This window comes from Ailuropoda melanoleuca, chromosome 10 (assembly GCF_002007445.2).
Source record: "Ailuropoda melanoleuca isolate Jingjing chromosome 10, ASM200744v2, whole genome shotgun sequence".
NCBI lineage: Eukaryota > Metazoa > Chordata > Mammalia > Carnivora > Ursidae > Ailuropoda > Ailuropoda melanoleuca.
The window spans coordinates 39,294,759-39,434,013 of NC_048227.1; the positions used below are offsets into that span (position 1 = coordinate 39,294,759).

The 139,255-nt window shown below is 40.4% G+C and overlaps 2 protein-coding genes and 1 pseudogene across 3 annotated transcripts in view; 2 read left to right on the top strand and 1 right to left on the bottom strand.

The window, feature by feature from the left end:
• Positions 1 to 47,052: 47,052 nt before the first annotated feature.
• Positions 47,053 to 70,733, bottom strand: CGA (glycoprotein hormones, alpha polypeptide). 2 transcript variants are annotated; one of them, XM_002924700.4, is made up of 4 exons: positions 70,625 to 70,733; positions 48,959 to 49,065; positions 47,582 to 47,766; positions 47,053 to 47,169 (listed from the first exon to the last, which is right to left on the bottom strand). In XM_002924700.4, exons 2-4 carry the CDS (start codon positions 49,056 to 49,058, stop codon positions 47,092 to 47,094), a joined length of 363 nt encoding a protein of 120 aa, XP_002924746.1. In that variant the 5' UTR covers positions 49,059 to 49,065; positions 70,625 to 70,733; the 3' UTR covers positions 47,053 to 47,091.
• On the top strand, positions 64,420 to 65,384 carry LOC105239960 (annotated as a pseudogene).
• Positions 70,734 to 126,095: 55,362 nt separating the features above from the next.
• ZNF292 (zinc finger protein 292) overlaps positions 126,096 to 139,255 on the top strand; it is a 91,645-nt gene continuing 78,485 nt past the window's right edge. Inside the window, exons 1-2 of the mRNA XM_002924699.4 lie at positions 126,096 to 126,111; positions 126,312 to 126,508. Of these exons, the coding sequence (XP_002924745.2) occupies positions 126,341 to 126,508 (168 nt within the window). The 5' untranslated portion in view covers positions 126,096 to 126,111; positions 126,312 to 126,340. The remainder of the gene's footprint in view (positions 126,112 to 126,311; positions 126,509 to 139,255) is intronic.

Below are 139,255 nucleotides of genomic sequence, written 5' to 3' on the forward strand. Positions count from 1 at the left end.
GGTAGTAAGGAGGGCACGTATTGCATGGTGCACTGGGTGTTGTACGCAACTAATGAATCATCAAACTTTACATCAAAAAAATAAATAAATAAAAATATAAAAAATAGGGGCGCCTGGGTGGCACAGCGGTTAAGCGTCTGCCTTCGGCTCAGGGCATGATCCCAGTGTTATGGGATCGAGCCCCACATCAGGCTCCTCCGCTATGAGCCTGCTTCTTCCTCTCCCACTCCCCCTGCTTGTGTTCCCTCTCTCNAAATATATAATAAATAAATAAACAAACAAACAAACAAAAAAAAACCTGGAGAGTCTGAAGCTTCCACTAGTACCACAGAGGCAAAAGTAATCACTGAGGCAATTGCAAGAGTTAACAAGATTGCAGAAGAATTGAGGAACCAAGGGAGAATAAATTTCGACCACTGCCATTGGTACATAAGTCATGGGCACGTGTCTACTTTACCCTTTTCTTGCCATGACAGCAGGTTGGCCAGGTCTTCCTTCAGTATGCCCTACTCATCTTTAGTCAAGTAACTATATGTTCACTGCTCTACTCTTCAAAAACATGTCTTCTCAAGAATTTCTGAGCTCCTAGTGTAGTTATAAATCATACCGAAGATTCTCACTTGGATAGTCAAGGCCCTCTGAAATCCAACTCTATGTACCCACCCCTGGTTCCCATTACTCTCTAGTATGACCCCCTACTGCCATCAGACCACTCTGCTTTTGGCCCCTGGGCACCCCTGCAGTTTGATTCCCGGCATGCCCCTTCTCTCTTTGGTGCCTCAGGACCTCACAATTTGGAGTGGATTCTAACAAAGCAGAATCTAGAAATTCAAGATGCTTTCCATGCTCAGGACTCCCACAGCTATAACCTAGAGTCTCAATTCCTCAGTCACTTACATTGCTGAGAATTCCCACTTCCTCTAAGTTTTACCTCAAATCCCGCCTCCCTGAAGAAAAACTTATTTTCCTAGTTATTTAATTTATACAGAGTTGCTATTCTCTACATTTCCAGATCCATTCCACTCATGCTGGCTATGCTTTTCTTGTTAGCTATTTTTTCCTAAGCAGGTCTTAAAATAACTGTGAATTCTTTCAAGTCAGGTGCTATTGACTTTTAATGTTTTTTAAACACCCAAAGGGCTCAACACAGTGTGGAAACGCAATGCAGTAAATATTTTTCTCTTCAAAGTAGCTAGAGTTCAAACCTCTCACTACTTCAAATCAATCTTCCCTTGTAATGTTAATAACTGAGGCTGTCCTGCCTGTGCCATTTTATTCATGCTCAAGATCTCAAACCAATTCTGGAGCAAAAAGTCTGTAATATCAAGAAAGAAACACTAGGANGAAAGAAACACTAGGACTAGGGAGGTTAAGATGGCGGAGGAGTAGGGGACCCCTTTTTCAGCCGGTCCCCTGAGTTGAGCTGGATAGGTACCAGACCAGCAGGAATATCCACGGAATCAGCCTGAGACGCAGGAAGATACATCTGGATCTCTACAAATGAACATCTCCAGCGCTGAGTATCGAGGTACGAAGCGGGGAGCCGTGAAACCGCGCACAGATATCGGAAGCTAAACAGAAGGGGGAGGGAGCCGCCGTGTCAGGGCGCCGGGAAGCGGTAGCCACCTACAAGGGGGAGCGGACAGACCGCGGACCCGCACGCTTGAGACAGCAGGCTGAGAAGGGAGCTCCGGGAGCGCACGCGGGACGGCTGGCGGTTGGCGGGCCACCTGCACGGGGGAGCAGGCGGACTCGCGGACGGCACCCGCGAGACAACAGACTTAGAACGCGAGCTCCAGGAGCGCGCGCGCAGGGCGGCTGGCGGGCCACCTGCACCGGGGAGCGGGCGGACCGCGGACCCGCACTCTGGAAACGGCAGACTGAGTCCGTGAGCCGGGAGCGTGCACCACCAAGCATCTCACGGAGCTCCGGAGCTCCGGTGTGCTCACTGGATCGAGGCTGAGACCGGGAGCTCCGGGAGCGTCCGCGGGGCGGCTGGCGGCTGGAGGGCCACCTGCACGGGGGAGCAGGCGGACTCGCGGTCAGCACCCGTGAGACACCAGACTGAGACGGGGAGCTCCGGGAGCCCGCGCGGGGCGGCTGGCGGCGGGCGGGGTTGGAAACACAAAGGACAGAGACGTGCCGGCCCTGGAAGTGAGGGCTGGGACGCCGGGTGTGGGGCGCACAGCCCGGGATGCTGCAGGGTTGAGCAGCACCAACAGAAACAGAGTTAAAGTGGCCAGAACATCAGTGGAGAACGATCCGCGATCCCTCTGTTCTGAGACAGAGGCTGAATTTCAGCCGCTGCTGCTCTCTCAGAAGAGGCATAGCAAACCGCCAGGGAAAGCCGCCAGAGAACAAAAGCCCGGAAATACCGGCTCACAGGGTGCCCATCCCCATCCCCCCTCGCAAGGGACACAGAGACTCTACCCAAACAGGGTTTTCTGAGTACCGGCAGGCAGGCCCCTCCCCCAGAAGGCAGGCTGAAAAATCAAGAAGCCCACAACCCGGAGCGCCTGAGTGGCGCAGTCACCAAGCACCTGTCTTCGGATTAGGGTGTGATCACAACGCTCCGTAAGGAGTCCTTCATCGGGCTTCTCCACCGGGAACCTGCTTCTTCCTCTCCCACTCCTCTGCTTGGGTTCCCTTTCTTGCTGACTGTCTCTCTCTCTCTCAAATAAATAAATAAACTCTTTAAGGAAGAAGCCCACATCCCTAAGATCTCTATAAAACAAGGGCGCACGGCCTGGGTCCCAGTCAACACTTGGGCTCTGGACAACCCTGCAATCTCTCTTCATCAGAATGACGAGAAGGAGAAGTCCCCCCCAGCAAAGAAAAGATAATGAGTCTGTGGCCTCTGCCACAGAATTGGCCTCGGCCACAGAATTAATACATATGGATGTATCCCAATTATCAGAAATGGAATTCAGAGCAACAATGGTCAAGATGATGAGTAAACTTGAAAAAAGCATCAGAGAAAGCGTTGCTGAGAATATAGAATCCCTAAGGGCAGAAATGAGAGCGAATCTGACAGAAATTAAAAACTCAGTGGGCCAAATACAGTCAAAACTAGAGGCTCTGACGGCCAGGGTCACCGAGGCAGAGGAACGCGTTAGCGAATTGGAGGATGGGTTAGTAGAAGAAAAAACGAAAATAGAAGCTGGTCTTAAAAAAATCCACGCCCACGAATGTAGATTACGGGAGATTACTGACTCTATGAAACGATCCAATGTCAGAATCATCGGCATCCCTGAAGGGGTGGAGAAAAACAGAGGTCTAGAAGAGATATTTGAACAAATTGTAGCTGAAAACTTCCCTAATCTAGCAAGGGAAACAAGCATTCGTGTCCAAGAGGCAGAGAGGACCCCATCCAAGCTCAACCAGGACAAACCTACGCCACGGCATGTCATAGTGCAATTCGCAAATATTAGATCCAAGGATACAGTATTGAAAGCGGCCAGGGCAAAGAAATTTCTCACGTACCAAGGCAAAGGTATCAGGATTACGTCAGACCTGTCTACAGAGACCTGGAATGAGAGAAAGGCTTGGGGGGGCATTTTTAAAGCTCTTTCAGAGAAAAACATGCAGCCAAGGATCCTTTATCCAGCAAAGCTGTCATTCAGAATTGATGGAGAAATAAAGACGTTCCAAAATCGCCAATCATTAACCAATTTCGTAACCACGAAACCAGCCCTACAGGAGATATTAAGGGGGGCTCTATAAAGGTAAAAAGGCCCCAAGAGTGATACAGAGCAGCAAGTCACAACCGATACAAAGACTTTAAAGAGAAATGGCATCATTAAAATCATATCTGTCAATAATCTCTATCAATCTAAATGGCTTAAACTCTCCCATAAAACGCCACAGGGTTGCAGATTGGATAAAAAGACATGACCCATCCATTTGCTGTCTACAAGAGACTCATTTTGAACCCAAAGATGCATTCAGACTTAGAGTAAGGGGATGGAGTACCATCTTCCACGCAAATGGACCTCAAAAGAAAGCTGGAGTAGCAATTCTCATATCAGATAGACTGGATTTTAAACTAGAGGCCATAGAGAGAGATACAGAAGGGCACTATATTATTCTTAAAGGAAGTATTCAACAAGTGGATATGACAATTATTAATATATATGCCCCCAACAGGGGAGCAGCAAGATACACAAGCCAACTCTTAACCAAAATAAAGAGACATATAGATAAGAACACAGTAATAGTAGGGGACCTCAACACCCCACTATCAGAAATAGACAGAACACCCTGGCAAAAACTAAGCAAAGAATCAAAGGCTTTGAATGCCATACTCGACGAGTTGGACCTCATAGATATATATAGAACACTACACCCCAGAACCAAAGAATACTCATTCTATTCAAATGCCCATGGAACATTCTCAAGAATAGATCATGCTCTGGGACACAAAACAGGTCTCAGCCAATACCAAAAGATTGAAATTATCCCCTGCATATTCTCAGACCACAACGCTCTGAAATTGGAACTCAACCACAAGGAAAAACCTGGAAGAAACTCAAACACTTGGAGGCTAAGAACCATCCTGCTCAAGAATGACTCGATAAACCAGGAAATCAAAAAACAAATTAAACAATTTATGGAGACCAACGAGAATGAATACACAACGGTCCAAAACCTATGGGATACTGCAAAGGCAGTCCTAAGGGGGAAATACATAGCCATCCAAGCCTCACTCAAAAGAATAGAAAAATCTAAAATGCAGTTTCTATATTCTCACCTCAAGAAACTGGAACAGCAACAGAGGGACAGGCCTAACCCACTGACAAGGAAGGAGTTGACCAAGATTAGAGCAGAAATCAATGAATTAGAGACCAGAACCACAGTAGAGCAGATCAACAGGACTAGAAGCTGGTTCTTTGAGAGAATCCATAAAATTGATAGACCACTGGCAAAACTTGTCCAAAAACAAAGAGAAAGGACTGAGATTATTAAAATTATGACTGAAAAGGGAGAGGTCACGACCAGCACCATTGAAATTGCAAGGATTATTAGAAACTTTTATCAACAGCTATATGCCAAAAAACTAAACAATCTGGAAGAGATGGAGGCCTTCCTGGAAACCTATAAACTACCAAGACTGAAACAGGAAGAAATAGATTTCTTAAATAGGCCAATTAACTATGAAGAAATTGAGTCAGTGATAAACAACCTTCCAAATAATAAAACTCCAGGCCCAGACGGTTTTCCTGGGGAATTCTACCAAACATTCAAAGAAGAAATAATACCTATTCTCCTAAAGCTATTTCAAAAAATAGAAACAGAAGGAAAGCTACCAAACTCATTCTATGAGGCTAATATTACCTTGATCCCCAAACCAGGCAAAGACCCCCTCAAAAAGGAGAATTACAGACCGATTTCTCTAATGAATATGGATGCCAAAATCCTCAACAAGATCCTTGCTAATAGAATCCAACAGTACATTAAAAGGATTATCCATCATGACCAAGTGGGATTCATACCTGGGATGCAAGCATGGTTCAACACTCGCAAATCAATCAATGTGATACATCATATCAACAAGAAAAGACTCAAGAACCATATGATCCTCTCAATTGATGCAGAAAAAGCATTTGACAAAATACAGCATCCTTTCCTGATTAAAACCCTTCAGAGTGTAGGAATAGAGGGTACATTTCTCAATCTCATAAAAGCCATCTATGAAAAGCCTACTGCAAGCATTATTCTCAATGGGGAAAAGCTGGAAGCCTTTCCCTTAAGATCAGGAACACGACAAGGATGCCCACTCTCGCCACTATTATTCAACATAGTACTAGAAGTCCTTGCAACAGCAATCAGAAGACAAAAAGGGATCAAAGGTATCCAAATCGGCAAAGAAGAAGTCAAACTGTCTCTCTTTGCAGATGACATGATACTCTATATGGAAAACCCAAAGGAATCCACTCCCAAACTATTAGAAGTTATAGAACAATTCAGTAAGGTGGCAGGATACAAAATCAATGCCCAGAAATCAGTTGCATTTCTATACACGAATAACGAGACTGAAGAAAGAGAAATTAGGGAATCCATCCCATTTACAATAACACCAAAAACCATGCGTTACCTTGGAATTAACTTAACCAGAGACGTAAAGGACCTATATCCTAGAAACTATAGATCACTTTTGAAAGATATTGAGGAAGACATAAAAAGATGGAAAAATATTCCATGCTCATGGATTGGAAGAATTAACATAGTTAAAATGTCCATACTACCCAGAGCAATCTACACTTTCAATGCTATCCCGATCAAAATACCGAGGACATTTTTCAAAGAACTGGAACAAATAGTCCTTAAATTTGTATGGAACCAGAAAAGGCCCCGAATCTCCAAGGAACTGTTGAAAAGGAAAAACAAAGCTGGGGGCATCACAATGCCGGATTTCGAGCTGTACTACAAAGCTGTGATCACAAAGACAGCATGGTACTGGCACAAAAACAGACACATCGACCAATGGAACAGAATAGAGAACCCAGAAATGGAGCCTCGGCTCTTTGGGCAACTAATCTTTGATAAAGCAGGAAAAAGCCTGTCTTTTTTTTTAATTTTAATTCTAGTACAGTTAAAATGCAGTGTGGAGTTTCCTCAGAAAATTAAAAGCAGAACTGCCTACAGTCTAGCATTAAGCCTATCTTTGACCCATATCTGAAATATTTCTTTAAATGACAGGGTTTTTTTGCCAAAATTACACAACCAGGATTCCCCACTTAATTCAGTAGTTGATCTCACTTAATATACCCTATACAACAAATTGGAAAAATAGCCATACATGCTTCCTCTCCCTCTATCCTTACCCCCTTTATCATGTGAGTTTGAGTGTCCTCAAACTTGACTCTGAGATTGGCCATGGGACATGTTTTGACCAATGAGATGTTAGCAAACATGGTGCAAGCAAAGGTTTGAAAAGCACTGCGTATCGAGGCTGCCCCTCTTGCCACCACCACCACCACGTGAAGAAAACCGAACAAGCCTATTGGATGATGAAAGGCATGTGGCCCACGGATCCCCGCCACCCAAACCTACAGCTGCCCCAGCCCAGTAGCAGAGCTGACCAACAGCTGACTGCAGGTAAATGAGAGCCAGCCCAAACCAGAAAAATCTCCCAGCACATTCGAACTGCTGATGCAAAGAAGTGTGAGCTAAATAAAGGGCTCTTGTTTTAAACCACTAAGTTTTGAGGTGTTTGTTATTCAGTGAAAGCTAACTGACACACCATGAGATTTCATATAAGAGTCTACCATTCTTCTCAGCTTTGACTTCAACTCCTATGATCCCTTGTTTAAACTGGTCATTATGAGATCTTTTATTTTTCCTATGCAGTGGGATTATGCGATTGCAGTCCGGAAGCCAAATCAGAGATTTGAGAGATTGTCTCATAAGGGGAGTGTGGGAGTGTAATAGTTTTCACCAGCTGAGTTTGACTCATTTTCAGCTGTCCTATCTGTGCAATGTATTCCAAATGGCTGAAATATACACACCAAAGGCCAGCATCTTTTACTTGGAAAGTTATTTGAAGCCTAGTGAAACAATGAAAGCTTTCAAGCAAAACAAGAGTTATTCTTTGTCTTTTTTCAATACAGAAAGCAGGTGGAATATGGCATACCATAGCCACAAAAAAAGCGTTTCAATTTCAATCCATCAGAACAGAAACTGGACAGTTATTTGGGTTAATCATGGATCACAGCCTCAAATATCTGTAGTTTTTGTACTGGTTAGAGATTTCAAAATTGAACCAAGGGTGAACGATGAAACTAAGTTGTAGCACATCCAAAATAAGCCATTCACTTGTCACTGATACAAGTCATTCTATTTTCATGCTATTACGATTATAGTTACAGCATCAATTTTTTTTCTGATTCCTATCACATAATTTGGCATACTTGATAACTATTCTTGCTTAACTTTAGGACATTGGATAGGTTTTCCCATTAATCTCTCCAGGCCAAAAGTTATTCTGAAGTATTTTTCTCATCAGTCAATGAGGAGGCAAAAACTGACAACTTAAGTGGAAACTCATCACAAGCAAATATACCAGGGAGGATCCTTGTGAAGTTTGCAGAGTTAAGTCTTCAGACAGTATCATTACTTCTCGAGTTTTCTTTTCTGCCATCTTTATTCTTATTGCATTTTGGGGGGGAGCATTAACATGCTTAATGGAATTCTGATGGAGATACTGGACCCCTCCTTCTCTGAAGAATGTATTTCACCAGGGTTTCAGAAACTCTGCTCATGTCATGCCAAAATGAGCTCAAGTAAGAAACACCCCTTTACAATGCAGGTGTGTGATATGCGGCTCAGGTACATACGGGCAGAGTCTAACTACAGTCCAGCCATTTGGATTTTTTCCTTTTTTGAAAACTAGAAGCTTGGTAGAATAAAAACAGAGTTGACGTTCTCAAGTTGAACAGACTCAAATCTTTAGGTTCAAATAGTGATAATTTTACTTGGGTGCTAGATGAGGAAAAGTCACGGAGGGTATATACTTAATGGATTTTCCTCTCCATCATCAAATGATTAGATATTATTTAATAGCTTATTATATCCTCGGGGTGGGGAACAGACTAAGATTGATTTCATGATTATTAGAAACAGACACTGACATTTATAAGAGGAAGTTGAAAATTGTACGCTGGCTTTTCTACCGTTAAAACACCATAACTTCCTGTCACTTAGATAGCAACCTGGGCTGTGCGTGATCACAGGCTTGAGTTCACATTATAAAAATACATAACACGGTGAACCTTTTTCATGATAGAACATCTTTCAGAGTTAGAGGAAAAGGAGATGGCCTGGTCTGTTCAACCTGGGAGTTCCATGGTTTCACATTACATACAGGCTAACTCAATCCCTCAGGACACTTAACAAGTAATGAATAATTATAACCCCTTTATTCGGAATTCAGTAATTAGGTTGACAGAAAAGCAACTCTTTTGGGTGGGTGTGAATTTATCACAGCAAGTATGACCTCCTCCAAACTTTCCATGGCTACTGACACCGTATTACGTGCTCTCCATGCCTTATCTCACTTAATCTTCACAAACAAGCCCGGCAGATAAATGAGAAAATTGAGGCTAAGGAGTTAAGCTAACTTGCCCGTGATCATACAGCTTATAAATATTTAATTCAGGATTTGGACCAAAGAAGAGTTTTGCCAACAACTTCATTCTTAACCAGTACCTTCTCCTTAACAAAAGGAGTAGCAATGAGGAAACTGGGAGACCCTTGGTTTTATGGCTGCAATTCCCATTTAACTGGTGTTCTTGTTCCATAAAGACAAACCAAAAACAGTTGATTTGCACTACAAATAAACCCACACAGTGTATTAGACCTGACCCCTAGCGATATTTTCCTTATGTACCCTCAGTCACTAAGCTTCAACGCTCTTAATCAATGGAACCATATGTCAGCAGAGTTGATTGCATATGGAAAAGCACCCAGGAACAAACAGAAGAAATAATATGTTGTTTCCAGGAGCAAGTAAGTGATTATTGATTACGATACATAAGAGTTCACTCGGGTGCTTTGCTGTAGTTGAGTGGGTAAGAAAGAAGAAAAACAGGCTGGTAAAATAGAGCTCCCGTAAAGCAGTGGATATTCTCTATGCTTTCACCAAACGTGATTTAGGGTATAAATTTGTGCCACAGAGCTTCCCATGCACCAACCACACAAAACCGCCTGCACTTACCTAGTAACCAGTCAGAATAACTTAATTCCCCTCTTTTTTCAAAGTGAATAATTAGAGACACGAACAGAAAACACAGGGAATTGAAAGAAGCTGCAGGGAGGTGGAGTTTTCGCGCTGGACTTAGCATTCTGGCAAAGCTTCCTCGAATCAGGCAAGATCCTACCTGTAAGATATTGTCCAAGGTAATTTTGGGTACACTATGACTTTTAGTAATCATAGCTTATAAATTCATTAAGTAAAGCATTTAAATCTGTTCTCCTTGTGGAATTCCATACCACGTCAATGTCCTGGCACACCGAGTCCCTCTCAGCGTCCTGCACTGAGCTCTAGCTCTGCAGTATCGTATGTTGGGACTTTTGGTAAGAGTCTGTCCTTCACTCACCTTTCTTGTCCTCTCTCCTTATTCTCTTGGCTTCAACCTTCAGGTCTATAGAGTTTATCCTGAATCTGTATCCCCAGCTCAAATTTCCCTTGAGCTCCACACTTTTTTTTTCCCATCAGTGTGTCTGACATCTTTATTCATCGATGCGTTTACCTGTTTACTTTTAAAGTCCGAATGACCTAGGCTGATCTCGAAATGACCTAGGCTGATCTCGTTGCTGTCCTTTGAATATGCCAGCCACATTCCCTCCTCCAGGCCTTTGCACCTGCTGTCTCCTTTGCCCGGAGCACTGTTCCCCACACATGCCTGGCTCCCCTGACTCCTTCACATCTTTATCCAATGTCAGTGAGATCTTTCCAACCGTGCTCTTTAAAGCTGCAGCACAAACTCCCCCAGTTTTCCCTGTTCCCTTTTCCTGCCTTATTCTTCTCCATAGCACTTACCCCTTCTAAAACATGTTTACTTATTTATCTTGTTTATTGTTTATCTCTCCATGCAAGCTGCTGATGGCAAGATTTGTCTGTGTTGTTCAATTTTGTATCCCTGGTGCCTGAAACAGTGACTGGTACAAAGTAGGCACCTAATTATTACCTGTTGAATGGCATGAATGAATAATTGCCTCAATGGCACCTCACATAAAACTTCTCATCCTCCACCAATCTGCTCCTCTTCCTCCCCATACTCACTAGTATCATCTGCCTCCTCCCACTCATTCAGACCAAAAATCTGAATCACTTTCAACAATACCTCTCTTTAATCCTTAGTTCAATAATGTGTCAAATTATTTTAAGTCATTTCAGTATGCCACTCACCCATCTCTCCCAACCTATTCCGTATCTGCTTCGGCAGCCCTGGTCCAGGTTCTCACCCCCTCCTGTGCTCATCACAGAGACCGCTGCATAACTTCGAGCCTGACTGGCCTCTGCCTTCAGTCCATCTGGAACACCAACCTAGACCGAGGGTCCTAAAATACACATGCCAGCTCATATTTATGCCCTTGTTGTAAATCCTTAGCAGGGAATTACAGGCTACCCGTGACCTGATCTCCAACAGTTCTGCAATCCTCACCTGTCCACCTGCTCTGTTTCCAGACACATTGAACAACCCCCATATCCCAAAGCCATGGAGTACTATTGTGATTCCAAGCCCTGCTTGTATTGTGCCCTCAGACACCCAGCAGGTTCAGCAATCACTTCTTCTGAAAGCATTCCCTGGTCTTTCTCTCTCCTCTACCTCCCACCTACTTTGTTAATACTTCCATTTTAGCACATATCCATTTAATAGTAAATGTTAAATGTCTGTCTCTCACCACAAACCAAAATCCCCCCTGAAAACTGGCAGTGGGCATCATTTATCTTTATACAAACCATAGTGCCTAGCCCAGTATTTGGCATACAGTAGGCACTAAGGAAACATGTATTGACTTGTTGAATGAAATTTGAATACATATTGAAAGTTCCATGGAGTGTGATCAGATGGAATTCTCAAACAGAATGCAGAAAAAGAGGCATCGGTCTAATTAGGGCACAACTTAGGCTAATTTCTACTCATCATTCAGGCCAGATTATAGGACCAGTAATGAAGATCTGCCTCATAGTCTAAACCAGTCTACATGAGCGAGCTTGTGCCATATTCATAGCGCCAGTCCCCCCAACCCCACTGTTAACGGCTCACCTACCCACTCCCACTTCCAGGCCAGACAACTGGCAAGCTAGGAAATAGCACCGTTACTTATGTAAGCAAATCAAAATGAAGAAAAGAGGTAGAAAACTGATGGGTGGGAGGAGAGGGGAGGGTACGGGAGGGATAATTTCATACAGGCCATCTTATTTGTTTCATTGTATTTGATATCATTTTATTTTACCTTTATATACAAATATATAGAAATATGTGTAAATGCACAAATGTAACTATATCAACACACTTGTATTTTATGTTAACCTTCTTCTTTGTTTAGTTCTCCCTCCCTATTCTACTCCCCTTTCTGCCTCAGGCAATCCATGTGAACAACCTCGTCTACCATAATTTTTTTTTCTTACATAATCATGTAAGAACTCTATTAATCATATACACACACAGGAGTTTGTAATTGTTCTTCAAAAATTGGATTATTGGAGCACTTGGATGGCTCAGTGGGTTAAGCATCTGCCTTCAGCTCAGGTCATGATCCCAGGGTCCTAGGATGGAGTCTCATGTTGGGCTCCCTGCTCCATGGGGAGTCTGCTTCTCCCTTTGCCCTTCCTCCACTCATTCTCTACCTCTCATGCATGCTCTCTCTCTCTCTCTCCCCCAAACAAATAAAATCTTAAAAAAAAAAAACTGGATTATTTTATGCACTCTTTGGCAACTTGCTCTTCTCACTCATGTTATCTCATGAAAATCCCTCCAAATCAACTGGAATACATAGAACTAATTCATTCTTGGTCATGGCTGCAGAAAAGTCCATGCTCTGGCTGTTGCATGATGGCATTCACTTTGGCTCTAGATTTTCTCTACTAATAAATCATGCTACAATAAACGTGATTGCACAGATGTTTTAAGTAGTGGTAATTTTACTTACAAGGGTTGATTTCCTAGAGTGAAGTTTCTGGGTCAGGGTGTGTATGTATTTGTAATTTTAAAACTGTTGCTAAATGTTATATTACCAAATGGCTGTAACAATGCCCATTTGCACCTGCCATGAATGTGAGAAGCCTTTGCCCAGCATCCTCACCAGCAATGGCTTTTTCATTTCCATCTGTCTGAGAGTTCTAAAATGATATTTGGTATTACTTTAATTTGCATTGCCGGGTCACTAGTGAGTGTGAGAATCTTTTCATATGCTTGCTACCCATCTGAATTTTCTCTTCTGTGAATTGTTCATGTTTTTTGATTTTGTCTTTACTGAGGTCTTTTGGCAACTTATTTTAATTTGTAACAGGTCTTTGAATTTTATAAACATTAACCCTCTGTCTGTGTCTGTATTATAAATATTTTCCCAAGGCTTTCATTTGTATTTTGACTTATAGTATTTTTTGCCCTATTGATATAATCTGATATTCTATCTTTTATTTAACAGTTTCCAGGTTTCCAGTCATGGGTAAGATATCTCCAGCACCTAGATTTTCAGTTACCTAAATTTTCTTCTATGATATTAAAATTTTTGCATAAAGCTGTTAATCCATTGGAAATTTTTTTATGGTTTAAAATGAGCATAAAAGTGGGAGCGCACATTTACTTTTTTATATTAGCAGCCAGTTACACAAGCACCATTTATTAAATAATTCATTCTTTCTCACCAAATTGATATATCTACCAGTTTTGAATTTATTAATTCTCACATAAAATGGGGTATATTTTTAGATTCTTTTCTGCTCTACTCTGTTCCATGAATCTATTTGTGAATTCCTAGGTCAATAGCATTTAATATCTATTAGGGCAAGTCTTCTCTTACTATCCTTTTTTTCCTCCAATGTATTTATTTTGGGGGATTTGGATTATTTGTTTTCCATTAAAAAATTAAATCACTTTATTCAATCTTCCAATTCTCCCTCACCCTCAAATTCCTTAGACATTCTATTTGGGATTGCATCAAATGTATTTGTTAATTTTGTGAGAATTGACCTTTTATGATACTATTTTTCAATCCAGTAAAAAGGCACGCATTTCCATTTGTTCCAATGTTGTTTAAGTCCCTGACTCCTGACCTCTCCCAATAAAATGATACCTTTGAAATACTTTTGCTTTCTCTCTCCCTTCATCCTCAATCCTAGATGACACTTTGGAAAATAAATTTAAATTTTTCTAAAAAAATTAAGTATTTTTATTTCTAGACCATTACTAGCACTTACCTTGCCATATTCATTCATGCATTCAACTAAACATTTACTGGGAACCTACCATTTGCTATGGTATGAGGTACTGGGGATAGGTTAAGGGGGAAAAATTTTCTGCTTTCATAGAGTTTACATATAGGGAGACAGATACTGGACAAAACAAATGAGTAAAATATAACTTTGTTAGAAGGTAATAAATCCTATGGAGAAAACTAAAATATGAAAGTGGGATGGAATGCCACAGGATTGAGCAGAGAGTACATTAAAATGTTAAATACTGAGGTCAGGGAAGGGCTGAAGGAGAGTGTGGTGTTGAAGAAAAGACTTGAAAGATTTAAGAAAGAGAGCCATGTGGATGTCTGAGGAAAAGCAATCCAGGCAGAAGAACAAGAAGTAGAATGCACTGAGGAGGGGAGCCTGGGTGGTGCATTTGGTTAAACGACCAACTCTTAGTTTTGTTTCAGGTCCTGATATCAGTGTCATGAGATGGGCCCACATCAGGCTCTACACTCAGCAGGGAGTCTGCCTGGAATTCTCTCTATCCCTCTCCCTCGGCCCCGCTCCCACGCTCTCTCTCTCTTTCTCTCTGTCAAATAATAAACAAACAAACAAACAAATAAAAACACCATGATCTGACTTAATGCTTTAACAGAAAGATCATTCCTGTGTTAAGAGTTAGGGGAACAAGATGAGTTAGGAGTCTACTGCAAAAACCTAAGCAAGAAATAATAGTCTTATGGACTAGGACCAAGGAACTAGTGGTGAAAAGTGGTCAGAAAAGTTTTTTTAAGTTTTTTTTTAAGTTATATTTAAGTCAGAAAAGTTATTTTTAAGATAGAACAATAGAGATTTGCTGAGGGATTACATATAGGGTACATGAGAAAGAAAGAGGTCAAGGATAACTCCGAGGATTTTTGACTGAGCAACTGGTAAGATGGAATTCTATTCACTGATGGAGAAAATCATGAGAGGAACCAGGTAGGAAGGGGAGTGAAGGAGGTAAGTCAGGCATTTGATTTTGGACATGTCTACTAGACTTCCAAGTAGCTGAGATAATAGATGGATACAGTAAATTGGTGTTCAGGAGAGAAGTCCAGAGTAGAGATATAAATTTAGGAGTTGTTAGTGTATGGTTGATATTTGAAAGTATGTAGCTGGATAAAATTATTAATGAGGTGAGTGGAGGTAATGAAGAGAAGCAGCTCAAGGATTTTACCATGAGGAACTTCAAGGTTGAAAGATTGGGAAGATAGGAGAAGCAAAAAGGAAACTGAGAAAATGTGGCTAATGAGACAGGAGGAGAGGCAACAGAATGTGGCATCTTGGAAGTCAAATGAAGAGAGTATTTCTAGAGTGAGGGAATGACCAACTCTGCCAAACGCTGCTGAAAAGACAAGATGAAGACTTAGAATTTCCCAATGGTTTTAGTAACATGGGCATCACTGACGACCTCAATAAGAGAAGCTGTGGTCATGAGGATAGCATAAGAGAAGATTTAAAAATATAAATAGCACCAACTCATGAACAGCATCTGAAAAAGGAAGTGATATATTTCTTAAAACTGGGGTTATATTTGGATTGTTAACTGTAATTTTATTTGTTTATATCAAGTTTTTTCATTGTCAATTGGCAAGAGATAAAAGACATCTTCATCTCATATTCAATACTTGCTGGCTCTTAGTAGATGTTTGTTTGCTAAGTAGGTATATTTTCACATTATAACACTTCCTAGCAAGGGCTCATCAAATCTGTATGCTAACAAATGACAGGAGTCAAGAACATGATGGTCTCCTTAAACTAGTAAATGATTATCTTTTACAATGGTACCTACATGATCTCAGTTGGTGACTGCGCTTAATGGTGAAGCAAAATAACATGACTTCTAGCCCAGACCCCTAACTTAAACTTAAATAATGTTTGCAAGTCTCTAGGTAGGCACTGAGGGGGAAAATATGTCATCTATGACAGATGGCACTACTATATGACATTTTAATCAAAGAGCTGACTGGCTTTTAAAAGTCAGTTTTCAGAGTTGATCTATATGTAAAAAGAGAGCAGTAGCAAGAAGAATAGCTCAGGAAGGATTGCAATCCAACATGCTTGGTTTTGGTAGAAAGTATCTTCATGTGAGAATTGCATACTAGATGGTGATCAAACAAGAAAGAAAAAGAAAAAGAAAATATTGTGAGCGATAATGTTCATAGTTCCACTCCAGTGGGTTTTGTGAATAAACACTTGTGAATTCCCTTGAAGTAGCTTAGACCTCAAGCCATTATAAAGTGTACGATACTCCTTTTTCATAAAGTAGAATTAAATTAAATTTCTCAAAGCTTCATCAATCTTACCTCATGTACAGCAATTTGATTACAGATTTAAACACCTCTAAAATTCAGAGTAAACATTCTCACGCATTTAGAAAAAGCACAGAAGAATGAAGTTTTACCTGCAGTACATTAGCTACAAACTCACATAGTAGAGTGCGTGTGAGGAGAGAAAATCCTAATGAGTAAGGTGAAGAATACAATCATGGTGGTACCTTTATCCAGAAGGGAACAAAAGCATGTGATAACTGAGGGTGAAAAAAGATATCCCTTATAAAGCTAGGAATCATTTGCTTTGATTTACACTAAGCCAAATAATTACAAAAATAAGTTACTCTTATGCAGGAATTGGATGACCTTGGCTCTTTGGAGGAAAATTGACATTAAAAATAACAAACTAAGGGCATCATGTTGCCGGATTCAAGCTGTACTACAAAACTGTGATCACAAAGACAGCATGGTACTGGCACAAAAACAGACACATCGACCAATGGAACAGAATAGAGAACCCAGAAATGGACCCTCGTCTCTTTGGGCAACTAATCTTTGACAAAGCAGGAAAAAACATCCGGTGGAAAAAAAGACAGTCTCTTCAATAAATGGTGCTGGGAAAATTGGACAGCTACATGCAAAAGAATGAAACTTGACCACTCTCTCACACCATACACAAAGATAAACTCCAAATGGATGAAAGACCTCAATGTGAGACAGGAATCCATCAAAATTCTAGAGGAGAACATAGGCAACAACTTCTATGACATCGGCCAGAGCAACCTTTTTCACGACACATCTCCAAAGGCAAGAGAAATAAAAGATAAAATGAACTTATGGGACTTTATCAGGATAAAGAGCTTCTGCACAGCCAAGGAAACAGTCAAAAAAACTAAGAGACAGCCCACGGAATGGGAGAATATATTTGCAAAGGACACCACAGATAAAGGACTGGTATCCAAGATCTACAAAGAACTTCTCAAATTCAATATACAAAAAACAAATAAACAAATCAAAAAATGGGCAGAAGATATGAACAGACACTTTTCCAATGATGACATACAAATGGCTAACAGACACATGAAAAAATGTTCAAAATCATTAGCCATCAGGGAAATTCAAATCAAAACCACACTGAGATACCACCTTACGCCAGTTAGAATGGCAAAGATAGACAAGGCAAGAAACAACAATTGTTGGAGAGGATGTGGAGAAAGGGGATCCCTCCTACATTGTTGGTGGGAATGCAAGTTGGTACAGCCACTCTGGAAAACAGTGTGGAGGTCCCTTAAAAAGTTAAAAATTGAACTACCCTATGACCCAGCCATTGCACTACTGGGTGTTTACCCCAAAGATACAGACGTAGTAAAGAGAAGGGCCATATGCACCCCAATGTTCATAGCTGCATTGTCCACAATAGCCAAATCATGGAAGGAGCCGAGATGCCCTTCAACAGATGACTGGATTAAGAAGCTGTGGTCCATATATACAATGGAATATTACTCAGCTATCAGAAAGAACGAATTCTCAACATTTGCTGCAACATGGACGGCACTGGAGGAGATAATGCTAAGTGAAATAAGTCAAGCAGAGAAAGACAATTATCATATGATTTCTCTCATCTATGGAACATAAGAACTAGGANGTGTGGAGGTCCCTTAAAAAGTTAAAAATTGAGCTACCCTATGACCCAGCCATTGCACTACTGGGTATTTACCTCAAAGATACAGACGTAGTGAAGAGAAGGGCCATATGCACCCCAATGCTCATAGCAGCATTGTCCACAATAGCTAAATTGTGGAAGGAGCCCAGATGCCCTTCAACAGATGACTGGATAAAGAAGATGTGGTCCATATATACAATGGAATATTACTCAGCTCAAAAAGAATGATTTCTAAACATTTGCTGCAAGATGGACAGGACTGGAGGACATAATGCTAAGTGAAATAAATCAAGCAGATAAAGATAATTATCATATGATTTCACTCATTTATGGAACATAAGAAATAGCAGGAAGATTGGTAGGAGAAGGAAGGGAAGAATGAAGAGGGTAAACAGAAGGGGGAATGAACCATGAGAGACTATGGACTCTGGGAAACAAACTGAGGGCTTCAGAGGGGAGGGGGGNGGGGAGGGGGGTGGGGGATTGGGATAGGCTGGTGATGGGTATTAAGGATGGCATGAATTGCACGGGAGCACTGGGTGTTATATGCACACAAGGAAACATGGAACACTACATCAAAAACTAAGGATGTACTGTATGGTGACTTCATAACATAATAAAAAGTTTCTTTTTTGTTGGTTGGTTGGTTGGTTTTTTATGATTCCACATATAAATGAGATCACATGGTATTTACCTTTCTCTGATTTATTTCACTTACCATAATGCCCTTGAGGTACATCCGTATTGTTGCAAGGGGCAGGATTTCCTCCTTTTTCATAGCCAGATAACATTATACATGATTATACAGAACATACCACATTTTTTATCCATTCACTCATCCATGGATACTTGGGTTGTTTGTGTGTCTTGGCTATTGAGAATAATGCTGCAATAAACATGGGAGTGCGGATATCTTTTCAAGTTAATGTTTTTGTTTCTTTTGGATATATTTCCAGAGTCAGACTAGCTGGATGACACAGTATTTCTATTTTTAATTTTTTGAAGACCCTTCATACTCTTTTCCATAGTGGGTGCACCAATTTATATTCCCACCAACAGTACAAGATGAACCTTTGATATGTTATTGTACTCGGCTTTTCAGGGTAGGTGGGTGGCTCAGTCGGTTAAGCGTCCAATTCTTGATTTCAGCTCAGCTCATGATCTCATAGGTGGTGAGATGGAGCCCACATGGGGCTCTGCACTCAGCAGGGAATCTGCTTGAGGTTCTTTCTCTCCCCTCTTTCTGTTCCTCCCCCACTACTCTAGAAAATAAATAAAGCTTTAAAAAAAAGTCTCTCAAACAAATAATAATAATAATGTTAAGTTTAACACATACACATATACCCACTCTGAAAATATGAAAATCTTATATAAATGTCAGTAAGTGGCTTTTCCCCCATTCTGCTAGTCTTTATTTCTAATTTTTCTACAATGAAGCTGAATTACTTATACAGTTTTTAAGGGTTAAGTTTGTTAAAGTGTTCATGCATGGAAGAGTAATGGTTGCTAGCCAAACTTAGGGTGCTTGAACTGAAAAATTAGAGAGTATTTCACCCAATGTTTCTATGTTACAGATGAAAAGACTGAGATACAGAAAGGTTATGTCAGTTTTGCTAATAATGATCTGAATGTATAGATGGTGTAACTCAGTGATGCTCAACCCTGGCTGATTTAAAGAATAATAAAAGTATGCCTGACCAGAGCCTACCCCAAGGTAGGATTGTAGTTAGAGCTATTATGGACCAGAAGTTCAAGGTTCTCCACACTGCCTCCAAAGAATCTAAGAAAAATACTGGGGACAGGAGGTCATTTCACCAAAAATAAAATCAACAGAAACTTTAACAAACATCTCTGTATAAATTCCCTTTCCTAAACATATTCTTGTCTATTAAATGTGTGAGCCAGCTCACTCTGAAACAGAGCTTGGCAATAGGGATGATGTATCTGCCTCTTATGCTAAGGGTGTGAGTTCTTCTTTGCACCCTTTAGATACAGTCACATCTCAGATTCTGCAAAGCATAAAAAGAGTAAATATTGATTGAATGCTTACTATATGTCAGGCACTGTTCTACATATTTTATTCATTTTATCATCTCAATCCTAGGAGGTAGGTATTACACTATCCCTGTCTTACATGGACACTGCAGCTCAGAGAATTTAGGTAACTTTGCCTACAGTGACTAAGCAATTTAAGTGGGCAAGCCTGGAGCTGAACTCAACCATGTTCCAAACATGTGACTTTAAGCTGCACACTGCCATGTTATAGGATGTTTATACGTAATCAAGTCCAAAAAATTAACTTGAATTCCAAGTACCCAAGGAGAATCTAAGTTGTTTAAGCAGTTCCCAAGGGAAAGTCTCCAAGCTTTAGTATGTGGACTTCAAGTCTGTGGTCTGAAAACTGAGGTGGCCCGAGGGTGTCCACTGTATAGGGGAGTGTGGCTGCATCATCAGATGTCTGCTGCCTGATCAAGTATATGCATTTAAAATAAAAGAAGTATTCCAGAGTTCCGGTGTCTATAAACGAACCAACCTCTGAGATCAAGAAGAAAAATAAGCCACGGTTAATATTCCTGCCCCACATGGAAACTGACATTTTCCCAGCAGTACAGCAAACAGGCTAGACTGAATCCATGTTCCTCAAACTGGAATCCACAGATACATTCTCAAGGGTACTCAAGGGTAACTTTCTATGAGAAACTTAATGTTGTCTTATTATTTTAGTCACAATCTTTTTTAAAAAGCATATTTTGAGTCATCTGGATAACTAACTGCCTTATTAGCGAGACTGCCATGTAAATCAGTACTTGTGTTTGTCCTTGCATTTACAATCCTCTCATGCCCAAGGATCACCTATAATCATGGTATTTATCTTATGTATATGTTGAGAAACAAGTGTGGCCACCATTCTGTTGTTATATCCTAACGCCACAATGATGACAGTTGGCCCACATTTACTTTCGTCTATCAGTTGTCAATTAAAAAAATATTTTTCCTTTGCTGTTTAAAGACTTTTTTAAATTAAGACTTTATTTTCTTTATTTATTAAATTGAAATTGACTGAATATTATTAAAAAGCATATAGTAAAGCAGAATAATGTGTTCCTTGTCACAAGCTAATGGGAAGAACATAGATATAGATACATAGTAGATAAATAATTCAGTTTGCACCAAGTTACATAGTAGCCTTTCCTCCAACCTCCCTTCCCCCCTGGGCTCACTCAGTGCAAGCTAAACTCATATTTTCCAGAACTGTCATCTCCCCAGATGTCCTTGAAGACCTGGTTTCTCTCCCTCCACTCACCTTCTGCCCTACGTGCAGGTCGATGTGATTAACATTTGCATAACTCTTCACAACTTTAAAAGCGCATTCACCTACATTATTGTATTTAATTCTTATCATATGCCTGTTATTTTTGTCTCCATTTCACAGACGAAAAGATCAAGGCTCAAAGAAATCAATAACTTTAGGATAAAAATAACAGTAATAGATAACATTGGCTACAAGCATTGTGCTAAGTACGTGACATGCGTTACTCATTTAATCCTCAGAACACGTCTAGTAGTACGGGAGGCACGATTCTGGGGTGGTCCTCAAGATTCCCTGCTCTTCTTCCCCACCCCTTGTACAGTCTCTGGACAATCCTCTGTACTGTGAATATGGTGGCTGTCTCATTAAAGTCATTAAAAGCAGAGCTGACAAACTCGTTACATAAATAGCCATTTCCCTAGCTTTTTCCCCTGGTCACCCTCTCTTCTCCTCAAAACCCGACAACGGAAGAATTAACATCTGGTACAGCGCATCTAAAAGGCACCCCTGAGGGGCTGGTGCTTGTGCCTATTTATTGTTAAATATGGTGATGCGAACCCTGACTAAGAAGACCGAATGTGCCCCAGCCTCATGTCCATTGGTGTCCTTTGCTTCCAATATGTCTTTCGGGCTTGCTCAGTCTAACATGATTTTATGTGATTTACAGGCCGGAGTGCTCATACCCAGCACACCTCTGTGGTATTGCATCAGTCATACACCGAGGCGGCTACAGGGGGCAGAACCCAACAGTCTGCATGGACCACCCTGGCTTTTGGCAAAGTGCCATATGGCCCTCCTGGGTCATCACGGCCATCTAGCAAGGAATAAATACTCAAATCCTAACCCTGTCCTCCTTCCGATACCCCAGGGGGCTCAACTCTGACTCATGAAGTACATAAATGCCCAGCACCCACTCCACCAAGGGGAGCATGTGAAGACTGCCCTGCAGGTGACCTGATAAGGCTGGAATCCCAGAAACGTGTCCTCAAGTCTTGTGTTGGGGTGACATAGAAAACAAAGCTGTCTAAGCCCAAGCCTAACAGCTTCGACAACCCTAAGTAGGACACATTAGTTCTGCCTCTAGATAAGCCGAATGAGAAAGAAGGATGATATTTTTGGTTAAAAAGTCTGTGACAAAATGTTTTAGAAATATTTACAGATTGAGAAGTATTCTAAATAATTTATGGGTCAAATTTAATCATCGCAACAACTAATTCCTGGCTCAGGGCCTGTGTTCTTGCTGTTCCCTCTACACTTGAAATACTCTTACCCATATAGACCATCATTTCCTTCATGTCTCTGTTCAAATGGCACATTGCCAGTCCCTGCATAGGATGTCTGCTCCCATATCCTCCCCTGGCCGTCCTTGTTCCCTCTCTCCCATTGTTTCTCTCCATAGCTCTGTCTCCATCTGCCACACTATATACTTATTTATTTGTTTACAGTATACCTATTATATAATTTACATAACATAGTAAATAAATCATATATTATGAAATATACAGTTACATGTATTGATTATATATACATATTAACTAAATATATAACTAATAAACATGTTACTAAAATATAAGCTGGAATAGAGCAGGGAATTTGTATGCTTAGCTCTCTGCTGAAATCTCAGTCCTTAGTTCTTGAAACATAGCAGGTGTCAATAGATACATGCTAAATATTTTCTACTGAACAAGGCAATTGCACTAGAGAAACTAGGTTAGTTTATGACAGCTCCAGAGTTCTGACCTAAAGATGACAAGTGTGAATTCTGTATGTGGAATAAAAGGGGCAGGTGAGAGATACCCTTGATATTCACTGGGGAATTAAAGGTGAATTCGCTCACACTGGGAAGCTTGGTCTGTAACAGGTGGCTGATCCTGAGAAGGACAAGCAGGCTCAGAAACAGACGTAGCAGAGCCAACAGGCCCCACCTTAAAATTCTCTGAAAGAGTGTGGTTTCACAGAAAAATGAGATGCTCTGTGAGTCAGGAGAGGAAAGAAAAAAGAGAGGACAAAGAGGGACCAGAAGATCTTTCTCTCTGTTCTAGGCTATATCAGTTACAAGTTTCTAGTGCTGACTGATTAAGCAGGAAAGGAATTTTTAAATAAAACGATTTGGGGTTGTTCTAAAAATCAGGGTGGGGTGGAGAAACAGGGTTGGGACTTGACAACTCTTCACTGACAAGGATGGTTTTTCAGCTGACTAATCATTCTTGAGTATACAGCTCATGAGCTGGCTTAGGGGCTGAGCTATTGGACAAGATGGATCAATGAGGGGATGGCAGGGGGAAGGAAGGAATGGATGCCACAAGGCACAGGGCTGAGAGGGGATGGGAGGTCCAGGCAGCATCACTCCATAATCTTACAGGAGGCCTCTGCTGTCTCAAACTAGTTTCAAAACTCACGAGAAACTTTACTGCTTGAGACACAGAGGAAGAAACAGAACCTGCAGGAGAAATACAGGTAAGTAGGCTGCCTTTCCCATGGATTGGCCCCAAAAGGGCTCCAAACAGAATGTGCAGGGCATCCCTGGATGCCTCCTTCCTGTCACACAGCAGAGGGAGTGACGGGTTCAGCCTGAAACGACACTGTCCGAGGGGCTAAGGATGGAGAGTAGAGCTGAAAACAGCAACACGTCTCATATTCCAAACATAGGGAAGAACTGGGAAATAAGCCGCAATGCAATGTGACTAAACAGCCAGGATAGCTCGTCTACCATACTTCATGCACTTTCCCAGAGAAGCAACTCGTGCTCTGTTCTGTAGCCACTTACTCTTCACTTCTGCAAAACTCCATCAGGTGTAACATCTACATTCCAAGCCCTCAACATATTAGAAGCAGGAGGAAAGCCAACACACCAACTTCCACAAGAAATAGCAGATAAGAGTTCGATGTTGTAGGAAGAAACAGATAAAATCAGAAGCCTACGAGTCTGACAACATTTCATACAAAGGCAAAAAATAAAAACAAAACCTTACACATCTCAGTAGCCCCATGATATCATTAAGTTAGAACAAATTATAGTGAAAGAATTGCTCCGGGGCACCTGGGTGGCTCAGTCAGTTAAGTTTCTGCCTTCAGCTCAGGTCATGATCCCAGGGTCCTGGGATCACGCCCCACATCAGGCTTCCTGCTATAGCAGGAAGCCTGCTTCTCCCTCTCCCACTCCCCCTGCTTGTGTTCCCTCTCTCACCGTCTCTCTGTCAGATAAATGAATAAAATCTTTTAAAAAAAAAAGAAAGAAAAGAAAAAAGAAGAAAAGAAAAAGAAAGAAAAGAAAAGAAAAGAAAAGAAAAGAAAAGAAAAGAAAAGAAAAGAAAAAAGAAGAATTTCTTGGGGCGCCTAGGTGGCTCAGTTGGTTAAGCAACTGACTGCCTTCAGCTCAGGTCATGATCCCAGAGTCCCGGGATCGAGTCCGTCATCGGACTCCCTGCTCATCTTCTCCCTCTGACCCTCATGCTCTCTTTCTTACTCTCTCTCAAATAAATAAAATCTTTAAAACAAAAGAATTGCTCAATTTATTCATTCATTGATATATTCAAGAATATTTATTCAGCACCTAACATGTGTCAAAAGTGGGCTAGCTGCTTGAGGCACAACCATGAATGACACAAAGTTCCTGCTCACAAGGAAGGTTTGATCTAAATGAGGATACATATCATTTTCATGCAATCCAGTTGATAGTGGATCACAAAAAAATGATAGAGAAAAGCCAAGAATGCTATTACAACACAGAAGACCAGCACAAAAGCTCATCGAGAAAACTCAGGAAAGGCTTTCCAGAGACATTGGGGTCTACACCAGGGCTTGAGGGATACATAGGAGTTAGCAGGGGAAGCAGAAGCAGGAGAAAAGATATTCCAAGCAGCAAGAACAGAATATGTAAGAGTCCAGAGGCAAATAGCAGCCCAAGGTCAGTTTAATGGGCATGCAACCCATTCTCAGGCCTCATGCTCAGAAGCCTAACTCCTTGCCATTTGGTTTACTATTCTGCTCCCACTGTCTTGAAATTCTGAATAATTTTATCTTTGAACTTGTGTTTTATGAGTGAAGGCCAATGGATAATGTGTCACGTGCCTGAGCGGAGGAGACTCTCCCAATACACAGTGGGTCTCCAGCATCCCTTGCTGCTCCATTTGCCCATGGCATTCACCTGATGAGCACCGGATTCTGGCAGGCCCACAATTTGTGCAAGTTCAGCAAGACTCACAGCAAGTAAGAAATAAGCATGTAGAATGTATGGGTGTCAAAAAGGGAAAGAAAAACAGTTGAGTTAGTTTTGTGAAGTGTTTCCACTGTCCTAAAAGGAATTATATACATATGCGTGTATAAACTACAAAATACAAATTGTGCGATGTCAGTAAGCGTGCAAGATAAATGCTTATACATATTCAAAACCAGCATCACACAATATAAAGATGAATGATAAAACTCATGACAATTCAGAATTTTAATTTTTCTTTACTTACAACAGCATTAAGTGGCAAATGAAAAACACTATAACAACTGGAGAGAGAGACTGTGGAAGAAAGGACAAACTATATATTTTTCCTGCTTTTGGAGAAAGGGCCTCACATTTTCAGTTTGTACCAGGCCATGCAAAATATGTAGCCTGCTGTGACAACATAAGAAGTTTGTGTAATGTAGAAAGTTCCAAATTAGAGGAACATATAATGTATTGAATCAGTGGTTGTTGGGAAGGAAGGAGAGATATGAGTCAGGGAAGACCATCAGCAATCTGGTTGTAAGGGGAGGACAACGGCTTTGAATATCGGTGAGAAAATAAAACTTATCGGAAGGGCTGAAGTCTTGCCAAAAACTCACCTAAAGCTAAAAGGCACTGATGAAAGAAAAACAACCCGACAGATCTGCACTATATGGAAAGACTACTTCCATGGCCGCCACGGGGGAAACGATATATGTGTTCTAAGGGGTATACAAAAATATTTGTAGCACAGTGTGTAATAGCCCCAGACTGGAACCAGCCCAGGTGACCGTGAGCAGAAAGATGAATGAATACACAATGGCACAGGCATACAGTGGAATACTGTGCAGTGAATGGACTACAGCCACTGGGCAACGACACAGACAAACCTCACAAACAATGTCGGACCCAAAAAGGGAAGTCACAGAAGAATAATGAAATATGATAATTCCATTTATCTAATTCAAGTATAGGCAAAATTAAATTACATATTCTTAAGATATGTACATAGATGATGAAACCATAAAGAAAAGCAAACCATTAACACAAGTGTTAGGATAATAATTATCTCTGGGGAGAAAGAAGGGAAATCTCGGTGGGCTCTTTTTTTTTTTTTTTAAGATTTGTTTTATTTATTTATTTATTTGAGAGCAAGTATGAGCAGAGGGAGAGGGAGGAGCAGACTTTCCGCTGAGTGCAGAGCCCTACACTGGGCTGGGTCCCTGAGATCATGACCTTAGTGAAAGTCAGATGCTTAACAAACTGAGCTGCCCAGGCACCCCTCAGTGGGCTGCTTTTTCTCCTCCTCCTTCTTCTTCTTCTTCTTCTTTTTAAGATTTTATTTACTTATTTATTTGAGAGAGAGCACGCAGCAGTGGGAAGGAGGGGCAGAGGGAGAGGGAGAAGCAAACTCCCCGCTGAGCAGGGGATCATCCCAGGACCCTGGGATCATGACCTGAGCCGAAGGCAGATGCTTAACCCACTGAGCCACCCAGAGCCTCTCTTGGTGGGATTCTAAGAGACATTTTTTTACCTGAAAAATGGGTTCATGCAAGGATATTCATTTTAATACTGTTCTTTGGACTGTGCATATATGTTTTATAGACTTTTTTCTATTTATGATGTATTTTACAATAAAAATATTTAATATGACCATTTTATTAGACATATAAAAATTTGCTTTTTTAAAAGTACTTTCAGCAAGCTACATATAGGGGAAAATCTGCATTCTAATGAAAGCTATCAAACAGAAACTTGCATTAGCATCACGAGTAAGAGCAGAACATAAAAAACACCCCCAGTGGGGTCAGGAGAGGTGCAAGGCTGCACTGTCACTGAAAACAGGTAATTCATTAATGAGCAGTTGGTACTTATGCCATTTATCATATTAACAAAAGCTAGGCTGATGTTCTCATCACAAGGTGACTTTGTGGTATTCCCAGGAACAATTACAAATATGCATTCCTACTCATTTAATAATGAATTAATGTTCCCAACAGTACTAATTGTTTTGAACTGAACTTTGTGGACTTGTAATTCTATTTCTCTGCTTCCTTTGACCATGGATTACCCTTTAGAGATCCTTGTCTTCAGAAGATGAAACGACGGGGCATTTTGGTAGAGCAGAAATGTGTAGACCTTGGTGTCGGTCAGGTGTATGTGCCAATGCAGCTCAATCACTTCCAAGTCAGGCACAACCACAGGCAGATCATTTAATGTCTCCATTCTTTGGTTTGATATCTTAAAAACTAGGATAATAATGTAGCCTTCAGGGTCTACTTTGCAGAAATGCTATCAACCTTCAAAGTTATACATGGTAATAATACATGCCCGGATATAAAAGACAACTCAAAACAACATAGTTGAGGAGTGCCTGGCTGGCTCAGTCAGTGAAACATGCGACTCTTGATGTCGCGGTTGTGAGCTAGAGCCCCATCTTGGGTGTAGAGATTACTTAAAGAAATAAAATCTTTTAAAAAATAAAATAAAGGGGTACCTGGGTGGCTCAGTCGGTGAAGCATCTGCCTTCAGCTCAAGTCATGATCCTGAAGTCCCTGGATCAGCCCCCGGCTGGCTCCCTGCTCAGTGAGGAGTCAGCCTTTCCCTCTGCCCCTCCCCCACTAATGCTCATACTCTCTCTCTCTCAAATAAATAAATAAAATCTTTTTTAAAAATAAATTAAAAATACATAAATACATAAATAAAATGGTATCGTTGTGATTATTTTTTTAATTGCATAAGAACCAGCCAGCTAAATTCCTGAAACCTACCCACAGAATGCTGCCAAAGAGTCCTGGACAGAACTCGGGTGTGCTGCCACCGTTCTTGTTGGCTGTCCCCTATTCTGCATGTTTATCAATAGCGTGAGACACAGATGGAATGATTATTATGTTTCTAGATGACGTAAAACCAGACCAGATGAATAAAATAATTCAGTGGACCCCAACAATACTGGGACCAAAACCAATGAGGGAAAATTTGATGAGTGGAACGAAAGCCCCGTGCTTGGTCTTTCTGACATGGGTACCTCACCGCGCACCAGCAGCCAGTCGTGTCTGAAAGACCTACGTGGCTTTGAGTTTGAGAAGAGCTAACATGAGACCCCTATCGCAGTTGCAAATTTAGGTTACAGCAGTCCCCCTTATCCACAGGGATACATTCCAAGACCCCTAGTGGATGCTTGAAACCTCAGATAGGAAGACCCTATATGCGTTTTTCCTATATAGACATACCGCTGATAAAGTTTAATTTACAAATTAGGCCTAGTAAGATATTAACAATAACTAATAATAAAACAGAACAATTAGTGCACTATAATAAAAGTTATATGCATAGGGTCTCTCTCTCTCCCTCAAAATATCTTAATGTACTGTACTCACCCTTCTTGTGATGACGGGAGACGATAGAATGCCTGCATCATGAGATGCAGCGAGGGGCATGACTAGGCTTTGTGACGCAGCATCAGGCTACCACTGGCCTTTTGAGGATAGGGTCATCAACTTCTGGACCGCTGATGGTGTGTAACTGAAATTGCAAATAAGGGAGGGTTAATGTACTTGACAAGACAGGCGGTGTCCACAGGAAACAACAGGGACACATGATGGGACGGCCCGCGCAACAGGCAGGGAAGGAAGCTCTCCTCTCACCAGTCTACTGCCCTTCTCAGAGGTCCTCCCACAGTGGCGGCGGGAACACGCAGGCTTGGATTACGTTGATATTGATCCAGTGTTTAAACTACTAAAGCGTCTATTTCAGTAACAGCCTCAGGAATAAATACTACAAGTTATCACAAAAACTCGGGTTTGGGGCGCCTGGGTGGCGCAGTCGTTAAGCGTCTGCCTTTGGCTCAGGGCGTGATCTCGGCGTTATGGGATCGAGCCCCACATCAGGCTCCTTCGCTATGAGCCTGCTTCTTCCTCTCCCACTCCCCCTGCTTGTGTTCCCTCTCTCGCTGGCTGTCTCTATCTCTGTCAAATAAATAAATAACATCTTAAAAAAAAAAAAAAACTCGGGTTTGTATTTGGGGTGGGGGGGGAGTTGTTTGTTTGGTTTGCTTTGCTTTGGTTTTAACACATGGCAGCAACGACATAATGAAACGTCATGAAATAACCAAAGGAACAAAAGCAAAGAGAAAGAAAAGGTGAGAATTACAGTCATGGCGACTGCAATGACCTCTTCATATGCCTGCTTCGGAGTCACCCGTTTCTTCAGTCCATTTCAAGGAAAAATAATCAATTGTTTCTAATACTTTCTTCCATCTCCAAATTCTTTTTTTTTATGTTTCTGACCACACATCGCCACTGGGGGGTGCTCAAAGTCCACAAAAGTATCTTGGGGTCGCAGAAAGCAAGTAACTAAAAAGCAGGCAGCCGCTGACTGGTTTTCAGACACGCGCACAAAACATTTAAAATATTTTCTCTCTTGTGTTGATGCATAAAGGAGCACAAACACTGAAAGAAAGGAGGTAGAAGGAAGTGGCCATCTTTAAAAAGAAAAAAACGCATCTCTGCTACTGAAGGAAAAACAAAACAAAAACCCAGCCAGCTATGAAAAGAGGTTGCCGAGGCGGTTTTCAGAGATCAACTATGACCAATCTCCTGAAGGTGTGATCGGTGGCTCACAATAATGACAGAATTGAGGTGCTTATGCAGAGATTTGTTAATTTTTTGATTCAGCCTTTTCACTTGCACAGAGACATTTGCCTCTTCTGAAGCTGTTTTGCATATGGACGCTGGGTGGACATGTGCTTCTCTTACGGGTGTATGTTAAATGTGTTCCTGCAAAGAAGGCCAGGGATGCCCTTGGGGCCCAGACGGTACGTCAGGCTCCAACATCTATTTGATTTGAGAAAATCAAATACAAATGCCCCTCGGACAACCAATTATTGCCCTGTTTTAGATAAGGCAGCTTGCGTTTTCCCCCTTTATCAAATTCCTGAGAGGAAGGGTTGCAACCCAGAGAAGAAAAGAATAATGAGCTTTTCATTACCTATAGGGCATGTGCTGAAAGGTCCTCTGACAAAGAGAAGATGGAAATCAGATGTGTCTTGATTGGCTCTCGCATTTTCTTGTGTAGCTATAACATTCATTTCAATTTTCAGTTTCTTTTTATTGTACTGATTTACCCAATACAGTTTTAACAAAATATAGTTGGGTAATAACAAAATAGCTGGTGGTGCTGGGTAATTAAAAAAAAAAAACAAACAAACCCTGACACTGAATGAGCTTTTATTACATGCCAGGTGCTGAGCAATTTGCTTCCACATTCCCTTTAATACTCACAACAACCTTATGAGGAAGGAATTATTATCACCTCTACGTGGCAAGTATAGAAATGAAACCTCAGCAAGGTTAAGTAACTTGTGCAAGGACACACAGCTAGGAAATGGCAGTACCTGGCTCACCATCTCTGCACCAAAACACTGCTCCTCCTTTCCTATAAGCTCATTTCGCGGAGTCCTCAGGTGTCCTAGTTAATGCACTGCTCCTGAGTGAAGGAGTCCTGGTTATGAGCTACCTTGCTGGCCCCGCCCCTTCAGCTCCTTGGTCCCACAGAGCAATGCTGTGATCTGAGGGTGAAGGAAGACCCAGCCTTCCAGTGGGAATTTCACCCAAAATAAGCTCCCCATCCCCTCTGCTCAGCAGAGTCTTGATTCTGCTGACCTTCATTTCCATCCATGGCAGTCACTGGAGATCACCCAAATCTAATGAGCCATGAGGTTACTTAACCTCACTTGTGTTTCTGAATCTTTGAAACACAAATAATAACAATACCTACCACCCAGGGTGTTGTGAGAACTGAATGAATGTGTACAATGCTTCCAACATTGCCTGGCCCACTACACAAGCTAACAAGTGTTGACCATTATCAGTGTCATTGATCCTACATCTCTGGGTTTGCACCCCCTTTTCCCATCACAGCCTCTCTACCTGCCAGCCCTCTGCACACATGACTGCTGGTCCGCCACAGAAACATCTGCACTTCCAGGTCCCTCCCTCTCCAAGGAATCTTGCAGCTGGCTGACAAGACTAGTGTCACTAAAATGCCACCAGGTTCCTCACACTCTCCATATTAAATAAAAATAATACTTCTCCGTGATCTAGAAGCTAAAGTTTTCTGTCCTTCCACTATCCAATGTTTTCAACAACCTGCTTCCAACCTGTCTTTCCAAGCTTCTCTCCCCAGTTGTTGCTTTATTTCACTAATGCCTCATACCAAGCCTTTGTACCCAAGGCTCCACATGCCTGTATGACCACCTCCATTTGTCAAAAGTTGACTTACCACTTAAGACATAGATTAAATTCTACTTTCGGCCAGCCTGAAATAACTGTTTTCTAGTAGGAATTCCCGCAGCTTTCTTTTTTAGCCACTCATTTATTTCCCTGCATTTTTTCACTTGTTTTATTGTTATTCCATCCTTGCTTTTATGACCTTTTCCTCAGGTTGGTTATAAGCAGAATGAGAGCAGAAACTGTTGAAATTGTATACACTTAATTTCTATAGCTAAAGGTCCTGAGCTGGTATATGAGAAGCTCTGAAGGAATGATTTACCAGAGCAAAGCTAGACAGAATTCCTCCCCCAGACTAACAGGAGTCAATATTTGTGGTCCTGAGAGCCTGAAAGCTTAAGTGGAAGCTCCTATGAGGGTGGGTGGGAGGTGTTTGGGCCTCTGCATTTCCTGAGGTAGCAAAGCATTGTTGGAATTGCCAAAGGCTGAGAATAGCAACCTCACTGGCACCAAGCACTGGGCAGATTAATTTTTCCTGAGGGCTCTGGTCAACCAAACACTCCAGCAATCTCTAAGAATGTAATAGAAACTGCTATTACCAGGAAATTTTAAGAATAATCAAGAAAGAACATACAGTATATTTTTTAAATGATTTTAACATTCTTGAATGTGGAGCTATTCCCTAATTAAGTATCAGAGTCTTCTGGCCACAAAGCTTGTGAAATAAAATGTGTTTTGTTTAAAAAAAAAGAAAAAGAAAAAGAAAAAAGATATGTTTTGTTTTGTTTATCTACATATTTTATTGCTTTAATGTGCACTGCTCCCCACAGTTTTGATTTTGATGTTCCAAACACTGACCACTCTGAAAAAAACAAGGTCTTTGTCTTGGGGAATTTTTTGGTAGGTCATAATGCTTGCACTGGTCAAGTCTAGGTAGGCAGTGCTACAATGGCCCAACTCTCAGTGGCTCAACTGAACTAAGCTTAATTTTTCACTCATGCTACATGCCCATTGCGGCTGGGGAGCCCTGCTGCATAAAAGGAGTTACTCAGGAACCCGGGCTTATGGAAGTTCCATCCCCTGGAAATTCACCCTGGAACAGTCTGTGGGAGGCAAAGAGAACTTACATGAAAGTCACTTTCACTCATAACTCATTGGTCGGAAGAGGTCATATGGCTCTACCCACCTGTAAGCGGGGAATACACACGGACATCTTGCATCCAAGACACATTGATCTACATTTCTCCTCTAATGGATATCAGTTTCTGTTGCTTCTATAAAAGGTTCAGGAAACTCAATAATGTTTCTTAAATAAGTGAACACATTGGAAAGAACACATAGTCCAAGCAAATGACTTCAGTATGTTTAATTCCTGGATCAGGAAATTAAATTACTTCTGAATCCCACCAATATCTGTCTCTTTGAGTTAAAATAATCATCTAGGCCTTCTTTGATATTTTGGTTAATGGAGTAATCACAGAATGTGACTAAGTGGAATATTTTTCTCTTTCCCTTCTGAGTAGAGAATGGACAGACAATAAACACTTGAATTTACTTGGTCAAGAACAAGTTTAAAGACTTACCATTTTCCTTTGTGCTCTGACTTCATGGAGTTGTTGTTTGTGGTAGTAGTGATTTTTTTTTTATTTCCCAGGTCCTGTGAGAAGGAATATGCATTAATAAGAACCCCTAACCAGCTTTCTTCACGTAAAAATGTGAAGTGACATGACAAATGAATCTATTGGGAAATTCCTCTAATTTGAGTAGAGCCAAAACTACAGGGACTAGCAATAATCATTGCTGCTTTCTCTTGCTAAAACTTAGCCCAAGATGATTATTTGAGGGAGTTAAGGGAGAAGAAATGCAAAATAAAGGATTTTCAAGCATTACTTCAAAATTAAGACCAAATATCCTTGAAGAAAGCAATTTCAAAAATAAAAATAGATGACACCAGTCCCCGTTTTAATTTTCATTCTTATACTAAAAAGGACTTTCAGAATCATCTGGAACAGGATTTCTTTATCAGTGATGGACATTAGAAACACCTGTGGAGGGGTGCCTGGCTGGCTCAGTTGGTAGAGCATGCAACTCTTGATCTCAGGGTTGTGAGTTCAAGCGGGAGTTGGATGTAGATATATATTACTTAGAAATGAAATCTTTAAGAAACACCTGTGGGAGTGCCTGGGTGGCTCAGTTGGTTAAGCATCCTACTCTTGATCTCAGTTTAGGTCTTGACCTTGGGGTCATGACTTCTAAGCTCTGAGTTGGGCTCTATTTTGGGTGTGAAGTCTACTTAAAAAAAGGAAAAGAAAGAAACATCTGTTGAGTTTTGAAATGTACACATACTTAGGCTCAAAAGCTAGGGATACTGATTCATTGGGTCTGGGGTTGGGCAAAAGGATCTGTAATTTTTAAAGTCTTAAATGAGATTATGATTTTTTTAAATTAGGAAATTAAAGGAACCCGTTACCTAAAGGAACATGACATTCTGGCTTTTATTCTTCAATGCAATCACTAATTCATCCTCCATCTATCGAACTAGGCAAACTGCGTAAGGCCATCAAGGGAAAGAGTCATTATCAGAGCAGCAATTACACCTAGGATTTTTTAACCAATAATCATTCTCCATTATTTGCAGCCACATAAGTGATAATTAAATCCTGTTTATCAAAGTTCATCTCTGAACTGTGTATGGTCTTCCTCTGGCTATGAGCAGGTTGTTAGTATATGACAAGAGAACAATTAGCATTTATCTTCTCTCTGTACTTGGGACAAAAACAAATTCTTTGTGATGTGGCCCCTGCCTGCCTTCACCCATTCCAGCTATACTAGCCAGCTTTTTCTATTTCAACACGTCAGCTAGACTCTTGGTGGGGCAGGAACTGGGGCAGAGACCCAGCTGTGGCCCTGGGAGCAGTCCAGTCTGGCTTTATTGAGGAGTGGCCGGTCAGTGTCACAGAGACCCATCACAAAGTAAGGAGTGTGTGGGGTATGTGGTCACCAAGAATTCAGAGGTGATTGGAACCTGGGGAGCCACTAGCAGTTAGACTTTCAGAGTCTGGAAAGGCATTGAATTGGGGCTCCAATAAACATAGAAAATTATCTTAGATATTTTCAACAAGATTGAAAGTCAGGAAGATTTTGTCACAACAGTTTGTGATTAAAGAATTAAGCAGCTTAATTGAATTTCTTTACTAATTCTTTAAATGAAAGCATGAATAATTCTTTTACTGACCCCCTTACATAGATTGAAAGCAAAACTCAGTTGAGGACCATATAATTTCCTTAAAGCATCCCCTTTGTCCTGTGGGCCTCCCGTACAGATTTAGCCAGGGCCCCCACATTTCCCAGCCCACAGCACTGAACCACTGTGCTGGAGTCCTGGACGAATTTCTCACTCACACCGGGTCAGAGCAGGCCCCAGAGCATGGGGACAAGCCATTGCCTCTGACTGACGTGTCCTTGGATTTCCTTTCCTGCCTTGTGAGGTGATGTCTATGGGTCAACGCCTGCCTTAGATATTCCCACCCATGGAAAGTGGTACCTTGCACAAACCTTCTATCCCAGCAGAGCCGAATATCCCACCTCTCCACCTTAAGCCAGCACATCTCAAGGCATTCACAGGGGCAGCCAAGGTTGAGAATCACTGTCTTAGAAAAAGTATCTATTTCACATTTTTTTGAAAGTCAACAATTTTTTCTTTTTCACTTAGACTGAACCCAAATGAAACTATATTAAAACAGCATATACAGTGTGACTATGTAAGTCTGCATATTTATCCTTTTTTGTGTGTATGGGTTAAAATATCTGTTTATGATGATTGTTTCTGAGTGGTGGGATTATGAGTAATTTTTTGTGCTGATTTTTGTGTTTTTCCGTATTGATAGAATTGTTTTAACGAGGACTTTTTTTAATAAAATAAATAGTCATTTTAGAGTGTCTGGGTGGCTCATTTGGTTAAGTATCTGCCTTTGGCTCAGGTCATGATCCCAGGGTCCTGGGATCGAGCCCTGCATGGGTCTTTCTGCTCAGCAAGGAACCTTCCTCTCCCTCTCCCTCCGCTGGCCACTCCCCCTGCTCGTGCTCTCTCTCCCTCTCTCTGTTAAATAAATAAATAAAATCTTTTTTAAAAATTAATAGCCCTATTAAAAGAGACTTTCTCTATCTTATTTTAAAAAGTCTACCCACCCCCACCCCATTATTCTCTATCACTTCATGATATTGGTTTTCTTTATAGCTCTTAGCACAATTTGTGGTTATACAGTTATTCATTCATTGGTTTATTTTCTGTCTTTGCCTTTTGACCATAAACTCCTCAAGGGAAGGACTGTATTATTTCACTCACCAATGTATACACAAAACCTAGCTCTGGGCCTGACACAGAGCAGCTGCTCTGAAATATTTGTTGCTGGAGGGATGGGTGGACAGACAAATATGAGATATAATAGAAGGGGGTCCAGCATGCCTTGAGGAAAAAAGAAGAGAATGAATACAGTTAGAGAAGATTGAAGAAGGCATCACAGAGAAGGAGACACATGAACTGAGTCTGGAACAATGAACAGGATTCTGGGCAGCGTAGAAGGAAAACTTTTTAGACAGTGAGACTATCCAGAGCAAGGCTTCAGAAGCAAGAAAGGATATACATGTTTGTGAAACAGAACCTGGGTGTGGCCAGAAGGTAGGCAGAATTATATGAAAAAATGAGGCAGGAGGGTGGGGTTGGAGCCCACTGGCAGGAGCGTTGGGTTGGAGCTCACTGTAAAGAGCCTGTAATCACAGCATGTAGTGGGGACTTTAATTACAAGGCAATCTTAGAATATATGGGCAAAAGAAAAGGAGGGCAAAGGACAAAACTCTGAGAAATACCTTTTGGAGAGAGAGAGATGGGAGACGGCTTCAAATAAAGTGGAGTTGAGGAAAACCAGGAGAAGAAAATGTGATGTAAGCCAAGGAAAAAGAGTTTTAAGGAGGAAGAGGCTCAGAGGGTCAGATGCTGCAAAGAGACAAGAACAATAGAATTTGGCACATAAACTGATCAATAATGACCATAAAAAGACTCAATACAGTAGAGTAGGGGATACAGGCATATGATTATAAGGAGGGTTTCTGCTAACTTCTTATTTTGAAATTATTATAGATTTGCACAAAGTAGGGAAGTAGAACAGAGTCCCCAAATACCCTTCACTCACAAACGTTAACGTTTTGCATAACCAGAGTACAATGATCAAAACCAAGAAGTTAACATTGGCACAGTACTATCAAATAAGTTCAGATTTTATTTGGATTTCAGAGTTTTCCACTAAAGTTCTTTTCTTATTCTGGGATCAAACCCACAAACCCCACTCCGCAGTTAGCTGTTGTATTACATTAGTCTTCTCCCATCTGTGACAGTTTCTCATCTCCCCTTGTCTTTCATGACTTTGACCTTTTTAAAAAGAACTGGTCAGTTATTTTGTAAGTCTTCCCTCAATTTGGATTTGTCTGATGCTTTCTCATGGCTAGATTGAGATTATGCATTGCTGGTCTGTCTTGGCATGTCATTTTGGGGGCTTTGATGTTAATAACACCTTATTACTGGTGTAAGGTTATGACTTTCCCCTTTGTAATGAGTAGGGTCTTTGAGCAAATTCTCTTTGATAATGCAAATATCCTGTTTTTCCTCAAACTTCTGTCCACCAATTTTAGCATCCAACAGTGGACCTGTCTGCAACAATTATTACTGTGGTGATGACTTTCTATTTTTCTCATTCCTCCCCCTTCTATTAATTGGGATTCTGCCGTAAGGATACGTTGTATCTTGTCCTCATTTACGCATGCAGTTACGCATTTATATCAGCATGGATTCATGGATATTTATATTATGGGTTTAATCCATTATCGTTGCTATTTATTTTGTCGCTCAAATTGGTCCAACTCTGGTCATTGGGAATTCTTTTAGGTTGGTTTCTGTGCTTTTCAATATGCCTCTATCAAGTGGAGTTTCTCATTTAGAGATTTGATTTCAGCTTCTAAAATAAAATCAGCCTTGTAGAAAGGTTGTGCTACGATACTCTGCTCTGATAAAAACTCTCCACTCATTTCCTCCTCAAACCTTGGAACAGATTGATTAGGAGCCTGGGAACATGTCAAAAGCTGCTATAAAGTGGCCAGTAAGATTTTAAATTATGTGCTGCCGTCTTACAGGTGGGTATGAGAACAGGAGTGAGAGAGGCACATTCTCCCGGGGCGAGTGTCAGAACCACCTATGGGGGGCCCCAACCACACCATCTCCTTCAAAGTGGCAGTGAGCACCTGTTACTAATGTATATACACAGTCCTTCAGGTCAGTTGTGTTGGGGGGAAACATAAAGGTAGAGAGACACTAATATAGGAAATTCTGGAAATGAGAATGCAGCTTTTGTCAACCCCTCTTCTAACCTGCCTTTGGCCATAAATTTATTGTCCTTTTATAACATAACTTTAAATGTACAACTCTTGAATTCCCAGGCTCATCAACCTTCCTAAGATGCAATTCTGAAAGGCAAAGGGACCATCTGGGACTCAAATGGGCCTGAGCTAGGAGAATTTGAAATATTGTTATATTCCTGGTGTGGGGTAAGCATCAGCCTTCAGGACGGTCTCCTCCACCCCTGACTTTCACCACAAATTGCTGCTTCCCATTTTTATATTGAAACTGGTCATGCTAAAAAGTAAAAGTATATTATTTCTGTTCTAAAGTCAAAGATTTACTGAGTTTCTGATATTTGGAATAAAAGAGCCTAAAAACTTCAAAGGTTGATGCAACTGGAGGTGCCCTTAGGAAAATTGTGAGATTGATAACAGAATTTCTTTAAAGACGTGGGGTAGAATTCTTTGAGAGGAAAGTTTGTGATGTGCCCAGTGAGAGAACCCATAAACCTTCCCAACTTCAGTCTTTTTCTACCTCTCTTTTTCCTTCTCTTCTCTTCATGCTTCTGAGGGGGTACGGAGGGCCAATTAGGGCAGCAAAGTGATCCAGCTACAACCCCTCTCCCTCAGCAAACAATGGATAGGTGGAGGGAAAGTGTCCTTCAAAATTCAGGAGCTAAATAAGACTTGGAGATGTAATGAACAGCATGGTGACCATAGTTAACAATGTATTGTATATTGTATATTTGAAAGTTGCTGAGAGAGTGGATCTTAAAAGTTCTCATCACATGAAAAAATTGTAACTCTGTGAGGTGATGGATGTTAACTTGTGGCAATGATTTCACAATAAACAGATATCAAATCTTTATGTTGTATACCTTGAGCGAATACAATGTTACATGTCAATTATATCTCAGTAAAAGTGAGGGGGAAACAGATAAATTAAAACATATTGGTTCCAACAATATCTCCCAAATAAATTAATTTAAAATTCAATTTTATGTTAAAAAAAAAAAGGCCAGTGGGGCGCATGGGTGGTGCAGTCGTTAAGCATCTGCCTTTGGCTCAGGGTGTGATCCTGGCGTTCTGGGATCGAGCCCCACATCAGGCTCCTCTGCTAGGAGCCTGCTTCTTCCTCTCCCACTCCCCCTGCTTGTGTTCCCTCTCTCACTGGCTGTCTCTCTCTCTCTCTCTGTCAAATAAATAAATAAATGAAATCTTTTAAAAAAAAAAAAAAGGCTGGGATCACTAGTCCCAATTTATCTCTACAGCAAACTGGGCCTAGAACTTTCTGAAATCTTAATAGTAAGTCATTCTCACCATCCTACCCAAATTCAGCTCTCAAATTCAAGTTAAGAGTCACATGAGTAAATAAGCCCAAAGAGATGAAAAAAAGTATTTAGTGGCCCTTTTTCCAACCACAGGAGAGAAAATGGACTTGGTGGAATGAACCTATGAAGGCACTTAGAAATATTTTTATGTTCAGGGGCGCCTGGGTGGCGCAGTCGTTAAGCGTCTGCCTTCGGCTCAGAGCGTGATCCTGGTGTTCTGGGATCGAGCCCCACATCAGGCTCCTCCACTAGGAGCCTGCTTCTTCCTCTCCCACTCCCCCTGCTTGTGTTCCCTCTCTTGCTAGCTGTCTCTGTCAAATAAATAAATAAATAAATCTTTTAAAAAAATATTTTTATGTTCAAACTGGTAAAAGCAGTGAACCAAATGAAGATAATGTTAATGGCATTTCACACGTCTTAAATTATATAGCAGGTTACTATATAATTAATTCTATTTTCCTTCCTTATCTTGCTAAACATTTTTCAGGATCTCTCTTTCCTGAATGTTCAGGAGATGCATTTCTGTATGCTTCGTCGGAGACAACAACCAGTCTTTTTAAAAAATCTTGTCTTTTGGGGCCCCTGGGTGGCACAGCGGTTAGGCATCTGCCTTTGGCTCAGGGCGTGATCCCGGCGTTTATGGGATCGAGCCCCACATCAGGCTCCTCTGCTGGGAGCCTGCTTCTTCCTCTCCCACTCCCCCTGCTTGTGTTCCCGCTCTCACTGGCTGTCTCTATCTCTGTCAAATAAATAAATAAAATCTTAAAAAAAAAAATCTAGTTTCTATCCTACTGCTTCCTAATCTTTCCCCTCATGGCACACAGGAAAACAAATGGGATGAACTGGGGGGTATTTGGAGATGTCCATATAGGCCTTGATTAGAAAAAAAAAGTGTCAAATTCATCATTATGTCTTTTTAATGACAATCTCTTCCAATTCTTGATAGTCTTTACCAGATGAAAACATTGTGCATGTTAAGTGTAAAAAAATTTTAAAGCCACTGTTTCACAAACATTCAAAACTTTGTAATAGTTTAAACTCTATGTAAAGGAACCAATGGGTTTTCCTTTTCTTTCATTGACAATTGTCTTGTTGAAATTCATGTAATAATGTGAATAGATTTTGAGCTTTCACTATAGGTCATCAAATCTCTCTGAATAATGTTGAAGCTATAATTTGCTGAGTGCTCGTGCATTAACCCTGTCACCCTGTAGCTAGTTGAATGCCTCTAAAACGGCACATGAGAGGCATGTGAACAGAAGGCTCGCATCAGTATGAAGACAAATGCACACAGTCAGCTAGACCCATCCTGCCAGGCGTCCCTGGAAAAGCACACAGGCTTGTCAGCCTCACCCATCAACTCCTCCAAATGTTCAATGTGCCATTTGTCCACAAGGTGCAGCATCTCTGCTTCTGTCTGACAGGCTGGAGGAGAGAGCACAGGGAGGGGCTCTCCTTAGCCAGGCTCAGCTTCCCAGTGCCATGGTGAGCACTTCCGTCTTCCACTTCAGGGACCACAGGGCACACCTTCAGAGCTCAGTCTGTCCAAGCAGAGGTCTTCCACATCGCAGACTGGTAACAGGGACATGCAGTCACTAGACTAACCATAATTTAATTAAAATAGTTAAGGAATTCTCTCCCTAGGGGCGCCTGGGTGGCTCACTCGGTTCGACTCAGGTCATGATCTCAGGGTCCTGGAATTGAGTCCCACTTTGGGCTCCCTGCTCAGTGGGGAGTCTGCTTCTCCCTCTCCCTCTGTGGCTCCCCACTGCTCATCCTCACTCTCTGTCTCTGTCTCTCCTCTCTCTCAAATAAATAAATAAAATCTAAAAAAAAAAAGTCTCTCCCTAATAGTCAAAGTTAAGGATTTAATTTCTCCCACCATAACTTCAACACAGGCATCTGCCAGCACCCCCTTATCCCATGCTCATAGGACTTCCTCCGTCTTCACAAAGTGGCAGGAGCATTTCTAGGTCAAGCCCAGGCTTCCTTTCTACCTCTTCTTTCGTCCCCCTGAAACCATCTAGGGCAAACTGCTACTTCCGCTTTGCCTCCCAGTTCCCCTCTGTTTCCCAGGCCCAGCCCTGATGCTGCCTTTTTCTAATTATCCCCAACAGGAGCTGCAATTGAGAAAAAGGTATGTGGAAAGAAATCTGTACATGCTGAAATTCTACTTACTGTCAACTTACTTGAGAATCAATCACTGTTACAATTTACAACTGAGTAAGTGACTGTAAGTCAAACACTTTCTGATCAAGAGCATTTGGAGAAAATTGATATAGTTTTCTGTGCTTTCCGGCTTTACTCTCCTACTTTTCTGCACACATTTCATTCATGGAAATCGCTTTAAGCAGTGGAATATCTTCATTGGAAACAATCTTTTCAATTATGTGCCAAGCTCCCTGTCTGCTTCTTCAGAGACTCCTCCCTGACCCCTATTTCCCTCATTCTCTTCCCAAAGCCTCAGCTCGCAAGCCCTTCAGATGAGTGAGCTCTGGAAGTCAGGCTCAATAAGCGAAAACTTACCAGAGCATGGGCTTCTCTAGGGTTCCAAAAGGGAATTCATTAAAAAAAATCCAACCGCTATTTCCTTTTTATGTCTCCCATTTTGAAGTTTGATGCAATAATTAACTTCTCTCTTTGCTTCAAGTGAACTCAGACTTGGCTTCAGTTCTTTGTGAAAACAGCATTTAATATTTACAATTCCATATGCTACACAGTTTGGAACAGGAGAATATGGAAATCCTACTTGGGTTTCAGAACAGAGAAATCGCTTTGTGTTTCTCCTAATGAAGTTCAAAAAGAAGTGTCAGAAGGAGGTGTTGAATGAATAAAAATAATAATAATAAAAAATAATAAATAAAAAACAAAACAAAAAAAAAGCAGTAGAGGTAAAACTGAAGTTCCAGCTTCCAGACAAAACATCTGTGGACAGTTCATAATTCAGACCTCATTTCTTTTAATAGGATGGCTTTTCACCCTGAGCAAATCTCCAAGAGAGTTCACCTATTCAGGACCCAGGGAAAAATAGGTTCTTTGCAGTTAAGCCAAATACTTCATACCTTGAGAGGAAATTGGAATTTGAAAGAAGCAACACAAAACTGGACTTAGGGAGACCCAGGGCTCCACACATTCTCAGACCCTGCACAACCAAAGTTCTTTGTGTCTCCTTTATCCAATTGTCAGATGGAGATAGGGCCCCCTGCCCTGACTTGCCATCCACAAGGGGCTGAGTCAGACGCCCCAACATGAGGCACAGAAAGCTCTGAGAAAGTAAAAGTGCTGTACTGATGTCAGGTGGTTTGACATCGATTAACTTTCCGTCAAGTAAGGGGAGCTCTCTGGACCTCTTGAGGTTTGTGGTCCTAACCAACTTCTTCATGTCGGCTTCATGGTCATTACACGTGGATTTGTTGGTTTTACCTTCCTGTAGGACCAGATTCTGGGCAGCTATCTTCTAGTTTCCCCATAGCTAGTCAAAGCAAAACCAAACTATTTGGGGGAATATTTTCTCCAGAAGCCTCCCAACACTATAAGAATAATTAGGAATCAACATTTGGAATCTCAGATTGGAATATGAGACATGTGGAATCTAAGATTCTCACCAGTTTAAGACATTATCTCCCCACGGTCATCTTAAGATAAAGAGATCTTGATCATGGCTGCCATGTAAGGTTGTACAGTGTGTCGACTACACAAAGGGATTAAGGACCAACTGATATCCACTTTTCTGTGCCATTTGGTTATGAAGCCATTTACTTAAGGTGCTCTCTGCCTAGAGAGGGCATTTTCATCCATTTGCACAAAGGCTTCATAGAGGCTAGAGGTAGTGAATTTGGGTGATTACTTGAATTCCAGCAGCCGTGGGGGAAGAGGTCGCATTGTGTAGAGCCGTGGCTTTTTCTTTCTGCTTTAATCCAGGTCAGCCACCTCTGAGGCTGCAGACTCTTCCAGCACCCTTTCTTAACTACCCCCCCACCCCTTCCCATCCCACACACATTTTTCCTGCCCCAACTTTTTCTACCCCCTTCATTCTTCTTTCTCTTCCCTTCCCTGTGTCTCTTTCTCTCTCATCTTTTCCTGCCCCTTTCCTCCTGCTCTCAGGAGACAGACTGATGCACCGGAGTGATCCCTGTTCCCCGGCCTCCTCATTGAGCCCTCATCATCAGGGCGTCCCTCTAATCACTTAGGAATTTCTGCTCAGGGTCAATTCTTGACACAATTACAAAGTAACAGAAGTCTTGCTTCTTTGTTTTATCATTTTATCATTCTGCCTGACACCCCTCTCTCCCTAGGGAGCAGGGTCCATGACCCATGCAGACAGACCTGGTGGTCTCTTTAACTTATCTTGCGATGTTAATGGTCAACTGTGTTGCCTCAGTCAGATGTGTTATCATGTAAAAAGAGGATGCCTGGGAGACTGTATTTTAGTCCCAGGAAGGAATCTCAAATGGGAGAATTTCAGGCAGCTTTCTGGCTGAGATAAATGGTAGAGAATTTTTAAATAGAATAATCCCTCAAACAGGTGCTCATTCTACCTCTTCCTTTTAGGAATTTTCCACAGATAGGCTTGAAACAAAATATCCAGCCTCCATGCCTGCTTCTTTACCTCCTGGCTGCTTATATATTTGAGATTGTAATCTGTTCTCTAGAAGGCTCATATCAGGGCTTTCAAATTGACTGCCCTACAAGACATAATAATCATTTTCTCAGCCAGGCTGGCCCAGAATCTATCCTTGGTAATCCAGCATCTTCTCTTAGTCACACCCTCACACCCTCCAGAGCAATCCTCGCCACCCCTGTGCTTTTGGCCTCACCCACCACTGATGACCTTCAAGGCTGTCCCTTGGGGCTGGAGTCCTTTCCTGAGCTCCATATCACTGTACATGCAGCCTAGCAGACATGTTCATCTGGTACTCCTTAGACACCTCAACTCAGCAGGCCCCAAACTGAATGTCATTTTCCCACTCTGCTGCCATGCAAAACATTTCCATTTCCCAGTTATTGACACAATCATCTACCAGCCACCCCAAAAGCCAGGAGCTACATCCACAATTAACTCTTCATTTCCTCCTAATTCCTTCCAAATCTGTCTCTTACTCATACCCTCACTGCCAGTAGACTCGCACCATCTTGTGTCAAGACAATTGCAAAGACCCCAACTTGTGATCCTGTGTCCAGTCTCTCACTTTCTCAAATCACCCTTTGCTTGCTGACAAAATGACTTCTCCAAAGTGCAAAACTGACCATATCAACTCCTTAATAGCAGCTCCACCATTTAAAAACTCCTAAGGCAAGCTCCCAATACGTTTGGGAGGGGTCAAAAGAGCAAGATCTGGAAGGCCCCACCTTCAACACAAACTTTCTTTTTTTAATCTGATTTTTGCAATTTTGCATTCAATTCTATAATATATCAGTCCCTGTTTTAAAATCAAAGTAACATTTCCCCAAATCTTCAAGCAAACTTGATCCTACAGAAAGGGGTATATTCATCCTGTAGCTTCAGGAACCTCAGACCTTCTAGTTTGAGAAGCTACTGTCCTAGTTGGAATGCACATTTCTTTGCATGTTATACAAGGACCTTGACAAGTGTCCATTTGTCTCTGCAGCTGCAGCCCTTCATACATCTCCCTGCAATCCAGTCACACTGAACATCTTGCAATTCTGTGATCATCAAACATTCCCATCTCAGGATGTTTACTTACGCTGTTTTCCTCCAACTAGACTAAGCCCCTACCCCTTCTTTCTACTTAACTTCTAGACCCAACTCAAGTATCAGCTGCCTGGTGAAGCTGTCCATGACAAACCCTACCAGGCCAAGTTAATCATCCCCAGTTTTGTGCCACTAAAGTCCCAAACCTCTCCCATAGCATGTATCTCATTAGACTGTAATTCTTTGCTTATGTCTCTCTTCCCCATTGGACTTTAGACTACTTCAGAGGAAGGTCTGTGTCTTATTCATCTTGACCTGGCTAGGCCCAGCACCATGCCTAGCACCTGAAAAGATGGGAGGTCAATATGGCCAAGACATTTCATCCTAGTGCTCTCTAGGGTTGATTTGACTGATCTGAATGACCATAGGCTTGTCCCCTTCCCCTCTGTCAATTAGATGATCCCAGACAGACAAGAACACTCTGATGAAGGGCATATCAGCAGCTTTCCTCTCCCACTGAATTTCCCTACAAGCTCTCCAGACCTGACATACAGTAGATTCTCAGTGAATATCCATTAGATATCTGGATGAACTAACGATCACCACCACTATTCTCTCGAATTAAGCTACATTATATTTTCTCCATTTTGTCTTTCGGGAAATCCCGATATCTCTGAATCCCCATAATGTAACAATGTGTCAGCACTTTCTAGACACTAAATAAATGTATAATAAATGAATGAATGAACAAATGAAGTAATATCTTCATGTGTTTTTCTTAAAAAGTACCTGCACTCATTTTAATTTTTCATCCTGACACCCGGTGTGTTTACTAAACTGTTGAGAACTAGCTTTTCACTTAGAAATGGAATCTTGACAAATTGATGATAAATGAAATTTTTTTTTGAAAACCTTATCTGTGACCAGTGTGATTTTTATTTTAATTTCAGGCTCTTTTAGGAGTAGAATTTTTTAGTGGCTTTGATCTCTTCCACAGCTAATATAATTTAATGTATGAAACCATGATCCTCAGAGGAAGGGCTATCTCTGTTTTTAAGTATAAATACTCAGTAAATGCGGCACTGCTCTTAAGCATTTGGATATAACTACATAAAATTTTACTAAAGTAAAAACTTGGCATCCCATCTAGCCCACAGTGAGGGCTCAGTGAGTACTTTGCTCATCATTTATTCATTCCCTTCTAGGCTTGAATGTGTAGAATGTAAGAGCCAATGCCTCTGGAATATCAAAGCAATGCCCAATTTTTGTTGAGGACAACAATGCCCTTTCCTTAACCACCATTCAATTATAACCTAGTTGCCAGGGACTAATAAAATGTATTATTTTTTTGTCTGGGTATAAGCCAAGTGGATAGAAACTTCAGGCTGGAAAGGATTTTGTCTTGCTCAAAACTTACAGCAGTGTTCTCTAATTTTTTCCCCTAATTTTGCACACTTCTCCCAGTAGAAAATATCTGACCAAACATCCTCAATATATGCATAATTAATTATTTATAAACTTTATACACTTATTACCATACTGATGTATATGTACTTTTATAAAAGTCATCAAAGGGGTGATATAAAAATGCATAGCAGTAGAAGTTCTTATGCTTTCTTTCCTCACCCTACAGGTTGTTTTATAACTAGCCCACTGCCTAAGGATGCAGATTGCTCCAGGAGGCTTGGTGGGATCAATGTTCTCCAGTGCAGGGTCACTGAGTGCATGGGACCCCAGCTCACCCGTTGGCTCACACCCTTCAAATAATCTTATCAAAAGTAACTGGCTTTAAACTCTTAAGAAAAAATTAGAATCCAATGATAGAATGATGATTTAAAAGGCTTTATTTCTAGAGGAACCAGCTTTTTATGGTCATGCTAAATGCTGCATTTCACTCCAAATGAAAAGAACTAGACTTCAGATTATACTGTAGGATAAAAAGAAAGGCAATAAAGCTGCAGTACATCCTCGAAGCACACCAAAAGGAGTGTGGTAAGGAAAAAAAGGGTTTTCTCTCACAAGGCCATAAACACCGAAAAAATTAATTTTTCACTCCAGGAAATCAGAGGTCATCAACATGCTCTTTGCAAAAGATTTAAGATTTGTGATAATAGCAAGTACTGCAGTGGCAATCCGTGTGGTTCTCCACTTTGGTGTTTCCCATCACTGTGGCCTAAAAGGGAAAGGAAGAAAAAAATGGATGGATGGATGGATGGTTGGACAAAATTGAAAAATGTTAAATAAAATTGTCTGTAGCCAGCTGGACTAAATAGATGCTTGCTCCATTTGCATATTCTTCATTTCAGCTAATATCTCACTCTAAAAGATTAGGTTTGCACTGTCTGTATATGCTATACTCTCTTCTAACCTACCCCTCGTCATCTCCACAGCTATTCCTTTCATTCTGAATAAATCCAGCCTGTCCCCACAAGGTTACTTTTGATTTAAGGAGACAAATCCCTGTACCAATGTCAAGCAAAGGATGGGTCATTAGAAACCTCTGGCATTAAACCCCATGGATGTGTTCTGAAGACATTTCTCAGGTTGGACTGTTAGAAAACTTCTGGGGCCCTCTAAGTTCTCACCTTGGTAAATGCTTTGGCCACACAGCATGTGGCTTCTGAGGTGATGTTCTTTGGGACCAACATTGTCTTCTTGGACCTTGCTGGAGTGGGGTACGCTCTGGAGAAGCAGCAGCCCATGCACTGATAAATTGGGGCACCCAACTTGGAGAAGTATTTGTTTTCCTTTAGCTTGCATTCTGGGCAACCTATCACCAAAAAAGACAAAGAGTAAAATAATCCAAGAATGATTCAAAAAGAAACAGGAGCACCTGGCTGCCTCAGGTTGTAGAGCAGATGACTCTTGATTTCGAGATCATAAGTTTGAGCCCCGCGTTGGGCATGGAATTTATTTTTTTAATTGAAAAATAAAATAAAATAAAAAAGAAATTGCATTTTCCCTGATTATGAGATGGTAAATATTCTTCTTCCATTGGAAATAGGAGGAAAATAATAAACACTTTTTTGGCTACCTGTTAATTTTCATGCATAGTATCTATTTGTACTGATTATATTTATTTTCACAGGAAACAATTTTTGCAGATATGCATGGGAGATCTCAAGAGCAGTAGTTTCTCCCATAAACATAAAAAAAAAAAAAGAGTAGTAGTTTCTGTCTCTTCAACCACGGATTCTCTATCCCAATGCTAATAGCGTGCCTTTAGGGAGTACAAAACTTGACAGATGAAAACACCGTGCTCATCTGAAAGGAGAATTTTGCCCAGAGGCAAAAATTTTCCCCTTCAGAACATGCTATTGTTTTTTCCCCCATGGAAACTCCAAATATTGACAGAGAAAAATATGTGAGGATTAAGAAAGCGTGGTGAGTGGAGAGCCTGACATTACATGGAGCATCCGCACTTGAAAACAGGGATTAAAACATTACCACTTGTCTAGGAAAAACCATAACCAATAGTAGCTCACAGCTTCATAGCATATGGAATTTTATCAGCTACTATATGAGATTTTTCAAACACTACAGCAAAAAAAATGTACTGCGTAAAATGGTTTTGTTTTTCTCACTTGTTAACTGAAGTGAAAATTCATCTACAAAGGCAATGTTTAAATCTATCTTCAGGGAGAAATGTAAAAAGAAAAACGGAGCTAACTGAATAAGGAGCATTTTCTGCTTATAAAACTCAGATAAAGAATAATAAGGATTCTATTTCAGACGAAAATGTACATGCTGCTATTTAAATGGACGTTAGATCAATTTTCACTATACATTTTCTGAACTTAATTTAACTTTACGTTTACAATCTCAAAGTGCCTGGATATGTATCCAGCAGCAAAGATTTATCACAGTTGAAAAGAAGGTGGAAATGTAATTAATGGAGTTATTGATGTACATCTAGAAATGTGCTTTTTTCCCTATTACTGCAAATCCGTTTGGTCACATACCCTGCATTGTAAACTCTCCATCAGGAAAGGAGTGGAGAATATGCAGAAACACAGACAATGTGGTCAGAATGACAGCTGCATATTTTCTGTAGTCATGCATGGCTCTCCTGCAAAACACACAAGGAAAACAAAGTTACTCTAAAATTACCTTACCAGTCATAAAAAATAACTAGTAGTCTTAACATCACTACTAATAATAGCCATCAGTGTCTTGACCCCTCGCCTTACAGCTCCCAACACACTCTGGAGCCATGTAAATAAAAAAACAATTTTTCCTTAGGAAAGAGCTAGGGAATCGAATCTTTCCATTTCACATATAAACCAATAGAATTGGACTCAATGCTGATAAAAAAAATTCTCTTTCTAAATATATCATTTTGCTAAGCCTCAGGGTCCTTATTTGTTAGACATGTAACTTAAACTAGATAATGTCTAAGAAGACAGACATAGATGATAGATAGGTGATAGACGGATAGATAGATAAGCTCATATACAATAGATAAGCTTATATATGATATATAAAATGTATAAGCATTTGAGTTCATCCTTTCTATTCCTCCATTCCTAGGTAGGAGAACAGAAGGAAAGGACAATGTCTTTCCTGCTTTTTAGTCACTGGAGGTAGGTGAGCTCTAAGGCTCATTATCAGTGTGCAAGAGTAAATGCTATCCCAGCAATGTGGCAAGAGTAAACAGCACAGAATGTTCATCAGAGTTTTCCTAAATGCATTTCTTGACTTATTTATACTTGTAGATGCAGTTTACCTAAGCATTTTGAGTGCATAAGATCAGGCTAGCCAAGGTCAGCTGAGTGCTTGACCATAGCCAGCATTGACTTCAACACGCCTGAGAATGGGGAGACAGGGAACTGGATTGCATCCCTATCTATCCTACAAAAACCTCATATAAGATAAAATGGGCAAGTTTTTATTCCTATTTTTTAAGTGAAAGTGTTATGGATTACTTATGTTCAAACCATGAGAGATAAGATGAACAGAGCATCAGTTACCAATAAAAAACAATTCAGAACATTTAAAGGAGAATTAGCACCAACTTTACAGAACCTCTTTTAGAAAACAGAGGAGAAAGGAATAGTTTCCAACTCATTTTGCAAGGCCACAATTACCCTGACACAAAAACCAGACCAATTCAGTATGAAAGAAAGAAAGAAGAAAGAAAGAAAGAAAGAAAGAAAGAAAGAAAGAAAGAAAGAAAACGAAAGACCAGTATACCTCATAAAATTAGATGCAAAAACACCACAAAATAATAGCAAATTGAACCCAGCAATGTATAAGATTTATATATGACCAACTGGGAACAATTCACATATGCAAGTTTGGTTCAACACTTGAAAATCATTTAACGCAATCTACCATACTACCATATCAATAAGATAAAGAAGAAAAAAATCATATGATGTGTAAGTTGACACAGAAAAGAATTTGACAGGATTCAATACTCTTTCATAATAAAAAGTTTCCACAAACAAGAGTCAAAAGAGTTTTCTCAACTTGATAAAAAGCATTTACAAAAAACCTGCAGCTGACATCATACTTAATGGTGAAAACTGAATGTTTTCCCCCCAATATCAGCAACATGGCAAGGATGTCCACTCTCACCTGTTATTCAGTATAGTACTGGAAGTCCTAGCCAATGCAGTATGGCAAGAAAAAGAAATTAAAGGCACACAAATCGAAAGGGAAGAAATAAAGTTATCCATGTATGTAGATGACATGTTCGTCTATGTTTAGAAAAAAGGTGGAGGGAACCTACAGAAAAGGTCCTGGAACTACTTAGTAAGTTGAACAAGATTGCATGCCATAAGATCAACACACAAAAATGAATTGCATTTCCTCATACTAAAAACAATAATGTGAAAACAAATTTAAAACACAATAACACTTACAATTGCTCCAAAGAAAAGAAAATACTTTAGCATAAATCTACCAAATATATACAGGACTTGTATGCTGAAAATTATGAAAAACTGATGAAACAAATTAAAGAAAACCTAAATAAATGGCAAGATATATCAGGTTTATGAATTGGAAGATTTAACATGGTAAAGATGTCAATTATTTCCAAATTGATCTTTGTATTGAATGGAATGCCTATCCAAACCCTCGCAGCTTTTGGAGACATAGACAAGATTATTCCTGAAACGCAAAGATCTAGAACAGCTAAAACAATATAAGAAAGAAAAGTGGGAAGAATCACTGTTCCCAGTGTTAGGACTTAGTATACAGCAACAGTAATCAAAACTGAGTGATACTGGTAGAGGGATAGATACGCAGACAGTAGAACAAAATAAAGAACCCAGAAATAGACCTACACAAATATGGCCAGCTGGTTTTTGACAAAGATGACAAAACAACTTAACAGGAATTCAAGGACAGCCAGTACTTTTGGACATCCATAGGGAAACAAACTAACAAACAAAAATTGAATGTAAACCTCATACCTTGTATGAAAATTTTCAAAAATTAATTATAGACAAATGTAAAATGTGAAACTATAAAATTTTTAGAAAAAAAATGGGGGTGCCTGGGAGGCTCAGTCATTAAGCGTCTGCCTTCTGCTCAGGGTGTGATCCCAGGGTCCTGGGATTGAGCCCTGCATCGGGCTCCCTGCTCCACTGGGAGCCTGCTTCTTCCTCTCCCACGCCCTCTGCTTGTGTTCCCTCTCTCACTGGCTGTCTCTCTCTGTCAAATAAATAAAATCTCTAAAAAAAAGAAAGAAGAAAGAAAGAAAGAAAAAGACAGAAAGAAAGANAAGAAAGAAAGACAGACAGAAAGAAAGGAAAGAAAGAAAGAAAGAAAGAAAGAAAGAAAGAAAGAAAGAAAGAAAGAAAAAGAAAAATTGGGGGGGCCAAGAACTAGGTTAAGAGTTTTTAAGGTTAACAACAGAAACATGACCCATAAAAGAAAAATTAATAAATTGGACCTCATCCAAATTATAGGTTACTCCTTTGTTAAGAAGATAAAAATACAAGGTGCAGACAGGAAGAAAATATTTGCAAGCCACATATCCAACAAAGGGCTAGTATCTAGAATAAACAACGAGCTCTCAAAACTCAACAGAAAAGAAATACAATTAGAAAATGGTTGTTGGGGGGAGGTTAAGATGGCGGAGGAGTAGGGGACCCCTTTTTCAGCCGGTCCCCTGAGTTGAGCTGGATAGGTACCAGACCAACAGGAATATCCACGGAATCAGCCTGAGACGCAGGAAGATACATCTGGATCTCTACAAATGAACATCTCCAGCGCTGAGTATCGAGGTACGAAGCGGGGAGCCGTGAAACCGCGCACAGATATCGGAAGCTAAACAGAAGGGGGAGGGAGCCGCCGTGTCAGGGCGCCGGGAAGCGGTAGCCACCTGCAAGGGGGAGCGGACAGACCGCGGACCCGCACGCTTGAGACAGCAGGCTGAGAAGGGAGCTCCGGGAGCGCACGCGGGACGGCTGGCGGTTGGCGGGCCACCTGCACGGGGGAGCAGGCGGACTCGCGGACGGCACCCGCGAGACAACAGACTTAGAACGCGAGCTCCAGGAGCGCGCGCGCAGGGCGGCTGGCGGGCCACCTGCACCGGGGAGCGGGCGGACCGCGGACCCGCACTCTGGAAACGGCAGACTGAGTCCGTGAGCCGGGAGCGTGCACCACCAAGCATCTCACGGAGCTCCGGAGCTCCGGTGTGCTCACTGGATCGAGGCTGAGACCGGGAGCTCCGGGAGCGTCCGCGGGGCGGCTGGCGGCTGGAGGGCCACCTGCACGGGGGAGCAGGCGGACTCGCGGTCAGCACCCGTGAGACACCAGACTGAGACGGGGAGCTCCGGGAGCCCGCGCGGGGCGGCTGGCGGCTGGCGGGGTTGGAAACACAAAGGACAGAGACGTGCCGGCCCTGGAAGTGAGGGCTGGGACGCCGGGTGTGGGGCGCACAGCCCGGGATGCTGCAGGGTTGAGCAGCACCAACAGAAACAGAGTTAAAGTGGCCAGAACATCAGTGGAGAACGATCCGCGATCCCTCTGTTCTGAGACAGAGGCTGAATTTCAGCCGCTGCTGCTCTCTCAGAAGAGGCATAGCAAACCGCCAGGGAAAGCCGCCAGAGAACAAAAGCCCGGAAATACCGGCTCACAGGGTGCCCATCCCCATCCCCCCTCGCAAGGGACACAGAGACTCTACCCAAACAGGGTTTTCTGAGTACCGGCAGGCAGGCCCCTCCCCCAGAAGGCAGGCTGAAAAATCAAGAAGCCCACAACCCGGAGCGCCTGAGTGGCGCAGTCACCAAGCACCTGTCTTCGGATTAGGGTGTGATCACAACGCTCCGTAAGGAGTCCTTCATCGGGCTTCTCCACCGGGAACCTGCTTCTTCCTCTCCCACTCCTCTGCTTGGGTTCCCTTTCTTGCTGACTGTCTCTCTCTCTCTCAAATAAATAAATAAACTCTTTAAGGAAGAAGCCCACATCCCTAAGATCTCTATAAAACAAGGGCGCACGGCCTGGGTCCCAGTCAACACTTGGGCTCTGGACAACCCTGCAATCTCTCTTCATCAGAATGACGAGAAGGAGAAGTCCCCCCCAGCAAAGAAAAGATAATGAGTCTGTGGCCTCTGCCACAGAATTGGCCTCGGCCACAGAATTAATACATATGGATGTATCCCAATTATCAGAAATGGAATTCAGAGCAACAATGGTCAAGATGATGAGTAAACTTGAAAAAAGCATCAGAGAAAGCGTTGCTGAGAATATAGAATCCCTAAGGGCAGAAATGAGAGCGAATCTGACAGAAATTAAAAACTCAGTGGGCCAAATACAGTCAAAACTAGAGGCTCTGACGGCCAGGGTCACCGAGGCAGAGGAACGCGTTAGCGAATTGGAGGATGGGTTAGTAGAAGAAAAAACGAAAATAGAAGCTGGTCTTAAAAAAATCCACGCCCACGAATGTAGATTACGGGAGATTACTGACTCTATGAAACGATCCAATGTCAGAATCATCGGCATCCCTGAAGGGGTGGAGAAAAACAGAGGTCTAGAAGAGATATTTGAACAAATTGTAGCTGAAAACTTCCCTAATCTAGCAAGGGAAACAAGCATTCGTGTCCAAGAGGCAGAGAGGACCCCATCCAAGCTCAACCAGGACAAACCTACGCCACGGCATGTCATAGTGCAATTCGCAAATATTAGATCCAAGGATACAGTATTGAAAGCGGCCAGGGCAAAGAAATTTCTCACGTACCAAGGCAAAGGTATCAGGATTACGTCAGACCTGTCTACAGAGACCTGGAATGAGAGAAAGGCTTGGGGGGGCATTTTTAAAGCTCTTTCAGAGAAAAACATGCAGCCAAGGATCCTTTATCCAGCAAAGCTGTCATTCAGAATTGATGGAGAAATAAAGACGTTCCAAAATCGCCAATCATTAACCAATTTCGTAACCACGAAACCAGCCCTACAGGAGATATTAAGGGGGGCTCTATAAAGGTAAAAAGGCCCCAAGAGTGATACAGAGCAGCAAGTCACAACCGATACAAAGACTTTAAAGAGAAATGGCATCATTAAAATCATATCTGTCAATAATCTCTATCAATCTAAATGGCTTAAACTCTCCCATAAAACGCCACAGGGTTGCAGATTGGATAAAAAGACATGACCCATCCATTTGCTGTCTACAAGAGACTCATTTTGAACCCAAAGATGCATTCAGACTTAGAGTAAGGGGATGGAGTACCATCTTCCACGCAAATGGACCTCAAAAGAAAGCTGGAGTAGCAATTCTCATATCAGATAGACTGGATTTTAAACTAGAGGCCATAGAGAGAGATACAGAAGGGCACTATATTATTCTTAAAGGAAGTATTCAACAAGTGGATATGACAATTATTAATATATATGCCCCCAACAGGGGAGCAGCAAGATACACAAGCCAACTCTTAACCAAAATAAAGAGACATATAGATAAGAACACAGTAATAGTAGGGGACCTCAACACCCCACTATCAGAAATAGACAGAACACCCTGGCAAAAACTAAGCAAAGAATCAAAGGCTTTGAATGCCATACTCGACGAGTTGGACCTCATAGATATATATAGAACACTACACCCCAGAACCAAAGAATACTCATTCTATTCAAATGCCCATGGAACATTCTCAAGAATAGATCATGCTCTGGGACACAAAACAGGTCTCAGCCAATACCAAAAGATTGAAATTATCCCCTGCATATTCTCAGACCACAACGCTCTGAAATTGGAACTCAACCACAAGGAAAAACCTGGAAGAAACTCAAACACTTGGAGGCTAAGAACCATCCTGCTCAAGAATGACTCGATAAACCAGGAAATCAAAAAACAAATTAAACAATTTATGGAGACCAACGAGAATGAATACACAACGGTCCAAAACCTATGGGATACTGCAAAGGCAGTCCTAAGGGGGAAATACATAGCCATCCAAGCCTCACTCAAAAGAATAGAAAAATCTAAAATGCAGTTTCTATATTCTCACCTCAAGAAACTGGAACAGCAACAGAGGGACAGGCCTAACCCACTGACAAGGAAGGAGTTGACCAAGATTAGAGCAGAAATCAATGAATTAGAGACCAGAACCACAGTAGAGCAGATCAACAGGACTAGAAGCTGGTTCTTTGAGAGAATCCATAAAATTGATAGACCACTGGCAAAACTTGTCCAAAAACAAAGAGAAAGGACTGAGATTATTAAAATTATGACTGAAAAGGGAGAGGTCACGACCAGCACCATTGAAATTGCAAGGATTATTAGAAACTTTTATCAACAGCTATATGCCAAAAAACTAAACAATCTGGAAGAGATGGAGGCCTTCCTGGAAACCTATAAACTACCAAGACTGAAACAGGAAGAAATAGATTTCTTAAATAGGCCAATTAACTATGAAGAAATTGAGTCAGTGATAAACAACCTTCCAAATAATAAAACTCCAGGCCCAGACGGTTTTCCTGGGGAATTCTACCAAACATTCAAAGAAGAAATAATACCTATTCTCCTAAAGCTATTTCAAAAAATAGAAACAGAAGGAAAGCTACCAAACTCATTCTATGAGGCTAATATTACCTTGATCCCCAAACCAGGCAAAGACCCCCTCAAAAAGGAGAATTACAGACCGATTTCTCTAATGAATATGGATGCCAAAATCCTCAACAAGATCCTTGCTAATAGAATCCAACAGTACATTAAAAGGATTATCCATCATGACCAAGTGGGATTCATACCTGGGATGCAAGCATGGTTCAACACTCGCAAATCAATCAATGTGATACATCATATCAACAAGAAAAGACTCAAGAACCATATGATCCTCTCAATTGATGCAGAAAAAGCATTTGACAAAATACAGCATCCTTTCCTGATTAAAACCCTTCAGAGTGTAGGAATAGAGGGTACATTTCTCAATCTCATAAAAGCCATCTATGAAAAGCCTACTGCAAGCATTATTCTCAATGGGGAAAAGCTGGAAGCCTTTCCCTTAAGATCAGGAACACGACAAGGATGCCCACTCTCGCCACTATTATTCAACATAGTACTAGAAGTCCTTGCAACAGCAATCAGAAGACAAAAAGGGATCAAAGGTATCCAAATCGGCAAAGAAGAAGTCAAACTGTCTCTCTTTGCAGATGACATGATACTCTATATGGAAAACCCAAAGGAATCCACTCCCAAACTATTAGAAGTTATAGAACAATTCAGTAAGGTGGCAGGATACAAAATCAATGCCCAGAAATCAGTTGCATTTCTATACACGAATAACGAGACTGAAGAAAGAGAAATTAGGGAATCCATCCCATTTACAATAACACCAAAAACCATGCGTTACCTTGGAATTAACTTAACCAGAGACGTAAAGGACCTATATGCTAGAAACTATAGATCACTTTTGAAAGATATTGAGGAAGACATAAAAAGATGGAAAAATATTCCATGCTCATGGATTGGAAGAATTAACATAGTTAAAATGTCCATACTACCCAGAGCAATCTACACTTTCAATGCTATCCCGATCAAAATACCGAGGACATTTTTCAAAGAACTGGAACAAATAGTCCTTAAATTTGTATGGAACCAGAAAAGGCCCCGAATCTCCAAGGAACTGTTGAAAAGGAAAAACAAAGCTGGGGGCATCACAATGCCGGATTTCGAGCTGTACTACAAAGCTGTGATCACAAAGACAGCATGGTACTGGCACAAAAACAGACACATCGACCAATGGAACAGAATAGAGAACCCAGAAATGGACCCTCGGCTCTTTGGGCAACTAATCTTTGATAAAGCAGGAAAAAACATCCGGTGGAAAAAAGACAGTCTCTTCAATAAATGGTGCTGGGAAAATTGGACAGCTACATGCAAAAGAATGAAACTTGACCACTCTCTCACACCATACACAAAAATAAACTCCAAATGGATGAAAGACCTCAATGTGAGACAGGAATCCATCAAAATTCTAGAGGAGAACATAGGCAACAACTTCTATGACATCGGCCAGAGCAACCTTTTTCACGACACATCTCCAAAGGCAAGAGAAATAAAAGATAAAATGAACTTATGGGACTTTATCAGGATAAAGAGCTTCTGCACAGCCAAGGAAACAGTCAAAAAAACTAAGAGACAGCCCACGGAATGGGAGAATATATTTGCAAAGGACACCACAGATAAAGGACTGGTATCCAAGATCTACAAAGAACTTCTCAAACTCAATACACGAGAAACAAATAAACAAATCATAAAATGGGCAGAAGATATGAACAGACACTTTTCCAATGAAGACATACAAATGGCTAACAGACACATGAAAAAATGTTCAAAATCATTAGCCATCAGGGAAATTCAAATCAAAACCACACTGAGATACCACCTTACGCCAGTTAGAATGGCAAAGATAGACAAGGCAAGAAACAACAATTGTTGGAGAGGATGTGGAGAAAGGGGATCCCTCCTACATTGTTGGTGGGAATGCAAGTTGGTACAGCCACTCTGGAAAACAGTGTGGAGGTCCCTTAAAAAGTTAAAAATTGAACTACCCTATGACCCAGCCATTGCACTACTGGGTGTTTACCCCAAAGATACAGACGTAGTAAAGAGAAGGGCCATATGCACCCCAATGTTCATAGCTGCATTGTCCACAATAGCCAAATCATGGAAGGAGCCGAGATGCCCTTCAACAGATGACTGGATTAAGAAGCTGTGGTCCATATATACAATGGAATATTACTCAGCTATCAGAAAGAACGAATTCTCAACATTTGCTGCAACATGGACGGCACTGGAGGAGATAATGCTAAGTGAAATAAGTCAAGCAGAGAAAGACAATTATCATATGATTTCTCTCATCTATGGAACATAAGAACTAGGATGATCGGTAGGGGAAGAAAGGGATAAAGAAAAGGGGGGTAATCAGAAGGGGGAATGAAACATGAGAGACTATGGACTATGGGAAACAAACTGGGGACTTCAGAGGGGAGGGGGTGGGGGAAGGGGATGGACTGGTGGTGGGTAGTAAGGAGGGCACGTATTGCATGGTGCACTGGGTGTTATACGCAACTAATGAAGCATCAAACTTTACATCAGAATCAGGGGATGTACTGTATGGTGATTAACATAATATAATAAAATAAAATTAATAAAAAAAAATGGTTGTTGCAGGAGCACCTGGGAGGCTCAGTCTGTTAGGTGACTGACTCTCGGCTTCTGCTCAGCCATGGTTTCAGGGTCATGAGATTGAGCCCCATGTCAGTCTCTGTGCTCAGCGGGGAATCTGCTTGAGATTCTCTCTCTCCCTCTCCTCTGCCCCTCTCTCCCTCTCTCTCTCTCAAATAAATAAATTTAAGATTTATTTGAGAGAGAGAGAGGCAGCCAGCTAGACAGGGAACACCAGCAGAGGGAGTGGGAGAGGAAGAAGCAGGCTCTCAGCAGAGAAGCCCGATGAGGGGCTCCATCCCAGGACCCTGGGATCACGCCGTGATCCGAAGACAGACGTTTAACGACTGAGCCACCCAGGCGGCCCAGTGAAATCTTTTTTTAAAAAAGAGAGAGAGAAGAAGAAAATGGATTCTTCAGCAGAAAGGATATATAGATGGCAAATAAGTACATGGAAAGCATTTAACATCATCAGCCATTAGTAACATGCAAATTAAAACCACAGTGAAATAGTATACACCCATTAGAATAGCTAAAACAAAACATAATGATAACACCAAATGCTGGTATGGATGCAGAGAAACAGGATGATTCAAACACTGCTGGTGGGAATATAAAATGAAAAAGTCATTTGGGAGTTTCTTATAAAACTTACCATATAACCCAACAGTTGTACTTAGGTATTTATCTCAAAGAAATGAAAATTATGTTTATACAAACTTTGTGTACAGAGGTTCAGAGCAACTTTATTTAGAATAGGCAAAAACTGGAAACAATCCAAACGTTTTCAACAGGTAAGTGGTTATACAAGCAATGGTACATCCAAACCAGCGAATACGTGCAGCAACACAAAAAGGAACACATTACTGACACACAGGCAAAGCAGGTGGATGTCAAGGGTGCTGAGTTGAGTGAAGGCTGCATGCTGTAGGATTCTATTTATATAACACTCTATATAATATAATAAAATTAGAGAGATGCCGAATAAATTAGCAGTTTTAAGGAGCTAGTTTTGGGGAGGGAGTTGAGGGGGAGAAGCGTGGCTATAAAGGGAGCCACGTGGTGATGGAACAGTTCTGGATCTTCATTGTGATACTTGTCACACTGATGTACACATGGGATAAAATTGCATGAAACTACACACACATTCACACACACACGCACGCACGATACCAGTGAAATCTGACTTGGCTCTGTGAGTTGCACCAACGTCAATTTCCTGGTTTTCACATTGAACTACAGATGGACACAGTATTATCTTGGGAGATAAAGTATACCCAGGACTTCTCTGTACATATTTTTGCAACTTCTAAATCCATAATTCTTCAAAACAAAAAGTTTATTTAAAAAAAAGGCATTCTAAAATAAGGTTTAAAACTGCATGAGTCAAAATTTGTGGTTATTTTTCATGCAGATTGACATGATGACAGATTGACATCATTTTTGCCAAAGGTTTATATCAATCCATACATCTTTTAAGAAAAAATTGTCAGATGAACTAACTGTTTATAATATAGAAAAACAAACTGTATAAATATAGGTAAGGCTAAAACAAAAGTATGTTATTATTTCTCCCTGATGTATATACTTATACGTAAGTAATTATGGGCTTTATTTACCTCCATACCTAATTAGCACCAGATAAATATTTTTCTAAGTTGACGGTTCTCAAAGTGTGATCTGGGAACTCTAAACACTTTTCAGTGAGTTTGTGAAGTCAAAACGATTTTCATAGTAATCTTAAGATGCTATTCACTTTTTTCACTCTCAGCCTCTCATAAGTGCTCAGGAATTTTCTAGAGGCTACATGACATGTGCAATTGCAACAGATGGAGTAAAGATGCACATGGGAATCTAGCTATGTTCTATTAGGCCAGTCTTTTAAAAAAAAAGTTATGGAAAGATAAAACCATGCCACCTTTCTTACTGATTTTTTGTTATGGAAGTTGTCATTTTTTTATAAATATTTATTTGTGTTAACATGTGATGGGTTAATTCTTATTGTTTTAAAATGAATAAATATGTTAAAACTTTTCCTAACACAATTTCTAAATCAGTAAATATTGAGAAATACAGCTTCATAAAAAATTCTTTGAACTCTTCAACAATTTTTAAGAGCATAAACAGTTTCTGAGACCAAAAGGCCGAGAACCACTGCTTAAGTGATATACAAAGCCACAAGGAAATTTTCAGAATTGAAACTGGTTTCCTTTTTTAAACTAGTATCATTTTTGTGCTTTGATATTGCAGCTCATATATTATGAAAATTCAGCATTATGCAGTGAACAATTATATCAGAATTAATTCAGAGAGAAACATTTATAACAAGATTGCAGAATGTGAGAGCATGAAGTCAATGCACATTTCAGAATCTGCCTTATGACAAAGTGAAGAGAAGATTGAAAAAGCAGAACCAAAGTCACCATTGCTGTAGCTTTCAGGAACAGAAGTGACTATATCTTTATTTTAAAAAGAAATGGGATTAAACAAGCTGAAAAGGATTAACCTTCAAAACTTGAAAACATTTTAATAAATATTTTTATCATTCTAATCGCCTTTAGGTCCTTCTGTTTTGGAATTTGGGAGAAAAACATTAAGAATCAGGACAGGAAAAATAATTATGTTCAGCTGGGATTTATGCTATTTTGCACAATACCCTCAATCGAAATCAGGTTTCCTAACCTCAGCCTCTTTTGGCTTTCCAAGTGAGTACCTTGCAGACATCACAGACTCTATATGTCTGACCCCAAGGTCAATGCTCCACCATGCTCTTATCTCCTGCCACCTGCCCCATCAGAACAGTGTGAGTCCAAGAGAATGTATGTTTTCTCAACGTGGCTGGGAAAGCTCTCTCCTCCATCTCCATCCATCCACCTCAGTCCTTTAAGGAGCTGCCCAGCTGCCAGCTTCCCGTGAAGGTTTCACACAACCCCAAAACCGAAATACATAATTCTCTCCACGGCATCCCCCTACCGCTTGGTTAGAATTCTTAGATGAAGTTCCACAATCTGCCCTGAACTCCAGCCAGGTTTGTGCATGTTGGTCTCTCCATTTCTGTGAAAACCTCCTAGGGGTAGAAACTATGCCCCTCTGACCCACCACCATCCTGAGCATAAGCTCTTGCACAGAGCAGATGCAATTATGGTGCACTGGGACTTTAGAACAGCAATAATAGTATCAACCCAAAGTTGCTAATGTAGAGCTGTCATTAAGGAACAAGATAACTCTTGAATGGGGACTTAGAATAAATGTTTAATAAAATAATTTCAAATACTAAATCCATTAGAGACTGTATGTTCTCACTGAGTTCCCTAACTTGTAGCTGGCTAATACGTGAATCTATAAGTGTTAAATATGCCACAAGTAAAAGCCACTCTATGCTAAGATAAAAAAGTCATAAGAATTCAAAAGAAAGCATTAATAAAAAGCATACATGAGAGCTTCAAGGTTTAAATTGGGTGTCTCAACTCTTAGTTTACTTCAAACTATATGTGTGCACAAATTCAAATTCTTGATAAGATGGAGGAAAAATAGCATTCTTTTTTTTTTAAAGGTTTTATTTATTTATTCGACAGAGATAGAGACAGCCAATGAGAGAGGGAACACAAGCAGGGGGAGTGGGAGAGGAAGAAGCGGGCTCCTAGAGGAGGAGACTGATGTGGGGCTCGATCCCACAACGCCGGGATCACGCCCTGAGCCAAAGGCAGACGCTTAACTGCTGTGCCACCCAGGCGCCCCGGAAAAATAGCATTCTTGAAAGTATACACGAATATTATTGTCATGATTTAATATTATTACTTAATATGTTTTCATAATACTATTTATTGTGATTATATATAATTATAGTAAATGATTTACAAAATAGGTAAACACCCTACCAGTATATACAAGCTAGCTAGCCAGCTAGACCAAGTATCCTATGCACACACACACACACCCTGTATATCAAATGGGGTACAAAAATAGACACCCCACTTTATGATGGGGAAGTGGCACACATACTGTCATACTACACAGGAATTTAGTCTAAGATATTTTTGTGGTTTTCTTTGGAAATACAACCTGCTATCACATGAAAACTTTGGGGCAATGAATAACCAGGGCGCTTCTCTTTGCAGTTCCTCTGCTCTTTTTTTACCACAGGAAAAAAATCTTTATAAAGTTAGGTGCCTGTCTAAACAATCCCTGCCTGTCTGTGGTAGTATGGAAAGACTTCGAGGCTTATTAAATATGTTTTTGCACACTTACATATGGGTGGATGTGTGTGTCTCTATGTGTGTACACATCTGTACACACATATACACATATATATGTAGATGTACGTATATGTAAAAGATTGCTTCTAGAAGATGAGAAGTGCTTGGAACAATGTGACATCCCGCCCTTCACTTGCAAAGATGCTGCCATTGCTTCCCCACTGCCAGAGAGTAAGGTTTTTGGTTTTTCTAAAGGTGGCGATGGCAGGGGTGACTCATCCACGCTCGCCACGCCGAGAAGCCTGGCTGACTCATAGCACAGTTTTGAGATGACTGGCTAAGACTAGAGGCACAATTCTTCGTTAACTAAACGGTAGAAATCTAACTGACTTCTAGAGGGTTACTTAACCTGAGGCTTCACCTCATTGCCCCATCTAACCCAGCTAACTACCAAGGAGAGGAAAAGTCAGCGGCCTTCTGTGTACAGTAACTAATGAAAGGGAACCTTTAAAGTAAAGCCTTGAATCCCTGGCACATTGCCTGGCGTTAGATAGGTATTCAATGATGGTTTATTCAACAGATGATAGGCCTGTTAGTTTTAGCATCTTGCCTGGTGCGAGAAGATAGCCATAGCTCACCTTGAGGACAGATTTGAAGGAAGAACATCACCAGGGAAAGCGGAATGTTTGGAATCCATCATCTCGCAACTTCCACAGAGTCGGGACACCTCTGCCTCCTGCTGATTGACCACCTCTGTCCCCAGGCGGAAGAATTTAAAAAGCCAGGAGCTGGTAGTAAGGAAACTCAGCTTGGAGTGACCCTGGCAACTATTTTTCTTTGCTCGTGCACTCTAGTTGCAGTAAGTGGGTTTCTACCTCGTTCTTGTAATGTGTTCTGAACCGTAGTTTCAGCATGATTGCGTGATCCCATGCCCCAGCCCCTAGCCTCAATCATCCTCCAGGTTCCCAGTTCTTCCAAGTAGATATTCAAATTTGTCTTCCAGGCACCATAGAGACCTTCGGACCCATACACACATTCATTGATAGTTTTTCCAAAGGTGGTGAGGTAGATGGCTGAGCAATTGGGGGGGGGGGAGGAGAGGCTGGTTAATGATCCCTCAATCTGTCCCCGATCATCTCATCCACTCCTGGAAATAGGTAATTACTGTTTTCTCTATCTTATAAGAAGATGAGTTTGGGGGGCATCTGGGTGGCTCAGTCGGTTAAGCGCCTTTGGCTCAGGTCATGATCCTAGGGTCCTCCCAGGGGGCTCCCTGCTCTGTGAAAAGTCTGCTTCTCCCTCTCCTACAGCCCCTCCCCCCACTTGTGCTCTCTCTAATGAATAAATAAAATCTTTGAAAAATAATTTAAAAATAGAATAAAAATGAATAAACAGAAAGATGAGTTTGGGATAATTTGACAGGAGTTCAGTGCTGTTAAGTGCAAAATGTAAGGTCCAAGTTGAACCCTTGAAAGGTTTAAAGACTTTGAATAAGCACCTGCTACATGTCCGGCACCGTCCGAGCACGGATGACACAAACTTGAAGAAGCTTCCTGCTATCTGACCCAGACAAAAAGGCAAGTAACTGAGAGTGAAGAATGCCGTACTGAAGGCATTTGTAGGCACTGAGGCATCGGCTGGGTGGACGACATGAAAAAAGGGAGATGACAAGCAAACGAGAATAAAGAACATCTACTTGACGGAGAGAGACTCTGTACAGCAGTAAATCCGTGTTCTAGTGTTTTGATATTTGTGCAAGAGCTTCATGGACTCAGTAGTCCCCATAACTTATGAAGCAGCTACAGGCGCCAAACAGGGGACCTCAAAGTGCCCCAGGATCCAGAGGAAAATAAGGCCAAGGGAAATCGCACAGCTGAGTGGCAATATTTGGGATGGGTTTTCTGTCTCTCAATCACTTAACAGCGTTTTGTGCCTCTTTCGTTGGGGCTGCAGACATGCCATCCGCATTGAGGAAGACCTGGAAACTTCGGGGGCACGTGAGCCCGGCCACGGCTTCCTGGGCCAGCACCGGCAGCCCCACGGGCCAGGGTCCTGCTGGCAGCATGCATCATTGGCACAGGATCAGCTTCGACAGGTAACACCCAGGTTACTTTGGAGAAGTCGGTATGAGGCATGACCGCTTAACGAGGAGCCAGAGCTTCAGCCCAGCTGTCGACCTTGATAAACTATGGAACCAAGTCTGTGAGCAGACTCGGGGAAATGCTGCCGGAAACAGGTCCGGAGCTGCTCCTATCATTGAAGGGGGGCCATCTGGCTACTACCAGGTTGTGGGAAGGGAAAGCTCCAGGCCAGAGTCTTCAGTAGAAGAGCTGAGGAGAAGAATTGGGGGGAAGGGGAACTGCGGAGGGGAGGCTGCATCCTGGTAGCTCAAAACCATGTCGAGGGAGGTTCATTAACTGCCAAAAATTGTTAAAAAAAAAAAAAAACCAACAGCAACAGTGCTTTGTGCTTGCACAAAATCTTTAAGGGGAGCCAACTTGTTTTCCAGATGAAATGGGGAGAAAGGAAATGGGAAAAAGGGGGTCCCGTGGACAAGAGAAATATACAGCACAACTTGTACAAGTATGCTTTACAAAAAACAGGGGTTTCCACAAAGAAGCACAGAACAAAAGATGACCCTAAGATATTTATCTTAAAAAATATTTGTTTTAAAAATAAAGGAGAAAAGCAAGCAGTAATTAGAAGAAAATTGAAGGGCTTATGGATTTATGAAAATGATTTAAATCCCTTTATGACCATTCTTTTAACAATCATATTTTGAGAAGTTTCTTATCTTACTCAAATAAATTTAAGGGACTTATAATAAGATGCATACTGTCTACTTTAATTGTTATTTAAAGGCACTTTACAATGTTAACTTAATTATGTAATTAAAATCTTCGTTTTTCCATTACCCTCTGGTTTTCCTAGCACATCAGCATTTTTTAAATTGTCTGCATACAAAATAAGAAATTTTGATAAGACAAACTCTATGCACCTTAACATATTGTTCTAAGTGAGAATTTCAAATGTCTGTTGTTTAAAAACACCCAATTTTTTAAATTAACATTATTGGAGTAATAAATGCTGGCAGGAATAGAACATTGGATAGTATCAATTTATCACTCAGAAAAGTAAAATATCCAAAGGCTACAAAAGTTTTGTATGGAGCATTATTATAGTAATATAAGAATGTTTCTTGTAAATTTTAAAATTTATGCATTGTATTTTGTTATGTTTATCTGAGCTATTTCTATGCAATCTTTTGACACACCAAGCATCATTCCCATTTAAAAGCATAAAAATGTATTTCATTTGCCTTGAAGTTTTTCAATAATAGAATGGACAGGTCAGGATTATTGATTTCTCTTTCCTGGCACTTTGCATTTTTTTTTATTTTATTATTTTTTTAATGATTTTTTATTATATTATGTTAGTCACCATACAGTACATCCCCGGATTCCGATGTAAAGTTCGATGCTTCATTAGTTGTGTATAATACCCAGTGCACCATGCAATACGTGCCCTCCCTACTACCCATCACCGGTCTATCCCAATCCCCCACCCCCCTCCCCTCTGAGGCCCTCAGTTTGTTTCTCATAGTCCATAGTCTCTCATGTTTCATTCCCCCTTCTGATTACCCCCCCTTTCTTTATCCCTTTCTTCCCCTACCGATCTTCCTAGTTCTTATGTTCCATAGATGAGAGAAATCATATGATAATTGTCTTTCTCTGCTTGACTTATTTCACTTAGCATTATCTCCTCCAGTGCCGTCCATGTTGCAGCAAATGTTGAGAATTCGTTCTTTCTGATAGCTGAGTAATATTCCATTGTATATATGGACCACAGTTTCTTAATCCAGTCATCTGTTGAAGGACATCTCAGCTCCTTCCACGATTTAGCTATTGTGGACAATGCTGCTATGAACATTGGGGTGCATATGGCCCTTCTCTTCACTACGTCTGTATCTTTGGGGTAAACATCCAGTAGTGGCACTTTGCTTTATAAGGATTTGTTTTTCTGTGAAAAAAACAGCAGAAGAGCTTCAAAGAGAAGCTCCTTTGTTGTTCATTTCCCCTCAGTTTTCATTCTGATGGCAGATTGTACTTCCCAAAGATGCCAATAAAAATATCTCTCAGTCCACATTTCTTCTGTAGTATGACCTTGCCATTTCCACATCAAAACACAGTGTGTCTAGGGGCACCTGGGTGGCTCAGTCAGTTGAGCATCTGCCTTCAGCTCAGGTCATGATCTCAGGGTCCTGGGATCGAGCCCTGCATTGGGCTCCCTGCTCAGGGGGGAATCTGCTTCTCCCTCTTCCTCTGCCTGCTGCTTCCTGCTCATGTTCTCTCTCTTTCAAATAAATAAATAAATCTTTTTTTAAAAATCACAATGTGTCTATTTTCTTAGCCTATTTGAGTGAGGTGGCCCCTCTGACCACTGAAGCCAATAGAATATGGCAGGAGCAACACTGGGCCAGTTGTTGGGTGTACCCTGGCCCTAACCTGGTAGTTCTTCCTTCCTGTCTCTTAGAAGACAGTTGCCATATAGAAAGTGCTACTACTCTGAGACCACCCTACGATAAGAAGCCAAGTCACATGGAGAGAGAAAAGAAGGCCAAGAAGTAAGAAATGAAGTTGACATCCCAGAGGACCAGTCCAGTTGAGCCTCCAGATGACTCCAACCCCAGCCACCACCTGACCGCAGACACACGAGAAACCCAAGTTAAAACCTGCCCAGGTGAGCTGGGCACCTAGAGAACCATGACAGAACAGTAACCTGGTTTACCCACTAAGTTTGGGGTCATTTGATGAACAGCAGTAGATAACTGGGCAGTTATCTATTGCTCTCTCATAACAAAAATGTTTCCTCCAGGATCTGAAATATTGGACCCCAATCTTGCCTTTCTGCTTTCTCCTCTTTCTACTGTCTCCTTACTTTTCCTCTGTGGGAGGTTATTTATATAACACGTATTCAGTTACTCTATTTGGGAAATGCAGAATGTGTGAAAAAAAATTGGAGTTAGCATTCTACTCCGTATCTGCAATACTGGCTTCTGTAATAATAATAACTCTGCTTTAAAAATAGCTCCTACATTCAATGGAGCATTTGCGTGTGCTGGATGTTCTTTTGGACACCTTGACACACAAACATAGTCAATACTCATGACAATCTTGTGAAGTATTATTCTCATTTTGGCAGATAAAGAAATTCTTGAGACAAAGCAACCCAAAGTCACAAAATTTGTTGCTAGTGGAGCCAAGATTTTAGAATATCTCTTGACAATTCCGAACTCCAAGCTCTGAACCACACTTCACTATACTGCCTTCAAATCTTTATATTTTACTATGAAGTTCTTAAATGATTTTTTAGATGGCATATCCTTAAATAGGATGCTGACATTTTTTGTTTAGAGCAACATTATGTTGTGCCAGCGTAAGTATAACTTGCCCATGTAATTTTTTATTTTACATATTTATCTGATTTCACCTTCTTCGGAACAGCCTTAAGAAAGCCATTTCATTCGGATAAAGAGGCATTTTAAACCTGATCAAGTTGTGAGGACTAGTGTCTGACTGTGGGAGAGAGAGGGAAACATTGGCTTTCACAGACATTCCTTTGTTTGATTCTTTTTACACCTCCATGAGGACAGCGTTATTATGGCACCTATTTCATAGACTGGAAAACTACACTTCAGAAAATTAAAGGGATCTGCTAAGATCACTTGGAAAGTGAACTCATCCTGAGATCACACTTTTCCACCTGTACCACCCCTATGGCCCAGAAGTACATAGTTAGTCCATCACCTCCTTTGGGACATTGATTTGCGTATAGATCATGCTGTTACAATTGTCTTTTCTAATTTGATTCCCAATATTGCCCTTGATTCCACACTCAGTTCAGCCTGAGCCTCATCTAAATCCTCTTTCTCTGAGACCCCAATGTATTAAGGATGTTAGAGCATTTTTATAACTTTATCTCTGAGTCTGATGAACCAAGAAATTACCAGATTACTTTGTGCAACATTACAATAGGTAATGCTGAAATGTTATACACCAAAACCAGAATTTGCAAAGATCATAAATCGATACCAAACTATTCCAGGATTCACAATCTGTAAAAAGAGAAGCTTGGTGCTATGGGTCATACTGTTCTCAGTGGAAATATTAATTGATTCCTGTACATTTTCTCTTTGTGAAAGCAGAATATCTTGATCTATTTTTGAACAAGATGCACATTACCTTCTAATTTTGCTATTTCTATTTCCCAGCTCTTACTTTGAGTTTTCATGTAAATTTGAGTCCCGCATTTATAAGAAATGTACAATGAAACCGAGAATCTGTTCTGGAACATAGTCAATTGCTTTTCTAACATTGTTCACATGCTACCCTTTTCAGCAGGAAATGGTAAGAAATATGACTCAAAATTTCAAAAACTCTATTACTGAAAAAAAAAAAGAGAGAGAGAGAAAAGAAACTTAAACCAAAACCAAAGTTAAAATTGAAATAAAAGCACATGAGCTTTTCATAAATGGTAACTGTTCTTATATTTTTTTCCTAAATAACTCAAGACTATAGCAAACTATTACAATGCAATTTGGATGACCAATATTTTAAATAATTGATTTGGTGTTAGGTAATTATTTAAAAGACACCTTCAGAAAGTTAAAAAGATTCCTCTGATCTAATATAAAAAATCTTATTTTTGAGTGAGGAAAAGATTGTAAGTGCTTAGGAAATAAAAGCTTCTATGAAGCTTACATGGAGCTTCTGAATTCCCAAGGAAGCCATAATTCTTCCATGTGCCCAAATCCTGTTACTCAGCACTACTAAAGAGGGGTAAGAGAGGACTTTTATTTTCTAGGTCAATTTCCCAGTAAGCTGCCGTTTCAACTAGTGCTCATGTAAATATAACTAAGGTTAGCAAAAGTTTCAGAAACTCTCATTAGAACACACCAACTAGATTTGGTCAAGAAATTCAGAATTACAAAGTCACCTGTAATAATTGGGGAAATAGCACAGACTCTTATTTTTGTAGCATTTTATGAAAGAAGAAAATGGAAACAATGTTGTCCGAAAATTGTCAGTGTTACTATATTCAAGTCTACAGGAGAATGTCTGTTCAAAAGCTATCAGAAGCTATGGTCATTTGGCTAAACAAGTGAGCTGCTTTATCAACAGCCAGATGGAAGATCTAGTTATGCATCATTTAAAAACGGATTAGGGGCCCATAGGTGGTTCAGTCGGTTAAGCGCCCAACTCTCAATTTTGATCTCAGGGTCCCTGGATCCAGCGGAAAGTTTGGCTCCCCGCAGGGAGTGTGAGTGAGATTCTTCCTCTCCTTCTCCCTCTGCCCCTCCCCCCACTCACAAGCTCTCTCGTGCTTGCTCTCTCCCTCTGTCTAAAATAAACAAACAAAAAAAATTTAAATAAATAAACAAATAAATAAAAACTGATGGTAAAACAATATCCACAACTTACATAATATCTACTCTCCTTCTACCTGACCGCTGTAAGCCACTCAAACTAATGTCTTTCAAATGACACCCAAGATTTCTTGAAGAAAATTTTTAGATACTGACAGGCACTTGCACATCTTAGCAGGAGACATTGGTTTCTGGTTTCTGTTAGATAACATCTTAGCCTGTGATCACAGACCACAGTTTTGCAGACTTCCTCCCAATTCAATCATGAGCGCTGAAAAGAGAATGTGTAAATGTCTCTCTCTCTCCTCACAATTGCTGACCTATATTATAGAATATTTTACTCCTCCCTCAATTAAAATCCCAGAAATTGTTTCATTCATATTACCTTCCTCCGGACTTTTTGCAGGATGTGTTCAGGGCAGTTGATGGTGGATCTGAAGAGGGATTTTAGCTTTGCCTTGTGATTTCTCAGTAACTACAGTTAATAAAGTCTTTGCTTGTCTTTTATACCAGCAGAGTGATGAAAACTGCATGTTCCCACCTGCATCTAAGCCCAGGGATCAACAGTAAATTCCACCCAATGATTGAATGGTCCTTCATGTAATTACCATGACATATAATTTGATCTTATCTTGTTTCAACCCTCAGATCATTTTTTTGTTTTGAGCCATTTTCAGGCAGTGGTGACTGCAAGGTCAGCCTATGAAAAGAGAGTACATTCATTTTCTATGTAATTTTATCAAGACTTACACACAACATCCTGAAAGTTGACACTTTCCTATAAACAAGACTCTATGAGTATTACATTTAATTAGCTAAGTACCTGTCATTTACTTAAAACATCAGGAGGGGAACTGTAAATTTCAGATAATAGATAGAGAACATTACCAGGCTTACATTATTCTAATAGGAAACAGGAAAATAAAACACATACCTATTTAGATTTTTCTAACATTACTATGTATTTGGATTTGATAAGGATGCATAGAGAAAGTATGAGATGGTTCTGAGAAGGACTGATTAGTTCTCAGTATTGTGCCTTTTTTTTTTTTTTGGAAGATTTTATTTATTTATTTATTTGAGAGAGACAGAGATAGCGAGAGAGAGCACAAGTGGGGAGGAGAGGGGGAAGCAGGCTCTCTGCTGAGCAGGGAGCCCAACCTGGGACCCTGGGATCATGACCTGAGCCAAAGGCAGACGTTTAACCGACTAAGCCACCCTGGTGCCCCTCTTTTTTTTATTATTATTTTTTTTTAATTTCACTTTGGTAAAGCTCAGTTTCCTCCTAAACAAAAAAATACATGTTACAGCTTGCCAGCGGTGGGACACTTAACCCCAAGATTCCTAATCCATGGCTCTCTAAAACTACCCAGCTCTTCAGCGTTCAGCTCTGGCTTTTATCCAGAGATTATGATCCCTCTAAGCTTCCTCTCTCCATCTACTCTGCTCAGTGCCATTTCTGTAGGAATTGGCTTGGATATAAACTATGAAGGACCTCCGCAGGGGAGGGTTTAGAAGATCTGTGTGATACAAAAAGCAACTCTTGTTTCACATAAAGACACAGACCAAAGAGAGCAACGTTGTTCTGTGATTTATTATCTGTGATAAGTTGATTTGTTTCAGTTCTTACACCTTTTCAGATTTCCATTATCTCCTTCCAATGGTTTCTCTTAGGAGCCACTCTATCCATTCACCTTTTTCTGGTGACAATTGTTGTCACCATTATTCATGAATTTCTATCATTTACATCTAGAAGGATTAGCAGTACATTTTCAAAGCAGCAGACTTACTGCAGAATTCTTGAGCCTTGATAGCTTCAGGGGAAGGAAATCTTTGTAGTCTCACGGATAGCCTCCTTTCCCTCCATTTTGTTCTATTCTCTCCTTCCCTTTGTGCCTTCTTTTGATCCTTCTTTCTTTTTTTATCTGCATGATTAAGTAGAAATGATGCTTCTTGTGTTCTCTTATTAAATTATTTTCATTTGGTTTATTATTTAGTAATGGGTTTCATTTTTATTTCACATTTCTGTGTAAGAATGAGGAATATTAGGGGTTCATATGAAAGTTCTTTTAGTATTTTTAAAGTTTAGAGTGCTTTTGTATTCTTTTTTAAACGCGATGTGGCAAAATAAATAAATCAGGCAAAGGAGTTTTAGAAACAGGCCCTCCCCCCCTCCCCAGACTCAATTTCCCTATTCAGGAGTGACGTTTGAATCACTACATTCTACACCTGAAACCAATACTACACTATATGTTAACTAACAAGAATTTAAATAAAAACTTGAAGCAAAAAGAAAGGAGTGATATTTTTAGTTTTATATGTTTCTGCATTTATCCTATGTATACATGAGTAATTATACATAACTCCCATTCTCCCATTCCCCATCCAAATTCTCTTTAACATGATAAAAAGAGCACAAAAGTTGGAGGAAACTGCATTCATGCTCATAATTTAGAGGCATTTCTTTCTGTTAATATAATATAAATTATAGTTCTCCATACTTTCAAAAATGAGCATGTATTACTTTTAATTATAACTGGGGAAATGAATGTTTAGTTAATGGATAAATAACAATTTTCAATTACAACCAGATAAAGTACCAGTAGCTAGAATATGTTTTTAAGTCTCATTGTTTTATGTAGCTACTTTCCTGTATTATTAACAGTTCTATCCCATACCTGGCCATTCTCCTCTTAGATAACTGGTAGAGCTGGTGGGTGAGACATCCAAACCACTCCTCATTCATTTATAGTTAGTCCCCAAAGGCTAAAATTTGGAGTGCATATTTCCAAGAAGGTAGACTGGCTGAAGACCCTGGGATTACAGGCCCACTAGTCACTTTTACTAGGCAAGGTCCTGAGAACATACCATGCTATGGAGAGTGTGTCAGGAACATCTTTGCGTAGCAGTATGACAGTGAATTTCTTACATGCTAGGCGAAATGCATGAATTTTCCCTAATGAAGTTTTGTCATCTACACACTGAATATTTTTTAAATAACCACCTTTGTAAATGTTTCATATGCTTAATTGATTTGTTTTATTAAACATAATTTGATCTTTCTAGTAGCAAAGTATGATTACCACAAACATTGTGCTATAATCAGAACAGCTGAGGCATGTTAAATGCTTGCTTTCTCGAGTAGTTTATTCTTCAGTAATTTCAATAATACACGACACGATTTTAAATTTTCAAGCAATTCAGGAGTATGTATAACAAACAATAAGTCTTCCTTTTACCAGAAAATCCTCACTCCCATTCCCAAAGTTAATCCATTTTTAACAATTTCTTAATGTTTTCTGACATTTTCTACATATATAGACATGTTTTCTGAGGTTTTACTGTGTCAGGGAGCAAGAATTTCTGTCCCTTCAAAGGTTCTTCTAGCTGGGCTAAGAACCAAATTGACATGAGACAGATTAACGGGAGAAAATCACATTTAATAGGCATACATACAGGGAATCCACATAGACATGGAAACTCCAAAAACAGGCAAAATGAGGCATATATGCCATTCTGAACTAAGGAGTAGGGATTATAGGTGTCTGGGCGAGGAGGGTCTGGGACTTCAGAGAGAGGGGTCTGGGACTTGAGAGGAGAGGAATGCAATTTACAGGATGATAAGAGGAGCAGATATTTGGTAATTAGACGTTTGCCCTACCATATAGATGGGTCACTCAAATAAAATTTATCTCCGTGAATAACCCTTACTCCAGGGAAGACCCCCAATTTAGATTCTTCTATGTGGTTAAGGGAGGGCAAAGTTTCTCTTGAGTCTTCAGCTCAAAATAATCCCCATGCCAAAATGGCACATTCTACAGGGGGGCCTATACTGAACCCCTTCAACTGAGTAGAAACATACACATTGTTTAGTACCCTGACTTCTTTTTATTTTTTTAAAGTTTATTATTTACTTATTTATTTTAAGTAATCTCTACACCCAACATGGGGCTCAAACTCATAACCCCAAGGATCATGAGTCACCGGCTCTTCCGTCAGAGCCAGCCAGGCGCCCCTTTCTTCTTTTTAAACCTAATGATGTATTTTCGTGGTTTTTTCCCACATCCAGATATGCAGATCTAACCACACTTTTTAAATAGCACAAAGTATTACAGACCATTAATTATTTAACCAGCCTTCTGTTAATGATCATTTGCATCATTTCCAGTTTTTTACTATTTACAAACAATGCTATAATTATTATCCTTGTTCTGGTTGCATGTACAATTATAGTTCTAGAATACATTTTTAGAAGTGCAATTGGATCAGAGAATATGAGTATTTTAAACCTGTATAGAGACTGCTCAAGTGCTCTTTACCGTTCCTCAAAGCCAATGCTATAAAATGTGTTAGTTTTTATGAAATAGATGAAAAATAATCTTGTTTTCATTTGCATCTATGTAATTTTGAGCAAGGTTAAACGTCATTTCATAAATTACAGTTTATGGGTTATTTTTGTATGAATTGCTTGTTCAAAAATCTTTCTCAAGTTGTTAGTTTCATCTTTAATTTTAAGCTTGAGTTTTGACTCTTTTATGGTATTTTTATCATACAATAGTTTATGTAGGCAAAGATATCTATCTTAAACTTTTAGACGTGTTGGTTTTATGTAATGCCAAGATACTAAAAAGAAGTCTTCATTTTTTACTCTACAATGTGAACTGCTTTATTTATTTTCAGTTTAGATCTTTAATTCACCTATAACTTCTTTGCGAGTGAAGAGTGAAGTAGAAAACCAGCTTCTTTTTAAATCTAAATGGAAAATCAGTTGTTACAATAGCATGTAGGGAATAATCAATCCTTTATTTTTCTGGACTAATTTGAAATGCTATTAAATTCTCAAATATTTGGGGTCTAGTTTGGGGTTCTCTATCATGACTCATATCAATAAAAATCATTCTATAAATGATAATAGATGTCTTAAATTTATTAAGATAATTGGGTAGTAGATTTCATTGTTTAGTGACTATCTACCAAGTGTACCAACCAAAGTACATTAAAAACCAAAGAGATATTAGATGTAAATCATATCCTTAAGTTGCTAACAAACTGCTTGCAATAAATCGAGGTATTAGGATTTTCCCTCAACATTCTCTTTGACTTGTCATGAAGCTACTAAGACAGAATCCTGATTTCCTAACTTTCACTCAACTCTTTGATGCTATCTGACTACATTTCTTGCAGTATGTCCCATTTTTCATCGATAACCAGAATTTTCAGGCTGTTTAAGATCCAGGTTCCTGGGTCCTGTCTGAGACCTACTGCATCCAAACCTCTCTCAGTTCAGCTAAGAAATTTGCATTTTCTATACCAAAGCTTGAAAACCATGACTGTTCAGCCTTGTTTCGTAAGCCAGAAATGTAGTTAAGGAACAAAACGGTTTGTTTTCATCTTCAGCTGCTCCTGTAGTACAACTAAATTGAAAATGGTAAAGTCATTATTCAGCTCTGTGGGCCTCCACACTACACAAACAGCCGAAACACGCAGCAGCGGGAATCTATGATAAAGAGAGCCCAACGTCCCAAACAACGACCCCGTGGTCACAGACACAAAAACAGCAACAGACAGTTTCTTGGTTGAGATAAGGTTTTTAATCAGCACAGCAGGTAGGGTGACTGACAGTCTGAAAGAACAACGTGAGACGTGATGTCTCACACATGCAGCAGCAACGAAATCTGCCCAGAATTGATGGACAAGAAGCAGGCCGACCTGACACATGCAAAGCAGCTGAAGCTATTCTCCACTGTTTCAGCCAAAACAGCGTAGTCTAATCAATAATGCAAACATCCTGTTGTTCAGGCTAACAACCTCTGTCACTTGAGCCCTCCGAGAGAGAGAGAGAGAGAGAGAGAGAGAGAGAGAGAGAGAGAGAAACTGCGGGTACAATTATGCGTCATCTTCCTCTAGTCTGAAATGTCAATAGACTAGGCAAATAAGGCTGCAGAGAAAAGGGAGGAAAATCTCACAGGTGAAAAGTAATTTGTTTAACATTTTCCCATTTCTTCCACTTTGCACAGGTCTCCTCCCACTCCATGGCAGAAAGCTTTCAGGGATGGGCTATCGATGAAAAGCTTCACGAGAGAAACGGGTTTTGAGCCAAATCAATGGTACTGATAGAGAAGTTCAGTTATATTTATAGTGCAGCATGGGAGGGACAAATGAAGCCCAACAGAACAGAACTTCCTACCCCAGTTTTGCAGGGGAAAGCTTGGGGAATGATGTCACGTGGGTTTGCCTAAGGCATCTCTGTCCTAAAGGTCTTGGCCATTTTGCTGTGAGAGGTAAGGGTGCTACATTTAGAAACCTGTGTGTTTTCTCCTTCTGGGGTTGTATAAATGGTCCTGTGCAGCTTTAGGGACAATGAGGAACTTGGTGAGAGGGAATTGGAGCCACTTTTATTAAGCAAAAGGAAGTTTCCTTTGGACAATATTTTTGGTGCAGGTAACAGAAATCCCATTGTTCCTACAAGAAGGAGAGCCAGAAGTTGTCCTGGCCTGAAACCTTGGCTGCTATCCCAAAGAAAATATGTTTAAGGGAAAAAGAGACCCTGTCACAAACATTATGCTGATATCCCTCTCCCCCACATACCCAACCACCCTGGAGCTCAAACCGAATTGGAGGGTAGAAGGATTCTGCCTAATCTCAGCCTCTCATTGCTGTTGAACCCCCCTCATTTGGGCTGATGTGAGTTCCAGTCCTCGTTCACTGGGAGACTCTGCCTCCCACAAAGGTGCCTCTATGTTTTGCCAGCCTTTTCGAGACACTATGAATCAGCCATGACCCCCCAGCCCTTCTCCACATCCATATAGTTCCCATACTCGCGTCTTCAGGATCTACGTACTCTCTGGTATTCGGGGACCAGGTGGAAATAGAGGTAAACATTTCCCCCACTCATCCTTCCCTATGCCTGGTCCGATTCCATGGGAGCTATTTTAACTTGGGTCACTCTCTGAAACACTAAAGCTGGATTCCAAGGAAAAAAAGAAGAAAGAGAAGGAGAAGGAGGAGGAGTGGGAGGTAAAAAATTTGTATATACCTGAAAATTGTCAAAAGAATAGAATGCCATAAAATATAGCATTAGAACTGTTGATAAAGAGATGGAAAAAACCAATGTAGAGATTGACACCTAGAATTCAGAGAATTGAGACAACACAATCTTTATTTGAGTATGTGGCCCCCTCTCCTTACCCCCCAAATACTGTATTTTTTTTAAATAAATTTTAGGGCACCTGGGTGGCTCAGTCGGTTTAAGCATCTGCATTCTGCTCAGGTCATGATCTCCGAGTCCTGGGATTGAGCCCCAGTTGCGCTCCCTGCTCAGTGGGGAGTCTCCTTCTTTCTCTCTCCCTCTCCCTCTGCCCCTCCAGGCTCTGCTTATGCTCTCTCTCCCTTTCTCTCTCTCTCTCAAATAAACAAATAATTTTTTAAAAAAATTAAAATAAATAAAATTAATTTTATTTTGAAAATTATTTATGTCCTTTGAGATAAAGATATTCTAGATGTGGTCCCAGAACTAGTGTTGGAAGCTCTGACCTCAAGCACAGTCCACACAGAATTAGTCTTCCCTCATAATTTCCCAGGAAATCTCTATTCCACACCTGGCATCATTGCTGAGCTTCATGCCAGTATCTTAGTTCAGTGTACTAACTATCTATTGCTGTGTAATCAATTACCCCGAACTTAGCAGATTAAAACATGTATTATCTCATGTAGTTTCTCAGAGTCAGAATTCTGGGAGCCTCTTGGATGGATGGTTTTGAACCAGGGTCTTTCATGAGATCGCAGCCAAACTATCAGATGGGGCTGCAGTCATCTCAAGGCTCAGTCGGGGTAAAGAATCCACTTGTAAACTCATTCATGTGGTCACTGGCAAGGCTCCATTCCTCAACGGCTGCTGGGCAGGGACAGCGTGGTTACCACGTAGATGTCTCCTTGGGGCTGCTGACAAATGGTAGCTGGCTCTCTTGAGACAGAGAGAGAGAGAGAGAGAGAGAAGACACCGAAAACAGCCACTGCCTATGAGGGCACAGAGCAACTGGAACTGATAGTGGGAATGCGAACAGTACGATCACTGTAGAAAACAGTTTAGCAATATCTTATGAAGTTAAATATATAACATATATGTATATTATGATCCAGAAATCTCTCATACATATTTATTTAAGAGAAATTAAAACATATGACCATGCGAAGAACTGTATGTGAAAGTTTATAGTAGCTTTAAGCATAATAGCCAAAAACTAAAAATAGTTCAATTGTTCAACTAGTGAACGTACAAACTATGGCACACACATACATAGGAATATTATTATGCAACAAGAAGACATGAACTACTGATACATGCAGCACATGAATGAAACGCAAAATCGTTATACTAAGGAAAGAAGCCAGACACAAAATGCTGTACAAAGTATGATTCCATTTATATGACTTTCTGGAAAAGGCAAAACTATAGGGACAGGTATCAGGTTAGCGTTTGGGGGATGGGGTGAGTGGATTGACTCCAAAGATATACACCAAAATTTCTGTATCTTGACTGTAGTGGTGATTACATGACTGTGTATTTTTGTAGATACTCAAACCATACATCCTTTAAAGGATGGATTTTTTCATATGTAGATTACACATTGCTAAATCTGATTTTAAAAAAATAATAAAAATAAAGGTAGGAAGGACATTTCATCAGAGGCAACACAAGAGAAAAGGCATGGAAGTATGATAGTATGGCGCATGCAAGAAACAGACAGCAGTATTACAACACTCAATATTACAAGGACATAACATTCAAAGCAAGGGGTTGCAGGCAGTGAAATCCTGAAATTTCATGTGCATCTCCAGCTTTCACCTCAAACTTAATATACCCGACACTGAAGCCTGCTTCCCTCTCTCCCCAAAAGAGCGCCATCTTGCCTGTTGATGATGTCGTTTTCCTAGTCACTGAACCTTTAAAGCTCAGAATCATTCTTGACTACTTCCTTTCCCTGTCCTACCAAATCCATGCTACTCTCTTGCAATGCCATGTTTTTTGTGGTATTTATGGGGGCAGCAATAGTGCAATGATGACAGTAGTGATTTTTTTTTTAATTTAAGTTCAGTTAGCCACCATACAGTACATCATTAGTTTTTGGTGTAGTGTTCAATGATTCATTAGTTGTGTATAACACCCAGTGCTCATCACAACACGCGCCCTCCTTCATGCCCATCACCCAGTTACCCCATCCCCCCACCCCCTGCCCTTCAGTAGTGATTTTCCATTTCCCTCATATACCATTCTTTCTTACCTCACCACGGTCATACAGTTCAGGCTTTGATTTCTTCTCACCAGGCTGCCCTCTGACTGCTCTTAGTACATCTGGTCACTCTCCCTTCTTGCTAAATGAGGCTTCTGAAGATGCCAACCTCATCCCACTACATCCTAATAAAAAATGCAAGGCCCTTGTCGATGAACAGACCTCTTCTACTTGATCCCAATCTACTTGTCAAGTTTATTCCTCAATACACCTAAGTCAACAAAAACCTGCTTCAGAGCCAGCCAGCTTGAGTGTTCATTCCCACCTGTGTGCATTTTCAGATCCTCCAGTTCTGCCCAGGGTGCCCTCTCCTTTCCTCTCCACATATTTAACTCCTTCCTGTCTGCCATGACCCAGCACAAATCTTGCCTCCCCACTCTCACTGCTCGCCCTCAAAAAGATTCTGCAAGTCACACTTTTTCCTTCTCTGAACTGCAGCACTCTTGCTCCACCCATTTGGGGTTTTCGGGTTAGATTGATAATGGTAGCTTGTATTTCTACAGCCCTTGAAAGGTTTCAAAGCCCCTTCCTATTCATCATCCTGCTTGAGGTCTTCTCAGCAAAACTGTGAGACAATTCCTATCTCAGAGATAAAGAAGCTATGGTTCCATAATGCACAGTGAATTACCAACAGTCCCATGGCTAAGTAGAAAATTTTTAATAGATATATATATTTTTAAAGATTTTGTTTATTTATTTGAGAGAGAGTGAGCGGGAGGGAAAAGGAGAGAATCTGAAGCAGACTCCACGCTGAGCTCAGAGCCGGACTCAGGGCTCAGTCCCACGACCACAAGATCATGACCTGAGCTAAAACCAAGAGTCAGATACTTAACTGACTGAGCCACCCAGGTACCCCGAAATTTTTAATATATTTTTTAAATGAACAAACGAAGACAGAGCCAGAATATTGACTTGGCAATCAAGAGGAAGAAGCAACTTGTTTGTTTGGATTTTTTAAATTTTAATTATATATTCTACTTAACCCAATGTGTCCAAAGAGGCAGAACTGTTTTTAATGGAGAAGAAACTAAAGTCCAAAAAAGACTATGTAAAGTCAAAATTTGGCCACAATTACATTCAAACTGGCCACACATAATGCATATGTACTCAGAACTTTGCCTAAGATTTCAGGATAAGTCTTAAAAACCTCGAGAAGCTCAACAATAGCTAAGTGGTCTGCTCGGCTTTTGTGAGACTGGTAAGATAAAGGGCAGAATTTAGTCTAAATGGTTCAACACGGGGCACCTGGCTGGCTCAGTCAGTGCAGCACGTGACTCTTGATCTCGGGTTATGAGTTCGAGCTCCATGTTAGGTGTAGAGATTACTCAAAAATAAAATCTTTTAAAAATAAATAAACAGTTCAAGAGATGAATTTTTTAAAAGCTCAAAACTGGGAAACTATACCCTCAGCAAGCACTTATTTCTGCTTTTGTGACTGCTGGAGCTGACTGTGTGGGAGAGTTAACTGCTGTGTAAAAAGTGAAATTAAAATTGAAAAGTTCTTATGTATATTTTTAGAGAACAGAAACAATTAAGATTAAATGTAACTCAAAATCCAGTTAGTAGAGTTGGCATTTAAATTGGCTGTTTAATTAGCAAAATTCTATATGATTAAAGTAGTCTCTTGAAAATAGTCTTTCAAAGCAAAGCATTTTAATATGCTCCAGTTCCTAGATGACCTGTATCGCTGGATCTTCATGGTCCCCTCTGGAACGGACTTGCTCCGCAGTCTGAGTTAAGGGGCTCCTGGACTAATGATTTAAAAAGGATCTTGGGGATCCCTCTTACATTGTTGGTGGGAATGCAAGTTGGTACAGCCACTCTGGAAAACAGTGTGGAGGTCCCTCAAAAAGTTAAAAATTGAGCTACCCTATGATCCAGCCATTGCACTACTGGGTATTTACCCCAAAGATACAGACGTAGTGAAGAGAAGGGCCATATGCACCCCAATGTTCATAGCAGCATTGTCCACAATAGCTAAATCGTGGAAGGAGCCGAGATGTCCTTCAACAGATGACTGGATTAAGAAGATGTGGTCCATTTATACAATGGAATATTACTCAGCTATCAAAAAGAACAATTTCTCAACATAAGCTGCAACATGGACAGCACTGGAGGAGATAATGCTAAGTGAAATAAGTCAAGCAGAGAAAGACAATTATCATATGGTTTCTCTCATCTGTGGAACATAAGAACTAGGAAGATCGGTAGGAGAAGAAAGAGATAAAGAAAGGGGGGGTAATCAGTAGGTGGAATGAAGCATGAGAGACTATGGACTCAGAAACAAACTGAGGGCTTCAGAGAGGAAGGGGGTGGGGGAATGGGATAGGCTGGTGATGGGTAGTAAGGAGGGCACGTATTGCATGGTGCACTGGGTGTTATACGCAACTAATGAATCATCGAACTTTACATCAGAAACTAGGGATATACTGAATGGTGACTAACATAATATAATAAAAAAATATTAAAAATAAAATAAAATAAAAAGGATCTTATCAGAATGAGAGCAGAAAGTGACTCTTATTTGACAATAAAATACACTAGGCCTTCAAAAACTGTTACCTATCTCTAGTAAATAAATAAAGGATTATAGGGAGAAAAGTTTTTCCATATTGAAGTCTTAGACTCCTAGCCTACATTTCATCCGAAACACTGAGCGGGTGACTACCTTTGAGGACATTGATGAATCAGAGAATTCTTTAGGTTGTTCCCCTGATCTAAAACATGTTTTAAAGGACACACTTTTAAAAACCCTTACACACAACCATAGGAAGTTCTTTGAGAAAGGGTATGTGGTTCAATCCCTCTTTTTCATTTAGAAGTAGACCAAAACCATAACGAATAGATAACAATCCAAATTTTTTTTATTTTTTTAAATTTAATTTTTAAGTAATCTCTAAGCCCAATGTGGGGCTCAAATTTACAACCACCAAGATCAAGAGTTTCATATTCTACCAACTGAGCCAGCCAGGCGCCCCCAAATTGTTTTTTAAAACTCCCCATGGCAGAGACTAGCTAGATATTCACCAAATGTCTTCCTGTGCACCCAGATAAACTACATTTTCCCGACTTCCTTGCACCTAGGAGTGGGATCATATGATCACTTCTTTGGAATGAAGTGTGAGAAGGGATGTGTTACTGCCCCATCGTGGCAGTTAAGAGGGACATGCCTTCCCCATGTGCTCTCGCTTTTCCCCTTTGTGCTACCTGGATGATGCCAGGGCCTTTGAAGTGACACACTGAAGCTGGCAGAGCCACAGCATGGAAGGAGCCTAATCTTTAAAGGTCTGTATATAGGAGACCGTCCCCCACACTGTGATGCACAGCCCCGTACCCCCCCACCTCCCACCGCTGACCGGGGCGATTGATTTGTGGTTGTTTACTAGACCACTGCGCGTTGGCCTACCTGCTAACTCTACATGGCCTGAAAAGAAAGTCCCACTACCACTGTAATTCACACTGCAATGTCCAAACAATGTCGTTTCGTGTCCTTTTGTATGAATTGCCTATAATAGGGGCCTGTGGATCCTAACCTTTTTGGAGTCAAGGACTTTTTTGAATCTGATACAAATTCAAAACCGTCTCTTTTGAAAAATAAATGCATACGTACTCAGAACTTTGCCTAAGATTTCAGGATAAGTCTTAAAAACCTCGAGAAGCTCAACAACAGATTCCCAGCGCAGACCCTGCTGTTAGTCAGTAGTGTTTAGAAATGTAGACGGGCTCTCAGCAAGTGTTAAATGTGTATTATCCAAGCTTTCCCATGGTATTCATCTCTCCTTTCATATACAGCTGCCCTGTCATATTCATGCCTGAGATCTTCAGATTTTAAAAATGCAGAAAATTAAGTATTTCAACATCGATGTATCTCTCCCAAAGCAAAAATGTCAGTGTAACAGTACCAATGCCAAACATCAATTCTGTGACCATGCTTTTTGATTTCTGGATTGATTGGGACCAGCCTCCACATCAGAGCCATCAGCAACGTGATGGTCAATATTTTATGCCAGGTACTGTGCAATTGCTTTTGGAAGCAGAACCTTAACTACCTAGCACGATCCTGGAAACCTTTTCAATTTTGCCCTGTCAATCTCCCTAACTTTGTTGTCATCACTCCCCCACATCAACTATTTGTTCTTTCATTTTTGTTCTTTTTTAAAAAAAAAATGTTTATTTAGCTCTTTTAGAGAGACAGAGAGAGCAAGAGAGAGCATGCACAAGCAGGGGGAGGGGCAGAAGAAGGAGAGAATCCCAAGCAGACTCCCTGCTGAGAGTGCAGCCCATGTGCTCAATCTCATGACCCTGAAATCATGACGTGAGCTGAAACCAAGAGTCCCATGCTCACACAGGTATCCCAACTTTTCATTCTTTTAATATCACACTGATGATGGCGCCCTGAACCTACCATGTTCTTTCATGCCTCATGACTTTGCCTGCAATGTCCTTTCCTCGACTGTCCAAAAACTCCTATCATCCTCTAAGATTCAGCACTAGCAACATCTTTCTGGTTATCATCCCTGACCTGCCCGCTCCTGAGGGAAGCATCCCCAAGAGTGCTCCAACTGTGTTGTCCAAACCCTGCCATAGTTCTCATCATACACGGTGAGGATTTACTGCTTTGCTTCCCATTGAACTGTTGGCTCCTTTGGGGTAAAGACTATCTTCTATTGCATATCCTTTATGTAGCACAGTGCCTGACACAGACTGAAGCGTGCCGCCCATAGAGCTGTCTGTGTTCCAGACAACATTAGGGCGTGAACAGTTGTAAAGTTGTTTTTACTTGATTAAGCTATTAAACTCCCTTGAGTACCCTCAACAGCTAAGATTTCTTTATTGTATTATGACCAGTTGGTAAATTAAAGGAAAGGATTCTAATATGTTGGCTTTCTGGGATATATATATTCTATAGATAGAAAATATATGTGTGTATATTCTAAAAAGAACTTATCACATATATAAAAATATAACATTATAAAATGTAACTGTATGTTCAGTAACTTTCATTGAATGTCTCCCACATACCAGACATGTTCATCCAGACGCTTATGATGGACGAACCAAAATTTATACCTGAACAAAATATGTATGATCCCTGTTTTCCAGATGCTTATGGTTGTGTAGGGATAATAAATACTAAACAAGCACAAATAAATACATACTTACAAGTTGTAATAATGTTCTGAAGGAAAAGAGGAGACAAAATGTGAAACAAAATTTAAAGGAAACAAAATTTAGCTGGGAAACAGGTCAGAGAACTTTTAGAGTTTTTCTCTTCAGATTAAAAAAAAAATCCATCAGAAATGAAGATGAATTAGCCACAGTTACCTCTTTCATCCTTAGGTAATTTGACACTCACATTTCCCGAATAAAGGCCCACCCTGAATTTTGGATGTATAGCTTCTATTTTACGTTCCTCTACCTTTTACTTTTTTCTAAATAGCCCATGAAGGATTGGCAGTGACTTCCTGGGGAGCCCTGTCTTAAGTTTTCTGGTGAGCGACTCCCTAAGATTCAGACGTATTTATCCAAAAGGAAAAATTCTCTCTAAATGTATTTAAGCATAGAATCTGGATGTGCTGAAAGGTAGCGTATAAGATAAATCTAGAAAAAGTTTTGGCTGTATCTCCATCTTGGGTGTAGTTATGGATGATATCATATTTATTTCCCCCTGCTTTCTCTCAAATTTAATATTTGGATAAGGAAAAAATTATTGTTTCCCCCCTTTTTTCCTTTACATAGTTTATCTAGAAGTCATTTACTCTTGAGATTGTAAGGTAAAATTTAAGGCCCTGGAAAGTTTAAGGGAACCAAGAATCTTGATTCTATAGGTGGCTTCTTGCTATACAGTGTCTTCTAAAATTCAGCATCGCTGCTTCAAGGGCAAGTTTGCAGCTCTCACCTCTTATCTATGGATTGCTGATCACAGACATGCCACACTCTCTCAACCAACTGGACTCTCCCAGCAAGCAGCTTGATAAAGATTGTAGGAGTCAAAAAGCCATAAATAGTAACAAGTCGTCTGAAACAAAGTAGAAGATGCTAATGGTTTATTATTCCCTAAAAATGATGACTCTCCTTAGTTCTCTTAAAAAAAACAAAAAAAGGAGGAGGAAAGAAATAACATACACACACACTCAAATTCACCTTGGATTACAACAGGATCTGTATTGAAGTATCAGATCAGGACGTAGAATGAGGGAAAGCTCTGGGGCCAAGTTATTCAAGGTATGAATTTGTGAGTTAAACTGCAGAACCTCAGATCTTGGTTGATGAAAACATCATCATTTTCATCAGTGATTCTGAGGGTCAAAACCCAGACTAAGCAGTTGATATCATCATATTACCATAATATGGTCATAACAATTCTGAATGAAAGGAACGACCCTGAGAGATTGGAAATATTATCTCCGTTTTACAAATGAAGAAAGACACTTAGAAAACTGGGAAGCAGTAGAGCCAACATTTGAACTCAAACCCCAAATTTCCACATTCTAGGGTCTCTCCTATTAAGTACTACTATTGTTTTCATCTGCTGTATATTGACTTTAAAAGCTCAACCTAAATGAATAAAAGAGTAGGAGCACAAGATTTTGTGACTGTAAATTGTTAAGCCTGAAGCATTGTTTTTGAATTCATGCTACTTTGTTGACCTTCATTAACTCAACTCTACACACAGAAACCTGCCAGTTTAGACACCAATAGTACTTTAATACTATTTTTCAAAGGCAATTATTTAACCTGGTAACTTACTACATCTTCCCAATGCGTATGCTAATTCTGTGTTTTTTAAACTAATGCGGCTTTCTCAAACCAATGTTTGCTGTGAAGAGCAGGCATTCTTTAGAAAAAGCCATTCCTCTATTAACATTATTAAGCTCTCCAATTATCCTGTGGAGAAATCTATTACAAAAATGTATTAGTAGGAGAGGTGAGGAAGAAAAGATGTATTAGTTGAAAGCCAATAGGTAGGGTATCATTTCCACCTCCGCCCCCCCCCCCATAAGGTCCAACAGGTTCCTATTGATTCAACCTCCGCCCCCCCATAAGGTCCAACAGTTTCCTACTGATTCAGCCTCCAGACTTGGGCAAATCTGTTCACCTGTGTGTCTCTCCCCATGCCCTCCCCCCACAAAACCCCGCCAATCTGTTCTTCAGCAGTGCCAATGAGAATCTTTTAAAGCATAGCCCCATCCACTCCCCACTTACAATCCTTTCATTGCTGCCCTTCCCAACTGTGCAATGTTCCACCCCTCTCCCATGGCCCCCTGAGCCTTGAGGGGTCTGCCTGACTGAGGCCCACCTCTTCAGCCTTCTCTGTGTTCACCTATTCTTGGAACATACCAGTGTCCCTCTTTCCTTTGCATATGCTGCTCTGCTAAACCTTAACTTGCATTTTGCTTGTCACCCCCACCACCCATCCTTCCCTTTCAGGGATGGAGTGAGACAATCCAACCAAACCTTTTCACATTGGTCCATCTCTGTCCTTCTCTGTTACCTGACTGTCTACTCTCTCCATTATTGTCTGCTCCAACCATGTCCTTCTTGCTGATTCTAGAGGTAGCAGGCAGTTTTCCACTTTAGGGCTATGCCTTCTGCCCTGAATGCACTTTCCTCAGACACAGCTCATCATCTCCCCCCACTTCACATCTGCTCAGGTGTCAGCTTCTCGGTGGGTCTTCCCTTAGCATTACATTTAACATCACATCTCCTTGCACCTCCTACTCCTCTCTTCTTTTGTTTCTCCCCAAGCAGCCATCACCACCCTCTGATACACTCTATCGCCTACATTTTTTTAAAAGTATTAGTTGAAATGTATGGGATTACACAGTGGTTACAAATTAATCCTGATTTCTCAATGGCTTAACATACTGCAGATTTACTTCTTGCTCATACTACACACCCATCACAGGTCAGCAGGAGTTTCAACTCCACTCAGGGACCCAGGCTGACCAAGGCCCCACCAAAGGGTAGATGATCTGTATGGAATGCATGGCATCCTTGATCAGAAGAAGAGAGGGACTGGAAAATCATACACAGACTTTTCACTGCCTCATTATGAAGATCACTTGTGTTCCCATTTCATTGGCCAAAACTAGTCACGTGGGCTTACAAACTATAAGGAGACTGATAAATGCAGGAGATCAAATAGAACATTTGGTGAGCATTACTGTCTCTGCCACAAATAATAGCTTTCTTGTCTTTTATTCATCCATCTTATCCTTTGACAATAGAAAAAATTATTGGTCAGGTTACATGAACTCAAACAGAAATCTTTTTGAAATTTTGTTTTCTTTTATGCTTATTTAAAATCTGTATATAGGGGCACCTGGGTGGCTCTCATGGTTAAGCATCTTCCTTTGGCTTAGGTCATGATCTCCAGGTCCTGGGATAGTGCCCCACGTCAGGCTCCCGGCTCAGCCAAGAGTCTGCTTCTCCCTCTCCTTCTGCCTCTCTCTCTCCCCCTGCTTGTACTCTTTCTCTCTCAAATAAATAAATAAATCTTTTTTAAAAATCTGTATATATTTGAAGTAGCTTGAGAATAAAAGTCTGAAAAAAGAAGAGTAGTGTTTTTGTTTTTGGTTTGTTTTTTTTTTTTAAGAGTGGTTTCTTGATGTGTTAGCTAACAATTTCCATTGAGGCAAATGGAAATCTGCAATGCCCCCCCACACTTTGATTTATTATTATTATTATTACTATTATTATTATTTGCTCTTGAGATTTGACACTTTTCTGTGATCTGGATACATGACCCAACTATGAAGAAAAGAAAGAGAAACACTCTCTTATATAGATGATATGTCTCTTTTCAAACATTTCAAGACTGACTTCAAGAAAGAATTAACCATGCGGCGCCTGGGTGGCTTAGTCATTAAGCATCTGCCTTCAGCCCAGGGCATGATCCTAGGGTCCTGGGATCAAGCCCCACATTGGGCTCCCTGTCCCACTGGGGGCCGGCTTCTTCCTCTCCCACTCCCCCTACTTGTGTTCCCTCTCTCACTGGCTGTCTCTCTCTGTCAAATAAATAAATAAAATCTCTTTTTTAAAAAAGAAGGAAATAAAGAATTAACCATTACGTCCCCCAAAAAGTATTCTAGAATTAAAGTCATTATTTTTGTTCAATAGCACCCAGCATTAAATGGGTTCATAATTTAAAACTCCATAAATCCAATTATCAATATTTCACAATCAGTTTAACTTAACATGTTCACCAGGACATTGTATTTCTTAAAGGTACACATCCCCTGGATCCTTTACTAAAATAGTTTTATGGCCAAGGCCAGTGTCTAAAATTTTTCTAAGATGAAATAATTGTGGACATGATCAGGGTGAAGGACTTTGACCTTCTGAGACTGCATTTGTCTAAGTTTAAGAGCTCACCAAATACCACTTCTGGAGAAGAATTTGGCCCTGCCGAAAGATGCTGCCGTCGCTAGCTCTGTGCAGAGGTGAGGCGGCTGCCTTACCAGGCCCTAAACTGTGCTTGCAGCCAGTACACCGTTAACTACTAACGCCTGTGTCTCTCTGCATCCACATCACCAGGGAGTTAGATTTGCAGAAACTGGGGCCCTAACTCAGACCTAGTAAAATCAGAATTTGAATTTTTAACAAGATTTATATGTCCAGTAACGTTCAAGAAGCACTACTCTAAACCACATTCCTAACCTTGGGTCCATGGATCCCTGGATGGGCCTCAGGAAGACTAAATCCCTTGAAATTATATTTAAGTGTTGTGCATTTGTATCATTTCTAGGGAGAGACCACATGACCATCATCAAATTTTTGAAAGGTTTTGCTTCAAACATATTCTCTTAAGGCTAAGGCCTCTACCTGTAGATTTTCTAAAATATTTTCTAAATTATTCTTTGGTCTTGACTAAAAAAGCAAAGAGGTTTATACTTTTACCACTTCTATTTGTTATGTATTGTTGCATAACAAATTACTCCCAAATTTAGTGGTTTAAAATAACATTTATTATCTTTGCTTCTATGGGTCAGGAATCTGAAAATGGCTTGGCTGGGTACCTTGACTCAGATTTTCTTATGAGGATGCAGTCAAGCTGCTGACCAGGGTTGCTGTCCTGTGAAGGCTCAACTGTGCCTGGAAAATCTACCTCCGAGATCCCTCACGTAGCTGTTGGCAGAAGGCCTCAGTTCCTTACTGGCTATTGGCTGGAGACCTTAGTTGCTCACTTACATGAGTCTCGCCATAACCTGCCTGTCTTCTCAACATGGTGGGGGTGGGGGTGCGGCCCTTCCCCCAGAGTAAGTGAGCCAAGAAAAAGACAGAGTGAGGCAGGAAGCCACACTGCCTTTTATGACCTATCTCCGAGTCCCATGCCATCACTTTGGCCTGATTCTATTCCATATCACAATGTTTTTGTGAGGATTAGTTGACATAATGCATGAAAATAAATACCTTAGTCAAGAGTTTCTCACCTGTAAGTTCTCAGGAAGTGTAATCGTTTCACTGAAGGAGCAATCCTATAAAGATCACTGTTACAGAAAACGTAAAGGTATCACTGAGGACATTGTCCTCTATGCTCCTCAGAAATCTCTTCCCAAAATACTGTGGAAGGATTTCTATTTGGTCTCAGTGAAAGGACTAGGTGATCCATCTCCTCGACATTGTTAGTTAGATGGTTGTGTCCTTCCTGTGTTGACTGGTAGAAAGTATATAACCATACCCATGGCCTGACGTAACAAGGGAACAAAGACCCTCTCAACAAGCATCTTGTGCTCTACTCTTGCCCTTAACTTTATATTAGTTTCCTACACTATGTTCTATCTACTCTAGTCCCCTCACATATCTAAAGTAATATTTTATTTTGTTTTATTGTATTTAGTTTTATAAGCTGTTGAAAACTTTTTGGAACCTTTCAAATTTCACTAATGAGAAAGGATATATGAGTCACAGGAAATTTGACTTAGTACATTCCTTCCATAATATGAACTTTAAATATTTTTAATAGTAGTTACTTACTGATGAAATCTATGGAAATTCGCCCTCCCTCCAAAATACACGCGCACACACACACACACACACACACACACACACAAATTAGCAGAGTTTTAGGTGGCTTATGCACTACACTAAAGCCCATCCACAAGTCCCAGGTTTAGAACCCATTCTCTGTGGGGTTTCCTTGTTATTTAATTCAGAAGATTCCTCTTCCCCAAACAGTAAAGCACAGTCTTTAACTGGGGTCTGCAAGACCCTGGGAGTACTCTAAGACTTTTCAAAGTCTTTAGGACCATCATTTTCCAAATCCTCAAATTCCATAGGCATTCTTTTCTTAACTTGATCTGCCTGAGAACACATCATAGTCAAGACGTGCCTGTTCTCCTTTCCCACCTTCCCTTTCTTTTCATAATTGCATTTTCACATTACAAAATAAAGACATGTCTCTCATGCAGCGCAGAACTTACCACATTGTATTGCCCTGAGAGTAAAAACCAGAGTGAAAACATAGGGAGAATTCAAAATATCTGCATTGATGAACCCATGATGAAGCCAACTTTAACTGAGACACAGTAAGCCCACAGTAGACCTTAACTCCTTTCTCTGCCTTAAATCTATTTCCATTGAGAGTGAATGAAGGTGCTAGAAATCTTTGTTGAGATGTTTCAATTTTATTTTTTTAAATAATCTCTACGCCGAAGGTGGGGCTCAAACCCACAACCCCGAGATCAAGAGTCACATACTTTACAGCCTGAGCCAGTCAGGCACCCTGAGATGTTTCCATTTTAGATGGATAGTAGAGTGGGGCAGCAGAAGTCATGGCAATTGTTGCTCAAAGACCTCATTGCCTGAATCATCTCCATAGTATCACAAAGTGCATTGCCCCTGAAGATACACTCTCTTGAGAGCAAAAAAAAAAGAATCTTAGTAAAGCAAAGTAACAGTCTTTTCCTTCTTTCAGTAACAAACTCCTAGCAAAGTTCCATGATTTGATCTAAACACTTACCCTAGCATTAGAATTAGGAAGGACAGGGATAATTGATGGGATGCATACTAACTCCTACATTTGACTGAAAAAAGAAATCAGATTTCTTCTGATGGAAAGTAAGTGTGATTTGGCTCATTGGTTGAACAAAAGGGCTGGTGTGGCCATTTTACATGTTGGACATTTTTCATAGATTGAATGAATTAACCTAAAGCTCCAAGAATTTTACCCCTTCTCAGAAAAAAAAAAGGAGTAAATCACAAGCTAGAATATATTTGCAAAGGTGAATTGACATCAATAGTTTCTCAATTTTCCCAACACTTTCTGAATATATGGAGATGCCTGTAAGTGAACGAGTAAGAGTAACTAATACTCATTTGATAACTCTTAGTGAAGCCTTTTTGGGAGACTTCCCAGAAATCAAAGGACTCTAATGACTGAGTAACAAATACTTTGTAAGTTAGGTGGTTTCTAATTCTGTGCTTTCAACAAAATTGAAGGAGCCCCTTATCAAGTTGTCAGTTGCAATATTTTCAGCATATAACTTGAAAGAAATTTTTAAAATTGAGTAATATTGCCACAATAAATCTTCTTCCATTCCATTAGTTATGGGACAAAAGATTTCTCAGAGCTTACCTTATTAAAATAAACAAAAATAGAATAGAACTGATGCTGAAAATCCCATCTTCTACTGATAACAGTTACCCATAGATGCATTTAAAATGTGAGTGGTAAGAGCTGCCACACCATGCGATTAGTGTAGACTTAGACAATGTGTGGCACAGAATGAATGGCAATCCCCATGAACTGTGACTATTACCATCATCGTCATTATCATCATCACCCTTGTACTTAGCACAGAGTGGACAACTGTGCATCACAGCTATCTCCACACACGTTTTGTGTTAATACTTATCAAATCATAATTTATGTATGCTGTTTTGGTAAATTGGCACTAAAAATATTTTTTTGTGGCAGGGAAGGATGTCAGGATTATCCACTAAAGATTTTCAAATATTGAAATATATTATGTTGGGATAAAATTATGCGGGGAAGTGCAATGGAAATGAGTTTGGAAAGAAAAGACGACAATGTAAAATTCCTTTATTAAAGAAGAGTTCATATATATTTTTTAAAAGGCTTATGATAGATATCAAATTGGTACAGCATTTGCATTACATGTGATACATTTCAAAGAGTGATATAACCATTTTAATTTAAAATGTCAAGCTTAGAATATGCCGGAAATTACACACTTTGCAACTACTTAAACTTACAATGGAAACTTTTTAGCACCTAAAAAATGCATTGATTGGGCACATATATAATGAAAATATTATGAAGACCACTGCCCTGGAGCTCTGTCTTTGATTTTCCACTCACTCTCTATCACCTACTTAGTCACACTCGTTGTTCGATTAGACTCAACATCAACTTTAACTGTTAAAGGGAGATCTCCAAGCAGACATCTCTGCACATTTGCATTTTAGTTTATATTTCCAAACGTCTGTGGAACATCTCCAGTTACTGCTCTAGCAACCTCATGCACAACTTGTTCAAACCAAACTTACTTCTCTTCCAAATTCTTGTTCTATTTCTGTTAGTATATATATTTTTAAGTTACAAAAAAACTAATAAAAATGGAGCTCATTTTAGAAGGGAATTTTTTGGCTCATATAACTGAAGCTTTCATTAAGAGGGACAGTTGGACTGAGTTCAGGGCTCAAACCTTGTCTTTGGAGCTCAGCATCCCTCTGTAGCCTGATTCTACCTTCTTCTGTGTGGGCGTTAGTCCCAGGCTCCATACGACAGCAGCTGGCTGGCTATAGCAGCTCTGGACTTCACCACCTCTGAGTTCGAACTCAGCAGTCAAGAGCATCTATCTTTTTCCTCAAGAAAGACTCCTACTGTCGTATGGGCTCCTTTGGGATCAGTCACTCCTAGATGACTAGGGCCAAGGGAACCGAAGGCCTGGCCAGGATGGAATCACCTGAATCACCTGCCTCCACATTTTAGGCCCTGATGGAGTCCAATGCATGAGAGCTACACGGACTGAGATTCTGAGAGGAGAGGTCCCAAAACAAAACTTGAGGACTATAACAAACTACAAGGGAGTTTAGATGCCAGGCCACAACTCCATTGTTCCCCTACAACCTCACTTTCATTCCAACCTCATTCTCCATCTTGCTAATAGTATCACCACTTTTCTTGGGATTACTTTTGACTTTTCCTCTTGTTTGATCCCTATACTCATTCATTAGCGTGAAGGCGGTCCGGGCTTAAATCCCACCTCTACTCTTTCCTAGCTCCATAAATTTGGGCAAGTTTGTCTCCCTGCTCTTTTTGTTAGTCTTTTCATCTAGAAGATGTGGATATAGTATCTTTTTCATGGGGTTGCTGTGAGAAGTAAATAAGCTAATTCAGGGGTACTTAGGCGGCTCAGTCAGTTAAGCATCTGACTTTTGGTTTTGACTCAGGTCATGATCTCAGGGTTGTGAGATCGAGCCTACCTCAGGCTCTGCACTGGGCATGGAGCCTGCTTAAGATTCTCTCTCTTCCTCTCCCTCTGCTCCTCCCCCATCCTCTCCTTCCCTCTCTAAAAAGAAAAACAAAAGGCTAATTCACGTAAAGCATGTAGACAATGCCTGGCACATAAAAAAATGTTGTATGCAAATTTATTATTATTATTATTATCATCATCATCATCATCCCCCCTACGCTTGGCACAAAAGTTACAAAGGTTAATAACGGAGACACTTAAGTGCATGCACATCAGTCTCTGCCTTGTCCCACACTGCTTTTCTAGCTTTCTTTTCAGTTATGATCCAAGACGGAGTTGCCCTGCAAGGCTCTTACCTACTTTCCTCACATTTCCTGTATTTCCTACCTTCTGCTTCTCTGCTTTGCTCACTCTATTCACTTTTCCCAAAATGTTCCTGCTTTCCGCATCTGAGTTTACCAGGGTTTGGTGTTGGTATTGTTTCTTTTGCTTTGTCAGAGGTGCAGGCTAAAATAATTACAGACCAGGCTGCAGTTTTTGAAGCCACAAAGGCAGGCTAGTTAAAGGCACACTTGTTCTCAGTCTGATTTCTAGTCATAGTCCATGCAGTATCTTTTTTTAGCAGTGTAATTGTGATCTTGTGGATGAAGAAGAGTGAATGCTACTGGTGAGGAATAAAATACACACTTTATCACAAAAACTGAGCAGAACGTATTCTTCACTGTGTGGGGGCAAACTGGAGTTGGATGGAATGATTTGGCATTCTGGGATAAATAAGCTAAGCAGCCCAGAATTGAAAGATCCTGGACTCCTGACCACCTGTAAGGCCCCAACAGGTGCTAATAAGATTGCCTACCTCCTCAACCTCATCAAAGACATTTGACAAAATTGTGGAACATTTGAACATGTCCTTCTGACTAGCATCACACAGCAAGATTATTCCGGGTCCTGTGCACTCCTGGTCTCTATGAGGAAACGCCTTCCTAGTCAGCTTCCATGGGGGACGCTGAATCAGCCCATCTACTCTATACTTTGTCCAACCCGGATTCTATGACCTCAGTTGTCATGGAAAAAAGTATAACTTGGCATACATAACTCCATAGTTCTTAGGCAAAACTGAGTTTTGGCTGAAAAAAAAAAGTCATGTAAGTTCAAAATCCCACAGCTCTGTGTCTGAAATGTAAAAATCTCTTAAAACTGAAATTTTATTCATAACTCAGTTGGCAGTAAAACCTGACCGAACTTAGATTCATTTGGCAGTAAATCCTGGCCTGAACTGAGGAGACCATTTATAATCTTTATTTTACTTTGTGCGAATATTTATGTTTTGCTGAGAAATGTTGGTACACTTGATTACGAGTTGCTCTCCCAAACTGTACCAAAGAGAGATACCAATAGTATTATAGTCTCTCTCTATATCTGTATCCATGTCTATAGCCTCTGGTAGAGCTGGGGAAAGTAACTCATGATCAAGTAATCAAGCACCCCAATATTTCTTAGCAAAACATATATATACATATACTTTTTATAAAATTAATACCTTTTTAAAAACGTCTGTGAATTCTGAAACACATCTATTCCCAAGGGTTGCAGACATGGAATTATGAACCTGAACAGATATAAAAACGGCTACCAAATACAGTCTTCCTTTTGCCATGTGTTTGACCTATTACATAGGGACTGGGGTTGATTGAGCCTGGGCCTAAAAGCATTTTAAATGAGTAATAATGGGCACCATACAATTAATTTTCATTTACCATTTCCTGCTTGCTAGAAAGTTTTCCAAATCCCCTTCACCTGCAGTCTCCTGGAAATGCTGGTAAACTTGTTCCACTTCCTGGAGATAGTACACATCCTGAAAGTTATCCTTTTTGTGCACCCGCTTCTTCACCCAAATGCTAAAGCCTTTCTGCTTTTATTACCCAGGACTTGTACTGTTGTCCCCTGAATCCCAATGTAGGCCAATTCACCTGTTCCTTTAAAGGCATCTTGGTGTCCTCTGTTCTAACAGAGGTAGCAGGCTGGTTCCAACGTTTGGCTTAATTTTTTCCATCTTTGTCTAACTCAAGATTTCTAAAATCCTGCTCTCCTAATCTGCCATCAACACTTTTGTCATTTTTTTCTTTTATTTTCAACATTATCTTTCCTTTATTGCTCCCAAAATAATTATGCAAATATTTGGGGGGAAAATTCATGATTATCAAAATTCATATAGAAATAATATTAAGTACACTAGAATTTCATATAGAAGGAACTTGCACTTAGGGAAGGATTGCTGGCCTTACAAGACTTCAAATATAATTTCTAGACGTCACTTTCATGCAGACAGCTCTGATTCCGTGTATGCAGCATGGTCGTAATAATTTATAGAATAATGTGACTTTCCTCCAAAGGCAAGACTGATAATTCTTATTCCTGGCTTAGAGGGACTTAAATAACTTAAGCAGTTTTCTCCTGCACATGCTTTCACCCCCAATGCAAGCCGTTACCAATCTGGGATTAGTTTAATCATTCAGTCTGATTATCCTGAAGTTTCTCTACATCACACTTTTCCAAGAAGACATTGCTACAGAGTCGGGCGTTTTCTCTGGTAGATGGTTCATATCTTCAGCTTTCATCTCTGCTTCTTAGGTTTATACTTGTTAAACTAGCCACACACGTCAAGCAAAAAATCTTGAGCTCTGTGTACGCGACAGTAATTAGCAGCACAGGATTATTTTTCCATTAGACTCTCAGAGGAAGTTTGTAATCTGCTCAAATTGTAAAAGCCTGGCCTTAACAGAGGAAACTGTGTGACTTCCTAGTCCCTGAGACAACACGAAGGGCTCCTCTGTCATTTGTGTGTACTTCTGTTCTCTAAGAGATATTTTCTTAAATAAGTAACAGTTGGTATGTCCTGGCCACTGGCATTTTATGAGTAGACCCAGCTCCAGCACGGACGTGCTGATACGTGAGTGGTAAGAAGCAGTAGTTTCTGTTCATCTTGATGCATGCCTGTAGACCAAAAGTCAATAAGCACTTGACATTCAGAAAGCATCCTCATGCTGGTGAGTCCAATTCTTGTGTCTTAGTTTGTTCAGGCTGCCATAACAAAATACTTTATGGGGTTTAAACAACAGAGATTTATTTTCTCACAGTTCTGGAAGCTGGAGATCTGAGATCAGGGTGCCAGCATGGTTGGTTCTGGTGAGAATCCTTTTCCTGGCTTGTAGACAAACATCTTCTCACCACATCCTCACGTGGCAGAGAGAAAGAGCAGGCTCTGGCCTCTCTCCTTAAAGAGGCACTAAACCCATCACAAGGGTCCCAACCCTGATGACCTCATCTAAACCTAATTACCTCGCCAAAGCCCCATCTCCAAACACCACGACATTGGGGGTTAGGGCTTCACCATTCATTTGGTGGGGGAGAGGAGGACACAAGTCGGTCCACAGCAACTCCATAATACCTCTTCCAAGTAAGCAATGCAATAGTAATGAAGAAGTTAAGCTTTGTGTGAAAAGCGCCTGGAGAGAATGATGTAGCAGGTACAAGTGCAAGGGCCCTATTGTGAACTGCACACACACACACACACACACACACACACACGATTTCACGACGTGGCAACTGAGAAAATCCCCCGAAATATAGTGCTCCGTTCTTCATGTAAGCCACAATGCACTCTCTAGTTTGATGATTCTGTTAGGGAAATTTACATTTCAGAATAATTCTTGGTGTTTTTTGACAATTCCACCTGAAGACTAGCCACAGAAACAAAAATAGAGAGCAGTAGTTTTTCCCCGGCCCTTTTTCCTGCATCCACAACTGAGCCTCCACAAAGGCGCTCCTTTGCCCCTTACTGGATTGGACATGTTGAAGGGAAAGGGAGTTGTCATTTGTTGTTCTCTCTAATTCTTTTCAGTTTCTGTATGGCTGTGCTTCAGTGATTGGGTTTAGCCTACAGGGGATTTCAGGAATAAGAAATTATTCAGGGTTTTTAAAAGATTTTATTTATTTACTTGCAGAGAGAAAGAGAGAGAAGGCACAAGCAGGGGGAGCTGCAGGCAGAGGGAGAAGCAGGTTCCCCGCTGAGCAGGGAGTCAGATATGGGACTCGATCTCCCTGAGCCGAAGGCAGACCCTTAACCAACTGAGCCACCCAGGCATCCCTAAAATATTATTCTTTTTGAAGACCTATTCCTTCCTTGCCTGGCTTTTGTGCTTGGAGTTTGTTATATTTTTACTAAAAACGAGTATGTCTCCTCTTCCCACTCAACTCCTATCTCTTTCATGAAACTTACTTCATTCTACTCTGAATTGTTCCTTTCTCTGGCTCTTAAAAATAGGTTATGTGGGCTGCACAGTAACTTTCTCAAAAGTTTTTGAAGGTGGTCAGACATGACATTCAATAAATATTTGACTGATTCATTGATATTCTTTATAAATAGCCCTAGTCCATCAATTGTGTATCCACAGTGTAGAGTTTTTAAAAAGAGAGAGGGAGGAGGGGAGAGAGCAAGTTGTGTGCAGTTGGATTTCTTCCTGGAAGCCTCTTTATTGTTTCTGCCAACCAAAGCATCTCATCTGACCCATTGGGCCACCTGGAAGAAGGAAGGACAGCAGACACACCCACTCTTAGATACCCACATTTATCTGGAAAGTCTATTAACATCCATCTCCTAACCCAGAGTTTTGTTTGAAGAGATGCAGACCTCTTTTCAAGCGACCTGTCACTAACATCTGACTACGGTTTACTTTCCAATGTTGTCATCCTCTCCCAGTGCAAGGTTAGGTTCGTATGGGGGTTTGGTTTCATTTTGTTGTTTTGTTTCCATTGCTCTCAGGTAGGAGCAAAGGAAGGTTGGGTTGGAGTGGAAGTCACTTACCAGGTATTCCTTCCAATCTTTCTGCTTTATACTTGGTCCTGGAGATTTTTTTTTTAAAGATTTTATTTATTTGACAGAGACAGACAGCCAGAGAGGGAACACAAGCAGGGGGAGTGGGAGAGGAAGAAGCAGGCTCATAGCAGAGGAGCCTGATGTGGGGCTCGATCCCACAATGCCGGGATCATGCCCTGAGCCAAAGGCAGACGCCCAATGGCTGCGCCACCCAGGCACCTCTGTTCCTGGAGATTTGAACTTAAAAAGCAAGCAAACAAACAGAAAAGAGGAAGTTGCTGCCTCGGCTCCTGGTTCAGTTGTCCTTGGGGCAATGATGGCCTACCATCCAGTACTGTGTTACTGGGAAAGAGTTAGGAAGCCAAAAAAAAAAAAAAAAAAAAAAAAAAAAAAAGGAAGATGACCACATGCATTCATATTTTGAAACATCATCTAGTTATAGATTATGGTAATTTGGTTCAATGTCAGTACTACTGCAAAAAGTACTGAAGAACTTACTAAAATGATACTTCTGGGAGGCACCTGGGGGCTCAGATGGATAAGCATCTGCCTTCAACTCAGGTCATGATGTCCATGTCCTGGGATTGAGCCCCGCATTGGGCTTCCTCCTGCTTGTACTTTGTCTCTCTCTGTCTTTGTCTCTCTCTCAAATGAATAAATTTAAAAAAAAATGGAACTTCTGGAAAACAGGATTTTGTAACAAATTTAAATACTTTTTTTAAAATGAATCATGAAATTAAGTTTATCCTGGACTCCTTCATGTTTCCCCAAGTCTTAGCTCAAGCAACAACTTAACGCTATCAACAACGTTTGTCCTATGAAAGTCCACGTGCAATTTATATCTATAAAGTGGAATTTTGATCTTCGATTGCTGTGAAAGCAGTGGGTTGCTTTCAGCAAAGGTGACATTGTGCCCCTAATCAAGTAAGAGAATAGCTGTGTAAGGAGCTGTTATCTTGGTGTGAAAAAATGGAGACTGTGCATCTCTGACAAGGAATGTATTTGCAAGTTGTTGATCTCAGGGGAGATTTAGGGGAGGAAGTTAATATTTTCTTGCTAAAATCTCTATCACCATGAAGTGTGAACTAATTGTAAATAATGTAAAAGCTTGTATGAGCGAAAATTATCTGTATACAAAGAGCTGTAGGAAAGTAAATTTAGCTGCTGAAGATATACGTTATAAAGGCTTTTTACTAAAAAGTGGTTAATATTATATTCTTCTCCCAATATTTTCTACATTCTTATTACCGCTAGTCAACTATGTTACAAGAGGAATTTATTACATTCATTGTATTCCTATTAATCTTTTTAAAAATAAATATGATATTGTTTTCATTTTATCATTTCACAGCTATTGTTTTTCTATTAGGCAATGATTTTTACCATATGGCTGAAATCAATAGACATTTCACAAGTAATATGCATAGGTTTATCATCAATCAAAAACCCCAAGGACCTAACATAGCACTTAGTAAATTGAGTTTGAACTCATCCTTGCTATTCTTGTCTCTTGTGAAAGCTTTTTTAAAAGTCCTGGTTTTGATGTAAAGTTCCGTGATTCATTACTTGCGTATAACACCCAGTGCACCATGTAACACGTGCCCTCCTTGATACCCATCACCAGTCTATCCCAATCCCCCACTCCCCTCCCCTCTGAAGCCCTGTTTGTTTCCCAGAGTCCATAGTCTCTCAGGGTTATGAACCATGAGAACCATTCCCCCTTCTGTTTACCGCCTCTTCCTTCTTCCCTTTCTTCTCCTAGGGATGTACTGTATGGCGACTAACATAATATAATAAAAAATTATTATAAAAAATATACTGAAGGACTATGGTAAGCTGGAAAGAACATGCCTTTCTAAAGTAAAAACAGCTGCTCAGCTCTCATCAGTGGTGGCCAAGTTGACACATGGGCCAATTTGTCCAGTTTTTGAAGAGAATTTAAAAATCCATATTTAATGTGAAATTTTCTAAACCTCATAGGTTTGCTATTAATACTATGTGGCCAAGGATTCATTCAGCTGGTCTGGGTTGATTACACCCTCCGCATTACAAAGAAAGGTTTGGCCTTTGTCTGGCTCCTGGAAGGTAACCTGTAAGCCCTTAGAATACCCTGCCCGATAAGGGTGTTTTTTGTTTACCTAATGGCCTTAGATTACATTAGAGAGCCTATGCCAACAATGTGATTTATGGATCCTGTGATATCAGCCTGACCACCTATGTGACCAACCAAGAAAAACACTGGACACCAAGGTTCAGGTGAACGTCCCTGGTTGGCAATACTCCATGCATGTTGTCATACATCATTGCTGGGAGAATTAAGTACTGTCCCCACAACTACTGGGATAGGACAACTGGAAACTTCTGCCAGGAGTCTCCTAGACATTGCTCTATGTACCTTTTTCCATTGCTAATTCTAATCTTTATCCTTTTGATGTAATAACTATAACCATGAGTATAAAAAAAAAGTTACCTCATTAACATAACACAGGTGATGTATGGAACTGTTGAATCACTATATTGTACACCTGAAACTAATATAACACTGTATGTTAACTATACTGGAAATAAAATAAAAAACATAAATTCTACCAAAAAATAAATAAATAAAATAAAAGTCCTGGTTTGTTTTACTGAGAAAATAATGCAATTCTCAATACTAATTGACAAAAATTTAAGGAGATATAATTCAAAAATTTATTTACTTCACATAGCTGGGATATAAAAATTTGGGAACTTTTTCTTCCACACTTGCTCTGCCTCTGGTAATACAGTATAACTGGATATTTTGAGACTACTTTGATTTTCTGCAATTTTTGCATAGAAAACCTTCCCTTTAAAAAAAAGGTTGGAGATAGAGTGTTTGCTTTCCAGGAAGGCAAAACCAAGCTTCTCTCTTAGGAAAAGCTATATGAAACCATGAATTGCTTTGGGTTATTTGATTACACCACCTGCCCCCAAGTCAAGACACTAAAATGAGAGAAACTAAAAATTTAAAGGGCTGGGGCACCTGGCTGGCTCACTTTGTACAGCATGTGACTCTGGATCTCAGGGTTGTGAGTGCCATGTTGGGTGCGGAGCCTACTGGAAAGAAGAAAGAAAGAAAGAAAGAAAGAAAGAAAGAAAGAAAGAAAGAAAGAAAGAAAGAAAGAAAGAAAAAAGAAAGAAGGAAGGAAGGAAGGAGGGAGGGAGGGAGGGAGGGAGGGAGAAAGGAAGGAAGGAAGGAAGGAAAGAAAGAAAGAAAGAAAGAAAGAAAGAAAGAAAGAAAGAAAAAGAAAGAAAAAAGGAAAAGAAAAACTTAAGGATCAAATTATTAAAATGATTGTAGCACCTAAATTAGAGTATGACGCTAATTGATATTGAGAGTAGAAAGGAAAATACATAGTTAAAATTAAGGAAATCCGAAAATGTGGTTGTGGATAGGTACACATATCAAAGGAATCTAACTAGCACTTAGAGGTCCTGGTAATGAAAATCAGACAACTCCAGATACAGAAAATATGGAGATAATAGAAATCAATCATTGTTACACCAGGACCTCAAACTTTTCATACATCACTTTCCTTTTTTGCAGAGTGCCTGGGAATTCCTGCTTCCTGTGTATAGTATAATCCTCCTCAGTATGGGCACCTAGTCCTTTATCATAGCCCCTCATAGTCCAATCTGCACTACTTCTTTAGGTTCTGGAACCCACCTGCAGGTTTCTCCCACCTGCCAAGAAGAATTTCATGGTTGAGTGTTTACCAATGAATAATTCTCACTTATGTTAACATGGCAGGCCAGCAACAGTGTATAAGCAGTCTCTCTCTCAATCTAAAGAAACTTGCTGCAATGATTTTTACACATTATCCTCATGAAATTGAACTTGGCACTATTTGGAACGGCAGTACGCATGTACACACACACAAAAGTTATAAAGGAAACCTGCCAGGGAATGTTTCGATAGTAGAGAGAAGGAAAAGAAAGGAAGGAAGTAAACATTTTGGAGAGAATTAAATTTAATAATTAGCTATAAATCTCTGCAAGATACTGGGAATTCTGTAAAATAACCATAAACTCTCTGGGCTCACAAATCATTCTGTAGTCATTCTGACCTCTCCATAAAAGCTGTCAGAGAGCCAGCCTTCCCCCTTCTCCTGCCTTTTGGTTGAGAGATTAGAATCAGAGGTATTTTGTTGAAAGGACCAACAAACCAAAAAGGGATAAGGACCATTTGAAATCTGCAGTTTGGAGAAGAGTCAGAGCCAGAAACTTCTTGACTTCTCTATGGCTAATATTATTTTTGCAGAATATGATACAACTTGGTTATATAGTAACCCATAAAATGTTAGAAACAAAATTAGGGTAACAATCATCCCTTCAAGCTTTAGTTGGTATTCCTTTAGAATAGGGTGATTTTCAGAAACTTAAATGCTTGCAACTGAAAACAGCTTTTATGAATAAGAATGAGGTAAATTCTTACCAGATCAATACCTTGTTTTCAAGGGGCCAGGTTCTCATTCCATGTAACTATGGAAATCAGATTACACAGGAAGGCAATCTTCCCCAGAGGAAGCTGGTTACAGGTGAACTTTCTGATGCTGTCAGTGAAATTGAAATTCTAGATTCAGCTATGTTAATTGAATTCAACACACTCTAATGGGCATATACATCATTTTAGTAAATTTTATTCTGGTAAAGGGAAAAAAAGCACAAATAATGTGACTGAAAGGTTTACTTGTCCTCTAAGTATATGCTATTGAACAAATGTAGAAACATTCTCTGCATCAAAATCCCTATTTAATGTGGCGTCTTTTAACTACCTCCAGCAGTAACATGCTAGCAATTGATTTTGATAAATCTTTATCTGAGCCAAATTACTAACATCTACCTTAAGTATGTCTATTTTAAAGTTTCAAGTTGTTGTTCCTCATTATATTAAAATTGACCAGCTTAAACACTATCTTCCTTTTATGACACTAGCGCTTGTATTTGTTTCCTATGACTGCTATAATAAAGTTATCACAAACTTGGTGGCTTAAAACAATGTCAATTTGCTATCTTATAGCTCTGGAGGTCAGAAGTCCTAAATGGGTCTTACTGTGCTAAAATTAGGGTTTGGACAGGTCTGCATTCCTTCTGGAGGCTCTAGGACAGAATCCCTTTTCTGACCTTTTCCATTTTCGAGAGGCTGCTGCACTCCTTGGCTGGTGGCCTTGGCTGGCCTTCTATCTCAAAGCCAGCAACAGCTAGTCAAGCTTTTCTCACATCAAATCATTCTGTCTTCCTCTTCTGCCTCATTCTTGCACATTAAAAGGACACTTGTCTTTTCTTTAAAAGATTTTATTTATTTATTTGACAGAGAGACAGCCAGCAAGAGAGGAAACACAAGCAGGGGGAGCGGGAGAGGAAGAAGCAGGCTCCCAGCGGAGGAGGCTGATGTGGGGCTCAATCCCAGAACGCTGGGATCACGCCCTGAGCCGAAGGCAGATGCTTAACAACTGCGCCACCCAAGGGTCCCTAAAAGGACACTTGTGACAACAACACTACATCCCCACAGAATAATCACCTACCTTAAAGTCAGATTAGCCACTGTAATTCCATCTGCAACCATAATCCTTCCTGGCCTTGTAACCTAACATATTCACAGGTTCTGGGGATTAGGGCATGGACTTCTGTAGGTGAGAGGGCATCATTCTGACCACCACAGTATCCCAATGTTTATCCTAATGTATCACATCCTCAAAGACTCATTTTTGGACTAAGATATATTTCAACTTTGAAAAGAGCTTTATAGGTCATTCTCTGTTACACTTTGGATTGTGTCCCCCAGAAAGCGATGTCAAAGTCCTGACCTCTGTTACCTGTGACTGTGACCTTACTTGGAAATAGTGTTTGTGCGGATGTGATTTAGGGAAGACACAGTCATGAGGGTCGACCCTACCCCAGTATGACGGGTACCCTGAAAAAAGAGAAAATGTCTTGTGACCCGTAGATACATAGAGGAACCACCACAGAGACACATGGGGAGGCTGCCGTGTGACGGCAGAGGCAGGGACTGGGGCTGCAAACCAAGCGATGTCCAGGATTCACAGCCACCACCACCAGAAGCTGGGAAGAGGCAAAGAAGGATTCTCCCCCACAGGGTTCAGAGTGAACACGGTGCTGCCAGCATCTTAATTTTGGAACTCTAGCCTCCAGAACTATGAGACAATACATTTCTGTCATGTTAGGCCATGCAGCTTGTGCTATGAAAGCACTACTCTATCACAGCCAGCCTAGGAAACTAATGTACACTCTCTGTTCTTATCTCCCTCCTTGACTCTATGGATTCTTTCTAGTCTATCAGCATCTTTCTTCTAATGGGCTCCAAAGTACGCAAAGCTTTACCCAAAATGGAGTTTTACCAAAGATGAGTTGAGAGGACTTCTTGCATTTCTTCAAAGTTCCCTGGTTTAGGCATGTTCGAGTATTTCCTTCATTTTGTGGCAAAATTTTCCATTGCATTGTGAGGTCCTGTGACTTCCAATTGAACCTGTATTGTTCACTGCAGATTAAGTAAATTATCAATTTAACTTCACTTTTAATATCAGCACTGGTTTTAGCAACCTCACAATAGAAATTTTCAGGTCTTTCCATAACAGCTTATTGAAGGGGTCTATGCAACAACGAGAAAATACAGAAATGATAAAACACCACTCATGCTCTAATGACCTGGTTTTTTGATACATTAGCTTTGGAGCATCTGACCCTGAAGGGACCTTCTCTGAGAACTGCCCAGCCCACATAGGGTGGGCCCCAGCAACCAGGTTTGTCTGAGATGACCTGCCCCGCTGCTATGACTGACTGGCTGGCTTAGAATGAGGGCTGACCTGATTCTCTTTCCCCGAAATTTGGAAGTGGGATGCAGTGCCATCTGATCTGTGTGTGGAAGCAAGTGATAGGAATAACAAGTCCTTTACAGAGAGATGTGTTGCTCCTGGGTATAAGGAGAAGTTGAGAAAATCAAAGTGCAAGGGCAGAAAATTAAGCCCCTGGAGCCCCAAATCAAGAGTGATTGAGAGAGTGCCTTCCATGGTTCCTGAGTACTTTCCAGTTCCTGGCTAGCCCACATGTGTGAGTTAATAATTTCCTTCCTTTTTACTTAACTTACTGTGAAGAGTGTAGGTCATCTGTAACTAAGAGAACGTTGACTAAGACAGGGGAAATCAAATAAATAGCTAGAAGACAAGTAGAAAGTAAGAAACATCTTAGATAAGTGATATGCACACGGAGAACAGTTCAGCATATATGACTAAAGAGAGTTTTAGAAGGTCGATAAGTGGGATTCTGAGCTAGGAAGGTAGGTTATAGCTGCACCGTTTGGTTGACATGGCACCATGACCAGTTTGGAGCAGCAAAGTGACAGGATAATAACTGTTAACATTTATTGAGTGCTAATTATGTGCCAGGGGTAAGAATTTCACTTGCATATTTCCATTCAGTTGCAACAACCATAGGTTGTGGGACTTATTAAAATCCACAATACAAGTAAGGAAAGAAGGGATGAGAAATAAAGTGGCTTAACCATTCCCCCACACTTATCTCACTCCAGATTCGGGGTTCAACTCTTTTAGATTGTCTCATCTCAAAATCAGAGTTGTACTTTAGGACAGCTCTAGCTGGAAATCCTTAGCACAAAACAGAGAAGAGGAAGATGGTAAAAAGACAAATTAAGAAAACTTACCCTAGGAGAGACTTAGGAGAGCCACTGGGAATGACATTGGGAATGGAGAAGAGAAAGGATTCAATTATTTCTTTGGCATGTCTGAACAACTTATGACAACAGGGAAAAGGAAGGAAAAAGTCATGGCTGAACTCAAGCTTTGGAACTTAAAGCTTGGAAGCATAGTAATGCCCCTAACAGAAAGAGGAGAACAAGAGCCTGGGTGAGAGCAAGGGTGGGAGGGAAACTTGAAGACTTCATCTGGGGAGTGAGATGCCAGCCAAACATCTAGGAGGAGCTCCCCTACAGGCAGGTGGATGTGTGACACCAAGGCTCAGGGAAAAGTTCAGATTTTGATTTGGGGAGTCATCTTCATAAAAATAAAAGTTAAAGCCATGAACATGGGTGAGATTGCCAAAGGAGAGGATATAATGAAAAGGTTGATAGCAGAATACTCAAAGAAGATAAAGGCAAATATTTATATAATCTTGGGGAAAAAAAGAAAGAAAAGAAAGGTTGCTAGAAGAACTTAAAAAAACATTTAGCTGCCTGAAGAGTTTCTAGTGAGATCAAAGATCTAATATAATGGAATTACGTTATATCACCGGAGGCAAGAACAAAGAGAATAATTAGTAACTCAGTATCTTTCTTTCTTTCTTTTTTTTTATTTATTCAACAGAGATAGAGACAGCCAGAGAGAGGGAACACAAGCAGAGGGAGTGGGAGAGGAAGAAGCAGGCTCATAGCAGAAGAGCCTGATGTGGGGCTCGATCCCATAACGCTGGGATCACGCCCTGAGCCGAAGGCAGACGCTTAACCGCTGTGCCACCCAGGCGCCCCAGTAACTCAGTATCTTGAGCAACTAAGATGCAATTTCAGGTCTTAAGGACCTTAGAAGATACATCCCCAAACTAGAAACTTAATTGTGTAAACGTGGCTCTTTCTGGGCTTGGTCCTAGTTTGTGGCAACATAGCTAAACACACCAAGTTCAGAATGGTCAAATCCAGGACCCACCATGGTGCCTCCTTCCAGAAAATGGTGAGGAAAATTGAAATAAGCCAGTATGCCAAATACACTTTCTCCTTTGGTGGCAGAACCAAAGTGAAAAGACCAACTGTGGGGATCTGGCGCTGTGGTTCCTGCATGAAAACAGTAGCCAGGGGAGCCTGGACCCACAACACCACTTCTGCCCTCAAGGTAATGTCTGCCATCAGAAGACTGAATGAATTGAAAGACCGGCAGAGCTCCACCATTTGAAACCTTGCTAGCCTTTAACAAATGGGTGAATGTAGGTAACAAAATTATATGGTTTCCTGTTAAATTTATTAATTAGGTATTCTGATTTGCATTGCATTGATTTTGCTTCTCAAAAAAGACTTGGAAATTAAAATCCTTTTTAAGTTTTATGAAAAAAAAATTGTGGTAAATGTGTCACAAAGAAGTTATTTTCCAAAATAATTATATAAATAAGGCCTTTATGAGATCAGAGGTGGAAGTAAAGAGCTTGAGCTCCAATTCATGAAGGTCTTCACTGCAAGTTTCTGGGCATCCTACACTACACACTCAAGGCACATGTGATCATCTGCAATCATCTTTAACAGAATGAGGTGCTTTACTTTTACTGTGTTTTGAAGGGAAAGCATTTGGAGTAACTGTGAAAATTCTCAGTGGAAAAAAAAAGCTTGTATGGGGAAGTGATGGTAATCAGTTACCCTTTTAAAAATAGTCTTTTGCTTCCTATATACATTGTGTAAGTATATGAAAGATACAAAATACTCCAAAAGACTGAGTTTGTCATAAAACTAGTTTTTAAAGTTTATAGCTTTATAACCTCAAATAGGAAGCACAGAGCAGTTTCTGATATTCCTGTGAGGAGCAATGCAGACTGATCATTTGGAAGTTAGAAAATCATGTTTTGACTTTAATCTTGGAAGTTCACTTGAACCACATCTGGCTCATTTTTAAATCCTGGTTTTATGCATTTGACAGGAAACTTGAGCAAAAGGAAAACAAATTTCTAGTGGTTTCTCCTTTCAGCTTTACTACCTTGCTGTGTTGTGGTAGTCAGGACTCTGCGAGAAATGATTCTTGCTTTCTAAATGATACACCAAAGCTGCAGACAGTTGAGTGCTTATAAATGTTCTGTTACATTCTCTACTTAAAAAAAGGGCAGAGCACCAAAGCAGGAAATGCTACAGTGGAATGGAAGGGACAGCAAGATCTGAGCATCCTGAAGCAAAGGGGAAAGGAAGTTGCCTCCTTGTTTCACGTTATATTTCATGCATAAAATAAGTAACTCTCCTTAGAAATCAAGCCATTTACCTTTGTCACTAATTCAAAAGAGGAATGAAACACCAGAAAGCTATTCGATGGGCAGAAATATCAAATAAGAAAGAAACATTAGCTCCATCTTAATATTTCTCTAACGACTTAAGAGTAAGGTATTCCCTTAAGAATATATTTTAAACCTAACTTAAACAATTCCAAGGACAGTATATTTATGGAATTCCATATCAATATATGTAGAGTTAACAATTGCTTAAAATACTATCTGATTTTCATTGATTATATCCTTCAGAAATTAATAGGAGCTATGATCAAGTCAAGATATACTCAATTTGACCCAAAACTTAAGAAATGCTCATTAAAAGGGGATACTATTTTTAAACTATGAGTTGTTTTGTTTACAAGGGGAAATCACTACATTTTGTAGTTTAAGTAGTTAGCAGAGGACGTTGATGGAAAACAGTATAGATAGAAATTCATCATGGTCTAAGCGGCATTCCAATACCTGTAGTCCTTACAGCCACTTCCCTAGGAAACGGTCCCTGGTTGGGCTTTAATTCCATTGGGTTCTGGTTTCTGCGGGCTCCTAGTGGAGTTCCCTCGGCCAGAAGAGGCTAGACCAGGGTTGTGGAGGGGATCACACTAGGTCAATCATGAGGAAACCTCACATGGGAATCTTAAGATTGGCAGCTGTGCTAATCACTTAGGTGGCTGTCCCGTGCCCAAGATGACTTTGTGTAAGGACAGCAGTAAAGAGAAGGCATCAAGTTTCTGGGTCTTATTACCATCCCAGCCAGGTACTAACTTCTAGCCAAAAGGCGGACTTTCTCCACCCCATAGAGTAGCCACGGGCTAGAGGACTGGAGCCTAAGCAATCGACATGAAAGTGTTCCTATAAGACTGCACACCTTGAAGAGCCCCTGAAACGAGAGTAAAGGAAGAGGAGAGAGAGTACCCACCAATTTTGCACCAAAACTCGGAGTCCAGATGTAAAGACTCAAAGCCCCACATTCAGATGCCATATGATGTGGTTTTGGAATATAGGTGAGGTTTGGTGAGGTGGAGTCCAGAGTCAACAACCAAGAAAGAATTTTTGTGTCATCTTTGGTGTAAAGTGGTGGTTTATTAAAGCACAGGGACAGGACCTGTGGGGAAAAGAGCTGCTGCCTAACTATAAAATTGTTTTAAAACTTTGACAAAACAGTTCTACTAAGGATTTAGAGAAAACAGGCTCTCTTCTACTCTGTTGATGGGACTATAAGTTGGTGCAACATTTTGGAAGGGCAATTTGGCAATATCTGACTAAATTAAAAGCACACATTGCTTTTGATCCAATAATTTCTTGTTGGGGGGGATTTATCCCATGGATATTTGCTTGCTCAGATAAGCAGATATATGCACAGGGAAGGTCACTGAAGCATTTTTATAATAATATAAAAAAGGAAATAACCTAATTGCTCATCAATGATATAAGTAAACTATCTTCATCTATCCATGGAATACCATACAGTCATTGTAAAGAATGCTGATATGAAAAGATTTCTAAATGAATTGTTAAGAGAAAAAAAGCAAAATAGAAAAATGCCTGAGTGGTATGAGTTGATTTGTCTAAGAAAGTGAAGTGGTGATATACATGCAAATACTTACATACACAGAAGAAAATTCTTAAGAATAAATAAACTGTTATTGAGTTCAGCAATGGACTAAAGGTCAAGAATGAGGAAGATTTTTTTAAATTCTATGTCTGTTTTTACTGCTTGAAAAATATATGCAAATATGAATTATGTTTATAATTTTAAAATAAATGGCACCTAATCAGTAATTATAGAAACTGTTGGAATACAGAGTGCCTGGGTGGCGCAGTTGTTAAGAGTCTGCCTTCAGCTCAGGGCGTGATCCTGGCGTTCTGGGATCAAGCCCCACATCAGGCTCCTCCGCTGGGAGCCTGCTTCTTCCTCTCCCACTCCCCCTGCTTGTGTTCTCTCTCTCGCTGGCTGTCTGTCTCTGTCAAATAAATAAATAAAATCTTTAAAAAAAAAAAAAAGAAACTGTTGGAATTCATAAATCAAATTTTAAATTAAGTCTTCCTTCCCTTTCCACTTAGCCTAAAGTGTATTTTTAAAATGCATTTTATCATAACAGATAAATACAGGGAAAGTTTTGAACTCTTTTCCTTCTATCCCTGCACACCCTTTCTTTTTTTTTTAAGGTTTTTTTCTGTTGCTGTTGTTTGTTTTGTTTTTTTAATAATCTCTGAACCCAACGTGGGGCTTGAACTTACAACCCCAAGATGAAGAGTCACACACTCTATGGACTGAGCCAGCCAGGCACCCCTGAACACCCCTTCTGACAGGGCTCTTAAGAAGTAATAAAGTTCTTCTCAACAAGTAATCTCACTAGAGAATGCATGAAGAAGGGGTTGAAAAATGCACATTTATTGAAAACACATCAATTATGTGCCCAGCATTGAACTAAGGGCTTAGGACCCAAGTGATTCACAAAACAAAGGCTTTGGGTAGTTAGAATGATCACAACAAATTATGAAGGGTTAGCTATGAGTTTTTAAAAAGTGGTTTGTGTTCATTGGTGAGTGAAGGTAGAAGGAAGGTGTTTCGACATTTTTTACAAAATTGGTAGGGCTACCTGGCCGGTCCAGTGGATAGAGCATGCAACTTTCGATCTTGGGGTCTTGAGTTCAAGTCCAATGTTGGAGGTTAATCTTCTAAGATTAACTTATTTATTTGACACAGAGAGAGAGAGAGAGCACACGCAGGGGAAGTGGCGGGCAGATGGAGAGGGAGAAGAAGGCTCCACACTGAGGAAGGAGCTGGATGTGTGTATCAATCCCAGGACCCTGAGATCATGACCTGAGCCAAAGGCAGAAGCTTAACCAACTGAGCCACGTAGGCGCCCTGATACAGTTTACTTAAAAAAAAGAAAGAAAAAATTGATGCAAGGGCCATGAGCTAGAGGGAAGGAAGTAAAGGCAGAAGTAGACAACCATAGGTCTAGAACAGTATGATCTGAAGACCCCTGAGGTGTTAGTCAGAAATGTAGGTTTCCAGGGCCCAGCCCTAGTCTACTGAATCAGACAGACATTCCAGAAGTGTGGTCTGGGAATGTGTTTTTAAGTTAACTTGTGCAATTGAACTTTACTACACCAAAATTTAAAAGCTTTTCTTTCAGATAATTCAGATCCTGAAGAATAAGTCCTACTTGGACCCAGAAGTAGTCTCCTCACATTTATTTCCTCCTTAGATTTCTAAGAAGGTAGTAAGGGCTCCTATTAAGCAGTGCATTGGATGTTAGTTCATAAACTCATGGTGAAGAAATTGAGAAAAGAACCAATCATGTTAAGAAAACAATTGGGTTAGAAATTTAGAATCTCTCAAGAATGATTTAAAAAATCAATATTGTGACAAAATATAAGAGCAAAGACAAAATTAAATTAGACCTAAAGCACAGATTAAGTTTGTGAAAGAGAAAGCTAGAGCCCACGTTTGCAGCTCATCTGTTACAGTATAACAACTGAGCACATGTATCTTGTCTTCTTTTGATTGTACTTGTTACAAATTCTGATTATAGACAATTTTATTGTTCAAATATAGATCCCCCAAATATTTAAATGACAGTTGTAAATAAGCTCCTAAAGTTTGGAGGGCATATGTTCTCCCTGCAGAGTCTAAGACATTTTAAATAATGAGGATAAGTATAAATCTGTATCCATATGACTATAAAATACAAACTGAATTGAATTTGTTTCAATGGGCATTTATTGACTACTTATTATTACCTTGCAATGTGCTAAAGGGTATTAGAGAACTGAGGCTGAATACAAAACACAATCGCTACCCTCAAAGGGCTTACAGGCTCCTGAGCAAGGCTCATCTATAGATTAACTGTAATAAAAGGCAAAGTGACAGATTCCAAACCAAATATAATAAGTAGCGAATCAAAGGTATGGGAGTTTTGAGAAGCTGTTATTTCTGCATGGTAAGGGCAGGTAAGGGAAAACAGAACAAATGAGTTAAATCTACTCTAATGGCAATGTTACACCTAGACTTCGCTCCACCCAAGCAGACCAAGGAAGGCTTCACAGAGGAGCTCTGGTTAGAGAGGAACTGAAGACCTGAAGACGATGGGGATGTGGGGAGAGAAATAGTAAGAGAACATTTTTGCAGAGGTATGAGAGAGAGTAAGTGCTTAGTGGGACTGATTCTGCCCAGTATGTGAATAGGATACTATATACTCCAACTGATATTAATTGAATGATTGTTATTGTTTTATTGAAGAATATGTCTGTAAGATTCACAGAAATCACCAAAATTTCTTAAAGCAAACCTTTTTAAAGTTGATGTCCTAAAACGGGAAGAAACCTGTACATTTCCAAGTTCATCACACTTTGACAGGACTGTTTTTAAAAATCCAGACGCTTATGGGTGAAATAGCTAAAAGGTATTAAGAAGTACAAATTTCTAGTTATAAAATAAATAAGTCATGGTGATGAAAAGTTCAGCATAGGGAATATAGTCTATAATGTGATCACATGGTATGGTGACACATGGTGACCATACTTATTGGGGTGAGCATTGAGTAATGTATACCATTGTTTAACCAATACGTTATATACCTAAAAGTAATATAACATTGTACACCAATTTTATTTCAATAAAAGAAAGCATAAAAAAAAATCAGGTGCCTGAAAGGGAGCAGAATTTACCACTCCAAAATGTGTCTCTTTAGCATGAGGTTTATTTTATTTATTTTTTAATTTAAATTCAATTAGCCAACATATAGTACATCATTAGTTTCAGATGTAGAGTTCAATAATTCTTCAGTTGTGTATGATATCCAGTGCTCATCACATCTCGTGCCCTCCTTAATGCCCATCACCTAGTTACCCTTTCCCCCCATCTACCTCCCTTCCAGCAACCCTCAGTTTGTTTCTATAGTTAAGAGTTGGCATGAGGATTATTTTAAACTAGTTATTATTATAAATTGATTAAGACACAGCAGACACAGGTAAAGTTCTGAAAACTGAGTAGAAATTACTCTTTTGTAAGAGACATTTATATTTATGAGGGAAACCTCTGTTTCTAAGGGTGTCTCCCTCTCTGTGCCAGGAAGAGGGGAATGACTTAATCTCCAGAAACTTTTATCAATGGAGAAAATAAGACTTAAATTTGCATTACAACCATACCTTGGTTTGGTGTGCTTTTCCTGGTAACTTCCCATCACTGACTCCCCCCCTCCCAACATCTTCTTTTGTCTTTAGTTGAAGATGATATTTAAGGTGATGACTTTGGCCATTTGGGGGAGGTACTCAGCTTTCCAGGGTCTCTCCCATGTATACAGGAAGTATATATGAGGGAGCAAGAATTCTTGTCTGTAGAGGCTACTTTTAGGCAACAAGCTCGAGCAATGAATGGAAACCCGAGGGAGATAAAGGGCCCACAGCAACCATGGGGCTGAATGCAAACAGGCTCATTTGGCAACCCACCTTGAAATAGCCACAGGCCCTAGCTGACCAGTAAGGAACTTACAACCCGGCACAGGTACCAAAAAAGGAAAATTCCGTATGCTCCCATACCTCCTCACCTTCCCCCCTTCACTATAGTCCCTCACCACTGCCTCCTGTCAGACCGTCTCTCCTTTGCTGTCCTGCCTGCTGTTCTTTTGCAGTGTATTCAATAAAATTCCCTCCTGGGGCGCCAGGGTGGCTCAGTTGGTTAAGCGGCTGCCTTCAGCTCAGGTCAAGCTCTCAGGGTCCTAGAATCGAGCCCTGCAAGCCCTGAGCCCTGTTGGGCTCTCTGCTCAGTGGGGAGCCTGCTTCTCCCTCTCCCTCTGCCTGCCGCTCTGCCTACTTGTGCATGTTCGATCTCTCTCTCTATCTCTGTCAAATACATAAAATCTTTTTTAAAAAATTAAAAAAAAAAAACCCTCTATCTCCTTTGTTCTGCCTTGGGTATATTCTTTCAGCACCCATGCCACTAGGCTCCACCCAATTGGGTCGCCTAACATTGTCCCCTCAAAGGTCCTTGTAACTGGACTAAGACTCAAATTGACATAAGACAGATTCATGGGAGAAAATCAAATTTAATAGGCGTACCCACAGGGAATTCACATAGACAAGGAAATTCCGAAGACAGTCAGGCAAAATGAGGCATGTATGTCATTCTGAACTAAGTAGAGGAAGTAGGGGTCTGGGATTTCAGAGAAGAATGCACTTCACAAGGTGATACAAAGAGCAGGTACTTGGTAATTAGATGGCTGCCCTACCACACAGATGGGTCACTTAGATAAAATTTACATCTGCTAATAATTCTTAGTCTGAAAGACCCCCCAATTTAGACTCTTCTGTGTGGTTAAGGGAGGAACAAAAGTTTCTCCTGAGCCCAGAAGGTCTCAAGTGCTTTCAGCTCAAAATAATCCACATGCCTCAGTTCAGGGAGGGGCCTGTCCTGAACGCCATCGTATACATGTTATTAAACTTACTTTTTCTCCTGTTAATCTGTTGTCTGTCAATAATGATTAGGCCAGCCAAGGAGCCTAGATGGTAAGAAGGGCCAACTTTCCTGCCCTACAGTTTTGGCAATCCAGGTGGGACCTTCACCGGCCAGATACTGCTTGCTTTAAGGCTGCTGCTGCTGAGAGATTCTGGGACCTCTGACAAAAAGCTGGCAGAAGGTAAGAATTCTTATCAAATCAGTCTCCCAGATCTCTGCCTGCAGGGTTTGGTGGAAGTGAAGGTGATGAGAATCCTTTTTTATTTTTTTATTTGTTTTGCTTTTCTGAATTTACATTAGCAGAGAAAATATTTGTGGAGCTATTTCCTTGGGTATAGTGACCCTGGTAAAGATTTGTTTTGAATACTCATGGTTTTTATTGATCCTTTTCCTCCCAGAGATAGTCAATGTCTTTCTTAGTTTCTGTCCAGTGCTTGTCATAAAGAGGAAAACCATAAGGTTTCTTAGTTTCTGTCCAGTTGTTTGTCATAAAGAGAAAAACCATAAGGTAGAATGTAGGCCTAGGCATGCTCTGTGCCTGCTGTTCAAGCCTGCCTCGGACTCGCAGTTCATGGTTCTCACCAGACCAGCATCTGTCTAGACAAACTTGACTGTAGGTTAATGCACATATGAGGTGAAGGTTGTTGCTAAGGGGCATCTTGGAAGCCAAAGCCACTATATTGGTGGGCACAAATAGAGCACTTAAGAGCAGTTAGAGTGCTTGCCACCTAACGCAAAGACCCCCATGTTAGGATAAGTTGGTCACAGAACAGGTTAGATTGACACAAGTTCACTCACCAACCCCAAGACAATTTCTGTGCAACGAAGTCCCTCTAAGGTATTAGTTTGACTCCAAGAAACCCAAGGCTTACGGTTGTTCATGTGCATATCTGAAAAATTGGATGAGGCTTTCCTTTAGTCTTCTATGTCTTGGGAGCATAGCTTTGTGACCAGAGAGAATATTCTCACTGCCAACCGTAGGATGCATGTACATTTGGCTGACAGCCCAATAGGTTGTGGATCCAAAAAGAGAGGGAGGCATGGGAACTTCTGATTTATAGCCAGTAGGTCAGAAGTATGGGTAACAATCAGAACTTGCAACTGGCAACCATGTTCTCTTTGTCCCACTGTGCCAGTTCTCAGGGGAGTTTGTTATAGGGGGTCCTGGTTCATAAGGGATCTTTGTTGTCCCAACCTCTGTTGTTTTGTTAGTCCTGGAAAAGTCCCATTCCAGTAGTGCCTGCCCAGTGTCACAGATTAGCAGGTCTGTGACTGGAGGCATCTCACATTCTTGTGGGAAACTGGATACACTGCACTACACCATTCTTACCACCTGCGCCAATGAAGTCCGACTTCTGAGGCTACCTCTGGGAGTGAGCTTTCTGAATCTTGTGAGGGCTGCATCTTTTGCACTCTCCCTTGGGGATGCCTCTTATGTCTGCGGTTAAGCCATAAAAAGTCTTGTTGGTTTGAGTCATTATTAAGATGAAAGTAAGTTCCTACTCATCAATGGTTGGATGATGGATCCTTGGAACTGGACAAATTTCTGTATCTAAATTTTTTTTCCCCAAAGAGCTTTTATCCTAAACAATTGTCTTAGAACTTACGGAAAGACCACATTGAAAAGTAGATACAAAGGATGATAGCTAGCCTTAGGGACTGACTCCCCTAATAAGTTGGAAGAACAGAAATTAAACATAGTACAAAAAATTAGAGTCCACATCTAATGTAAATTCCCCTTCTCCACTCTCTCATACACCCCTTTATCCCCACCTCCCTGTCCCTCACTCTCCAGAAGATCTTTTATATCTCTGGGCCCCCGGTTTAACCCCTATTTCAAAATCCAGCCTCATTGCCCCAGCAAATCCCATGACATACCAAAACTTCTCCAACTCCCCCCTAGAAAATCCCTTAAATACCCACCTGCTTGGGTTTTTGTTGTTGTTGTTGTTGTTAAGATTTTTTTATTAATCTGAGAGAGAGAGATAGAACTTGCCACGGGGAGAGGCAGAAGCAGACTCCCCACTGAGCAGGGAGCCCAACACCACTGCTGCCAATGGGGCTCCATCCCAGGACCCCGATCCCAGGACCCTGAGATCATGGCCTGAGCCGAAGGCAGATGCCTAACCAACTGAGCCGCCGAGGGGCTCCCAGCTGCCCTTTTTGACTTACCTTTCTCTACAAGACTTATAGAGAGCACTCTAGTCTGATTTCTAGCCCCAGGGTATACAGATTACTCATGTAAACATTAAAAGTCAGGAAGTGAATTTAGCAGAAGCACCTGAGACTGGGGGTAGAGCTCACTCTGCTGTTTCTTACAATTCCTCCTTACTTCCCAGGATTCTAATTACACTGTGCCAGCTTTAGGCCTTCTTATACGATGCTCTTTATGGACTATCCAGGACCTCCACTGCAAGAAATTCATAAACCCTGGACAGCAACAGATCTTTTAAATTATAAAGCCCTTTCAGAAGACCCCCACCAAATTTAGAGGGGAATTGGAAAGATTAATGGTCCTTCACAAGCCCACTCAGAGGAACCTAGATTGGCTGTTAAAGGGTGTTCTTCACTCCCAAGATTATACTATATTTATCAGACAAGCCAGATGGCCCCCTGGGGGGATCTCTCCCCTCCCCCCGCCTTACCCCCAAAGGAAAGGGATGAGCAGAATCTCTTCCAGGCCCTCCTACAAATGACTGGGAAACAGCTCAGCTGGAGGCTGACAGGGGCTTGATAGGAGCAATATCAGGGAATTGGTCTGAGGCTGAGTTATGCATTCAGAAAGAGGAGCATCCAAAGGCCTTTGTTAAATGCTTTATACAGACTTTTTAAAGACATAAAACATTAAGCCCTGAAGTTCTAGAACAAAGACGTCTTTTTAAATTCCCATTTTATTTGTAATGGAAGTCTTCCTGATATAAAGAAACAAATTGAAGATAATTTAATTGGTTGGGTAGATCAGCCCCTTGATATTCAGGCTGCAATCCAGTTCTTTAAGGAAGTGGAAACAACTGTCTTTATCTTGCAACTCTCTACAAAACCAGAAATGTGGTTCTAGAAGCAATTCAAAGCTAACTATTCTCACCAATCCCAAAACCCCTACTCATCTCAGAATTCTTATAGGTATTGTAAAAGATCAGGAAATTGGAAACACAAATGTCTTGCACTTAAGGAGAGGAAAAATTTAAATAGTAACTAATGTAGGGGTGCTTGGCTGGCTCAGTCAGTAGAGTGTGTAATTCTTGACCTCGGGGTCATTAGTTCAACCTCCACATTGGGCCACTTAAACAAAACGAAACAAAACAAAACAAAATAGTGATTAATTTAAACTCATGTATACCCTCAAAACTCCTACTGTAAGGCCTTGCCAGGTCTGAGGACCTGGGGCAGGGGGGAGGGGGAGGGTCCTGAAGGACCAGCCAGAAGGGTCCTTGGCTATATGCAAGATAGACATCAAACTTGAGCCAGCAGGAAGTGAGACCAGAGTTTACTGATTATATGTGAAGAGAGAGCAGGTATGATGAAGATGCTGAGAGACTCAGAAAGGAAAAGGAGAATGAATCTTGTTTTTGCTTGGGGTCTGGAGTTTTTATTGAGGATATTCATCTGGTGGTGTACGTGTCTTCTTGGGCATTCAGGAACTGGTCGATTAAGGACAAGTGTTCAGGCATCCTCCATAAGTCACTTATGCCCTAAAGCCAGGGGTCTTGGTGTCAGGGTGTCTGTAGTCAGTGGTCTTGGAAAACATACTTGACAACCTTGCCTGGTGACTCCTTAGATATTCTCTATTATGCAGGAAATCTCCAAAAAAAAAAAAAAACAAAAACAAAAACAACATTAACTCCTTGACCTTTACAAGAAGGACATACATTAAGGCAGGGGTGCAGGTTATAGCAAGAATAGAAGAAGGAAAGGAGCAAAGAAAAAAACAACAGCATTTTTTGGGTCCCTTCAGTTTCCCTCTCTCACTGTCTTGGAGAAAACTTGTATAATTTCTCTGTGCCTTTGTGGTTTAGATTTTCTACTCCCCTCTTCTCTGGGAACTAAGAGCCATTTTTCAAAACGCAAACTTCAGGGACAAGTTTCTCATCAGAAGAAATATGAAGGGGGTAGGTATTTAGAAAGTGGGCTAATAAAAAGTCTTAAATGTATTCTTCACAAATATTAGTAAAAAAAGCTTTAGCCATCGCAAGATTTATTCCATCTGCCAAAAACACAGCTTGGATCCAGCTTCTCTTTTATAAACCAATAAGTTTTGCATTATTATGCCCACCTCATAGCTAAAGTTTTATTTTACTTTATTTTTTAAAGATTTTATTTATTTGTTTATTTATTCTAGAGCAAGAACAAGAAAGAGAGCATGAGCAGTGGGAGGGGCAGAGGGAGAGGGAGAGAGGGAATCTCAAGAAGACTCCACGCACCGATGCAGGGCTGAATCTCACAATCCTGAGATCATGACGTGAGTTGAAACCAAGAGTTGATGCTTAACCACCTGAGCCACCTAGGCATCTCTCATAGCTGAAATTTTAAAACAAAGCTTTAAGATTTCTTTGATTCTGTATATTTATGTTCATCTATGCATGTATACACCTGTTACAGATGTGTGATATTTTTGTTGCTAAAATTAAGTTGTAGGAGAGCTCTATTTAATTGACTTAAAAACAAATTCTTCTAAACATGATTGCTGGGAATGAATTATTTAGAGAGATGTAAGTGGGATAAGAGTTATAGATAAACTTTTCAGCAACAATTATATTTTAAGGTATGTGTAACTTAAAAACAGTTTCCCAAATCTCTTTGGTAATTTGAAACTTCAGTTTTGTTAAATTAAAATTAATGATGAGATATTTATTGACTATCTAGATCATTTTCAAATAAGATAAAGTAGTGATTATAGAAAGAAAAATTAGGCCTCAGTAGAAATTATAATGTGTAGATAACAGATTTTAGACCTATTAAGTCCAGTCATGTTAATTGTCTTTGAGGTTTTGGTATTTCCTATAAATTGGATGGATCCTAAATTCTTCTAGTTTCCTCAGCTAGCTACAATCTCCAAACTAACTTTTCCAATTTTCTCCCATCCTTTGATTTGGAATCACTGAGAACTAAAACTGTCCTTCACCTCCAAGCCCTGCAAACTGAAACTAGACACTTGATATAAATTTCAGAAATTGGGCTTGGGTGGCTCAATCCATTAAGCATCGGACTCCTGGGTTTGGCTCAGTTCGTGATCTCAGGGTCATGAGATCGAGCCCCAAGTCAGGCTCCATGTTCAGCTCGGAGTCAGCTTGACTTTCTCCTTCTCCCTCTGCTCTTCCCCATCCCCGCTCCCATGCTCTCTCTCTCAAATAAATAAATCTTTTTAAAAATTCAGAAAAATTGCCACAATAGCTCATATTTAGACCATCTTCTTCACGCTTGTTGTATGGTCCTCTCAGAAAGTTTATTGGGGGGCGCCGGTGGCACAGCGGTTAAGCGTCTGCCTTCGGCTCAGGGCGTGATCCCGGCGTTATGGGATCGAGCCCCATGTCAGGATCCTCTGCTATGAACCTGCTTCTTCCTCTCCCTCTCCCCCGCTTGTGTTCCCTCTCTTCGCTGGCTGTCTCTATCTCTGTCGAATAAATAATAAAATCTTTAAAAAAAAAAAAAAGAAAGTTTATTGGTACACAGATGATATAATCAGAGCCATTCAAACTGGAAACCAGGAAAATCTCTCAGATTGTCATTGCATCCCCTCACCCCATCTGAAGGTTCTTCAACCCCGACAACTAGAAATCTTGACTGGCTGTCTCCTGGGCTCAGAAACTGATTTATAATTTGCTCCAATCATTAACCTTTGCTTTTCTTTTGTTTCCACAGAAATGGTTCTTGTTAATTACCTGATTGCTTACACAATATAGGCCTAACTTTGGGATCCCACCTAGACTGCCTTCTGAAATGAGACATGAGTGTGTAACTGAACTGACCAATTGTCAGGACTAAGAGACAGCTTCTGTGAGATGGAGCAACTCAAGCTTTTTGATTGCGAAATTTCTTATTTAAAGTTTCAAAGGTGGGACTAAACGGCAGCAGAATTGGTTACCCCAAAATATGTCTCTTAGCCTGAGGATTATATTAAACTGGTTATTTTTAAGAAACAGCAGACACGGGTAAGCTCTGGGAACTGAGTAGAAGTTACTGTTTTGTGAGAGACATTTATATTTACAAGGGAAATCTCCATTTGTAAGGGTGTCTCCCTCCTTCACTGTGTCTGGAAGAAGGGGATGATTCAATCTCTAGAAACTCACATCCACAGAAAAGACCAGAACTTAGATCTGCATAACCAGCATACCCTGGCTTACAGTTTCCCATGTCTGTTCCATGTATACAGGCGGTACACATGTTATTAAACTTTGCTTTCTCCTGTTAATCTGTCTTATAGCAATTTAATCACTAGAACCTAAAGGGAAGAAAGGAAAATTCTGACCCTTCATGCCACAGAAGTAATACTCTGATAGATTTTCAATGAAGTAAATGAGATACAGTGATTAAAACAGAAATATAAGAAAAGAAAGGCACTTTCTACTTTTTTCTCTTTGCTTCTTTGGAGAGGTACTGTGAAATAACTCAAGGATTCTCTACAGAAACGGTGCATACTACTCTCATGCTTCCAAGATTTTATCTTGCTTTATTTAGTGATTATTTTCACCTTGGTTAATTTGTACGTTTGAATAATTGAGGCTGTATTAAAAGCATTTCCTTAAGGTGTTGTTCCTCTTTCTCATTCACATGTGGCTTTTCCTCCTGGGGAAAGAAAAAAAGTTATCCAAATAGGCAATAAAAATATCCCTCCTCACTTAATTACCTGTCCATCTTCTTTCTGGGACAACTCAAGGACTAAAATTAATCCTCCTAGATGTGGGTCCTGTGTCCCGGTGCCTTTAGAATAATTTCAGCATGTGGAACAGCACCTGCCTCGTGTTTTCATCTTATTTGACTCCCTTCACTGTTCCTCTCCAGAAAAATGTCTTCCTTGTCAAAGGGTGGTGCGTTTTTAACCGATGCCAATAGAGCTTCAAACCCATGCTCCTTCTGTGTGTCTGTGGGCACGGCAGTGGTTCCCAGACTCCGGGGATACTTTCTACCCGACCAAGCCCCAGACAGACTCTAGCCCTCACCTCCGAGTTCCCCGAGGCGGCCTGCCCGGGGCCGGCGGCCCAGCTCTTTGGAAGAGAGCAGGTTGAGCCAGCCAGACAGTAAGCAGCAGTGCCCGCACCGCGGCCTCGGCAGGACGGACTGGAGCATCCCCTCCCAGTCGGTTTCCGGAGGCCCAGCGCCCCGCCGCGCCCTGTGGAGGCTCCAGCATTTCTGGGCCGGGAGGCCCCTGGCGCCCGCTGCTCCCGGGCCAGGAGACACAGCAGCCCTATGGACTTGATCTGCAGCGCTAGGTGGGAAAGCCGCCTTGGCCAATGCTACGTTGCTAGCGCGCGGGCGGCGGCGGCGGCGGCCCCAGGACCGAGGACGCAAGCACTCCCGCGGCTGCCGGGCTAGCGAGCGTTGGACCACGGTCTGCGGAGCCAAGTCTGGCCTCCGCCGACTGGAGACCCGCATAGAGGGTTAGCGGAGCAGAGCGGAGCGAGCTTTAGTCCGGCTCTAGTCCTGTGGACCTTCTCGGCCGCGGGTGCCCAGGGAGAGAGCCGGGGAAGGGAGAAACAGCCGCTCGAGAGAGCGGCGCGCTGTCTCTGCCACCTCCTGGCCTTGCGCTCTCTCCCCGCCTGTTGGGATGGGGGCGCGACTGCGGTGGCTCTCTGCGCCCGGGGTCGGAAGGACCTGCCCAGCCTCAACCCTCAGCGAACCGTTTTCCGCAAACACCGCGTTCGCTGCATCCCTGGCACGGCCCTCTGGCTCTGTTAGCAGGCACAACCCAGCTCCCTTCCTTCCCAACCTGGGCCCTGCTATTTCAAGAATTCTAGTGAAAAAATGTGCACTGGCGAGGTGCAGGTCGGGGCAGGCTGGGCAACTGGAGAAACAGGCAGGCACAGGTGGCCTGGATGCAAACACATCTGTCCACTAAAGGTTTCCCCAGCTTCATTGATCGCAGGAGTTGGGTAGGGGTCTATTTCTGTCTCTCAGATTTACTCTGAAATTGAGCCTTTTGGGAATGGAAGTTCATATGATTATATCATGTCCATAACAGTCACGCTGTATCCAAAATGGGCGCGGGCATTCGCTGTGCAGACACTGAGTTCCCCAGACAGGCAGATTCTCTTGGCCCTAGGGTTTATTCTTGTTTCTGGATGGAACAGTCCTCCAAATTATCCCAGGAACGTCTCAATAAGTAGGGGTGTGTGTGTGTGTGTGTGTGTGTGTGTGTGTGTGTGTGTGTGTAATGATTCCCATGAACTGACAGTTTGGTATTTAAGAACAAATGGACTTAGGTACAAACAAGTCATGAACTTGTTGATACATGTTTTCTATGGATAAGAATGAGATTTCTGAGATCTCCAGACAATGTCAACCTCAAGGGAGAGAATTTCCAGTCCTTCTCATTTAATTAAAAACCTGTACTTTGTTGAGATTCTGTAGACATTCTAGTTAGGACCTCAGACTATTGTGTTCTGAGTTGAATCTACACGCATTTTCATAATAGAACACTTGTCATGTTGTAAATAATGCCTTTGCAGGTGACTCTTCATCACAACTGTAAGCTTCTTCACGGCAGGAATAGTTTTTATCCACCTTTGATTTTCCCAAACCAAGCAGTGCATGTGCATAAATACTTAGTAAATGATGATTAAATATTACACCACCCACTCCTAGTCCTTCCATTTCCTATAGGCTCTAAAACAGAGGAACGGGGAGGTAGAGATCAAAGATAACACATAAAAGTGAAGGACTTAGTCGTTCATGCTGAGGGACATTTGCAAGACCTTAATAGTGCTCAGCATCAATTTGCTAATCAGGTCTTCTTGGTTTTAGGGCTCTCCTGGGGAGGAGGTGGGAATGACCTACATTCTCAGGCTATTTTTTAAAATCAGTATTTGGATATATTTCTCTTTTCATATATATTCCTTTCTTTTCTCTGTTTTTCTTTCTTTCTGTAGATTAGGTGTGGTGTAAGTCATTATACTTGAAGTGAAAATATACCTTGCTAAACTTTTGGTATCTATCTTTGGATTTCCTGGTACATTTGGCTAATTTCATATTTCTCACTTTTTATATTTGCACCATCATCCTAAAATAACATAAATTGGAGAAACCTGGTTTTGGATGTCTAAAATACTTCACTTGGGAAAGTGAGCTGCAAATATTAAAATCTATTAGCTGCCTTAATTGTTGCTTTTTCAGCTATCAGTGATACTTTAAAAAATATCCCCACTCCTTAGCCTTTTAATGTACTCCCCAGACTCTTCCATAAGTACATGTATGTTAATATGTAATATCAGTACACATATGCTGTACTAATATTTTAACTGATACTGTTTTTCATAAAGGGTTGAATTGTGCCCACTCACCTTATACATTGGCACTTAACAGATGTTGCTACCACTGATGCATTGCAAAACATTCACTCCGGACAATATATTATCTAGAATATTTTCTGTAGCTGCTAGAAATCTCTGGAAGAGGATGCTGCACACAATAGGAAGTCTTATTTTAAATTCTTGTACTAGAAAAATATACTTCACTTGGAATGATAGTGAAAAGACTAAGTGCCTGATCAGTATCATTTCTGAATTTTTGTAGACCATTCAGTTTTAAGAAAGATAAGCATCTTGTCTAATTTTCTACTACTTACAAAATATTCATTTTATTTTTCTGAACATTAGGGTTAAGGACTTGACTTTTTGTTGTACCTCTTCTACTGTTTTGTTCAAGTGTCACATATTCATTCCTTTCAGGTAACCATATACAATATGGTTGAGAATGCCATCTCTATTTGCAGCACGAGGGGAAAAAATGCCGTTGAATTTATAATTCTTGGTAACTTGTTCTTTTACTTTAGCATCAATTTTCCCTCCTCCGTTGTGATTTTAATGGAGTTCTTATTTTTTTTCTTGACCTACTTTCTTTTCAAGAGCTTTCATACAGTGTTTTCAGTGATGGTGATTTCTGTAATGTGTAGGAGAAAGTCTTAAATCACAGTGAAACGACTAGTTGGCTATCACTTAGTCTAGAAATGTTTTTGTGGCTTAAAAATCATCTGGTTACAACGTCCACAATTTCATAGAGCGAAATCTTTCAAGCTATGCTTTTCATGAGCTCGCTCCGTTTTCCAGACTGAGGATTTGAACCTCATTCTGCTCTGATCCAATTGTTATTTTTCTTTGTTGCCTCCACCCCCTAGAAATTGTGTTTCCAGGGGAGAGGCGTTCTTGGGGCTGAAGAGGAGAGCCTAGTGGGATGAGATCTGGTACCTCAAAACTAGATCCCTCCTCCCCCGCCTGGTGAGAAGTCAGAGACAATTTTGACAGTTCATAGTCCCGCTTTGGCTTTCACGCTTGCGGTCCATGGGTAGGTTTTACCTTCTCCCTTTTCCCCTGTTCTGGCTTGCCTACAGGCCAACCGCATATGCAGCCATTGCCCTAGCCCACCCAGAGCTTTCTCTCGCCCATCCTCTTGGGGAACTGGGGCAAATGTCCGTAGAATACTTCGGGGATTGGGGAAAGCTACGCCGGAATCGGGACACTCGAGAGGGCAGCCCCATCCCAGGCTTTCCCCCACCCCCAGTCGCGGCGCCCACGTGACCGAGAGCAGGCTTCCACCGGCCCGCCCCTTTCGGCCGCTGCAGCCCACTTCCCGCTCGGGGTAAGTAAACCGCGGTTTTCCGCACGCCCCAACCCCGCCCTCTTCCTTTCCCCTTCCCTTCACCTCCCTCGGGCTCCCTCGCGCCACTCTCTCCGCTCCCCCATCCTCCCCAACGGGCCCTTTGTACGTGCTCGGCGGCGTGCGAGCGCGCCCGGCACGTGACCCCGCCGAACGTGGCATTGTGTTATCACGTGACCCAGGTGCGTACGCGACGGAGCGGGGTGTGAAGATGGCGGACGAAGAGGCCGAGCAGGAGAGGTTGAGTCGCGGCGGAGGCGGTTGCGTCGCGGAGCTGCAGCGCCTGGGCGAGCGGCTCCAGGAGCTGGAGCGACAGCTGCGGGATAGCCGCGTGCCGGCCGTGGAAGCGGCCACGGAGTACTGTCAGCAGCTGTGCCAGGTGAGGGCGCCCGGGGGTCCCCTCCCCCTTTTCCCCAGCCAGAGGGGGAAGAGGGCGAGCGAGCGCCTGGGGGCTGAGCGGTGGTCGTCGCTTCTTTGGCATCGTTGGCGCCGCCGCCCAGGCGGGAGCGGGGAGTACGAGGAAGGCGCCTTTGTGTGACTGCCGTTGTGGCGGTTGTTGTCGGCAGCTCCTGACTGGGGGAAGGGAGTTGTGGTCAGGGCGGAAAATCCCCCCTCCCCTTTCCTTCCCCGAACTCGGGACTGCGCGGTACCCGAGGCCAAGGATATGTAGACGGCCGAGGACTGGAGTCCTCTCTGCCGCAGGGAGAGGGTAAAGGAGGAATGGAAGCCAGGTCCTCTTTTTCCTCCTCCTCTTATTGTGCACTGGGGATTACCGCGCCCCCCGCCTCTGCGCCTCTGGTTTCCCACTCCGACGGGCCTCCGCCCCCACTGGTTTGATTCCTTTGCTTCTCCCTGCTTTCATCCGTCCCGCCTCCGGCCCCGTCCTCTCTGTCTCCCGGCCTTTGTTGTTCGAGTTTTGCCTTTGGATTGAAGGGGCCTTTGTTGATGTCCCGAAGAACAGTCCTCGCCGACCCCTTCTAGCCGGCGGAGACGTTCGGGGGTGGGGGCGAAGAGGTTGTCCCTTCCTGCGTTTGCTTGCTTGGTGCACCGCTTCCATGGTAAAGGTTGCTCTCCTCGGTAGAGGAGAGGAGCTCTCCCTGTATCCCGTGGGGCGGCTTCCCAGAGTCTGCTTCTGTTTGGCTTTCACCCTTCGAGAAGTACGGTTTCCTCTGCCCTTCCTCCCCCATCTCCCCACCGCCCCTATTACTTGGAGCCTTCCCTATCTGGTGAAACGGAGAGGGTTGAGGTTCTTGTGGACCTGTGCTCAGGTCAGTTTCAGACCTTTCCTTCCTTTTCTTGAATAAGGACACTGCTTTTCGGTAACTGCGTTCTAACCAGGATTTGGAATATTAAAGCACTATTTGCTCGGTAGAAATCGGAGAGTTTGGGTCTACATTTGGACCTGATTACAAACCCTCCAGTTACGTTTGAAATTTCAAGGAGCTGCTGCTGGCTGTGGTGAAGATTTTGGTTAGATTGTCGTGTCCAGGAAAAAGATAATTTATACAGGTCACATTTAGAGTTAACTTGTCAGCGTATCATTATAGAGAAGTTGTTTTGGAAAGATACCCTAAGGCCGAACAATGGGTGGACTATTTTAGAATCTCCGAATAGATTACATTTTTACTTAATTTTTAGTGTTCAGAAATCTTTCCTTTAGAAGATCAGGGATTCTCGAACCCATACAAAAAATTCTCCATTAATGTATGCACGCTATTGTCACTAATTATTTGGTAGTACTTCATTATCTTAAAAAAAAAAACTTTGTGAGATCAAGTGGTGACTTGTCTAGGAGTCTGTGCAATGTGAAAGCTCCCCACTTAAGATAATAAACTTCTGATGAATACGTATGGCAAAATTGCAGATTCCATCATTCCCTTGAATCCTTGTTTAGAGAATTGTTGAAATTTGCCATTTTGACCTACCCTGGCAGTGCCAGTTCATGGTTAATTGGTCTTTTAGATATAAAGATTTACTTTAGCTGTAAAAGAATACTTAAAGTATCCATAAAAGGAAGTGTTTCTTTTATAAGTCAAGTCCGCTTTAGCCCCTGGAAAGTATTAAAGTCTAGCTTTGCTGCAAGATACTTTTCAGATAGCTGCATCCACTGATGGGTTTAAAGCTAATTACTGTAAATATTCTTGGCCAGCAATATTTTAAGCAGGATTAATAATTCTGGGAAAGTGGAATCTCATGCAGGTTGGACTTTTTTGAGTGTATGCAATATCAAAGTTATCACTTTAAAAATTATTTTTAGTGGATGAAACACCATTGTTTTTTATCAGTATGAAAGGAATTTACTGTGTTTTAAGTGATTAGTTTTATAACAGGTAAATAGTTTTTATTGACCAGTGCTGCAGGAAACAGTAATAAAACAAATGCTGGGTTTCTGGATTTCAAGAATAATGAAATATTTCATGCATTAAAATCCCACAATAATTTAAATACATTTAAAAGTAATCTCCATTACTTGAACAGTTACAGAATGTATCTGATATTTGATTTCCTCTGGAACAAATGCAGTGGGTTTTTTGTTGTTTTGTTTTCTCTAATAATCTGTTTTAGTGATTTGGTCAGATGGGCGGTAACTTGAAGCATAATTGTTTCTTTAAAATTGTATCCTAGCCATTATTAACATTCTGATATGAGTTGAGCAAAGCAGTGGTTAACAAAGAATTTATTGGAGCCATTTAAAAACGGTACTTGAAATGCTAGGAGCTAGAAATTAGGTCTTGTGTCTAGCCTTGAGATTAGCGTTTTCTTTGTAAGCTTTTTCTGTAAAACTGTGATACATGCTTCAGAAAGGCAAAGATGAACAAATATTTGTTAGAGTTAGTGGGCTTCAGACTTAATATCTATACCTGTTAACACTTAGTGCTTGTGTAATCCTTATTGTTGCATTTATTTTAAGAAATGAATTAGTTTTAAAAAATGACCTATGTATTTTGAATTTTTACCTCAGCAGATGAGTTCTGGAGAATATAGTGAAACCTGCAAAGAAGAAGTTGCTTATGCATATTACTAGTTTATAGACTTTCTTTTTGAATGAAGTTCTGAGAAGTAAAATAGAAATAAAAGACATTAAGGTTTTCTTACTGTTAACAGTATTGTTTTGTTCTTTATATTGTGTTGGAAGTATGCTCCATTTTTGTTTACCTGAACATTTGCTTAAAGCTTAAGTAGGAGGAGGGAAAGGTTGTAGGGGATGAGTGTAAAGGAGTGCCTGTCAAAAATCTCAAATTTCTTTAAATCTTTACAAGCTAGCTTTAATCTGGGTAATGTAGTTTACTTCATTGATTTTCTTAAAATCGACTTAGAATAAGATAAGAATATAGGATAACCAGAAGTAATTTCTTGCATTTTTTTGTGTCAGGATCATTACATAAAAATTGATTATAATTGGAACTTGTTGGGCTATTTATTGTATTAGATGGGGTCAGTATTCACTCACTCACTCAACATTGTTATTGAATATCTACACTGTGGACCAGACGGTCATGTTCATGGTCCCCGGCTTCAAGGAGCCTACACTCTCTGAAGGAAGGTAGACAACTAATTGTTGTAAAATGTGATTTATTTCTTTTATTTAGGAGATCAGTGCAGTAGAGTGGAAGGTTTTTATTTGGGAGTTTAAATCGAAGCATGTCAATAGAAGAATTATTCTAAAAGGATTTTAAAGTAATTATTCATTTAAAAAGTTAAGCCATTGTAATAGTTGAAGAATGACTTGTTAGGGCATAGTATTTGTTGACAGCATTATATACGGGGCTGGATGACTGGTTGATTAATACATGAGTTGTGACTGGTTTTGGTTATTTATCTTTTGGTGGCTGATAATTGTTTTAAAAGATTGGATTGCGGTTTTGGAAATATGTTTGTATTTTGCACGAGTGCACACACGCACACACATACTTCATACTTTAATTCATATAAGCAGTGTTTCTCAACTGCCTACTACTTTTCCCCCTGAAGTTCTCTGTTCAGGGGTGTTTGAAAATATGTGGGATCAGTTCTGTCATTGCAATGTCTGCAGATGTGATACTGGCATTTAGTGCCCGTGGGCCATGGATACTAAATTTTCTGAGGTCATTAGGACAGTCCCACCTCATTGAAATGTATTACTCTGCCTAAATACCCACAGTGTTCTTTTGAGAAAACACTGAACAGAAAGAAAAATAATATATTAAGATTTTTGTTAGTTGTTATGATCTTTTCATGTTAAGATAATATAGAGATCATATTAAGAAATGTAGCTGATGTAGAACAGGTCCAGGTAAATGCTGTTCAACCATATTTAAATTCACACTGAGCTTGAGAGGTCAAGAAAATTTCTACTTCCTTAGTAGAAATTACAAGCAATTACTTAAACAATTCAGTTTTACTGGGGTAAGAGGGTAGCAGTTTCAGCATACTTAACTGTCCCGATTAAAGCACAGATTTGACCTTTTGATATAATTACAATTCTGTACTTTTAAGAAAGCATTTAATGCAAAGCCTAGATTTAGATGTTAGGGGATGTAAGATACAGAGGACTTTTGTAGTATATAAAATAATAAGAATTAAATAAAACTTCAAGATGACAGTTGAAGAGGTGTCAAAAGGCAGTGTGTCATTAACAAATTTACTTTTTATTCTGTTTTTTAAATTGAAAGTGTAGTGTAGGGACTCCTGGGGGACTCAGTCGGTTAAGCATCTGCAGTAGGCTCTGGTCATGATTCGAAGGTCCCGGGGTTGAGTCCCGTATCTGCCTGCTGCTCCCTCTGCTTGTGCACCATCTCTCTTTCTCTGGCAAATAAATAAAATCTTTAAAAAAAGAAGTTAGTGTACTGAATTTTTTTTTTTTTTTACCAATTTAAACAGAGAAAGGGCATATAACAAAAACTTGATCTTCCCATCCAGACCTCCTGGCACCCCCAACAAAGATAGTCCCTCTAATAGTTTCTTATCCCTCTTTCCAGAAATACATGTTTGCTTTTTTTAAAAAATTAAGACGAGGACATACTGTACACTGCATCTTGCTTTTATTCACCAAAAAATATATCTTTGAGGTCATTCCATAACTCCTCCTGTAAATCTGAGGCTTTTTTTTTTAAAGATTATATTTCTTTGACAGAGACAGTGCACAAGCAGGGGGAGCAGCAGGCAGAGGGAGATGGAGAAGCTGGCTCCCCCCTGCTCAGCAGGGAGTCTGCCTCTCCTCCTACCTCTGTTCGTACTCTCTCACTCTCTCTCAAATAAATAAATAAAATTAAAAAAAATAAACACTAATAATTCCAGTCTATGGCTGTCTTTAATCAGTTAATTATTAGTGGGTATTTAGAGAAATAAGTTAATTTTACATATAGTAATTTCAATAAATTTTTCAAAGTAGGAGGTAAGCATTTCTGGCTGGGGTATCAGAGAAAGTTTTACTGAGATAGGATTTGAGATGGACCTTAGTGCTTTTATTAACTGATGCCTTATTGGAATAAGAAGCAAAAATCAAAGTAAAACTGTTAGGAGAGCTGCTGAGTATTTAAATTATGTAGTTAAAATATTTCGGAGTATATTTTTGTTTCATCTGTTTGATACAAGTTGATTCTTTTATCTCCATGTTCTGTTTAGCTTTGTTATAGTGGCAATGTTCTGAAAATGCTCACTTTCCTCAAAAACTAGACTTTTTTTTCTTTTGATTATTAGAGGATATCTTAAGTTAATTTTTAGGACACTTCAGAAGAAAGGATGGCTTGCTTGTTAATTAGTGATAATTACTTTAGGTATTGAGGGAGTAATAAGTCATTTAAACTTTAACAGTGTAGGTAATGCTCAAGGGAAATAATTTTTTAAATGTTCATAATTAGTATGATTGCATATTGGAGATATTAAATTCCACTTTCCAGAATATGCTTTATACCAGTTTTAGCAAAGGAAAACTTTACCAAATTTTGCTTGCCTCCTTCTTGACACTTACTTCCTGGTCCTAAATTGAAATGGAGGAAGATAAGATGTATTCTGCAATTGCCCTTCATAATATTTTATATGACTAACCTGCAAAACCAAGGATTTTTGAAAATATATGTTAACTATATGAAGCTACTGCTGTATTTATTTTCCTTGAAATTCTGTTGAAGTTGAGAAATTACCTTATTTTTTCCCAACTCCCATACATAAATCCAGTTCATAAAATTAACCAGTCACTATGGGAGGAGCTTCATTTATAAAATGGAAAGTTTGTTTTTTATCAATGGGTTTGTTACATACCCCATATAACTTTTTAACTATGTATTGTTTCCAGGAGAATCTCTTGATTCATTATTTCTTTTTTAGCACTGAGAGTTGCACAGTGCACCTCAGAAGAAAAATGTTACTTTTTCCTCCTTCACTTCACTTTACAAAAACTTAATCTGTGAGTATGCATATTTAGCCAAGAAGATGTGTTAAAATTCAGTATGTTACATATATTTTTTTCTTATTCATTTTTTAAAAAATTTTATTTATTTGGCAGAGAGAGCACAAGCAGGGAGAGCAGCAGGCAGAGGGAGAGGGAGAAGCAGGTTCCCCCAACGAGCAGGGAGCCTGATGTGGGGCTTGATCCCAGGACTCTGGGATCATGAGCTGAGCACAAGGCAGACGCTTAACTGACTGAGCCATCCATGCACCCCTTTCTTAATTTATTTTAATTAGGTAATTAAATTCCTCATGTGGGAGCACTAAGGGAACTATGGAGATCTCTGCCTTCGAAGCTCTTACAAATTTGATGCATATATTAATAGTTAAGCAATAATATTAGATGGTAAAGTATCTAATGATAAATAACAATAAGTGGAATGTGAATTAAGAGCATTTTGAAATTAATTTAGTAAAAATTGATCAGGAAAGGAAAACTTATTTACATTGAGTCTTGAATGAATTTGGGTAACTAAACAGAAGTGGGAAGGGTGGGAATAAACACTCAGAAAAATGGAACAACCTCAAACTGGCATCGTGGAGGAAAATGTCAGGGTTGGGTTGAAAAATAGGATAGAAAAGGTAGATTAGAACCAGAGTAAGGGTTTAGGATCCAAAGAAGGAATTTTAATTAATCTTTTAAGTATAGATAATATATGGTTATATTGCTTAAAGACTCACCCTTCTAAATTTGGTACATTGAAACAGAAGAAAAGAAGTTCACAATGTTACAACCTTAGGTGTTTGTTTTTTAAGTAGGCTCCATGCCCAGTGTGTGCTTGAACTCACACCCTGAGATTGAGAATCACATGCTCTACTGACTGAGCCAGCCAGGCACCCCCCAACTTTGGTTTTTCTTGAAGTATCCTGTATCCGTTTCATTGCAGTGTAACAAACTACCCCAAAACATAGTGGCTTTAGAAGAACAGCTGGGGGTTTTGCTTGTTTGTTTTGTTTTACGTAAGCTCTACCCCTGATGTGGGGCTGGAACTCACTACCCCAAGATCAAGAGTTACACGCTCTACCAATAGAGCCAGGTGCTCCAGAAGAATAGCTGTTTTTATTACTGTTCTCAAGTCTATGGGTCCGTTGGGTTGTTTGCAGTCAGCTGGTAGGTTGTCTGGGGCTGAATGGTCCCAGATGGTCTCACTCATTTATCTTGTTGTCAGGTGGGTTGGTCAAGGTTCCTTAGTTGGGTTGGCTCATTTGCTCCACTCTTATCTAGTAAGGTAACCTGGAATTTCTTTACATGGCAAGAAGAGAACAAGTTCTGTTGCACAACTGCTTTTTAAGCTTCTGCTTGTGTCATGTTTGCCAAGGTCTTTTTGGTTACAAGTGGTCAAACCCATCTTCTTTTGGGTACAAGGAGATGTGATTCTTTTTATAACATAACAGTCTACCACATATCCCCATTCTCTTTAATCCCCACTGCAATGTCAGGCACTTTTATAGGTCAGATTTCAATTTTTCCTCTCTGTAGCCTGCCTCTGCTTTTTTCTTGTCAGTCCATATTCTCTAATCAAAGCACATCTCTTTGTTCCTTTTCTCTTAGATTGGCTAAAGGCATTTCCAGTCCCGTTTTCTAATCTCAGTCTCTAAGTAGAAGAAGGTGGTCCCCACTACATCACGCAAACTTTGGGAAATTTGTAGAACCACCTCTTTATTTACAATAGTTCTTTACCTTAATATTAAATCTGGTCTCTGTTTGGTGTTTTGTGCTGTCTGAACATTGTGCAGTCCAGTAATAGCATCCTAGGTCTTGTCCTAATCTTTAGCCGCCTTCTTCTTCTTCTTTTTTTTTTGTAACTGAAGAACTTGCTTTTAATCTTGCTTTCAATTTGTGAAAGTCCCCAGTATCCTGCGTTTTATCTTTCTACCTAATTGGCAGTCCAATACTTGTAACAGTGTTTTCTCAAGTTTGAGTTTGCAGAAACCCAAGAGAGTGAGTCTTTAGATCTTAGAGTTACAAGTTTGACCTCAGCTTTTGGTAAGATGTAACTTTTTTTTTTTTTTTAACTTTACAACTTACTTGTCACACTGAAACAAAAATATCACAAAACAGTACTTATCCTTACTAGGTATGGTGCATTCTATTTTATTATTTATTATTATTTTGCAAAGCTGCTCTTGATTTTATAGTCCATTGATAGTTATAGCCAATAGTTTGAAAACTACTTATGGGGGATCACTGTGCTCAGTTTAGTAGTAAGCATAAAGGTAAGAAGGCAGTCCTAAATTATAAGGTGGCCTTCTAGTCTAGCTGATTCAGAACATTCTTTACATTCAGAACATTTTATTTAGGAGGAGCGTCAAAATTTAAATACAGTTTTAAATTTCTTACAGTGAATGCTGGAAACCCAGCATTATGGCCGTGGAACCCAATTTGAGAAATACTGGTGCATAGGATAACATACACATTTAAGCCTCAGCCCAGGACTCTACTTGCTCTGTTTACACTTTTTCCATCCTTTCACTGTTCAACAGGAACTTTCTGCTCCATCGAAATTGGTCTCTTCATTCCTCACAAGTATACCTGTTTGTTTTACTTCCTTTGTGATTTTGCTTAGAGGAGCAGTGTTATGTAGTGGAAAGCCAAATGGATTTGGATATGAGCTCCTCTCTAATCTGAACAAGATCTTTAGCTCATGCTTTCTTTGAAGAAATAAGGTGGGGTGATAAGAAGCTTGGAGTTAAGAGAGAGGCTGGACTAACAGTGAATTGTTTATTCTGAAGACCTGTGAGATGATAGGATTGAATACCGTTCCATTTGTTTAAATGTTTCACTTTATCCAAATTGCCTCCTAGGATCTCATCATTACTATGTGATAATTGTTTAGTATGACACTGAATCATCAGAAAATGTTAAATTTTTTAGGCATTTATTTAAGAAGGCTGAGATATTTGGTTAAATGGCTAAAGTGAAGCAGTTAAAATATCTGGACAATGTATTCATGTGGAACATTTGACATCCTTATTGATAACTGACATAGGCAACGTTATGTATTAACTTCATAGCTCTCAGATATAGGTTTTATATTTAAAAAGAGGTAATCTAAATTTAAAAGTGGTAATTAATAATTGACTGGATTCCCATCCCAAACAATTTTATAGGGTATTAGAAAGTTAGCATATCAAATATTTAAATTAATTCCTGTGGTAATTTTAGCTTACCAAAGTTAATTGAAGCCAATATTTGTGATTTTTGAGAGAAAATAATTTTCGTTAAATAAGAATGATTTTACTACTACTTTTAGATGAGCCATTATCAAAATGAGGGACTTAGAATTTTATTTATTCTAAATTAATAGCTTACATTTTGTATTTTCTATGTAATCATTTGTACATATTCTTGATCTTTCCCTAATTTTTGCAAATATGATAAATCTCCATCAATAAAAAATGTGAAACATTATGTTTAACTCAAAAGCATTATCATTTTGTCAATTTATATTCTGAAAAATACAAATTTTTATTTTTAATTTTTGAACAAAACTTTGACAAGATTATATTTCAAAAGAATAAAACATGAAGTTTAATAAAATACTAAAACTGATACTTAAGTAGTTTGATCTTTTGACTTACCACAACTTATCCAAACCATATTTGCATAAGTTTATTTTTTTAAAGATTGATTTCAGAAAAGGGGAGAGAGAGCGTGCACTCCCTTACAGGGGCAAGGGGGGTTGGGGAAGGCACAGGGGAGAGGATGAGAGTCTTTAAGCAGACTCCGTGCTGAGTGCAGAGCCCAGCTTGGGGCTCCATCTCATGACCTGAGCTGAAACCTAGAGTCCCACACTTAACCTGCCGCCCACGTGCCCCTGTATAACTTTATTGTAAAGCTCTATTAGGGAAATTTTAAAAAAAAGTTCCCTGCCTAAAATGGGATATTGCATGTAACAACAGATACTATGAATAAAATTATATCCTCAAACAAATTGATCGTGCACTTCATGGTCAGCATGAAGATATTTTATAGGTAGCAGTTCTGAATGCTCATGTCATAACTGCTGTTTCTTTAGTAATTAAGAATTCACCCTATTATGTAAAACTGAGTATGTTGTCAAGTCATACTTAGCATATTCAATATTGTGACCTATTTATAAAATATTTCTGAAAAGGTTACCTGATGTTGCAAATGCTGCCAAAGAGAAATTATTTTTAACACCAGAAAGACCTTTGAGGATTTACTTCTCTTGAATGAAACCATTTGTGGTGTTTGATTCCCCCCTACCCCTGCCCACCCTGAGAATCATCTTCTGTAGATCTTGTTTTACTTAATGGAAAAAACCTACTCTTTACATCCTATCTTTCATATCTACTTTGCTTGACAGCCCATTAGATACTGTGAATTAAAGTCTTGGGATTCTTAGGACACTGGTTTTAATTTTCACAAAACTGTTTATAAAGACCCTTGGCATGCTACTTACAACTTTTCTTTGCTTCTTTATCCTTGAAATAGAAATGTTACAGACCTTCGTTGTCAGAATTGATCAAAGACATAATTATTTTAAATGATTGTTATAATATAAAGCAACATTTTCATTTACACTTAGAGACTACTTTAGAAATACCTTTGATGTTTTATATATGATAACGACCTAGTTTAATTTGAAAACAATAATTCTGCATTATTCAATGCCATCTATTAACCATCACCTTGAAAAATAACAGAGTACCAATCTACCAACTTTTTTGAAGTCTGTATTTTAGAGAAGGTGGAATTTTATTTCATAATAAATTATAAAAAAATTCTTTTGACTTTGGGAGTGTGAGTGGGAGAGAGATAACTTGATGTGTGGAATGTACCAGGAGATTATTAGCTTTACAATTGAAACGTTTCCTTTCCAAAATTTAAAATTCCATAATTTTAAATTGGGATTTGAGAAGCTGGGAATAAGAGAAGGTAGTATTACATATTAAATTAAAGTACAGATTTTGAACTATGATTCAAATTACAACTCCCTTCTTTCTGGACTTCAGGCTTGGTTTTGTGTCTGTGTTCTCATCTACAGACTGGAGGTAATATCTGCCTTAAAGTTGTGATTAAGGCATAATGTTTGGTGAGCATTTTGCATGTTACAATGCTGGAAGTACACAGTAAATGCTAGTTATTAATATACTTAGGACTAGATCTGAAATTTTCCTTCGTAAAAGAACATTAATCTTAGTGTTAGTAAATTACTCCTTAGTTTATTGTCATCTAGATAGTGGTTTTAAAACTTAAAAAAGTTAAGGGAATTCTTTCCCTTGACCCCAGAGTTTTACTTGATATCTTGATGTATAAAACAGAAAAGTTACCTCTGCAGAGAAGTTTGAGAAGTACTAATCTAGCATATAACAGTACCATTGCCAGAGGTTGTAAAGGGAGTTCAGGCATACTTTTCTGACATTATTTTCTTCTTAAACAGGTATGGGTTTTTTCCCTTATTTTTCTTCACTTTACTGCTTTCTTCTCTGTATTCTGGAGAACGTAATGAATGTTCTTGTCTTAGAGACGTAATAAAGCCATCCCTGAGAACTTTCATATACTTTATTTAATTTTTAAAAGAGTTTTAATTGTGCTGCTTACTTTTGTTTTACATACTAAGGCACATTAAATAAACTCATTTTTTGGTACCTGATATTTAAAATACATTTATTTCTCTGGAAGCATGGCACTGACATGTATGTAGTGTGAATAGAGAAAAATTGTACCTTATCAGAGGAACAATAAATTTTAAATAATAGTGAACCTTAAGCACACTTCCACAAATATACTCCATGCTAACATTTAATTCTTTTTGAGTTCATGGAGAAGACCTACACCATTTTACACATTCCCCCCAGTCTTCATCTCTTTTTCTCTGGATCTTTCATTTTCTTCCTTAGGTTTCCAGAGAAGTGGCTGTTCCCTGGAAAGTGGATCTCTTTATCTGTGCAGTTGATTCCCCACCCTCTCAGAGCACCTTTCCACTTTTATTGTGTCTTCATCATTTTCTTTTCCATCACTTCTGTCCTTGAATCTGTAGGGTGTGCATGTCTTTTTCATCTTTTTGCTTTGTTGGTCATTTATGTTCAGATTTCTTTGTTTTCTTTAAGCCCTTCACTCACATATGAGACCTTTCTTGCCTTATAAGGGGGCGGGGTTTAAACTTGTTTTCTAATCTTTATTGCCATGCTTCTTAGAAAGGTACTGTATTTATTGTCTTCATTTCTTACCTTCCATTGCAGTTTGGATTCTACCCCTCACCATACTAAAGAAATTGTTCTTTTAAAGGTCACTTGCTCAGCATATCTGTAATACTTACATTAACTGTAGAGCCAAGTAGCAATCCACCAGCTCAGATTACTTCATGTGACTCTGTTGTTTTTAAGAAACGTAATTGTCCAGAGTTTAAAAATTACAAACTTTCATATTGAAATATGGATGTTTGGCTTAATCTCGGAAAGTCAGAAGATCTGGCAGTATTGCACTCATTCATGGCTACGGGCTGGAGTGGCTGCCTGCTCAGCCCCTGTTGGCATTTTAAAGTGTTTGTGATCCCATCTTAAGTTCATCTCCCTTCAGCTTATTCACACTGCTCTCCTAATCTCATACCTTTGTGACTGCTCCTTGGCCATCTCTACTGACTCTTCCTTTCACCTGCTGGAATTGCATAGTAATTATTAGCTAAAATTAATGTATTTAAAAAGACTAGAGCCAAAATTGCAGGGTGTTTTT

Bases quoted from the DNA above. Each gene is read 5' to 3' on its own strand.
- CGA (XM_002924700.4), bottom strand. From the start codon at position 49,058: ATGCATGACTACAGAAAATATGCAGCTGTCATTCTGACCACATTGTCT. The intron at 47,767-48,958 runs GTATGTGACCAA...TTTTGGTGATAG, and splicing joins TGGAGAGTTTACAATGCAGG to GTTGCCCAGAATGCAAGCTA. The intron at 47,170-47,581 runs GTGAGAACTTAG...TTTCCCTTTTAG, and splicing joins TGGCCAAAGCATTTACCAAG to GCCACAGTGATGGGAAACAC.